The 144,179-nt window shown below is 41.1% G+C and overlaps 1 long non-coding RNA gene across 1 annotated transcript; it reads right to left on the bottom strand.

Annotated features, from left to right (window-relative positions):
* Positions 1–52,811: 52,811 nt before the first annotated feature.
* Positions 52,812–121,228, bottom strand: LOC122461519. Its single transcript, XR_006283456.1, has 2 exons — positions 121,154–121,228; positions 52,812–53,393 (listed from the first exon to the last, which is right to left on the bottom strand). It is a non-coding gene; the product is annotated as an uncharacterized LOC122461519 (long non-coding RNA).
* Between the last annotated feature and the right edge of the window lie 22,951 nt (positions 121,229–144,179).

Below are 144,179 nucleotides of genomic sequence, written 5' to 3'. Positions count from 1 at the left end.
TCTCTCTCTTGGTTTTGATCTATGAACATTTCCTTTAGTGAATTTTTATTGCCACCTGTTGGCTGTCCCATGATATCATAGATTGTGACACAACCCTCCATGACTTTTTAATTTGAATTGGAAAGTTGTAAGCAGTGAGGATGTGTCTTGTTGCTTGCATTTGCATTTATGGGAAGGAATAATTTTTGACCAATGAATATCAAAATCCATAAGGCATGGAAAAAATTGTGGTGGGCAGGATAAAGAAAATGGATCCTGGAGAGTGATCAATACTACAAAAGAATAGACTGCAAACAGCACTGTTTATAGTTATGGAGGGACCTGAGGTGCAAAGTTCAGATCTGGATCCTAATTTCCCCCAAATCTGATGATGTGCAGATTCAGGATTTTGGGTCGATCTCATCTCTATTCATTATAAGGAAAATTAAACTGTTTAAGAAGACACTTATGAACAACAAGGTGGAAAGGAGACCGGAGACCTACTTTCCCTTCCTTCACATCAACAAACAGGGGCACATAAATTATTTCTACTGTATTTCTCAATATTGTTTCTCCATCTCTTGTGTATATACTCATACATGTACACACACACACCCCTTGCATATCTGTCTATGTATATAGTTATAGTACTGGTGGATAGGCTATTTAGGCTGACATATTGACAGCTCCACTGAAGACATCTGCTGATGATCTGGCCTACATTGTTACGTGATGTCTGAAACAGATTCATGCCTCTCCATTATTAGACAATATTGAAATACAATATTTCAGCTTTATTTTAAGTATTGGCTGGTTAGAAAACGTAGTGTACATACACATAGGAAAAGTATAGTATATAATAGGGGTAGGCAACCTATGGCACGCATGCCAAAGGCGGCACGCGAGCTGATTTTCAGTGGCACTCACACTGCCCGGGTCCTGGCCACCAGTCCGGGGGCCTCTACATTTTAATTTAATTTTAAATGAAGTTTCTTAAACATTTTAAAAACCTTAATTACTTTACATGCAACAATAATTTAGTTATATATTATAGACTTATAGAAAGAGACCTAAAAATGTTAAAATGTATTACTGGCACGTGAAACCTTAAATTAGAGTGAATAAACGAAGACTTGGCACACCACTTCTGAAAGGTTGCCGACCTCTGGTGTATAACTCTGTGTGTGTGTGTGTGTCTGTGTGTGTGTGTGTGTGTGTGTAGGGGAGAAACACTCACAAAGAGAGGTACTTTCATGTATCCATTCAAACATGAATATATATATAGTATACACACACCTTGAATAGTTTATATACAGAAACACACTATGCATTATACACTATTATATGTATTCATGTGTAAATATGACAAAATAAACTATGAATACGCAACACAAACACACACATGCACACACTTCTTTGCCAATTTCCTCAGCGATGTTTAAAACACCTTTTCTAGTTACTTAATATTTAAAAGCTGAAATACTGCATTTCAGTTCCTAACTGTTTAAACAAGAATCCTGATTCATTTTCTTTGGGCCAAATTCTGCAGTTTTTAATCACGTGAAACTCCCATTAATGTCAACAGAATGTTGCTTAATTTGACCTTTTGTAACTTCTCCATTTTTAATCAAACAACACACAAAAAAGGAACTACATTTTAACAATTTTATGAGGACAAGAGTGAATGCCACCATGCCTAAATACTAATGACACAGGAGTTTATTACAGACATCAAGGAATGTCTGAAGCTGCAAACTGTATCATCTAGTGAAATCTGCATCAGAAAGTACATTTTGCTATGTGTGCTTAATAGGACTGGAACTGTAGAGCTCTCTTAACTTGAGCCACCAAAGCACTTAACTTTAAATTAAAAACCAAACTTTTCAAAAGTGGCTGCTGATTTTTGGGCTGCTGATTTTGAGACAGCTGGGGCCTCATTTTCAAAAGTATGGAGTGTGACAGATAAGAGATCTTGGAAGCGTGGAACACTTCAATGACTATTATATTGAAATGTGCCAGATACCATGGGCACATAGACTATGCATACACTTTTGTATCAGTAAGTGTCATATGTGTCTTTGGGTTCTTGGCTTGCTGCATAGGTTTCCTGTGGCATCTGGAATTACTATGGGATGATTAATGCAAAGTCCCAATACCAGTTATGCAGATACCCAACCTTTGAAGCTTTGCCCTGTGGGTATAGGAGCACTGATTCATTTTACCTTTTCCAAGAGAAATAAAGCCCCAAACTGTATAAAGCGTTAGCCTGAACTGACTCAAAGTTCCTCACTTGATCCAAGAACTGACATGAGATCGTAACTGGAAGGATTTGAAGGACTTCTGAAAACCTATCAGGGCCTGCACGTGGAAGATGAGTGACACCTGGCAAACTTAGCATGCATGTAGACCATTTACTGTTTTATTACATGTTTTCTCCTGAATGCTTTTCTCCTAAATAAATGTACTGTGTTTTGTGAATGCTGGCTGGTCACTGGTAAATTATGTCATAGCCCCTGGGAGATAGCAGAACTGCAGGCACTGGATTAAAGTCAGACCACTGAGATAAGTATGGTGAATTGTAACGGGACGGCAAGCCTAAAATTCTGGTCTGGATGGAGAAGGAAGGCATATTCCTGCCCCTACGGAGATGACTACTAGAGGTCTGATAGCTAAAGGGGTGCCCCTGAGGAGACCACAAAGGGAGCAGAGATGCAGTTAACCCAGAAACTGTGACACAGAACATGCATGTTTCCCACTTAATTGAACAGGAGCTGTGGGGCTCAGCATTCTTTGAAAATCAAGACCCAGCTGTCTCCAATAATCTAGATCCCAAAAATCAGTGACAGCTTTTGAAAATGTTGGTACAAATATTCTTCTGTTCTGTTAAATATCCACTTGATGGGTAGTTTTTCTTCTATAGCGATCATTCAAGAGGAAGGAGCTAAAACTCTTCTTTTCATTTCAAAAGGAGAGGAGCAAAGAAAGTCTATCCTTAAAGCCAGCAAGTGAGTTAAATTGCCTATATCTCAATGTCTATCTTGCTCTCTCTTTCTTTCTTTTGTATTTTTACTCATGCCATTCTCTGGCCACACATGGGGCATCTTCCAGTAATTTCCTCCAGCAAAGAGAACAGGGACAGTGCTACCTTAGATGGTACTGCTGTTCTTCGATGGTCAACAAAGGGTGCTAATGATCACGGCAGCTGGCTTTCTTCCTCTAGAGGCTAAACATTTTCCCTGCATTAACTCCATACGTTACTGGTCCAAGAGCTGACAGCTGTGAGTTTGTCCAGAAACCATGCTGCAATAACCGCTGCCATTTCATAATACAACTCTACTTTCTCCTGTGGATTTGGTGCCAAGCATGCTGCCGTTTGTGAGCCATGCAATATAGAAAAGAGCTGCAAGAAGCAAACTCATTTCATTGCAGTATACATTACAAGCATTTTCTATTCAATTCTTTATTCTAAGACTATAAGCCATGGAAGAAGTTAAAGTGAACCTAAGGCATTCTGGAAGATATGCCAACAAAGCTTCCCTTTGCATGAAAGACAAATAGATAGAATTACAGTGTCAGAGAGAGATTTAATAGGATTAGTTCTTAAAACTATATTGTATTTTACCAGCTTTTACAAGTGTACTTACAGTAGTAATTTTCATTAGAAATGGGCTATGGCTGGTTCAGAGATAAAACAAATACTTTCCAAATGATGCCTATATGTATAACAGTGATAAGAAATCCAAAGGTTGTTTTGCTACTTATGGTCCCTATGCCTGCCATTGGTAAGCTGGGTGCTTCAGATCTGCTCATTCAAATCAGCAAGAGAAGACAGATGAAAAGGAGTCAGACACCTGTTACCCTGGTTGGGAAAAGTAAATTTTTCTCCCTCTCTAGATACAGAGCACAGTTGAAGAACATTTGTCATTTTCAGGACTCTCCTTTTGTCTTTAATGATCATATTTGCATTTTGTTTCTTTTTCATCCTCGGGAAACAGCACTAAAGAGAACAATACTTGTCAATATTAGCTGCTCATGTTCAATTAAATAATTTAAACTCTGAACATCACACCCAATTTTGTGCCGAGAATCAGTACATTAGGTAAACATCTGCTAGAGACCAATGTTTTGGTTTCTGAGGCTTTCAAGTATTTCAATACTTTTTATATGCTTCAAAGTGGTCATTATAAGGAGTATAAAAATATTGTTTGAGCATGCAGGGGTGTAATCAGGGAGGCCAAAACATGACTGGAGTTGCAGCTAGCAAGGGATGTGAAGGGTAACAAAAAGGGTTTCTACAAGTATATCAGCAACAAGAAAAAAGTCAGGTAAAGTGTGGGACCCTTAATGAATGGGGGAGGCAACAGATCATGTGGAAAAAGCTGAAGTACTCAATGCTTTCTTTGCCTCTGTCTTCACAGAAAAGGCCAGCTTCCACACTGCTGTCCTGGACAATACAGTATGGGGAGGAGGAGAGCAGCCCACAGTGGTGAAAGAACAGGTTAAGGACTATTTCGAAAAGCTGGACATGCACAAGTCCATGGGTCCAGATCTAATGCATCTGAGGGTGCTGAGGGAATTGGCTGATGTGATTGAAGAGCCATTGGCCATTATCTTTGAAAACTCGTGGAGATTGGGGGAGGTCCCAGACAACTGGAAAAAGGCAAATATAGTGCCCATCTTTAAAAAAGGGAAGAAGGAGAATCTGGGGAACTACAGACCGGTCAGTCTCACTTCAGTCCCCAGCAAAATCATGGAGCAGTTCCTCAAGGAAACCATTTTGAAGCACTTGGAGGAGAGAAAGGTGATCAGGAACGGTCAACATGGAATTACCAATGGAAAGTCATGCCAGACCAACCTGATTGCCTTCTATGATGAGGTAACTGGCTCTGTGGATATAGGGAAAGTGGTGGACATGATATATCTTGACTTTAGCAAAGCTTTTGGTATGGTCTCCCACAGTATTCTTGCCAGCAAGTTAAAAAAGTATGGATTGGATGAATGGACTATAAGGTGGATAGAAAGCTGGCTAGATCCTCGGACTCAACGGGTAGTGATCAATGCCTCAATGTCTAGCTGGCAGCCGGTATCAAGCGGAGTGCCCCAGGGGTTGGTCCTGGGGCCAGTTTTGTTCAACATCTTCATTAATGATCTGGATAATGGGATAGATTGCACCCTCAGCAAGGTTCGCGGATGACACTAAACTCGGGGGGTGGGGCTAGGGGGGCGGAGGGAGGTAGATATGCTGGAGGGTAAGGATAGGGTCCAGAGTGACCTAGACAAATTGGAGGATTGGGCCAAAAGAAATCTGATGAGCTTCAACAAGGACAAGTGCAGAGTCCTGCACTTAGGACGGAAGAATCCCTTGCACCATTACAGGCTGGGGACCGACTGGCTAATCAGCAGTTCTGCAGAAAAGGACCTGGGGATTACAGTGGATGAGAAGCCGGATATGAGTCAGCAGTGTGCCCTTGTTGCTAAGAAGGCTAATGGCATATTAGGCTGCATTAGTCGGAGCATTGCCAGCAGATCAAAAGAAGTGATTATTCCCCCTCTATTCAGCACTGGAGAGGCAACATCTGGAGTATTGTGTCCAGTTTTGGGCCCCCCACTACAGAAAGGATGTGGACAAATTGGAGAGAGTCCAGTGGAGGGCAACAAAAATGATCAGGGGCCTGGGGCACATGACTTACGAGGAGAGGCTGAGGAACTAGGCTTGTTTAGTCTGCGGAAGAGAAGAATGAGGGGCGATTTGATAGCAGCCTTCAACTACCTGAAGGGGGGTTCCAAAGAGGATGGAACTTGGCTGTTCTCTGTGGTGGCAGATGACAGAACAAAGAGCAATGGTCTAAAGTGAAGTAGGGGAGGTCTAGGTTGGATATTAGGAAACACTATTTCCCTAGGAGGGTGGTGAGCACTGGAATGGGTTATCTAGGGAGGTGGTGGAATCTCCATCCTTAGAGGTTTTTAAGGCCCAGCTTGACAAAGGCCTGGCTGGGATGATTTAGTTGGTGTTGGTCCTGCTTTGAGCAGGGGGACCTCCTGAGGTCTCTTCCAACCCTAATTTTCTATGATTCTATGATTATCATTATGAATTTAATATTTATTTTTCTGTTTTTTGCTATATTCCGTACTTAAATTAATTATAATTTTTCAAACTGAAAATGCATTTTGTAAAATCAAATTTAGGCACCAAAATATAAGTAGCCTTATTTTCACAAGTGCTGACAAACCACAAATCCCATATATTTCATAGGAAATCCAATTGGTCAGTAACTTTTGAAATTGGACTCCTTTTACCAGGGTGCCTACATAGAGATTTAGGAGCCTATGGTAACTTTTGGTGCCCCCATTTCAAAAACTGAACTTTTCCAGTCACATTATGATTCTTCTAATGCTGCACTTGTATTTTCTTACTTTTTTTGTTTTAGTGATCATGGAAGATGCTAGAAACAGAGTTCCAAAGGTCCTATTTATCAGCAGAACAGGTAAAGCAGAGACAGCAGCAGTGTAAGTGTCCCCATCATTCTCTTGCCAAAGTTCCTCAATAATGAAGAGGCCTCCTGTAGTGGTGAGATGTTATTGCAGTCTCTATGGCTCATGCAGGCCTCATGCTCCCATGTAAGACTTCCCACAAGTGGCTGGTGGGGGGCAGTTACTACTGATTGTGGTGTGGTGGGTTGAGGATGTGGACACTTGTCCTTTAGGAATTGCACTTATACCAACTCTCTTTACATATACCAGAGTCATGGAAAACTTTGAATTAGTGACAGAGGTGGAAGGCTCTTGATTCCTGCCAATCCTTTGAATCATCCAGGTCCCTAAAAACTGCTTGCATTACTCAATTATCTTTTCAGAATATGTTATGCTTTGAGACAAAAGAGTTTACTGCTCTGCAGAGGAGGTATCACTAATTATTTATATGGTTCTAATAAAGTAGGTCTTTGTCTCAAGCAGCTTAAACTCTAAGATATTGAAACAGATTAACATTTACTGTTTCTCACTAAAACCCACCTAATCTGCATCAGGTTTCCTATGTTTACCTGAGACAGAGAAAGGACGAGTAGCACTTAGATAGGTTTAATAAAAAACAGATAAATGGATAAGATAGACTACTGAGTTCAGTCTATTAAGAAAAGGTCAGAAATTAGGAGCCTGATTTTCAAGTGTGCTGTCCACTAGATGACTGTTTAGAGTGGATGTAACATGCTACCTCCCTTGTCAATGGAGGACAATGACTTGGTAGAACTTCAAACTGAATGCAAGGCCAGTGAGTCAGTAATAGCATTCCCAGTAGTGCTTGAAGATCCTAAGAGGGCATGGCTGAGCAGTTTGCAACTGGATTTCCCCCTCTCTCAGAGGAACTCATGGGAGGAGGAGACCATAAAGGAAGGAAAATTTCTGGCGGGTCTTTTAAAACATCCTCTGAAGTAGGATGTGAGAGGGAACCTGTAGATTTTGGAAGGAGAGGAGGAATGAGGCACACTATCCCTATGCGTCCAGGGAATATGTGAGTAAGTAACTTTCTAGAACAGCGGAGGTAGGTGTCATCCTTCATGAATTGTTGGTCCCTCCCTACGCTGCTTACGCTCCTCCCTGGTTGCACATGTCCAGCAGAACATTGTTGCCATTGCCTTGGTCTCCCAAAGATAGACAGTAGTAACTGTAGAAGGGAGCCAAAATGATTTAGTGGGATGTTCAGCTGAATTAACTCTGATTAGATTTCTACACAGAGAACCAGTCCCCTCCTTCAACACCTCCCACTTTCTAATGCTCCATGGAATGCCACAAGAGAGGAGAACAGTGTTCTGGAGTCAGCAACACCTTACATGTGAACATCTGGAGATCCACATGCCACGGGTGCTCCAGAGTAGAAGTTTGGATTCTTATTTTCCACCTCTTCTGCTCCCCATCCCCCCAGTTATCACTTAATCCCTACCTTTCTTTTTTTTTTGACTTTTTTTATCTCCTCTGGTTCATTCCTTCACCATGCATATTTTTTTTAAATTCATTTATTATAATTACTAATTATTTTTTCTTTAGCATTAGCATTTCCTTTTTTCTTCTCTCCTTTTGAATCACCAACATACCCATTCTACAGTCAGTTTTGTCCTATCACGATTCCAGACAAAGGAATTAAAATGCAGTGGTTATTCATCAGTCATAATTGCAGTGTTTTGTTAAATAAGTGCCAGTGTCTTATTATATGGAATCATATACTCAAAGCATGTGTGCTGGTAAAATGGATCTATTTTAATGCCTTTTTTCCCCTTCATCCTTCAATCAATTAGGAATAGGAGCACAATCTCAAAATTTAACTATTTCCTCTGGAACTTCCTTCATTTTAACAAAGTACTGTTTTGCTTGCACATTTGACAAGTAACTCGATATAATAACCAACAGAGAGCTGGCTGTAGACTTGATTTAGAATAATGGAGGAAATTAATAGTGTCATCTCAGATCAAAACATGATGCAACAGAAAGGGAGGGACTTTAAATTGAAATGAAAAGTTACGATTAAAGATGGTCTAAACATTCATTGAAAAATAATATATATTGTGCATGTCCCTGTGTGACAGTTTCTGGGTAACTGCACCTATATTTCCCCCCCATACCCCAGGTCCACTGGAGGAGTGTCTAGCAGGTTTCAGGAATCCAGCAGTCATCTGTGTCCGGGCAAGGACTCTTAGCCCTCTTCCTTCTGACCAGGGGTTTTTTAGGCTGCACAGCACTCAGCTTTACACTGTGATCTCTCCAGCAAGCCAGTCTGCCTAAAGGCCAGTGCTTTTGCTTTGTTTTGTCTCAAGTGGCTATAAACAGTGTATTGCCTGCAGTTAAAAGTTATCACACAGCTTTGTCTAAAAGCAAGCACTTTATTCTTAAAGTAAAAGCATTAAAATAGAAAACAATTTAGAAACAACAGAAGTCTCTATACACATGCTAAAAGCTGACCAGAGGTCATTCATCAATCTTATGGAGCCCTGATAGACCAAAGTCTTCCCAAATTTTCGGCAAGGTTTGGGGCCCCTCTTGGAGAAAAGGTCCAGTCTGTTTGTTGGATCAGAAAAAGGCCCTCAGGAATCAATCTAAACCCAGTCTTTTCATTATGAGCTGGTTGAATCCTTGTTACAGGCTGGAGTACAATCCTGATGAGGTTGATAGGTGTGAACTCATTCTTCTATTAACATAACTGGAAACGTTTGTGCTGGGGTGTGTGGGAGTATGAGAGAACACACAGATACTGAGGCCACAGACAAAAACAGAAATAGGCAGAGGAAAAGAGGCAAGAAAAACAAAGCAGGAGCCCATAAGCACAGGCTGACCTTGGAAAAAACTAGAGAGAGCGTTTTTGAGTTTGATGTGGGCTAATGGTATTTGAGGGGCTGGTAAACTAGGAAACTGCTCCTTTTTGTTCTTGGTTCCTTCTCCATTCAGAAACACAAGACTTTGTACATTCCTTGTAAATAAACAAGATTGCATCACAGAAATACTTGACTACTACCAATTTCTGTTCTTAACCAGAACACCCACAGAACCCCAAATTTTGAGTAGCTGCTCAGGTCAAAAAGGGGCAACCATATCAAAAGGTTTTTATGTATCTCTTAGTCTCTGGAAAACCCATTTTGAACTCATATATGCAAAGGGGATGGTACCTCTATGGAGGTGTTTACAACCTAAGTGATTCATCTTAATCATCTGCAATTTTTGGTTCCTGGCCACTGGAGTTGCATACAATCCCAGGACCACACTGATACAGAAATTTAATACAACATGGTTCCCAAAGATATTGCCTGAGGTTGCAATATCACAGTCTTTTTTTCTGTTCACAGATCATTTGCCAATGGAATGATTATCAATATGTTTATAATTATTGGACATTTTTTGAGAACAAATAGCCTCTGCATTGCTTGAGAACCATTAATTTCTCTCTTCATTATTCATGGTGTGCTATTGGTTAGCTAAATCAGATGGTATCATTTCCACTACTTACATAGATGAAAGATTTCAAAGAGAAGGATAGGAAACACTCTGGCTCATGCTTTAATATTCTTGTTCACATCTGATTATGGGGAATCATATAAAGAAAAACCCTGTTTATGAATAACTAATAATAAGGGGCTGAATGGAAATACCATTTGGATTTCAAATAAATGTTCATCTTGCATATTGTTTTTCAGGATTTGACCAGCTCTACAAATGACCCTGTATGAATCATGAATCATACAAACCTGAGTACTAAGAAACTGGTAATCATATGCTTCTAGTTTTCACATTGTAAGGGTCATATCTTCAGTATGCTTTATATTTATAGTTCACTTTTCTTTTATATTAATTTTTATTCCTTTTTGTTAGTTTGGTCCTTCACATGGGATTATTTGAAAACTGTGACAAAGCTCTGTCCTTGCCTCCATGGGTCCCGCGTTTCCTGGTGGATTTCGCTAGCCTCAGAGGCTCACTGTGACCCTCCACATAACCCTTCTTTCTCTAGAGACAAGAGTCACAGCCTACTGAGCCATTTTCATCATAAGCCAGCAAGGGAGGTGACGACAAGTTATCCTTCCTTAGAATCACAGAATATCAGGGTTGGAAGGGACCTCAGGAGGTCATCTAGTCCAACCCCCTGCTCAAAGCAGGACCGATCCCCGACTAAATCATCCCAGCAGGGCTTTGTCAAGCCTGACCTTAAAAACTTCTAGGGAAGGAGATTCCACCACCTCCCTAGGTAACGCATTCCAGTGTTTTACCACCCTCCTAGTGAAAAAGTTTTTCCTAATATCCAACCTAAATCTCCCCCACTGCAACTTGAGACCATTACTCCTTGTTCTGTCATCTGCTACCACTGAGAATAGTCTAGAGCCATCCTCTTGTCATCCTTGCACAGTCTCTGTTGTCTCCCAGTCTCAGTGATTAATCAGGGAGCAAAGGTGTCGGGGGGGGGGGGGAGAGCCCGGGCCCACCCTCTACTCCGGGCTCCAGCCCAGGGACCCTAATAGTATCAGCTATGGTAGCTGACCTTTTAGAAACATGACATGTACAATTCCCTGGGCTACTTCCCCCACAGCAGCCCTCACTTCCTCAAGCTCCACTTCACCCTTACCTCAGGGCCTCCTTCCTTGTGCCTGATATGGTGTGTACTACTCAGCCTCTCCAACAGCACAACTTCCTTCCACAGCTCCTGACATGCACACCCACCTGACTGACTGGGAGGCTATTAACTAGTTTCAGCCAGCCCCTGATTGGCTTCGGGTGTCCCAACCAATCTAGCATTCTCCCTGCCTTCTGGAAAGTTCTTAATTGGCCCCAGGTGTCTTAATTGACCTGGATCAGCTTCCATTTCACTTAACCTGATACCAGGGATTTGTTTAGCCTGGAGCTAATATATCTATCTCCCACTACTTTTCTATAGCCATCTGGCCTTGCCCCGTCACAGAACTCAGGAAAATTCCCCTTCTGGTTATAAATTGGCACACAAAGACTAATCCTGCTGCCATTACAGTCAGTAGCAGCACCCCGAATGTACTGAAGCACTTACAGTATTTTGCTGAGTAGGTGCTATTGACATCAGTAGGAGTAAAGGGCCTAATCTGTTACCCAATACACTGGAGCCTAATGGCCCCCTAAATGCCTAAAAGTGTTTGACACTGTCCAACATGACTGTCTTTGAAAGACACTGGCAGTCACTGGGATTCCACAGCATCTCACCGAACTAATCACAAGTCTCCACCACCACCAACAGACCATGGTGCGAACTGCGGTAGGTGACCCTGCCCCGGTTTACCACAGGGCAGGGTGGGAGACAAGGGTGTCTCCAAGCCGCTTTAACATCTATGAAGAATGTATAATGAGACAAGCTTCGGAAAGTTCGGACTAAGTGGAAGAAGCAGGGATTTCCATTGGCGGATAACTCTTAACCAACCTTAGATATGCTAATGACACTGCTACAAAGCACTAAATGTTGGAGTCTGTTCAAACAGTTAGTGAGGAATATGGACTGTTCCTGAATGTGACAAAATGCATGTACATTGCATGCCTTTACACTGACATGACAAACAAAACTAGGATGGAAGCAGGATTGACATAAAATTGACAGACAAGCTGTCGAGGCAGCAGATGAATTTAATTATCTGGGATCACATATATCCAACCAAGGGGCTGTTCCAAAGAAATCAGAAGAAGACTACAGATGGCTTGCTCAGCTATGGGCTCCCTTAAGTAAGTATGGAAAAACTGTGGAATCTTGAAATGTATGAAGGTATGACTGATGAAAAGCCTAACTTTTTCCATGGTGATTAATGGATGTGAATCATGGGAAGCTAAAGTTGCTGACAAGAAGAAAACTGATGCTTTTGAAATGTAGCGCTGGCGAAGACACTTGCCCTCTCCTGGATGGAAAAAAAGATGAATACCTCTGTTAGAAATATTATTGGAGACCCTGATGTTGGAAATCCACAGACACAAAATTATGTGCTTTGGTCACATTAGGCACAGAGATGGAAATAACCTTGAGAAAGTTATTATGGAAGGAATGGTGGACAGTCAGTGTAGTGAGGGATGACCACTGAGGAGATGATGGATGGAGTGTAGCAGATCATGGGGAGGTCAGCTGCTGAGTGCTCAAAGTTAGCAATGGCTTGCGAAAGCTTCCAAAAATTTTGCTAAGACACACTGATATTCAGATGTGAATAAATGAATTTACTTCCTTAAAGGCCCCTAGCAGACTGTTACATCTGCTGTGGATCAGTGGAGAGTAGCAATTCTCAGCTACATTTCCTCAGCTCAGACACATCCCAGACATGCCCCTTCACACTGTGAGAGAAGCTCAGGAGAAGGCCACTGCAGGATTTTCCCTCACACCGGGAGAATTGTCAGTGGTCCCTGGTATTCCCACCCTGATCTTTCGAATCTGTATGTCAGCAAGTCCTCAGATTTGTATCTCATTTGAAAGATTCAGGAAAACCTCAAACATATATGCACCTGTTTGCTCTGTCCTTGTGTTTTCCTTATATATCTCAGATTGAAAAAAATGTCCAAGGTAAATTTCATGCCCATATTCAGAACAGGTAGTTTCCTCCCACATATCATCATCTTCTTTTCATGCCATACCATCCTTGCAGACACAGGGAGCAGCAACGTGTCACATTCATTCCTGTCAGTGGCTTGTTTATCCATTAAGCCCAGTCTTATTATGTCCTTGTGTACAATGTCCCGCCAATTAGTCAGTCGTCAGCCTCTAGGTTGGACTAACCTTGGTTGGGTTTGTATTATTTTCTTTGGCAAGCTATCATCTGTTTGTCTTCTACAGTGTCTTCGCTTCACCATTGTAATCTGTTCGACTGTCGCAATCCTCTATTCTGATTTCATATCTGCTCTCCTTCTGACTTCTTCATTTGTCTTAAAATCATTCCACTTTACACCTGCCATGTTTCAAAGAACTTTCATTTCAACTGCTTCCAGCCTTTTGATGTCTCTTTCATCTAATGCAGTTGCTTCCAGACCATAGAGTAATACTGTCAGTATGCTAGTTTGATAAATTTTCACTTTGGCACCAAATGTAATGTTTTTATCAATCCATAATTTTGTCAATTTCTGTGCAGCACTTGTCGGTAAGACACATCTATTTAACCCCCTACTTAGAAAAAGTTAATATTTTTTCAGAAACATCTGTAATGGGAAGTTAATAGATTTGGCACATTTGACATTTTGGGATCACCCAGACCAGTAAGGGGATCTGTCACTGCTTGCCCTGTGACCTTAGATGCCTTTATGCTGTGCAACTTTGCTTTAAACCCCTGACAACAGTAGCCTGTCCACAAGCACAAGGTCTCACCCTTGCTTCCACTAGCATGGTTACTCCTTGCCCGGTGACACCAAGAGTCATTATAGTCTTGAGTCTCCCTAAATCTGTCCTCCCTGAGTTCTTAACTACCAGATTCTCAGACTTTTCCCTCTGGTTTGTCCCCGCTGTCTCCCCTGCCTGTGAAGGCGTGAAACCAGAGCCCCATCCCCAGATACCAGCTTGTTTTGGCACACACACACCAGAGAGTTTGCATAATGGAGATCTGCTTGGGGTAAAAATAAACACAAGGTTTATTTAATAGAAAAAAAAAACACAAAGATGAAATAGTAAGGGAGAGCAAACATATACAAGTTACACATAAAATAAACATAACAATGCAACCTCTGGCTTTGCAATTCCATATTAGATAAAATCCCTTTTCTAATCCAAATTACCTATTGCCTTTGAACGGTTTCCCAGAATACCCCCTGCAAGAGAGGGGAGCCAGTGTTTCATAAACAGCACCCGCTATCTCAATGTCTTTCCATTAACTTTAATGGCCTATGTTTTTGCCTTTTTGTGGGTTGTACAATGGATTGTTACTTGCGCCTAGTTTTGTGCAAATACCTGGCTTGAGACTTACCCCTCCCTGTTGTGAAGTGTACTTGAAACTGTAGAACAGATTTGTGAGCACAGTTTTCTATAAACATAGCTTCATAACCACAGTCTGTATCCATATCTCATAATGGCCATCAACTTCAGAGCATTACAAGCTTTCAAAAAAGACCTTACCTAACATATTTTTATATCACAATAACACTGTATACAATCAGTTCTTTAACTGCATATTCTTTGGGGTTCATGTCCCTTTTTTCCCCTTGGAATGTCTGGGCCCTGATCATACAACATATATCACCACAGTACAGATTTTATTTTGTATTATTAACTTTCATTAACACATTACACAGTGGCAACATAATAATTAAAGGTTTCAGAGTAGCAGCCGTGTTAGTCCGTATCCGCAAAAAGAAAAGGAGGACTTGTGGCACCTTAGAGACTAACAAATTTATTTGAGCATAAGCTTTCGTGAGCTACAGCTCACTTCATCAGATGCATTCAGTGGATGCATCCGATGAAGTGAGCTGTAGCTCACGAAAGCTTATGCTCAGATAAATTTGTTAGTCCCTAAGGTGCCACAAGTCCTCCTTTTCTTTTTATAATAGTTAAATAAATTGCTGCAGTTGTTGTGGATGTAAAATGATCACATTACAAATCTACAAAGAATAAATAAAAATTAGGAAAAAGAAGCTCATTGCTTTTCTAAAATAAACATTAGGGCCTAAATACTCTCCTATGTTTGGGCTGCATTGCACTTTGCTACCTAAACAAAATAGCCCTACAGCTGGCATTGCCAGCCACTGGAGAATCATTCCAGTATAGAAGGATCTTCCAGTGGCACTGGAGTCAAAGTAGATTGTGTGGTGTACAGCTCCCCCTCTGCTAAAATCATAGGGAGAGCTCCACTCCTGGGCGGTGCTGCTAAAATTACAGAAAGAGTGTCTCCTCTTCCTTTTGCTAATGTTTTTACCTCCTTTCTTCCAATCTCCACAACAATTGGGTAGTGTAGAATCAATAGAGGAAGCAAGGCCAGGGTATCCTTGTGCCTCAACTATCTCTGGCTAGCTTACTGGATCCTTGGGGCCACTGTCAGCTGGTGTAAATACGACTGTTTCTCAAATTTGTGGTGAGGAGCCCACCCACCCATGACCAGCTCAGGATTCAAGGAGGCCAACCATGGTTTATGACCACCACTTTTGTATAAACACCCCCTGCAAGGGTATGCTGAGTGTTCCCAAGTCCCAGCCGAATATTAGGGCCTACAGCATATAAAGTGAATCGACTGACTAAATAATTATAGAAACAACACATTTCTGCTTCACTGACAAATGCAATTCCATTTCTCTGAGGTGTAGGGGGAAGAGGCTGTAGTGTATGCTGGGATAAAGAAAGAAGGGAGATGTGTGTCAGAATAAAGGTGCACAGAATTGACATCCTCTTTTAAGTGCCTAGCTCACTGTGAATACAGCATAAATAATAACAAGAATAATATAAGTATGTATTTACTCTCATAATTATTTCTATATTATTAATTCTTCCATGGATATATGCATATACAACTGAGATTTCTTTTTCAAAAACTACTTTTCACAGTAATTATCCTGTCTGAGCATGCATATGTGTGCACATGTACATACTTTCTGGGTGCTACCAGTTGTACTGTAACCGTCCGTATGCCTATGCTTCAAAACAAACAAACACAAAATGAAAACAAAAAAGCAACCCCACAGCAACCCCAAATCTCAGAGCCTGGATCAACTGACTTGAACTCACAAGGTTTGCACAAAGGGGCTAAAAATAGTCACGTAGATATTCCCGCTTAGGCTGGAGCCTGGGCACTGAAAAGCTCCCCACTCACCAGGTTTCAGAGCTTGAGTTCCTGCCAGAGAGGGAACATCTACACTGCTATTTTTAGCCCCATAGCGTGAGTTCCACTGGCCCAAGGCAGTTGACCTGGGCTCTGAGACTTGCTGCCGTGTTTTGGTTTTATTTTAGTGTAGACGTACCCCGTGTGTCATACCTACATCACAAGACTAGTCTATATTCCACTTAACAAATGCGAATCTTCTCTTTTTCTTATTCTGCCTTCCTAGCTAACATATTGTGTCAGTGTAGTTGTAGCCATGTCAATCCCAGGATATTAGAGATATCTCTCTAATATTGTGTGAATGTTAGCTGTGAATGTTAGCTGTGGCCAAAGTTCCTACTGTTGATTTCAAATTGAATTTGAGCATGAATGACGACAGTAGGGGGGAGGCCACCTTTTTATGTTTCACATCTCTTTGAAAATATTTCATTTCTCATTTCTTATGTAAAATCTTAGGCACTGAGAAATGAAATATTTTTAAAAGGTGTGTGTCTGTGTGTGTGTATATATATAGGTATATATTTAAAAGATATATTGATATAGATATTTATTAGTATGACACTGAGCACTGAGAAGATATATATATATATATACATATATATTAGTATGGCACTATGAAATGAAATTTTAAAAAAGATATTTCTTCAACATTTATGTATTATTAAAAAGAAAGCACATTGTATTGTTAAAAAAGATCCTTTTGGTCAATCAAATATAATTTCCTTATTGCTGATTCTTGATTGCTTCCATGACAACATCATTTCATAGCTAGAATATACTTAGATACAATTAAGCAATGAGCATACATGCTTGTTCTACTGAAGTTAATTATTGTGACAGACCCAGACCAGTGGGGTACAGGAGTCTGGTCTTATTGGGATCCAGGAAGTGGGTGGGCTTCGCCCGCCCACTGCTATAGGATCCCCCCCCGCCTAAGGCGGGGGGTCCACAGACCTGGAAAACCAAATAATTACAGGGGACAACTAATGAACAACAGGGACAGGAGTGCGGTCAAGGGGTCAAACAAAGGGAACCGGACGGGGACACCGAGCAGAGGACCCCGGACAGCGCCCACCGCTCCTCAAAGGCGTCAAGGGAGTTGGTGGACGCCGCCCAGAGGAACTCTCCCGGAGGCGTGAACGGACGGAGGATCGGAAATAGGCCCCGCAGTCGCAGGAGACTCCATCGGCCAACCTCCTCACCCTGGTTTTATAGATGGCCACTTTAGCCAGGGCCAGGAGGAGGTTGACCAGGAGGTCCCGTGACTTAGTGGGGCCATGGACAGGGAGTGCGTAGATAAGAAGGTGAGGAGAAAAGTGCAACCAAAACCTTAACAAAATATTGGTGAGGAGCCGGAATAGGGGCTGCAACCTGGCACACTCCAGATAGACGTGCACCAGGGTTTCCCTCACGCCGCAAAAGGGGCAGGTGTCTGGGATCGGGGTGAACCGCGCCAAGTACACGCCCATGCTCACGGCCCCGTGAAGGAGCTGCCAACTGATATCCCCGGCGGGCCTCGGGACTAAGGTGGAATAGAAGCTGGCCCACTGGGGCTCCTCACCCTCTAGAGGTGGCAGGTACAGGAGTCTGGTCCTATTGGGATCCAGGAAGTGGGCGGGCAAAGATCGCCCACTGCTAAAGGATCCCCCCCGCAGCCTAAGGGGGAGATCCACAGGACCTGGAATCCAAGTAATTATGGGGGGCAACTAATGAAGAACAGGGGCGGGAGTGCGGTCAAAGGGTCAAAAGAAGGGAACCGGACGGGGACACCGAGCAGAGGACCCCGGACAGCGCCCAACGCTCCTCAAAGGCGTCAAGGGAGTCGGTGGACGCTGCCCAGAGGAACTCTGCCCGGAGGCGTGAACGGACGGAGGATCGGAAATAGGCCCCGCAGTCGCAGGAGACTCCATCGGCCAACCTCCTCACCCTGGTTTTATAGATGGCCACTTTAGCCAGGGCCAGGAGGAGGTTGACCAGGAGGTCCCGCGACTTAGTGGGGCCATGGACAGGGAGTGCATAGATAAGAAGGTGAGGAGAAAAGTGCAACCAAAACTTTAATAAAATATCGGTGAGGAGCCGGAATAGGGGCTGCAACCTGGCGCACTCCAGATAGACGTGCGCCAGGGTTTCCCTCACGCCGCAAAAGGGGCAGGTGTCTGGGATCGGGGTGAACCGCGCCAAGTACACGCCCGTGCTCACGGCCCCGTGGAGGAGCCGCCAACTGATATCCCCGGCGGGCCTCGGGACTAAGGTGGAATAGAGGCTGGCCCACTGGGGCTCCTCACCCTCTAGAGGTGGCAGGTACAGGAGTCTGGTCCTATTGGGATCCAGGAAGTGGGCGGGCAAAGCTCGCCCACCGCTAAAGGATCCCCCCCCAGCCTAAGGGGGAGATCCACAGGACCTGGAGGCCAAAAAATTACGGGGGACAACTAATGAAAAACAGGGACGGGAGTGCGGTCAAAGGGTCAAAAGAAGGGAACCGGACGGGGACACCGAGCAGAGAACCCCAGACAGCGCCCACCGCTCCTCAAAGGCGTCAAGGGAGTCGGTGGACGCCGCCCAGAGGAACTCTGCCTGGAGGCGTGAACGGACGGAGGATCGGAAATAGGCCCCGCAGTCGCAGGAGACTCCATCGGCCAACCTCCTCACCCTGGTTTTATAGATGGCCACTTTAGCCAGGGCCAGGAGGAGGTTGACCAGGAGGTCCCGCGACTTAGTGGGGCCACGGACAGGGAGTGCGTAGATAAGAAGGTGAGGAGAAAAGTGCAACCAAAACTTTAATAAAATATAGGTGAGGAGCCGGAATAGGGGCTGCAACCTGGCGCACTCCAGATAGACGTGCGCCAGGGTTTCCCTCACGCCGCAAAAGGGGCAGGTGTCCGGGATTGGGGTAAACCGCGCCAAGTACACACCCGTGCTCACGGCCCCGTGGAGGAGCCGCCAACTGATATCCCCGGCGGGCCGCGGGACTAAGGTGGAATAGAGGCTGGCCCACCGGGGCTCCTCACCCTCTAGAGGTGGCAGGTACAGGAGTCTGGTAGAAGGCAAATATACTTGCCACTGGATGAATAGTTTTCTGTTCCCTGAGTGACCAGAGCAGGGGTTGCACTAGAGCAATCAGGAACCTGCTAGAACCAATTAAGACAGGCAAGCTAATTAAGACACCTGAGCCAATTAAGAACATACTAGAATCAATTCTGGCAGGCAGACTAATCAGGACACTTGATTTAAAAAGGATCTCCCATCATTAATGGTGGGTGTGCAAGGAGTGAGAAGGTGTGCTGCTGGAGGACTGAGGTGTACAAGTGTGATCAGGCTTCAGGAGGAAGATCCTGTGGTGAGGATAAAGAAGGTGCTGGGGGGAGGCCATGGGGAAGTAGCCCAGGGAGTTGCAGCTGTAGCTGTCATGCAGCTGTTACAGGAGATGTAGACAGCTGCTATCTGCAGGGCCCTGGGCTGGAACCTGTTGTAGAGGGTGGGCCTGGGTTCCCCCCATTCCCCCAACTCCTGATTGGACACAGGAGGAGTTAAACTGGTCTGTGAGCAACACCAGAAGGGAAGGTCTAATTTGGAAAGGGATCTGGCCTATCCCTGACCCACTACATGGGACAACAGAGACTGTGGAGATTGTTCTCCATTTTCCCCCATGCTGGCCAGTGATGAGGTTAGCTGAGTGTGTGTGGCAGGTTTGAGCCTGTAGCAAAAGTGGCCAAACTGAGGGATGCCACGAACCTCTGAGGTGAGCAAATCCACCAAAAAGTGCAGGACTCACCAAGGTAGAGGAGAACCTTTGTCATACTATTAAAAGACATCTGAAGTTGGTCTCTAGGTTTTTTCAGTTCTGGTCCCTCAGAGGTACTGTACAATCATAGATATTAAGAGATCATGTAAATCACGTGTTCTATGATGGTTCTGTTTGCATCACTATAGTTAAAGCTCTACAATTGTAAAAACAATTTGTTGAAAGAAGGTTTTATTACTTTATTAGTACATGTACATTAGGCAACTCTCCCTTTCTTACTACTGAACACAGACCATAAAGGACATTTATTTAACCATAATATACTACACTAAAATAACAATAAAAGATTGGTGTTAGTTCATACAAAAAATTACTTTCTGTTGGAAATATGGTAGGATATTGTAAAATAACTCTGTCATTTCCTAAGGTATTGCATAGCCTCCTCAAACAGTGAGCAATTGTGCAGTTCCATCATCTAGTCACAACAGGGTGAAGGTTACCTGTGAGGCCTCCAGCTGGAATTCTGGAGTCTGCCTTAGATTGCCTTGTTTTTGAGGATTTAATTCTAACCCTTCTCAATGTAACTACATTTTTGCTACTTTAATAGTGATGTGAGAATGGCAGAGAAGACTCTACAGTTCAAATGTAAAATCATTTAATGAATGCATGCCACAGCCCTACTCATTATGCTGAATCTGGCCCTGGAGTTTGGCAATATGTACACTAATTCCCTATTAGAAATGTGATTCTACATTCCTCATTTTGAAAATAGCATAAAAAAAATCAAGATGTATGGCTAAAAAAGCTTTCATACCATTTTGAAGTTTGCTGGTATGTTTTTAAAAGCAACAGATAAGTCCTTTTTGAAGCTATTGTGTTTTATTCTGTTGAGGGTTGATGGCTATAAAACATTGTACCTCCCTTTAAACTTTTCCATATAACTTGATTAGACAGCAGTAATCTCTAATGCTTTCATGTGCAAATTTAGGAGTGACCCAGAACAAACGAGTTTCCTTCATCACCATAGCAACCAGGACTGTGGAAGAATGCCACTCACCAGGCAATGCAAGTCAAATTTCATCCCTTTGATGTTAATTAACACATTGCTTTTAGAAAAGTCAATGCATTTTTCTTTAAATGTTTGTGATAAATTTGTAATGCTCCCAAAAATGAGAGGCAGATACAGTAGCACCAGCTAGAGACAGGTACCGTGTGGGCAGCTTACTTTAGCAGATTCCCCATACAACACTGCTAAGTCAGCAACCCAGCCAGCATGTGCATTAGCAGACTGCCTTCATACACCTAGGGCACATTGTATAGCATGGAGCTACAGGCTCATAGACTGCTAGTAATGCACATCCAGAGGTGGGTTGTTGCTATTAGAATGTGCCTCATTCATTTTGAGTTTCACATTCCTCTTGCATGAAAAATAATGCATAATATTACCATGAGAAAAAAATAGGATGAGATTATAAACGTTTTCTCCATTTTTCATAATTTTTTCATTGTACAGTTCCTTGTATTTATCCTCCTTCTCCCTCTGATTCTGACTTAGCTGTGATGTCCTTTCAGTAGTTGTTTATGGCTTAATCATTGCCTCTGAGCCACTCTTACAAAATCTCATTAGGGAATACTGAATTATTCCTAATTTAGTTTTTAATAATAGAATGTGAACATTTGAAGTGGCCGAAGGGCCACAAACCACCAAGGAGACTCAGTAGGGCTCCTGGGGAGAAGGAAGAAAGGAAGGATGCTTCAGTGGCTAGGTTGCCACTAGTCTGGGATTCAGGTTACCTGTGTTCAGTTCCCTGCTCTGTCACAAACTTTCTGTATGACCTTGGGCAAGTCACTTAAGCTATGCCTTCACTGCAGAATTCACTTGCGTGATCTACACTTGAGTTAAATTCTCTTGAATTTGCTTAGCTCAAATGAGTGACCACACAGTGAAACAGCACTTGTGCTGCACCATGATTTAGTTACTGCACAGAGTGGTTGTGTTAGCACCTGATGAGTTGTGCTAACGTGAGCTATGGCCCAAATTCTCTGGGCCAGCCAACTCAAGTTAAAAGCATCACCACACTTATGTTAAGGAGGCCTGGAGGTTTTTCGCCTTCCTCTGTAGCATGAGGCATGGGTCACTTGCTGGAGGATTCTCTGCTCCTTGAAGTCTTTAAACCACGATTTGAGGACTTCAATAGCTCAGACATAGGTGAGAGGTTTTTTGCAGGAGTGGGTGGGTGAAATTCTGTGGCCTGCATTGTGCAGGAGGTCAGACTAGATGATCATAATGGTCCCTTCTGACCTTAGTATCTATGAATCTAGGATTTGTATGTGTGCATGAGACTCATTAGGGGCAACACTCAAGTTAACTCCTCAGCAAAGACAAGCCCCAAAGTCTCTGTCTCCATTCCTCATTTGTAAAATGGGGATAATACTGCCCTGCCTCACAGGGTTTTTGCAAACATAAACACACTGAAAATTTGAGGAGCGCAGCTACTATGGTAATGGGGGCCATAAATTACATAGAAGAAGCCAGTTTAAGACTTCCCCCTTACCCACCCACTTCTTTCCCTGCCTCAAGCTACCTTAGTTGCAGTTGAGCTAGAAACAAACCTCGCGTAGGAGATTAAAATGGACATCCCTACACCACTGCCTAGTTCAATCACAGCAGTAGTGCAGCTACCCTTGCCAGGTAAACTGATAATGTAGAATCATGCATTTTTACCATAGTATTATGAAAACCTGCCTGCACTAGCAGTTAAACAGCTGTTACTGTTGCAACAGGATTGCACCTCCTCCCAACTCAGAGCTGGGCATAAATGCCACAATTTCAACATCTACTTTTCTTTAAATCTTTATGAATTTTCTGCACAGTGCAGCAGAGAGACCATTAGAAGTCCTCATCCTACTATAACGAAAGGCTTTGCAGAAGGTCAAAAGTTACTCCTTTTCTGGGGCTTAACTTTAGTACTAAAAATTCATACTAAACAACATAATCTGGTTAGGTTTGCACCCCAAGTCTAGCCACCTAAACCTAGTTTCTGTTTTAAAACGACTGTCTCTGATCATGGTTTACTCTCAAGCGAGCTAATCCCAGGTCCTTCACAGCCAGGATGGAATTTAACAAGGCACACCTGCTTCAGTGAGTCAGCAAGAACTTGATTATACATGCCAAGAGAATGGGATGACAGAGGATCCTGCCATCCTAACACAAGCTTCAAAATGAGGGTTGTTTATGTTTCAGAAGAACCATTTGTCTCCATGCACTGCAATAAGGTGTGCAACACCATAACACAAACGGTATAATCCCATTCTATGTCAAAGCATAAAACAAAGATTAAAATCATATTCTGTGTTAGAGCATATCAAAGAATTAGAGATGAGCCCAAACCCATAGGCCATAACTGAACACCCCAAACTCTGGAAAAGTTTACATCCCGATTGGATCCAAAATTTGCAGCAATGGCCCATCTTTGTATGTAGCAATTTAGGAAATAATTTGTTCATGAGTCTTCATATCTTCTGCCCACAATTTCTAGTTAATGATTAGAAAGGAAAAACAATGTTTCAAAGAGTTTGCATGGGCTGTCAACATTTGCTTATAGTTCTGTATACCCAAATACCAAAGAATATCTGCAGGGTTCTCCTTATCTTGAGAAGATCTCCCAAGCAGCTGGCTTAACTTGGATTTTCAGTCTGCTCTGAATTGTGCTGACCTGCATACAGGGACTAAATTCCAATGACTATTTTTGCTTCCATATTTTTATCCACAAAAACAGACTGGGACCTTAATCTGGCCCTATGTGTAAAATGACTGAACCACGGTTTGTTTGCTTTGTTTTTTCTCTGTCTAATTCTCTTTTGTGAGGCATTTGGGAAGTGGAAGAAAAATGTCATGATTTCCTGGAAATGCATGAGAATATTTATATGTAACAAGTAAATAAAATTAACATGTAACAAACATCAGAATGTCAAGTCCTTTTTTTAAACACGAGTGATTAATTTAACCTTGTATATGTCATCCTAAGGTACTAATTCATCCAACACAGCTTGGTTATTCAATGCTAATTTTGCCAAGTAATGTGTTAGAAAAGCCATATCGGAACTTCTAAGAGTAATTGTTTAATATAACTGCTCATCTCCAAACAAGAATAGGATTCAGATTGGAGTTTAATTGGGTTTACCTTGGGGGTAAGTGTTTTCTCTGTAATACATGGGATCTTTTTCAGTGTCTTAAATATAAACTAGAGTATATTATCCATGTGCTACTTATTTCCAGACTGTCTGTACTAATCTGAAAAAATTGATATACTATTTCCTTAACAAAAGAAGAAATGGAAGACTGAAGAGAGAGAAGGGTGGAATCCACATAACTTGATCTGCATATTTCCTACTTATGTCCAGAATATTTTATTTTTGTAGCTGGTGCTGCCAGAGACCTTATATCATTTGTGATTTCTTCAGCACATAAAACTTTCTGAGATGTAGGAACAGATGCAGATTCTGATTCATATACTTGAGCAACACACCTAGGTAGAAGTTAAGTGGAAGAATGTTTAAAACAATATCTTTTCAGTGATCTTTTCCCACTCCTGTTTGTGCAATCCTGTATCCGTAAAACATAGATTAACTGCTAAGCATTGGGATAAATCCAAACTGCACTGGGTCATTTTATGCTGAATAATGAACATTTTCATGAAACACACATATATATTTGGCTTACATATTAGATAGTGGCTCATTTTAGTTTGCTTTGCATTCTTCATTACTATGCTTGAAAAAACAAAACAAACTGCAACAACAAATACCTCAAAACATAACAGAAAAAAAAGCAGCTTGCAAGTGTATTTTTGGTGGTTTGAAGTAGAAGGGAAAATGTTGATTTGGGATGGTGGTGCAGATACTATAGCTATTAGATGCAGAAGAGGTAATGTGCCTGCAGCTTAGTTTGTTCATGAATGTATTGAACCAAGTGCATCCCAGGAAATAATGAAGATACATTTCAGGGCTAATGAAGAGAGAATTTTCATAGCCAATATGTACAAGAGGCCAGATTCTGTCAGCTTTACATACCTTATTTCACAAGTGACCTCACTGAAATAAATACTTTTTTAAGTGGCTGAATCAGGCCCAAAACAATTACGTACAACTCTTTCTGTAAGTGTGGTAAATGGAGAAAGTTCACAATCCTGTGACTCCGAACTCTGCAAACTGAGTGATATAGAGTTAGGATAATGGCTTTAATAGAAAATGAAGGACTACTGCCTGGGACAGTTGTGTAATTTTTTTGCTCAATAAACTAATGGCTCAGTTCAGCCACCCTTTTTCACACTGAAGTAATATCTCGTTCTGTAAGTAATCTGAAGCGGAAAAGGGTACTTTCCAACATGAGTAAGACTGGCAAAACTGGTCCGTAAAGTAATGAATTGAGCCTTTGCTCTGATGCAGTTACTGTTTTTGCTGTAAGTGACGGGCAGTTTCTTTCATATTTTATATATTACTGAGCACGCATCATTTTTTTGCTTTATTTCTGATCAGCAAACAGCCCCTCAAACCACTCATTGTTACGAGAGATGCTTTGCAGGACAGCACTGTAGCAACATTGGGTACAGTGAAAGGAGCAGTAACTACAGCAGAAGAGATGCTAGAAAAAGCAAGGAAAAAGTTTGACTTTGTTCATGTGTATGCAGCTCCCATTGAAAGATGTCACAGTCAGGAGCACAGAGGTGGTATCAATAGCAGCAAACATACAAGCAGGCCCCTGAAAACCACTGGAAGCAATTTTGGACAACAAAGAAGCCCATGTACAGCCCATAGGAGAGAGGCCTGCACTGATGATTGGCAACTGAGATGTGCAATGTAATATTTTCCCATTATGTTTCCTATTAAGAATCACTATGCATTTCTCATAGCTTATGGTAGCGGGCTGAAGAGAGGAGATGCTTTGTTGACAAAGAGTAAAGAGAAGAAAGTGTTTGTAATTTTTCCTGCTTGATGGCGGAACAAACACTGGAACAGCTTTCCGTTATTAAGCAAAGACATGTGAATATGTAATGTTTGTAGTTCTCTGTGTTTAGCATGAAGTACTTTGCTTCTGTAACAGGAAAATGAAAAATCCTGTGCATGCTAAATGGCTTTAGTATATAGGCACCTATGATCATAGAAAGACCTGACATCAAATTGGCTGCCTTCAACACCCTCTTCTCTCAAAAGAGAATTTTTAAAAAAAAAAATGTTTGTACCAAGTTCAAGGAACACAAAGCAAGTTGCTTATATGTTAATGATGCGAAAACATTTCACTTAGGCACCCAAACAAGTAAAAAAACAAGTTTATTCTTGGGGAAAAGATTTGTCCTTTGATATTACCTGTTGTGTGGTAATAAAAAAACAAACAAACACATATTTACATCAGTGCATATGTCATGCCCTCCCTAATTCCCCCCATGTAGCAACAAAGGATATGGAAGCTCTCATATGCCCTTCAATAACCCCCAACAAAACAATGTCAATAATTAATTCCAGATACATTACCTTTCAATTGTACCATTTTAGGATTTTTAAACTCCTTCTTACCTTCCAGTTTCACATCATAGTGCTGTCTATCCCTAAAAATGGGATAATATAAAATAGCCATTTTGATGGGGGTGGCAGAGGTAAAGGGAATAGCTTCTTAGGCAAATTAAACCCCTCAAAGTGTCTCCTTCCCCCCAATTTTTGTCTTTTTAAAACATTTCTTACTAGTTTGGATAAGCAAGTATAATACATACTTGTACTGCGGTCTGTCTAAATTTCACAGGCAATTTTCTACAGTACCATACCTGCAGTTAGATATTTTTCATGTGCCTAGATGCACAAATTATTTTCAAATTGTTCTCTAAGTATTTTTGTATACTTAGATGAGGGCTGCACATTTGCAATTCGCTGTTAAAAACACTGTTATTTGCAGAGAATCATCATGATTAATAGAGCCATAATTCAGTATGAGTTTTTGACCTTACATTCAGTATTTTACAGAAGGTGTTTTCTTTAAATAATATCTTTGTTTTAATTATCAGGAAAGATTTCTTTAGTAACAATACCACGATAGTACAAAATAGGATTCTTCACCAGATCACAACCTAAGAGAAATAAACTATTATAATTTAATCATGTAGCTGCAGTGTCTGTAAGTAAACACCTATTTTAAATCAAAAGAGCTCTGTCAGAAATATTTGTTAGTAAACAAATATTTTTACCAACAGAATGATATGTTATATTGCTAAAACTGAAAGTATATTAAAAATCTTAATTTCATCAACTGCATCATTTATTTTTGCCATTTCATGTACTTTAGATAACAAAAATAGAGTAGCTAGTTGCATTTTTGTCTGCCGTCAGTTTCAATTTCTAGCTCACTTGAACTAAGCACCGGATGATGAAAACAATGCAAGGCAATGCTTGGCTCCAAAGACTCATTGTTTCTTTTTATTTCATGATATTTTAATATGACTAGGAACATTATAATAACACTTTAAAAAAATAAACACAATTTTTGGTCCTTCCAGTGTTACTTTAATACTATTAGAAAAACCCTTTTGCTGCATTTCTTGTTGGTGCAATCAGAACCCAATATATATAATCACAATTAGTCAAATGCCCGAGAACCTAACTGAGTGCTCACAGCCTTAGGCAAGTTCACACAAAATTTAACTTGTGCTTATCTGTCTGAAGCCGAGGAAGCGTGAAATGTACTGTACACAGCACTTATCTGTTTTACAGGTAGTTTGATCTTTCACATTTTTGTGAGCTCTCTATTCTTAGCTATTGCATTTTTAAACAAATCTTTGTTAGTTCCTAAATAAAACTAATCTACATATAGCTGGCCCCATCTTTCTGCGATTCTGGTGATGCCATTCTTTTTCCTGAAAAGTAATTACTTCGTTTCTGTAATGATGGCATCTCTGTCTCAGGAGTCATACATAAGTCTATTACAGTTGAAAATTTTCATTTCTTTTGTATTTTTTTTATTTTGAACAATAGGTTGCATTTGTTTTGGGGGGGGTGGCAGTGGTGGTGGGGTGCTAAAGCCTTTATCTTTTTAGGCACCAATTTAGCAGTAACAATCAGATACAATTTATTCACTACACGGCTGGTATGAATCAATTCGCTATTATTTTAACTTAATGGTTAATGAGAGAAACTTCACAACGCCAAAGAATATGTGTGACATTCAACTGACAATCCCTATATTGTTCGGTAGGCGTTATTCTCTTTTCAAAGCAAAGCAAGGCTGCAAATACTTTTTATATCTCTGTTCTCTTATGGGCTGCTTAAGTGTCCTTAGGATATCCTCTTTTTCCTGTCTTAGCTTTAAAAAAAAAAAAAAAGCTGTCTGATTAAATGAGGATTAAATGAGAGCAATGTCAATGCATTACAATGTCAAAGTCCTGTTTCATGTTGGTCAAGATGGTTCATCTAGCAGTCTTGGTTCACTTTGATGTTGGGGAAGTATGATTGCTCTGTAGTCTCTGACGTCCTTTCCCGTTGTTGAGTATTTTGAATGTTATGGTAATAGAGTAAAGGAGGGGGGCAAAGGGGTTCACAGACCCAAACGGCACATGTGAATGCTCCGATAAAGTGCAGTAAGCTGACTCCAAAGATTATGAGCAGAGGGCTGCACAATAAGGAAATAGGTATTTGATTGCATTATAAATGTTAAATCAAAGTCTTCCATATCAGCAGCAAGACTTTCAGGCTAGATACATTAATGCACATGCCAACACCTCTCTAAGTGAAAATGGAAATAGAGAACACATGAAAATATTAAGATTTTATTACTTGCCAGCAAAACCGAAGAGCTGGCTGCTTTACATAAGAAGGGTTTATAATTATAAAGTCCTTTGTGCGACTTAAGACTGTTTATTGTAACCACGCTGATGTGGCTGCCTGTTTTTGCTTTTTCTCCAAAGCAGCATGATAAAAATGAACAGCTCTCACAATAACTATTCAGAGTGCTAGATTCAAAAAGTTATGTTCAGCACAAGCACTGCCAGAGATTTTTAATTTGTAAGGCATGGGGCTTTATTTTTTTTATTTGTTTATCTGAGGTCCTTTTTTAAAAAGATGTGACAATGTCTTTGTAATTCCTTTTTTTTTCAAATCAACTGTGAAAGTACAAACACATTAAATGCCCTCTAGTAAAATAACATGCCAAGATAACAGATGGCCTTTATCTCTGAGCCACCTTGACCTTATGGTCACCCATACTGTCAATATGATACAGTATGTCTAGGGAAACCTCTATCTACACGGTAGTGCAACATGTTCACTCATTTGCAGATATCTAATAACACAAATATTAGATATTATAGATACAGCCAAAACATTTTACTTTTTCTATAGCCAAACAAAATGCAGGCATTACTGCATAAACTCCCTAAAGCATTCAACAGCTTCCTCCCAAGCATCACACTGTAAATGGCATACTGCTGAGACAGAATCAACAGATTTATTAGGTAAGCTTAAATTCAAAACCTCCCTGTTCAAGATTCCAACAGAATACTTCAGTAACTTGCACTATACAAGTCCCCATCTAAATAGTACTAAAAGAGCTATTGTGGATAGCCAAGATTTATGGAATCAACAAATATGCTCAGATGACTACATCAGGAGCAAAAAACGTACAAATATTTCAGAGAGCATTTACTAGGACTACATTCTCTCCACATAACGCTGATAGAAAAATGTCACAGGCATTTAAAGCACCACAGTCAAAACTACAAACAAAAAAGTATTCAGACTGACATTGCTGGCAGTTTACAGATACACTGTAACCAACTGTCAAACTAGGAGGAATAAACTCAGTGAGGCACAAGGGTGTTCCTCAGATGCTAAATGTGTGAGCACTTTCTAAAATAATGCCCACATTACCATGCTGATAGTAAACAGAGACTTATCTGACAAGGCTATAAAGACTGATCAACTAATAAGGCCAGATCTCCAGCTTTTGTAAATCAGAGTAGGTCCACTGATGTCAACAGAATGATGATGATTTACAGCAGCTGAGGATCTGCCCCGCAATCTATTAAGTATATAGGAAATGGCTCTGCACAAATGTAACCATCAAAAGTCAGATATAGCCTACAGATATTGTTGGTAGGGGGCAGAGAGAGGGGATTTCTGAGCAGAGAACACAGACTGTGTCGCTAGACAGGGGTCTCAGAGAGACTTTGGAAGGTCTGAGTGTTTTCCGTTCTCTCTCTTTCTTGGGGAATTGCACAGTGATCATTGTTTTGATCTCTCAGCTGCAGGAGGTGAGACTGTGTGGGTCTTGCAGAGGGTGAGAAGGATTTGCTGTGTGGGAGCTTGTATGGTGGTTGGGGTTAAACTATGAACAGGTGTCGTCTGGGGGTTGGTGGTGTGTTCAGAAGAAGGGAGAAACGTATGTTTCCAGTGCAGGGGTTGAATGGTAGGTATAGAGAGTCATGTGCAGTGGGTGATATGCTAAGTAGGGTGTAGTGGGCTGCAGAGGGTATGTAAATGTGTGTATAATGTGTACTGTACATATATGGTGTTCATGTCACCCTTTCCAGAAATAGGGAGATGCAAATTTCATCACCCTCCTCCAGGGCTACGCTGTGTCACAGGGGATATGAGGCGGCAAGGCATTAGTTTCATGGCTGACCTCCCTCAGGAGTTCCAGTGGCCAAGGGCAGGTTTAGTCTGTAGTTTCAGACTCTCAAGGTGCCCTGCCAGCAGAGGCTGCCCAGAGGATATAAGATGAATCATTTCAGGGGCAGTGTGGGCCTCGCAGTGGAGGGCAGGTTCTGTCACCTATGCTCTCCACCCCTACACCAGCAGCAAGGTAAGGCATACAAATGGCTGATTTAGCTGTTAAAAAGGGAAATTTCCCAGCACAGACATCATATGTGACAGCCAATCTGGTGATCCCTGTATTCTCTTTCATACCTTGGCTGGTCACCCACCTTCAAAAAAGATTAATTTAAACTGGAACAGGTACAAAGAAGAGCTATGAGGGTGGTCTAGGGAATGGAGGGCCTGTCTTATGAGAGGAGACTGGAAAAGCTTGGCTTATTTAGGCTCACAAAAAGAAGATTGAGAGGGGATAGAATTGCGCTCTCTCTGTCTGTCTCTCTCTCTCTGTATATATGGGGGTGTGGGGGGGCGAGGGGATGTAAATACCAGGGAGGATGAAGAGCTATTTAAACTAAAGGTCAATGCTGACACAAGAACAAGTGGAAATAAGCTGGCCTTGAACAAATTCAGGGTGGAAATTAGAAGGTTTCTAACCATCAGGGGAGTGAGGTTCTGGAACAGCTTCCCAATAAGAGTTGTGGGGGCAAACAACTTCATTAGTTTCAAGAGACAGATGGAAAAATTTATGAGTGCAATTGTATCACATAGTTACTTGTGATGGTAGGGGGGCAGGACTCAAAAGCCCAGGGCCTCCCCTGCAGTTTTGTCTTGTGTTCCTAAAGCTCCTGCTTCAGAGTTTTAGCCAGCCACTGGCAGGGAGATATTTTTGCCCTCCAGTGTATTCTGGATGGGATTTTTTTATGTCCTTTCTCTGAAGCATCAGGAATGGCCATGGCTGGAGATGGGACATAGCGTGGCATGGGCCAGAGCTGAGGTGGCCCCAAACATTCTCTCTGTCAGGTGCTTGGCCAGTAGTTCACATGCGTAGGGTCTAAACCAGGGATCGGAAACCTTTGGCATGCAGCCCGCCAGGGTAAGCCCCTTGGCAGGCCGGGCGAGTTTGTTTACCAGCCGCGTCTGCAGGTTTGGGCCATCCCGGCTCCCACTGGCCGCGGTTCGCCGTCCCAGGCCAATGGGGACTGCGGGAAGCAGCACGGGCCGAGGGATGTGCTGGCCCGCACTTCTTTATCTTTGAAAACTCGTGGCGAACGGGGGAAGTCCCGGATGACTGGAAAAAGGCTAATGTAGTGCCAATCTTTAAAAAAGGGAAGAAGGAGGATCCTGGGAACTACAGGCCAGTCAGCCTCACCTCAGTCCCTGGAAAAATCATGGAGCAGGTCCTCAAAGAATCAATCCTGAAGCACTTACATGAGAGGAAAGTGATCAGGAACAGTCAGCATGGATTCACCAAGGGAAGGTCATGCCTGACTAATCTAATCGCCTTTTATGATGAGATTACTGGTTCTGTGGATGAAGGGAAAGCAGTGGATGTATTGTTTCTTGACTTTAGCAAAGCTTTTGACACGGTCTCCCACAGCATTCTTGTCAGCAAGTTAAGGAAGTATGGGCTGGATGAATGCACTATAAGGTGGGTAGAAAGCTGGCTAGATTGTCGGGCTCAACGGGTAGTGATCAATGGCTCCATGTCTAGTTGGCAGCCGGTGTCAAGTGGAGTGCCCCAGGGGTCGGTCCTGGGGCCGGTTTTGTTCAATATCTTCATAAATGATCTGGAGGATGGTGTGGATTGCACTCTCAGCAAATTTGCGGATGATACTAAACTGGGAGGAGTGGTAGATACGCTGGAGGGGAGGGATAGGATACAGAAGGACCTAGACAAATTGGAGGTTTGGGCCAAAAGAAATCTGATGAGGTTCAATAAGGATAAGTGCAGGGTCCTGCACTTAGGATGGAAGAATCCAATGCACCGCTACAGACTAGGGACCGAATGGCTAGGCAGCAGTTCTGCGGAAAAGGACCTAGGGGTGACAGTGGACGAGAAGCTGGATATGAGTCAGCAGTGTGCCCTTGTTGCCAAGAAGACCAATGGCATTTTGGGATGTATAAGTAGGGGCATAGCGAGCAGATCGAGGGACGTGATCGTTCCCCTCTATTCGACACTGGTGAGGCCTCATCTGGAGTACTGTGTCCAGTTTTGGGCCCCACACTACAAGAAGGATGTGGATAAATTGGAGAGAGTCCAGCGAAGGGCAACAAAAATGATTAGGGGTCTAGAGCACATGACTTATGAGGAGAGGCTGAGGGAGCTGGGATTGTTTAGTCTGCAGAAGAGAAGAATGAGGGGGGATTTGATAGCTGCTTTCAACTACCTGAAAGGGGGTTCCAAAGAGGATGGCTCTAGACTGTTCTCAATGGTGGCAGATGACAGAACGAGGAGTAATGGTCTCAAGTTGCAATGGGGGAGGTTTAGATTGGATATTAGGAAAAACTTTTTCACTAAGAGGGTGGTGAAACACTGGAATGCGTTACCTAGGGAGGTGGTAGAATCTCCTTCCTTAGAGGTTTTTAAGGTCAGGCTTGACAAAGCCCTGGCTGGGATGATTTAACTGGGACTTGGTCCTGCTTCGAGCAGGGGGTTGGACTAGATGACCTTCTGGGGTCCCTTCCAACCCTGATATTCTATGATTCTATGATTCTAAACAAACTGTCCTGGCCCGCCAGGGGGCTTACCCTGGTGGGCCGCGGGCCAAAGGTTGCCTATTCCTGGTCTAAACAAACTCTGTATGTAGAGTTGGGAAGGAATTTCTCCCCGAGGTCAGATTGGCAGTGACCTTGGGGTTTTTTGCATTTTCCTCTGCAGTGTGTGAGTGCAGGTCATTTGCCAAGATTACCTGGGTATATCTCAGATAATCATTTCCCTGCCATTGTTTGCCACTGCCTCTCCTCAAGGCTGCAGCTCCCAGCTTATAGCTCCATGAAGGGAGGGGGCCTGGCAGCACCATGTGACCAAGCTGGGCCAGCAAACCCTGGCAAAAATCTGTGGGGGGGGCAGAGGGACACATGAGCCCATGTGCCCCACCTCCCGCCCATGCTTTGCATCTGGTTTCTGACCAGCAGGGAGGAATTCTTGAGGCTCAGCACCATGGGGCGCAGCTGCCTAGGCTCAAGACTTCAGCAGGAGTGGGGCTCGAGCCCTGTCAGGCACACCCCAGCTCTCGAACTTCTGAGGATTGTCATATGTGGTTCAGAGGATCAATAAATTAGGCCACCCCTTTTCTAGTGTCCTGTGAGCTGCAACACTTCGGTCTACTTTCTGTTGCTGGATTTAGTGTGTGGGTACTGGGTGGTGGTGGTAACCAGTCATATACAGAAGGTCAAACTAGATGATCTAGTAGTTTCTTTAGGCCTTAAACTCTATAATTCTCTGCTAGTCTGAAATCTGAGTTTGAAATTTTAAGGTTGTACGTGGGGTATTCATTACAGAAAAACAAAAATGGTTTAATACAAAGAAAAGTAGAAATGTTTGAAAATAATGCCACACTCAAATATTCCAAACCCTGGAAGCCAAAAGGGCCAAGATAGCAGTATTCAGAGATCATGAGATTTCACTGGAATTTCAGTTTCATTCATCCACTCCAGGAAAAAAAAAAAAACATTTCACATGCCTTTGGACTTTCCTGTTGGAAAAGATTATGTAACTTGTACATGGCATTTTTTAGTGACATGGCTATGGTATAGAACCACTGATAGTTTAAATTTAATTACAGATGGCAGCTTATGAAATAATTATAAATAAATGATTGAACAGCAACCACAATGATTTCATGCTTCCTCTGTAGGTGTGGTTAGCACAATGCTGCTGGGTCTCTGTTCTTTTATAAATAACATGACTATCAATTGCATCACACTGTTGCAGATTAGGAACATTTGCTCTTATTATTTTAGGTAATGAAATGACTAGGAAGCCTACTTTGTGCTTGTAACCAAAACATGGCTGTTTGAAATTATAAAATATGCTACACTGCAGTATTCAATATGGGGCTGGCTATTGGTTGAATTGTGACCATTCGCAAGATAAGCGTTGATCAACAGCTCAGTCCCTCAGATGACTCACAGCCAGGGCCACACACAATCGCATAGGACACTCTGTTTGCTTAACAAAGAAGTTTGGTAGAAGCTGAACATTCCCATGTGCCTGGAGATCTGATCTGAATCCAAAATAAGAACTTGAAAGTGAGAATCTTCATGCCTGCTAGATTTCATCCTATATCATCCATTTCCAGCCCCCATGGGGACCTCACCTCACCTCCATGAATTCAGAAAATTAATTGCCAATGGTTCTGATGATAGATCACTCTAGGAAAAATTCTGCCTCGCCCCCCAGAGGTTATTTTACTATGTTCCAATTTAAATTGGTAGGTAGTTTTTAACCTATTCCTTTCTGAGTCTCTCTTTCCTTTCTTTATTACTATTAGTGCATTTAGACTCCTCTTGTTGGTCTTCCTAGTAAAGGCTAAAGCGAAGTAGCTATTAAGCTTTTCAGCTTTCTCCTTGCCCTATATTTTCTTCCACCCTCTTAAGTAAAGGACCTACACATTCCTTTGTTATCCTCTTGCTTCCTAGGTATTTTAAAAACTATTAATTTCCTCTCTTACATCCTTTGCTAATGGTACCTCATCTGGTGCTTTTGCTTTGTTTGACTTTGTACCGATATAGCATCACTATTCCTTTATACTACTACTCATCCTCTGTAACTTCTCTCTCTCTCTCTCTCACACACACACACACACACACACACACACACACACACACACACACACACACACACACACACACACCTTTTTGCAATTCTATTTTCAATGTTACGTCTTTTAAAAGTCTTGGCACAGCCAGAGTTATTGTAAAAACACGTTTTTTTAGGTGGTGATGTTGAGGAACAAAGTATTGAAGTGCCACCTTCAACTGAAGTAATTACAGAATGTTTCTGTTCTGCATACACTGTATCCTAAATGTGCCTTCCATTGTTTTTAGCAAAGCTGGTCGAACTATTGGTAATGAACTACAAATTTATAACCTGTGTGTTAATCATTCATGAACTGATCTTGAATATCTTCAGATGTATTCGTCATTCTGCAATATTTGCTGCACACATGAACAAATATTTTTCAGACTATATGCTGTTTGTGAACTGCTCTTCTGTGTGCTGGGTGACTGGTCATCTATTACAGCTTTGATTGCTCACTGGGTGACTGAATAACAAATAATACATAGCCAATAATAAATGGAGAATTTCTGATCTAAATGTTCAGATTTATAATTCATGCTAAATTGTGCCAAGCTTTGGGATTTGGGAATATTTTTCGCAAGTCATGCAGAGGATTTTGGAATACTTGTGAGTAACCAACCTCACAAATCATTCAGCATTTTTGTTTGAGAAAGGGAATTAGGTTTTTCTTTTCTCTTTTGTCCAGCTCTAGGACCAGAATTTTGGGTGTGATGTGACCAGGGCTGTTCCTGGGGCGGGGCCCAGGGCGGAAGTGACAAATCCATCACTTCCAGGACCAACCCGTCACTTCCGGGACTGACCGTGCTGGCCAATCACACCTGCCCACGGCGCCCCCGAAGCACAGGGCCAGGAGCGGATGCCTGATTCGCCCTACCCAAGGGACGGCTCTGGATGTGACCCGTCTACAACCACAGAGCCTGGTTAGCCAGTCATGGAAGGCACATCCAGTGTAATAAGATCATTCAGTAGCATAGAGTTGCAATGCCATAACCACTCTCTGCTGTTAATACAGGGAACTTGGCTGGAGCAAAAGGGGCAGGGCTGGGCTTTCCTTATATCCCACCAATTCACCACTGGCAGCTGACTAACATGATGTAGCCTTGGGGCTGATCTAATTTAGGCTGAAGGACCAAACCACCATTTTAAGGCAGTAAAAACGAGAGCTTAACTTCACCCTGGAGCTGCCCACCATCCCCCAACTTGTTCTGTGTAACCCTCAGCTATAGCTGAGGATCTGGCCCATACTATTTACTTTGAAAAACTGAAGTGTTTACTAAGGGAGTGAAGTTTGTCAACTGTACTTATTCATCCTCCGAGACATGCCTTTCATTTTCTCATTGATTGTTTTCCAGAGAATTGAATAGGGTCCTCTTTCTATAATCTGCAGATGCCAAGAATTGCTATGGTAACCTTTTGTGTTGTGGTTTAGAAATCTTTCTCCTTATGAAAAAATCCAGCTACCCTTTTATATACGAATAGATTTATATTACAACCTATGTTTTCAAATAAATTAGGATACACCTACGACAGTGTAAAAACGTTCAACCTGAATGCCTGCTGTATATTGTGAATGAAAATAATTTTTTCCAAGGAGTAGAAAATGTAAAATATATAGAAAAAACAAAACAAAAAGCAAAAACACCCAAACTAATCTCCTGGAAAATACTGTCAGAAAAGATAAATAACTCTTAAATACCAACATTGATATTATTTGAAACATATAGAAGCCTAAAATATCAAAAGTCACAGCTAAGTCATATAATATTTGAGTTTAAACATAATTCAGGGAGATGTAATTTGTGGTAGTAGAGTAAAACGAAATCATCTTTGTGATGACAGTTTCTGCATCTCACAAAATATTTTAAACAATTATTTTAATGTAATTTTGCATACACAAGTAAGCATAAATAGTACAGCAACAGCAGAAAAAAATGAGTACAAAAACGTTGAGCAGAAACATATACATAGTATAGTGCAGATTCACTGCTGACCATCAAACATAGCCGACATGTCTTGATAAGACAGAGGCACAAGTACAGGAAGACTTATAAAAAATTATAAAAATAAATTTAAAAAGTACATCTGTTTGCATATGATTTTATTAGACATCAGATCAGGACGCTTACGGATAGGAAAAGATGGCCTTCTGCTTAAATCACCAGACTGAGAGCAGAGTCTGAGCACCTAATTCTATTCCTTGTTTTGCCAGAGTTGCTGTGTCATTAGGCAAGTACTCCAAGCTGAGATTTTCCGATAAATATGCACTAAAGTACATGCACTTTTTTCATATACATGTGAGAAGTGTTGAACACATGCAAAATGCCTGGGCAAAAAAAGCACGTGCACTTTTGCATAAACATCCTTGAAAACGTGGTTCTTATTGTCTCTGTGCCTTAATTTCCCCAGTCCGTAAAATGAGGATGATGATACCTTACAGGACTTCATATTTGCATATACATAAAATCGATTAGTTAAGTGAGCAGACCTCAGTCGTTTGCTTTAGCTGTTGTCAGTGGATTTCCCTCTAAATCTGTGTTGAACTAACATCCTACAATGGTGTTAGGCGCCACTGTGGTGTTGGGGAAGTCATCTTGCAGATGAAAAGTAAAACGGAGATCCTTATTATTTGTGTTCATTAAAGAACTCAGTCTCATCCTTTTTGATGTTGCTTCAAACAGTAAAGGTTAAACTCCACTTCCCAACATTTTCTCTACTGTTTCAGTCGAATAATGTGTGCATGTGTGCGCGTTCTAAGGGAATGTAGTGTTCCTGTGCACAAAAAAAGAGCTGCCACCTTGCACCCTGCCATTATGAAAAAAACGTATAGAATTTAACAAGAGAATGAAATCCTTTCAATAGGTTTTCTAGACTAGAGTATCATAATAGGTAATGATATCCCTTTTATAGAATTCTTTGGGGTGGTTCTGTTACATTTTATAGGATTGGAGAATAATTTTTATATAATTCTGCTAAATAAATTCTGTAGAACCATATTGGATTAATCACTATTACATTCTACAGTACTTTTCCATATAAGTGAAAGTGACTGCATTTCATTGATGGCTGAAGCAATTCCTGCATATATAGATCTAAAATTGCTTGGTCCCAAGTGGGTGGAGAAAGAAGGTACATAGAGCCTTTCCTCTGCGTGTGCTCTTGTGCAGGGGCTGGGTACAATCCCTGGGCACAAGGCTCTGTTAGCCTACTGCCTACTGTGATGCTAGCCTCTCTCCAAAGGCATCGTGGGTGGAAGGGGTAGGCCAGTGAAGCTGGCCTCACAGAGGAAGGAACACATGCTGTAGCTTCTCAACAGTTGTAGCAACAGCCATGTTCCCACCTGTGTTCCATTTCAAGGTTTACTGAATTTGCCTCAGGCACAATGTGTCCTGGCGCTCTCACTAGGCTGGGTGTGCCTCTGCACAATCCCCATAGTTTGAAATCACAATTTAGCCCATAATATTCAGAGACTGTAAATGTTCTGGGATTCTCTGGATCAAAGGCTTTATATTATTATTGTTATATTATTAATCATCATTATTATGCCACATAGTCTACTAATGGAGCATTAAAATATATTTATTAATACATTTGTTCTTTATTCCTTTTTAACTGAGCTCTGGTTGTTGTGGGTTTTGTTTGTTTGTTTTTTTGTTTTTTGGCTTTTTTTTTTTTTTTGGTTACTGTTTCACACAGTTTGGGAGGGGAAGTTCATCTGTTACCTGCTACTCCTTCATCTGGCCTTTTCAGCAGCACTTGACTTACTAATTACCTGCTAATAAATGTCAGTTCTCAGATTTCACCTCAAGTTCTGTTACTAAAACAAAAACAAGAGCTTGCAGTTATGATAGCAATACTTCTATAGTCTGGAAACTAGGCCAGAGCTTGTGCGCACGCACCCCTCAGCCCCCACAGGTTTTTTTTATCTCACTGGATTGTTTTGAACTGCACTCTCAGAGGCGACAGAAGAAGAAATAATCCCCTTTTCATCCTACTTTACTTTATTTGTGTCAGGTTCATCAGTCCATTCTTCTACAATGAGGCTTAATTGGAACTGATCTGTAGAAGAGTACTGAGGGCTGCTAGGGTGTTTTAAAGTTGTATTCCCATGCACTGTTAACTGTAGTTACTCCAATTGTGAGGGGCGGTTAAAGAGAAAAGAAAACATCAAAAAGGTACAGCAGATTAATGGACTACCGTGCCTCCATAGGAGCCCTGCCTTGAAGGTTGCCATGTCCCAGATTCTTAATGTAATGTTATAGGATGATATGACCTAACACATGACATTATTTATAAATGATAGTGAGTGCGCATGAGAGAAGTGGTTTTAAAAAAAAAGTCATGGGGGGCAGTATGTAAGTTCTTCTTGATCAGAAACAAGTGAACAGATTCAGATTAAAATAAGAATCCGCTCAAACCTTTGCCAAAGGTTTGAGAAAACGTGGTTAACTTAAACACACACACAGAAAAGTTCATACCTTGACTAGGAGTTTCCTGAGGCAGAGCCGATCCTGTTATTTTTCTGTATAGTGTCTAGCACAATGGAGCCTCGATCTTTGATTGGGATTTAAGCACTGGCAGAATACGTATAGATAATTAATAAATAAATATTTTGTGAGGCTCCTAGGATGCCTGTGAGCATGGTGTGAATAATAACTAAATAATAGTAATAAGTGTCCACCAGCATGCTTATTCTCCAATGCCAGCCCTACAATGCCAGCCAGCATGGAAGGGGTGTAGGATCAGATATGCCTAGTGGTGCTGGGTGACATTACAACTTCCTCCACACTTTGCACTCAGAGACTGCTAGCACCAGGAGCATGTCTGCTCCTTCCATTTCCTGATAGAATTGAAGTTCTCTATCATAACACTAATGGTAGGCCAGGGTGAAAGTTTGAGTGACTTCAGCATGCAACTGTCTCTAGTTGCTACTTCTTTCCCTGATGTCTGTCACCCTCTTTTTTTTGGAGGTGACTAGGAATGGCTATTCAGATTATACCTGTCAGCCTTTTTTGTACTTAGACTACAACATTACTGCTGCCCAGTCTTTGACTTCTATCCATGTTCCCATTCATTTTTTTTAACATGGGGATAAGGAAGGTAAGGGCACTTCATGCTTTTCCCTGTTACCCTTGTGCACTCACAAAAGAGCAGCCAGAATTTGGCCCTAAATTGGTAGTAACAGGGATAAGAAATTATTTTAAATATATGATTTTCAGCCTTTAATTAAATAAATATAAGAACAGAGGCAGTCATACACCTGAGAAGAACAACTTATTATGGGCTGTGAGGATAAAGGCTTGGTGAAGAAGTGCAGGCTTTCTGAAAAGACAGGCCTAAGCTGCAGATCATTGAAGATCTGCACAGTTTTCAGTGCCCCGAAACTCCAACTGCCTCCTCTGTGGTGACCTGATCAGTCCAATGAGCATCATTTTCCTGTTCCATGTTCTTTACCCGTTGGTTCTGTTCTGGCATTTCAGATTGGTACACACCTATTGCCTAATAACTCCTCTAGAAGAAGGTACATTTGCTCTGAATGGAGATGCTCTGAGACACACTGAGAGTGGTAGGGCAGCTCTACTCTTTGTATCATTGCTGGAACACAAGGGAGTGAAAGCACATGCACCACCCCACAAGCACTGCTGACTAGAAAGTTCTCTGACACATGCACGCTGGATGTAGACTATATGATATGGACTAACACTCGAAGAACTCTAGACACAGCTCAACTAAACTGTACTTATCAGCTGTGAAAGTGAGTGTTCAATAGCCCACAAAACTCTTCATTTGATTCCTATGATGGAATAGTGCAGTGGTTGAGCAATAGTTTTCAGGGTTGCCAACTACAGGATACAGACACCCTAGTTCAAGACTTCTTTAAAGGGTCTTTTATTCATAGCTTTATTGCTTGCAAGGTACATGTATACTTAGAGAAATGTTTATTTGTTTCTGCATTTGTACTTAGTACATTTGAAAGCACTTTGCAACTGTATGGTGGTTCTCATCTCAGGATCTCAAAATATAATTACGATTAATAATAAAGGGCAAAGGGTTAGGAGGTTAATGACATAACTATAAAAGCACAGGGAAATCATTGGAAAACTTCCTAAAATACTTGTAGGAAAGGGAGAAAATTACAAAGCGTCCTAGGAATTTCATGACACACCGCAACAAAATTCATTGCCAATAAGTCACAGGTGTACAGTATGAGAGTCAGTGACGATGTCATGGAAAGGGGAGTGATGATAGTTATGTATCCATAATTCATGCATCCAAGGGATGCAAAATTATGTAATGTGGTGGCATTGATGTATTTGGTTCATTAAAAAACTCTATAGAGTATTCTCTGCCCTTCGAATAAGTTGGTATAGTAGAATTTGTTATGGAAATACAGAAGCACCTTGTAAATGACTGGCTTTTCCTGATAGAACTAAAGATCTCATGGTTTGAGATTCATATCACAATGCTAGGCCAGGGAAAAAAATTGAGTTACAGTTATATCATCACCCCATTAGCCAATCAGATATAGTGGGATTAATCAAGCTATGCTGAAAGAAGCAGGACTCCTCTCATATTACTGACTAAACTGTACTGTTTAGTCTGAGGTAACACAATCAAGAGGCAGTGAAGGGTTTAAGGGTGATACCTTGGGAGTGCAAGGTAGACGTGACAAAGGTGAAGGATAGGAACAGAAGTATCCAGTTGACTCAGAATTCAGAGGTGATTGTTGGGAGATTGCAGAGGAAATACAAGATGTGACTAAAAGTGAGATGGGAAGCCTGTTATAGAAAAGAGGACACAGAGCAGAGACCATGAGAGAGAAGTAGGGGGAGCATGGAAAGATGATTAGCAATAAAGTAGGATCTTGGGATAAAGCAAGCAGGAGAGAGGCAGATAGACAAAGATAATGCTCTCTAGAGAAGAAGAGAAGAGAAGGGTTTAGAACGGAGTATGAGGCTTACAACTTAGGAAGATGAGGGCTTGGCAGCAGAGATAGGGAGAGGGAGATGAAGTATTGAAGTGGGGAGCAAGCACCATAAAAGCAGTAAAGGAGAGTGGGTGAAAACAGTGCTCAAAAGACTGTGAAATGAGTTTCAGAAAGCAGACAGCATGAAAGAGCACAGAGCTGGGGAAGCCACAATGGGAAGACGTAATTACATCATTTTATTTGATACTTTACGTAGAATTTGAACTCAGGTTTCCATTAAATCAGCTCTTCCCCTCTCACACATTATATGCACAAACGTCACGCACAAACTCTCTCCAAATGGTATGAAGTATGTTAGTCTCCTGTGATGTAATACCCCTTTATTATATACTTCTCTAATGTGATCCTCAGGGATGGTATTATAATGAAAATGGAAATTGCTTCTGGCTTATCATCACCTTACATTGGATTTGACAGCACCTTCTTTGGGTGTTTATCTTATCTAACTGGGCCCAAGTAAGCTCCTGCAACAGGGCAATGTGCTGCAGGAAGTCTTTGTCAATGACGTTCTTTGGCTGCGTCTTCACTAGTTAAAAATGCATGTTCTTAACTCAAATAGATTAACTCAAGGTAAAACCCTGATGAACATAAGGCAGTTTGTAATTTTCACGTATTAGCAGTGCAAGATAGGCCTGTAGTCTCTCATCTGATCAGATAATTCATGAGAAAATTATAAACTGAATTATCTTCATTGGGATTTTACCTTGAGTTAGTTAACACTAGTTAACTAATTCCAGTTAAGAATACACTTTTTTTTTTAAACTAGTGAAGACCAGGCCTTAGAAGACCTCTTTCTACATATCCTCTCATGTTTTCCTGTCAAACGGGAGGTGTAAATTTATCCCTCCATGAAAAAGGCTGCAGGGTCCACCCCCAAGCCTGAGGGACCTCAAAGGATTCTCAGGAAGCCAGAACTATCCGCATGAAGATCCCCAGCCTCCATGGCAGTTCTGGCTCCCTGTGATCCATTCCTGGGCCTGGCTGCATGGTTGTGTAGGAGCTGTGCAATCAGAGACACACCATGAAGGCCCCTGGGGAAGGAGTCTCACAAAGGAGATAATGCAGTCTCAGGCTATGTTATCTTTTCTGCGTAAACTCAGATGGGGCCCAAGATGGGATGACATGCGTTCCCCCACACACTAGCACATCCATTCTCTCCTTGCTCTAGCCAGTTTCGATCCACTTCCTGAAGCAGAGACACAAGACCCTATGGAGAGGTCTTGGTGGGACTAATGGTGCAGCAGAGCCCTGAGAGGGAAGCAGAACCATATGCAAATGTACCCCTCGGAGCACTAATCTGTGAGGCTGGGATTGGGCGTGAGGGGAGACTGATGATTCAGGACTTGACTAGCAAGCACTAGCTCTCAATGTTGTTCTAAAAGAAATAAATGGCATATTTTTTACTTTAGTGCATTTGGAAATTTCCACAGATCGGGAAGCATTAGGATTTTCAACTAGTTGAACAAGTACATGTAGATGCTAGAATGGGTCTATTTATTTTTATTTACTTAGATATCTACAGAACACAAAAAAAGCAACTCTCCAATGGTTCCAGGAACCTTTGACACACATTAAAAATACAAAGCCCTTTGAACAACAAAAACAAAACCAGAAAAAGGAAGAAAGATATCCCCTATCTCCAATGACAGTCCACACTACACTCACATACATGCAGCCAGCAGCTCTTTGCAGGCCTCAGACAAAGAGAATTTGGCACAAAGAAAAGTGAAATGATATGGCTTAAAGTGCCTGGAAATGTAGGTAAGTCTTTATTATTCATACTTCCGTACCAAAATGCTGTACAGTATAGGAATGTGTTGTACAGTCTACAACTGGGGAAACAATAATAAAAAAGGCCCAGGTTAGGCTTGTTTTTTAAAATATATTTTTAAACTGCTTCTGGACTGAAAAGTCATGCAAAATACTATGATTAACACACATGGAAATCTTAACAGTCAATGCTATTAGAGGTGAGAGACTGCTAACTGAGCTCTTCCCAATAACTTATTGATTTTAATCAAATCATCCTAAAAAAGCATGTCAGCAGCAAATGGATCACTAGGTGAAAGGGGAAACCACAGCAGGTAATGAAACAATAGTGTTGGGGGGAATACTGAAGGAATTGTTTGTGTTTGGCATATAGAGAACTCAACTCCTGATTCAATCAGCATTCATCCAAACAGAGATGGCAGAAAAGGGTACAGTCAAAATTGATTCTCAGAGTGTGATTTAGACTGACGATAAACTGTTAGCATTTTTAATTATTTTTACTTGTGGAAATTAGATTAAGCTCAATGGGAAATTTGCTAATTAATGTCTAGATATTTGGGTAAATGCAAAATTCTCTTCTAAACTAGTTTATCGGAATTCATTTGTATGGAATGAAAAAGGATACACTGTTCATAGCTTACAAGATGTTTTGATCAAATATATCCCTTTGTGGAGTTGAAGCTCCACTAAGCTAGCTACTTGTCATGATCTGGGGAAACTAATAGCTGCTGGTCAGAAAATCTGAAAAAAGCCTTGTTTCACAGGAAGAAACTAGATGTTAGGAGCAAAGTTCTGGCTGACCTAATCTAATTTTTTTTTTTAATAAATAACTGGAGAACCTTAGAAATAAGGATGGTTGGAAAACTTCAAAATGTTTGAAATTTTGCACCAGTCTTTTTTTGTTTATTTTTTGACCAGTGCAAACAGTGCTCTTAGTGGCATGGCACAGATATCACAGCCTAGGAGAGGCCATATGATGGCTTTAAGCCACATTTACACCATCCAGATCCTGGGGTGCTCAAAGGTCCCTGGCATAATGCAGATAATGCTTGGGGCCAGTGTAAGTTATGTCAACCTCTTCTGGCCACCCCATGGACCATGACGCTGCCTAGAATCTCTGCAGTTCTGTTTGCTTCAACCCAGTCCCTGGCATGTCCTATACACCAGAGAGTGCAAGAGGTTCATTAGAAGACAGCCTTATGACTGTCTTTCTCAGTGCTTGCACTGGGGGGATTCCTCCCCCAACCAGATACTCAGCTCTCAGAGCCTTGTTACACTTCTCTGCCCTTTCACCTCGTATAAAGGGGCCAGAGAAAGTGTGTGTGTATGGGGGGAAGCCTGGAACCAGTCACTTACAACCTTGTAGATTAGGACCAGCATTGTACCATCAAGAGAGGTGTCAACTTGTCCACTTTCATCTTAGTTACAGACTAATACTAACAACATTTTAAGAGTCAACATTGATATTAATTTCATTGTGTATCATTTTAGTAAAGAACTGCTACTCCAGGACTGTGGTTAGAGCAGGAAGAGAACTTAGGTTTCAGCCAAGTAAAATAAATATCTAACTGAGCTAGGAAATGGAAGGCCTTAAAGTACTAAGGTTTGGATCCTTTGCTGAACCACATCATTGCTGGGCACAACAGAGGGAGAAGGGGCCATCAGGCAGTTGGTTGCAGCTCCTTGATATGGAGAATGGTATTTCACCAGTTAGTAATGGCTCCTAAGGAACTGCTCAGCTACTGAAAACAGCTGGGACACAGTTTGCTCTGGCCATGATGCCTCACTACTTGTCTCCTCCCTAACACTCCCTCTAGCAACTCAGTATATTAACTCTACATCTCCTTGGGTTTACCTCCATACCAGAGAAGTGCAGAGGCAGAAGTATAAAGGCAGTAGAGCAGGGGCCCAGATCTGACCCAACTTTCTAATCTACTATGCCCCAAACCCTTCTTTTGTTTGATGTACTTATCAACATTATCATGTTATAACGTGAGTGAACTAATTTACCTCACTTTAATTTAAAACCTTTAAGGGTTATGTTTACACAAGGAAAAGAAGGATTTAGAGTTGGAGGAATCTAATATGGTGGCATATTGGATAGCATCACGCATCTATACATGCCATGCCAAACGTCACCATTGTAAGATGACACTAACACCATCAGTTGGGATTCTATAACATAAAAGGGGAAAATCTTTCTAAATAGTGACCGATGCTAGTGCCGAAAAATGCACTTTTTATTAATGTATGTATATGCAGACTGCACTTGAACCAATACTGCTAACTACATGAAGGAAAGTAAAAGACAGTAAATCATTTGTTATAAGCGTGAAATAGAATGAGAGAAAGAGACATTTTAAAGAACACTTTGGGACTTCTTTCTTCCATGAAAAACATGTTTATGTCATCTAGACACTAAGTAGATTTCTTTCAGAAAAACTGTTACACTATCTGGGTAAACATGTCAGTCAAAGACAACAACCTGCAATTTAGAGAAACGATGCTAGATTATTTAATACTGAAAGAGGGAGGGTCTTTGGGGAAGTGTATTTTTATTTACCTATTTGTAACTAGAACAGTTTTGGGCTGTGAAGGAAGAACTACAACAAATATTCTAACCATGGACAGCCGGTGACCCGGATGTTGGGGGAGGCTAGCCCCTGTCCTTCCCCTTCTGCCCGAGGCCCTGCCCCTTCCCTCCCCTTCTGCCCCCCTCCCCTGCAGGAGTCTAGCACATGCACTGTGGTCCCGCCGGGCGGCATGGTCCGAGCACCGGCCACTCCCAATGGGGTCCCCGTGGCAGGAGAGCACTGGGAACTGCAGGAGGGGGCCTCCTGGGGGTGGAGTGTGGGCAGGGCCTTGCCAGGCTGTTTTGGGAAGGCTTAGCCTCCTCCAGCCTATGATACTCACCGCCCATGACTCTAGCTATTATTAATTGAGCAAAAGTCTCCAAGTGTAGTATTGCTTTTGTATGTATGTTTGTATTAGGTTACGTGCTCTCTCTCTCTCTGAGTGACTGATACACTCTGCTCCCCATCACACAAAAGAGCATGTGTTTGAAAGGAATGAGAGAAATTCTTAAAATGAAGGGAATGGGAGCCTAGTGCTGCGGGGGCCTGAGTACTCTCAACTTCCACTGACTTCACTGTGCTCAGCACATCACTGGATTAGGCCCCAAAAAACTCTAAATATAGCTGGACACAAAGGAAGATGGCAAAATGGAACACTGGCCTCCACAATTATTGAAGGTTTAATTACTACTTGTTAATTTTCTTACTGCACTTTCATGGAGTTTTCCCTTAACTTAACATTCTTTTAAGGTAGAGTCTGTTATGGGAATTACCTAGTTTTTCAAAGCAAATTTTAGCTGATTACTATGTATTTACATACTGTAATTTGAATGGTGAATTATGCAATTAGTATAAATACATGTAATATGGTTTGTTTCACACAATAGTTGATAGGGTACATTGCTCCTTACACTCCAGCCCTACCATATTTTTACTGTTAGCTACACACATTCAAAAGCCACATTAAAAGCTTCTAATAGGAGTTTCTTACTCTTCAGTCTAACGCCTATTCCAACAATTTCAAATGTTCTTTAGTATAACTGCAGAAGAATTGTGACATTTGATTTTTACTATTCACAAACAGCAAAGAATACTGCCTCTTCCGTGCTCCTGAGGGCCTGAGTTCCCGTGACATCACCTTTCTGCCAGGGATTTAAAGGGCTGGATTTACTTTTTAAAATTTGTTATATGTACTGTGCTTTATTTTGACCTTTTCCCCTGCCTTTAAGACTGGGCAAGCCACTCACCTTTGCAGCTTGAAACCCTACCCCCTTCTTTGATAGATCATTGCCAGTTGGGTGGAGTTTCTCACAGTTTATTCCTGGAGATCACTAAATTAAAAAAAATAAATAAGGCTGATATCTAGCATATATTAATGCCACCTTATTGAGGAGATACATCTCAGTACAAAATGAGATCTGTTAGTATTGTTGTTGAAATTCAGGGGAAGGGAAATCAGATGGTGGAGAAGATGGCCTTTGATTTTTAGAATCTGATCCTTTTTTGGGCTATTATATTTTTGATTTATTAATAAGGTTAGTGGGAACTAACAGGATTATTTTTTTCTAGGCTTACTCTCTTTTTAAAATGGACATAACCCTCCTTCCTAGAACAGTATTTTTGTTTTTCACTCTTGAGATTGGTAGCGACTAGGGTTATTGTGAATATTCATGGCATTTACATACTGAATTAAATGCAAGTTTCCTTCCACTTCTGAATTCGCTAAATGGTAATTGAAGTACAATTACTATAGTGGAAATTGCTATGTTTTTTTGTGACTTGACTACTCAGGTGAGAATGTCATTTTTTATTTTTTTTTGAACTCGAGTACAGGTTCTGAAGGAATGGAAATCAGCTGAGAAGTTTCATCAGCAAAAGCAATTAGATCTACAATGAGCAGAGTTAGTGAGCAAACCTCCGATGCAGGTTTATCCTCTGAGGCTTCATCTTTCCCTTCACAGAGATCAAGCTTGTCAATGGGATTGGATTCAGTAAGCTTTGTAGAAGGTGGTATTACTGGCACTTTAGCAGGAAAAAAGGACAAGAAATTGACACTGCTTATCCCAAAATTTAAAAAAGTATAAATTCAATAGCGAGCTGAAAATATTCAATAAAACTGTGCATTAATTCTCCACGAGATACGAATATTGCACAGTGGGAAAGATCCTTGGCCCTACTCCATCTGCTTCTTCCCACTCCAGTGGCACTAAGTAATCTGAAAGCTGGTTCGACCAGTTGCTCAAAGATTCCCATCACACTAGGGAGTCCTCAGGTGGTATAGCACCATTGTAACCACTCTTATGTCATCTGATCTCCTGGCCTCTGATACAGAGGGATGTGGCTGAGTGAAGGAGGCATCCCAGCACCTCAGCAATTCCTGGCTCGTAGAGCAACTTATTTAGGGCTGTGAGCAGTTTGTACAATTTTGAGCTGCTCTGTGTTGTGCCTTAGAATCAGAGCAGCACCCAGAGTCTCAGGATTGAGGGCATAAAAGTGACAATGCTGTATACACAAAGGATAGACCCAAGGATCTGACCCAGTGTGTCTAAGTAAGAAAAACAGAGGCAGTTGGAAATAAATGTAGGGCTTCAAAGTGTTCTTTGGCATCCTTTTGTTCTGTGTTTTTATAGTGCCTAGCACAATAGGATCCTTTCCATGATTGTGGTTCCCCAATGCAAACACCACCACCCTTCAGACCGTATCTTAGAACTAATGGAAGGATTGAAGAGTACTGGCCATTTTATTCATTTATCAAAATCAATGAAAGAAATTTTAAAGGTTAATTTTGAGACTTGTTAAAATAACAAAACACCAACAACCCAAACCATAATGAAACAAAATGGAGCAATGGGGAGGGGAGAATATTGGATGCTTGTAAGTGCTCTTCAACTAAGGTCTGATCCATGCCAATAGACAGATTTTTATTGACTTTAAGGGCATCTGGATCAGGTCTCCAATGAACAGAGTGGAATCCTACTGTGTATTAAGAAGAAAAACATTTTTTCTCCAAGGAGATTCCCTGTTAATGCTTTCTGACATAGCCAGGTGACCCAAAGCCAGGACATTACAGCTTAAATTACTGAGACATGATTTCTTAAATACTATATATTTTCTTGCTAAATGTCAAATCCTTTTTCAGGCAAAAAAGTGACAACAGATTAGAGTAAGGTTAAAAAATGATTTTCACAATTAACGCCTCCATGGGAGCTCATTGATCAGACTACAGAGAAAGTAGGTGATATTGATACAACTAAAAGCTTCTTCCTCTGAGAGTTTAATTTGACCTTTTGTCTTTCTTTTCTTAATTTAATTTTATGGTCTTCATATATTTGTATAACTGAAATAATTTGTGTAACTGACTTGCATATACAGCTCTTGTTCCTGATGCCATGAACTGTAGTCCTTGAGGTCACGTTTTTCTTTTTTTATTCGTCTTGACTTGATTTAGTTTACGTGTCTGGAAATTATAATTAAAATGAAAGAGCTGACCCTTATTCCAGCATGAAGTCTCATCCACACAGGAGTAAAGTATCCATGCTTGCAAATACCTTGGAGGGATCTGGGCCTTAGCTAGGTAGTCAGCAAAAGGCTGTCAATTTAAAAAGTTCTATCCTTTCCCATGTTTCTTCCCACATTTTAATTCTGACTAGAAGTACAACATTTATTAGTCACACAAAGAATGAGACTAACATGTAATTCAATGGGACTCAATTTCAGAACACTTCTGAAAACTGTGCATTGACATTTCAGAAGAATTTAAGGTTCAACAGCCATTCATATTTCCTAAGTAGCCTGAATGGAAATGTCCCTCACAATAATTAATTCTAAAAGGGCAACTTTTCAAGAAAAAGCAAAACTAAAATCAGATACCTTGAGACTGGTCTTACCAGCTATAAAGCTGTATATCCTGCCTTCAAATATGCAGACAGAATAATCTTTGTGTCTGATAACAATAAACAATAATGTACATCACTACCAGATCTTTGATATCTTTCAGAATGAATGGGCCCAAATCTACCACTCTTAGTCACACTGAGTAGTACCTTATTCTGTGAGTAATCCACTGAAATCAGTTGGACTATTCATAATGGCAATGTACCATTTAGTGTGAGTAAAGGTGGCAGAATCTATCCTGAAGTTTAAGGCATCTATATATTCCCTCTATATTTGTGCTTAAATATGCAATGTAGTTGAACCAAAGTCAGAAGTCAGCCTGAAACCACAATTTTTCATACTCTAGCCTCTCAAGTAAGGATATCAGAAAAATATTTTATGAGTGCAATTTACCCATCCCCCCCACATTGTGGAATTTGTGTATTTATTCTAAAAAGGACCCGAGCACTTCAAAGTGCTAAAATCCAGATTCAGCAAGGCTTTTCAGCATATATTTATGTCCATCCCTCTTTGGCAAGTCATTTAAGCATATGCTTTCTAAGCATGTTCTTGAGTCCCAGTGACTCCAATGGGACTTAAATGAGTGAATAAGTGCTTTGCTGAATCAGGGCCTTAGTTACTATGCTTCTATTTGCACTTGGATATTTTCTTTTTAATGCACAAAACTCCCTTTTTTAAAAAAAATACACAACTGAGAGACAAATAAAAGGAATAACATGTGGACAGGTGACATTCCCTCAGGAACATTGAATCTATAAATAAATGGATGAATGTAATCTATTAATTTGTGTAATTTTTCATCTGTGATAGTTATAATATGGATAACATTTTCCATTTAGGAAGTAATCCAAGTACAATCAGAACAAGTTACTAATGTGAGTATTCAACTTTTTTTTTTTAAAACTGTTTCAGAAATCCATTCGGTGAAAGAACACAACAGAATAGACACATGGAAAATGCAAGCAACATTCCACATCTCTTGGATGCATCCCATCTGCCATGAAACGGTGGCATAGCTACAATGTCTTGAATTTCTGGGCTATAGTTAGGTGATTATAAAGGTACCAATTAAATTATGAGATTTAGGGGGAAATTCTGATATATGGTATATTTCAGTTTGTACCTATGAGGGATGAGGTGTTGAGACCTTACTATTTCAGACCAACATTATTTATTCCTCAGGTGAAATTCACTGACACAACTAGGCATCATTTAAAGCCCATGTAAATACTCAGATCAGGCCTTGAGTTGACCCTCTGCATAAGTATGGATCTGCACAGGGTTCAAAGATGCTGGAAGGATGGGTAGGGCTACTGGTTTGTGCTCATGTAGATCCAGTGGCCAGGAATCTTTATGCATAAGGGGACATTGAAGGAGTATATAGACCCAACTCCAGTTTAGGGATGTAGGTTTTGCCCACCTCTTAATCAGCCCAAATACTCAGGCTTTGAATCTAGAAGATTCAAAGCCTTCACCTGTAAAGTTAGCCAAACAATTATAATAATCTTTTTAGTACAGAAAGACTGGAAAATCTCTTCTGTATCAGAAATCCATAATGAAGCATTATATATCAAATGCAGAAGTTGAGACCATGTAAATTTGTCAGAAGAGTGGGTATGCCAAAGAACAGAATCCGGTAAGCCAGTGATCCAACTGAATATGCAAGATCAATGGTGGACATTCAAAAGATAACCCTAAATAATCCTGGATTCTGGAGTCCCATTTGCAAAGAATCTCAAAACTGGCCTTGTTTGTAGGTTTCACTACTTAATCAAGGAACACATGGAAGGACAGCATCAACAGACTGAAAAACTCAGGAAAAAATGTGATGTGAATATTTTCTTCAAATTATTATTCTGGCAGCTACATTTTGAACAAGCTGTAATTTGTTCAAGGCACCTTCTGTTAAAATTGCCAGCACAGAGTTACAGAGAACAAGCCAAGTTGAAATCAAAACATAGATTGGCATCAGTACATCCCTTCACCCTGGCTAACTGAGGCCTATGTTCTTGAGATCAGGATGTTTTTAACAATAGAATGCATGTTACCATTTAAAAAAAAAAAAACTTATATAGGCTTCTGATTCTATAAACACATCTTGTGCCCTCCAAAGAAAAGGGTGAAAAAAGGGGAAAGGACTTAAATAAATGACTGACCAATACTCAAGCTCTGACAGCTACTGTTTTCTATTTTATTTCAGCATAACACAAGCAATGTCATAGCCAAAAACAAGTTCTTCAGTGCTGAATTTAGGGAAGGAGCTAATCGGCCATTCTGTCAACACTTAATTAACAGAAAAAGGAGATGAAATATTAAAACAATTTGCCAAAATAATCAAGAGAAGGACAATACACCCACCGCTCACAGTGGGAGATGGAAGGGATTTCTGAATAGCATGGTGTGTTGGGCTGGGCTAGGAATAGGCAGAATAGGGGACTAGCTATTTTCTGAAGCAACATCCTCTGCTAACCATGTGAATATCCAAGCAAAATTCAATGCTTCATGAAGCCATTTGACTTTCCTCTTGATCTCTTTTGCAGCTGTTACTAAGCAGCCACAGGGCACAAGCAGTGGTCCTATAACTCCTGCTGGAGTTGTGCTGCCCTAGAGGGAGGTAGGGATACTTCATGTGGATGCCTCCTGCTGCTGGAGAGCTGATGGTCCTGATCTAGTGGGTAACATTGTCTCTTTTCCTGGATGACATGCTTGGCAGGAGGAAATGCTGGTCATTCAAGGGTCCTTCACAGTTCACCTTGACAAGAAAGGATAGGATCAATACTCCCACTCACATTTAAAGTCACCTTTGAGATTTCTGCTCTTAGGCAAATGGAATAATCATTCTCCTGCACACAGGTGTGATTTACCCTGGAGTGTATTTTGGGGGAGTGGTGTGTATATGTGTATATATATATAATCTCCAGATGTCTGAACTATTTCAAAGTTGGATTTTCTAGTTGAAGAAAATCCTTGGTGGAGGAAGAATATTTTCAGAAGGGACATGGAACATCTCTGACCTCCTTACCAGTACTTTTCTCCCTCAACCTTTTCTCCCTCAACTTTTCTCCCTCTCATTCACCTTTCTATAGTGAGTGGAATGATCATAAATAGGGGAAGGGGATCTGCGTGTATTTTATTCTAATTGGCTTATCTAAAAAGAGTTACCAGGCTGACTGAATAGTTCTATCAGCACAGATTAAGAGTTCTATTTCCTAGAACATCTAAATATTTTTTTCCCTTACAAGTGAAGCAGAGCCTTCTTGTATCTCACCATTGATTCAGAAGGTGAACTTGTTGTTGTTACATGTTTCATGTGGGAAATGGATTACCATTAGTAACTTTGGGAAGAAATTGTTCCAATGACATGTAATTTATTTTCTCAGCATGGGTAAATCTTAAAAGTATTGAGAAACAATATCTTAAAATAAACTGATTAGTATGCACGTTCTGTGGTCACATTTATGTTCTATTTATAACATTTATTCTGTTCTGGGCTCAGACAAACAAAACAAATGCAGCTGTGTAACACATTGATAATTTTCATTAGTTCTAAAAAGCCTCAATAGAATTTACAATTTTATTCATTATATCTAAATAATCCTGGAAAACTCACACTGAAGGTGACCCTACTATCTTATCTTGTTTGTTAATGAAAACAAAGAAAAAAAGGAAGGCTGGATGGGAAATCAAAAAAGACAAATAAGAAAAAGTAGGATGGAAAATAAAAATCACAAATGTAAACACTGGAAGCCATTCTAACTGGGGGCACTCTTGCATCATTATCAGAGGCAGATGTGCATGAGAGTAACTTGTAATTTGAATATCCTTTCTTTAATAAGTATATGGGGAGGGGTTATACACAGTTTTGTCATTTTTTTAAATCTCAAATCCTGATATTCTCTCAGCAGAAGTGTCAAAGCACAGCTACCACCAGTCTTTAAAAACCAAACCAACAAAAAAACCTTGTTCTGGCCAAAGATACAGGTTACCAGTGGTCTCCCTTTCCTGAGTTAGTTCAAATACCATTACAATAGATTTACAAACATTAAAGAGGAAACAATAAAAATCTTCAGGGAAACTAATTAACTTTTGTTAGGAATGAAGTTAGGAAAACACACTTAAAGATGCAAAAGATATTTTAAAATGCCCCCCACACACACCTTTTTACAATTTTATATTGTATAAAGAAGGCATGCAAGAGTAATTTATTTTCTTCCACAATGAGTTGTTAGGATACTTTTGCTTATTTTAACCTTAGAATGTAATGCCTGGTTTTCCCTAATTTTGCTGAAGTATCTCTTGGGGTTCTCAGAGATGTTTGTTGTTTAACTGCACCTTTAATAACATCCTTTCACCATACCACTCATTAATCATTGAAGTTATATATGTTCTACAAAAAACAACACATTTCAAACAGCCTGACTAAAGATTCCTCTCTCTTTCAGTTGTTCAACTTTCACTCTCTTGTCTCCTGTGATGTTTGATTTCATTAGCTCTCCAGTTAGCAGTGAATCTTCCAGAGTAGATAAAACAATATGTTTCTAATGTAAAAATCAAGCTGGGTGGGAAAAAAAAAAGTTCTGACATAGAAAGTCAGGCCTTCCTTACTCATCATAAAGAAGCCAAAAATGGTGGTTCTTCCTTTTATTATTATTATTATTTTGTTTATTATTTTTGCCTGTCACTTTAAAGTAACGGAGGGAAAGGCTTCCATTTTGCATGCTGCATTTTGAGGACATGATGGATTGAGAAGGCTTCCAAAAATCTATGATGTCACCAGTATTCAGACATGGATAGATGGACTTTACTCTGAGGATATAAGAAATGGTTCAGTCAATTGCTGAAGTGATTCAGAATATTGTTTTGGTATATAAATTCCATGAAGTTGTCGGCATAGATGGGCTGATTAAAATGATGCTTTACAGGTTGGGCTATGGAATCATGTGAGTTATCAAACTGTGTTGCTCCTTTTGTGTTCTTAATTGATGACAGTACCATGGAAAACACTTGGTATGTTTAGTTACCAGTGCACCACAAGAGCTGTAAGAAATCAATTAGCAAGACAAAAGTATGGATTGGTGGATTTAGGGTATGAAACCAAAGCTTCAAATAAGCTATGTGTGCCATTAGCTGCATTATACAGTGATGGTGCTAAACACTACATGGAACAATTGTGTTACTACAAGGCCAGATTTTGCTAGGTGTGCAAGTATGTATGCGTGTGTGAGAAACAACCCTTCCTTTTTCCTTGCATGACCAACATGACATTTAGAAGTATTGTAGTCCCGGCACTCAAGGTAGCAAAGGAGCTGCTCCCCCAGGGATAAAAAAGCCCTGTACCTTAACACCCTCTGAACTGGCTTAACAGGCTGAGGTGGTCAGGCAGCCTGGGAGCCTAGCCTGGGAGTCTGGAAGCCCTGTGGTCCCTGATCTGCGGCCCAGTGGCTGCCCCAGAGCTGCAGACCCTGGAAGCCCATCCCAGGATTTCCAGACTCCTGTCTTCATTGCATGGAGCCTGGAAGACTGAATGCTCCATGGCAGGGAACCTGGAAGTCATAGAATCATAGGACTGGAAGGCACCTCCAGAGGTCATCTAGTCCAGTCCCCTGCAGTCGTGGCAGGACTAAGTATTATCTAGCCCATCCCTGACAGGTTTTTGTCTAACCTGCTCTTAAAAATCTCCAATGACGGAGAATCCATAAACTCCCTAGGTAATTTATTCCAGTACTTAACCACCCTGACAGTTAGGAACTAAACCTCACTTGCTGCAGTTTAAGCCCATTGCTTCTTGTCCTATCCTCAGAGGTTAACAAGAACAATTTTTCTCCCTCCTCCTTGTAACAACCTTTTATGTACTTGAAAACTCTTATGATGTCCCCTCTAAGTAAAATTTTCAGAAATATAGCTAAGTGACTTAGGAGCCTAAATCCCATTTTCAAAAGTAACTAAGGTTACTAAGTCTTAGGTTCTTGAAAGTCATTGAGACTTAGGCTCCTAAGTGTTTAAGGGCCAGTTTTTAAAAAGTATTTTGGAACCTAAAGATACAGCTAGACACTTCTGAAAATCCCACAAGCCACCTATCAGCAGATACCTGAATACCTTTAAAAATCTGGCTCTGAGTGACAGTTTAGTCATATTTTCAAAAGTAACTGAGGCACTCAAAAGCCTAATTCCCATTGACTTTCAATAAGACTAAGCCCTGGTCTACATTAGGACTTTAGGTCGAATTTAGCAGCGTTAAATCGATGTAAACCTGCACCCGTCCACACAATGAAGCCCTTTTTTTCGACTTAAAGGGCTTTTAAAATCGATTTCTTTACTCCACCCCTGACAAGTGGATTAGCGCTTAAATCAGCCTTGCCGGGTCAAATTTGGGGTACTATGGACACAATTCGATGGTATTGGCCTCCGGGAGCTATCCCAGAGTGCTCCATTGTGACCGCTCTGGACAGCACTCTCAACTCAGATGCACTGGCCAGGTAGACAGGAAAAGAACCGCGAACTTTTGAATCTCATTTCCTGTTTGGCCAGCGTGGCAAGCTGCAGGTGACCATGCAGAGCTCATCAGCAGAGGTGACCATGATGGAGTCCCAGAATCGCAAAAGAGCTCCAGCATGGACTGAACGGGAGGTACGGGATCTGATCGCTGTATGGGGAGAGGAATCCGTGCTATCAGAACTCCGTTCCAGTTTTCGAAATGCCAAAACCTTTGCCAAAATCTCCCAGGGCATAAAGGACAGAGGCCATAACAGGGACCCGAAGCAGTGCCGCGTGAAACTTAAGGAGCTGAGGCAAGCCTACCAGAAAACCAGAGAGGTGAACGGCCGCTCCGGGTCAGAGCCCCAGACATGCCGCTTCTATGATGAGCTGCATGCCATTTTAGGGGGTTCAGCCACCACTACCCCAGCCGTGTTGTTTGACTCCTTCAATGGAGATGGAGGCAACACGGAAGCAGGTTTTGGGGACGAAGAAGAAGATGATGATGATGATGAGGTTGTAGATAGCTCACAGCAAGCAAGTGGAGAAACCAGTTTTCCCGACAGCCAGGAACTGTTTCTCACCCTGGACCTAGAGCCAGTACCCCCCCGAACCCACCGAAGGCTGCCTCCTGGACCTGGCAGGTGGAGAAGGGACCTCCGGTGAGTGTACCTTTTAAAATACTATACATGGTTTAAAAGCAAGCATGTGAAAGGATTAATTTGCCCTGGCATTCGCGGCTCTCCTGGATGTACTCCCAAAGTCTTTGCAAAAGGTTTCTGGGGAGGGCAGCCTTACTGCGTCCTCCATGGTAGGACGCTTTACCACTCCAGGCCAGTAACACGTACTCGGGAATCATTGTACAACAAAGCATTGCAGTGTATGTTTGCTGGCATTCAAACAACATCCGTTCTTTATCTCTCTGTGTTATCCTCAGGAGAGTGAGATATCATTCATGGTCACCTGGTTGAAATAGGGTGCTTTTCTTCAGGGGACATTCAGAGGAGCCCGTTCCTGCTGAGCTGTTTGCCTGTGGCTGAACAGAAATGTTCCCCGCTGTTAGCCATGGGGAGGGGGAAGGGTTGAGGGGGTAGCCACGCGGTGGGGGGAGGCAAAATGCGACCTTGTAACGAAAGCACATGTGCTATGTATGTAATGTTAAGAGCAAGGTTTACCCTGAAAGAGTGTAGCCACTGTTTTATAAAATGTGTCTTTTTAAATACCGCTGTCCCTTTTTTTTTCTCCACCAGCTGCATGTGTTTCAAAGATCACAGGATCTTCTCCTTCCCAGAGGCTAGTGAAGATTACAAAGAAAAAAAAAACGCACTCGTGATGAAATGTTCTCTGAGCTCATGCTGTCCTCCCACACTGACAGAGCACAGACGAATGCATGGAGGCAAATAATGTCAGAGTGCAGGAAAGCACAAAATGACTGGGAGGAGAGGTGGAGGGCTGAAGAGAGTAAGTGGCGGGCTGAAGAGTAAGTGGCAGGCTGACGACAGGGCTGAAGCTCAAATGTGGGGGCAGCGTGATGAGAGGAGGCAGGATTAATGCTGAGACTGCTGGAGGATCAAACCAGTATGCTCCAGTGTATGGTTGAGCTGCAGCAAAGGCAGCTGGAGCACAGACTGCCACTACAGCCCCTGTGTAACCAACCGCCCTCCTCCCCAAGTTCCATAGCCTCCACACCCAGATGCCCAAGAACGGAGTGAGGGGGCCTCCGGCCAACCAGCCACTCCACCACAGAGGATTGCCCAAAAAACAGAAGGCTGGCATTCAATAAATTTTAAAGTTGTAAACTTCTAAAGTGCTGTGTGGCATTTTCCTTCCCTCCTCCACCACCCCTCCTGGGCTACCTTGGTAGTCATCCCCTTATTTGTGTGATGAATGAATAAAGAATGCATGAATGTGAAGCAACAATTACTTTATTGCCTCTGCAAGCAGTGATCGAAGGGAGGAGGGGAGGGTGGTTAGCTTACAGGAAAGTAGAGTGAACCAAGGGGCGGGGGGTTTCATCAAGGAGAAACAAACAGAAGTGTCACACCGTAGCCTGGCCAGTCATGAAACTGGTTTTCAAAGCTTCTCTGATGCGTACCGCGCCCTCCGTACCGCGCTCTTCTAACCGCCCTGGTGTCTGGCTGTGCGTAACCAGCAGCCAGGCGAATTGCCTCAACCTCCCACCCCGCCATAAACGTCTCCCCCTTACTCTCACAGATATTGTGGAGCGCACAGCAAGCAGTAATAACAGTGGGAATATTGGTTTCGCTGAGGTCTAAGCGAGTCAGTAAACTGCGCCAGCGCGCCTTTAAACATCCAAATGCACATTCTACCACCATTCTGCACTTGCTCAGCCTGTAGTTGAAGAGCTCCTGACTACTGTCCAGGCTGCCTGTGTACGGCTTCATGAGCCATGGCATTAAGGGGTAGGCTGGGTCCCCAAGGATAACTATAGGCATTTCAACATCCCCAACAGTTATCTTCTGGTCTGGGAATAAAGTCCCTTCCTGCAGCTTTTGAAACAGACCAGAGTTCCTGAAGATGCGAGCGTCATGTACCTTTCTCGGCCATCTCACGTTGATGTTGGTGAAACGTCCCTTGTGATCCACCAGAGCTTGCAGCACTATTGAAAAGTACCCCTTGCGGTTTATGTACTCGCTGGCTTGGTGCTCCGGTGCCAAGATAGGGATATGGGTTCCGTCTATGGCCCCACCACAGTTAGGGAATCCCATTGCAGCAAAGCCATCCACTATGCCCTGCACATTTCCTAGGGTCACTACCCTTGATATCAGCAGATCTTTGATTGTGTGGGCTACTTGCATCACAGCAGCCCCCACAGTAGATTTGCCCACTCCAAATTGATTCCCAACTGACCGGTAGCTGTCTGGCGTTGCAAGCTTCCACAGGGCTATCGCCACTCGCTTCTCAACTGTGAGGGCTGCTCTCATCTTGGTATTCATGCGCTTCAGGGCAGGGGAAAGCAAGTCACAAAGTTCCATGAAAGTGCCCTTACACATGCGAAAGTTTCGCAGCCACTGGGAATCGTCCCAGACCTGCAACACTATGCGGTCCCACCAGTCTGTGCTTGTTTCCCGAGCCCAGAATCGGCGTTCCACAGCATGAATCTGCCCCATTAGCACCATGATGCATGCATTGGCAGGGCCCATGCTTTGAGAGAAATCTGTGTCCATGTCCTGATCACTCACGTGACCACGCTGATGTCGCCTCCTCGCCCGGTATCGCTCTGCCAGGTTCTGGTGCTGCATATACTGCTGGATAATGCATGTGGTGTTTAATGTGCTCCTAATTGCCAAAGTGAGCTGAGCGGCCTCCATGCTTGCCTTGGTATGGTGTCCGCACAGAAAAAGGCGCGGAACGATTGTCTGCCGTTGCTCTGACGGAGGGAGGGTCGACTGACGACATGGCTTACAGGGTTGGCTTACAGGGAATTAAAATCAACAAAGGGGGTGGCTTTACATCAATGAATATTTCAGGCAGGACTTCACGGATGGTTCCAATAAGAAATGGTGCACCTAAGTAATTGTTCTTATTGGAACAAGCAGGTTGGTCTGGCCTCTGATTGATACATGGCTAGATTTACCTCGCTGCACCTTCTCTGTGAGTGACTGCAGTGTGACCTAGAGGAATGAGTCCCCTAGACGGGGGCGAGGGGGGGAGCAAATGAGTACAAAACAAATCTGGTCTATTTCTTGTTTTGATCCACTCCATCTATCTTTTACATCTTTAGCTGGCAGCAGACGGTGCAGAAGGACTGCAAGCCATCCACATCTCATGGCTGCTCGGCAGAAGATGGTGCAGTAGGACTGCTAGCAATCCGTATTGCCTGCCTGCTCACCACTGCTAAGATGGTTCATAGGACTGACTGCAGGACTAAAGAGAATGACCTGATCAAGTCACTTCTAATGTAGTCCCTGCACCCATGTCGGCCAGGAGCACCTCGAACATGACGATGATGGCTACCAGTCCTACTGCACCGTCTGCTGCCACAAGGCAAGGGGTTGCTGCTGCTGTGTAGCAATGCAGTACCACGTCTGCCAGCACCCAGGAGACATACGGTGATGGTTACCTGAGCGGGCTCCATGCTTGCTGTGGTATGGCGTCTGCACAGGTAACTCAAGAAAAAAGGTGCAAAACGATTGTCTGCCCTTGCTTTCACGGAGGGAGGGAGGGAACGGGGGCCTGACGATATGTACCCAGAACCACCCGCGACAATGTTTTAGCCCCATCAGGCAATGGGATCTCAACCCAGAATTCCAATGGGCAGCGGAGACTGCGGGAACTGTGGGATAGCTACCCACAGTGCAACACTCCAGAAGTCGACGCTTGCCTCGGTACTGTGGAAGCACTCCGCCGAGTTAATGCACTTAATGCACTTAGAGCATTTTCTGTGGGGACACACACATTCGAATATATAAAAACGATTTCTAAAAAACCGACTTCTATAAATTTGACCTAATTTCGTAGTGTAGACATACCCTTAGGCTCCTAAATTCCTAAGTCACTTACGAAAATGGGACTTTGCCATGTAATTTAGTCTGATCAGAGCAATGCCTAAATAACTTTAAAAATATGGCTCTAACTCACTTTTGAAAATGGAATATAGACTCTTAAGTCACTTAAGGTATGTCTACACTGTGAAGTTGTCGACAAAACTTTTGTCTTTCACAGGTACTTAAAAAAGCCCCTCCCCCGAAAGACAAAAGTTTTGCTGACGCAAGTGACAGTGTGAATGCAGCTTTGTCGGCAGGAGCGCTCTCCTGCCAACAAAGCTAATGCTGCTTGCGGGGCTGGAAGTATTTTGTCGGCAAAAAAGCCAACAAAGTACAGACAAAGAGCACTTACACATGCTGACTTTCAGCAACAAGGCTGTGTCAATGCTGACTTGTCAGTAAAAGCTGCGTGGTGTAGACAAGCCCTTAAATACTTTAAAAAAAATTATCCTTGGTATCCTGAATCTCACAGTGCAACAAAGCTTTTGTGTGTGTGTGTGTGTTTATAATGCTACTAAAAATTGTAAATTACTGTGCAAACCACTATTTCTTTAATTCTATAAGAATGAGATAATGGGGATAATGAGGATTGTTCCTTTCTAATTCTAGTGTGATATTTTTGTGGATGGTTTTTAAAGCACATAGTATGCTATTAGAGATAATGTAGACAGCTCCTTTGTTTTTCTGGGGCGTGTCATTCAGGGGTTATTTATTTATTTTAAGTGCATAGCATGTGATTGGTGATGATGTGGACATTGTCTTTGTTTTGCTGCTGTTATCTCTGGGCATTTACACTTTAAAATAATCTGATCTGAGATGTATGACGATGCAGACTTTTAAGTCACATGACCTGCAGAACATTTAGAGGGAATGGGAATTCTTTCTATCCTGATACAGTTGGTTTGATTAAAGAATGATCATTATGAAACACATCAGAGCTCAAATCTGATTTGAGGACCATTTAGCAGTAGCCAATGGGAGCTACTTCTGAAGTGCTGGAAACAAACAAAAAAGAGTTTGAGCTGTATTTCATACTGTATTTCATCTAGCAAAAAGAAATGGAGTACTTGTGGCACCTTAGAGACTAACCAATTTATTTGAGCATAAGCTTTCGTGAGCTAGAGCTCACTTAATCAGATGCATACTGTGGAAAGTGTAGAAGATCTTTTTATACACACAAAGCATGAAAAAATATCTCCCCCCACCTCACTCTCCTGCTGGTAATAGCTTATCTAAAGTGATCACTCTCCTTACAATGTGTATGATAATCAAGTTGGGCCATTTCTAGCACAAATCCAGGTTTTCTCACTCCCCCCCCCCCCCCCCGCACACAAACCCACTCTTCTGCTGGTAATAGCTTATCTAAAGTGACCACTCTCTTTACAATGTGTATGATAATCAAGGTGGGCCATTTCCAGCACAAATCCAGGGTTTAACAAGAACGTCTGAGGAGGGGGGTGGGTAGGAAAAAACAAAGGGAAATAGGTTACCTTGCATAATGACTTAGCCACTCCCAGTCTCTATTCAAGCCTAAGTTAATTGTATCCAATTTGCAAATGAATTCCAATTCAACAGTTTCTCACTGGAGTCTGGATTTGAAGTTTTTTTGTTGTAATATCGCAACTTTCATGTCTCAGGCCCTACGCTACCAGCACTCCCAGCTACCTTCGAGACACCACTGACTTCCTGAGGAAACTACAGTCCATTGGTGATCTTCCTGATAACACCATCCTGGCCACTATGGATGTAGAAGCCCTCTACACCAACATTCCACACAAAGATGGACTACAAGCCGTCAAGAACACTATCCCCGATAATGTCACGGCTAACCTGGTGGCTGAACTTTGTGACTTTGTCCTTACCCATAACTATTTTACATTTGGGGACAATGTATACCTTCAGATCAGCGGCACTGCTATGGGTACCCGCATGGCCCCACAGTATGCCAACATTTTTATGGCTGACTTAGAACAACGCTTCCTCAGCTCTTGTCCCCTAATGCCCCTACTCTACTTGCGCTATATTGATGACATCTTCATCATCTGGACCCATGGAAAAGAAGCCCTTGAGGAATTCCACCATGATTTCAACAATTTCCATCCCACCATCAACCTCACCCTGGTCCAGTCCACACAAGAGATCCACTTCCTGGACACTACAGTGCTAATAAACGACGGTCACATAAACACCACCCTATACCAGAAACCTACTGACCGCTATTCCTACCTACATGCCTCCAGCTTTCACCCTGACCACACCACATGATCCATCGTCTACAGCCAAGCTCTGCGATACAACCGCATTTGCTCCAACCCCTCAGACAGAGACAAACACCTACAAGATCTCTATCAAGCATTCTTACAACTACAATACCCACCTGCGGAAGTGAAGAAACAGATTGATAGAGCCAGAAGAGTTCCCAGAAGTCACCTACTACAGGACAGGCCTAACAAAGAAAATAACAGAACTCCACTAGCCGTCACCTTCAGCCCCCAACTAAAACCCCTCCAACGCATTATTAAGGATCTACAACCTATCCTGAAGGATGACCCAACACTCTCACAAATCTTGGGAGACAGGCCAGTCCTTGCCTACAGACAGCCCCCCAACCTGAAGCAAATACTCACCAACAACCACATACCACACAACAGAACCACTAACCCAGGAACCTATCCTTGCAACAAAGCCCGTTGCCAACTGTGCCCACATATCTATTCAGGGGACACCATCACAGGGCCTAATAACATCAGCCACACTATCAGAGGCTCATTCACCTGCACATCCACCAATGTGATATATGCCATCATGTGCCAGCAATGCCCCTCTGCCATGTACATTGGTCAAACTGGACAGTCTCTACGTAAAAGAATAAATAGACACAAATCAGATGTCAAGAATTATAACATTCATAAACCAGTCGGAGAACACTTCAATCTCTCTGATCACGCGATTACAGACATAAAAGTTTCTATATTACAACAAAAAAACTTCAAATCCAGACTCCAGCGAGAGACTGTTGAATTGGAATTCATTTGCAAATTGGATACAATTAACTTAGGATTGAATAGAGACTGGGAGTGGCTAAGTCATTATGCAAGGTAACCTATTTCCCCTTGTTTTTTCCTACCCGCCCCCCTCCTCAGACGTTCTTGTTAAACCCTGGATTTGTGCTGGAAATGGCCCACCTTAATTATCATACACATTGTAAGGAGAGTGGTCACTTTAGATAAGCTATTACCAGCAGGAGAGTGGGGTGGGGGGAGGTATTTTTTCATGCTTTGTGTGTATAAAAAGATCTTCTACACTTTCCACAGTATGCATCCGATGAAGTAGCTCACGAAAGCTTATGCTCAAATAAACTGGTTAGTCTCTAAGGTGCCACAAGTACTCCTTTTCTTTTTGCGAATACAGACTAACATGGCTGTTACTCTGAAACCTGAAATATTTCATCTAGAACAGCCATTCTCAACCAGGGGTCTAGGGATCCCTGGGAGGCTGTGAGTAGGTTTCAGGGGGTCTGCCCAACCAGAGAGCAGGGCAAGCAAGAGTAGAAAGTTGAAGCCCGAGCCCCATTACCTGGGGCTGAAAGCTGAAGCCCAAGCAAACTTAGCTTCATGGAGCTCCCTGTGGTGTGGGACACCAGGCAATTGCCGTGTTTGCTCCCCCTATTGCTGGCTATGGCTTTTAATCTACTGGAAACACAGAAAAACAGTTGTTATGGCACAGGTGGGCTGTGGAATTTTTATAGCGTGTTGTGGGGGAGGTCGGGTCGGCTCAGAAACAAAAAGTTTGAGAACCCCTGATCTAGGGGGTTATCATTCTGCTGTTTATGTATGACTAGATATTCAAAGGTTTTGAGTATCTATAGTTCGCATGGACTTCAGCTGCACTTCTGAAAATCAGAAAAATTCTCAATGAATGGTGTCTACCTAATGTCCTGAGTCTAGCAATTCTACATCCAGTACTTATATACCCATCTGTGAATAAAACTACCATGCTGGTGTGACATTTCCTTGTGTAACAATGTTCCACCAAATATCTCCAGGTCAACTTTCCTAAACTATTAAGCAAATTAATTTGCTAACTGTCAATACTACAAATTCTCGCCAAGATTGTATAATCCTAAAATGTTTGACTACAACTGTACTTTTAAACTCCAAGTTTCAGAGTAGCAGCCTTGTTAGTCTGTATCCACAAAAAGAAAAGGAGGACTTGTGGCACCTTAGAGACTAACAAATTTATTTGAGGATAAGCTTTCGTGAGTCTCTAAGGTGCCACAAGTCCTCCTTTTTTTTTAAACTCAAAATAGGGCAAGAAAATGAACCACTCTTTTATTATTCTCGGACAGCTAGTTTATAAGCATTTGGTTACCAAACATAGTAAGAGACTGCACATAATACATTCTATTCTTTTGTTGTTTCAGTGTGCATCTCTCATGTATTTGTTTATGCATGATGTCCCCAGAGTACTGATAATATTTTAAAGGATTTTTTTCAAGTCGGTTTTTCATTTTGTTTTTCCACTTTCTCACTTTATAATTATTTTTATTTAAGTTGAGAGGAAACAAAGACTAAATTCCTGATTTTGCAAATGGCACTCCCCAGAGACGTAAGATGCCAGCTGCACATATCTCTTTGCAGTACCAAAATACCTTTACACAATTAACTGCATCTTTATATAAAATACCCTAACCTATTAATCCACAGTTAGGGTGCCATAACGCGTTAATCATAGGCGCAGCACCACAAGTTTTTTTTCAGGAAATCTAAAAACACTCCATTTTATTTGAAATCATTGAAAGAATTGTCTAAAAGCTTTCATGGAGCTTTACACAAGCAATACAACTGTGGAAAAGATTAAAATTTGCATACGTATACGTGAATGCAGTTGTGACATATAGTGTCATTACTAAAACATTTTAGATTATATTTGTTACTAACATAAATTAGCATATTAATATACATTAATATTATAATTAATTAGAATATTAACATATTATACTTATAATGTGCCGCCCCTTTCCTTTTTCAAAATTAAAAAATAAAACCCAAATTATGAGCACAAAGAAATAGAAAAAAATTGTTTGCATTCCTTTGTCTTGAATGTCATAATGACGGTTGAATTATTTAAATAGCTTCTCATCTCATTGCCTTTGTTGGTTTATTTTTGAAAAGTTAATAAAGAATTTTTTTAAAGTTGCATATACTTCATTTACCATATCTGTAAAGACTCTTAATTTTTCAGGGGGAAAAGCTCAAAAGAATAAAATAATTAAAAGCATCCAAGGGCTTGATCAAAAGCTATTATAGTCAAGGTGAGTTTGACTTAAATGGACTTTGGATCAAGCCCTGACCGAACAGTTGTCCAATTTCTGGAAATTTTCATCATATAACCATGAACATGTGCAACAGTTAATTTAGACCTTAATATTATTAAACACCAATGAACTATATATATATTATTCAATGGTCTAGAATATTGTTCTCAATTTTGTCACGAAAACATTATAATTTCAGTACCATCCTTAGTAAAATGTCTCACAAATTCCCTCTGAAATGTCCAGGAACATTCAAACATGTTTTCTATATTTTACCATTTTTCTTCTTTTTAATATAAGATTTTGTCCCTGTCACCCACAGTCTTCTTCAACGCATAGCTGAAGGGACGGCCATAGCGATCGTTCACCATTTGGTCCATTCCTGTGCGGACGCAAGGGCTCAACGGGCCGAGAGTCCAACATTGGAAGAGACATGATGCACCCATGTAACTGGGGTCTATTTCTGGACTGCCTCCACCCCTTCACTGGTGGAATTTTATCCCTTATGTCACAAGCCACCTGCAGACGGCGTTCACCAAAACATCTTGTGGCATTCTTGTGATATGTCAGCAGACAGTGGCCCCAGTAATCTGTAGACTGGAGCAACCGTAAATCTCTGCATTACAAATGAAGTTGTTCCACTTTGTGCCTGATATACAACGTTAGCATTCTGTGTAGAAAGCCTCCAGCTTTGCCCAGTCTGAGCGGCATAGCGTCTATGTTTCACAACCATACAGCAGTACGGAGAGGATACAGCTTGAATAGATCCTGAACTTGGTGGTTGTGCCGAGTTTATGTTGATTTCATATTCGTTGTAGACAACCCCTGGCAGATGCTGCAGTGCCAATCTGGTGAAGAACCTCCATGTGGGAGTTGGAGTATAAAACCCAAAGAGCAAAAGCTGGAGACTGCTTCAACAGTTTCATTATTCAAAGAGATTATCCATTTGCTGGAGCGCCTTGTGAAACTTCGGGCTCTATACTAGAAGAACAATGTCATCTTCATAATCAAGGTGTGAGAGCAAGAGATCACTGATCTTGATGCCTATGGATCTGACGGAATGCTGCATTATGAAATCCATTGCCCAACAAAACAGTGCAGGGGCCAAGACACAGCCCTGCCTGACACCAGATACTGGTTTAAAAGGTGATGACATCCAATTCCCAAGACGTACAAAAGGCAGTGGTTCCATTATGCAGCTTGCTAATTAAGTCCAGCAGAGTGGTTGGGACACCTAAGCCCTTTAAAACCTTCCATAGCATGACTTGGTCAACTGAATCAAATGCAGCCCTAAGATAGACATGTGCCACTTGCAGGGGCTTCTTGAATTCACAATGAATTTCTGACAACAAGCAGAGGGCAAAAATGGCCTCTAATGTGGATCTGTTCCTCATAAAGCCTGACTGTTGGGGGTGATGCTTCTAATGCAGCAGCAGAACATGTGCAAACACCTTTTCTGACACAGACAACAAAGTGATCGGCCTGTAGCTCTTACATTCACTCCGCAGTCTCTTGCCCTTGTAAAGTGAGATCACAGTACTGTCCTTCCAGCCAGCTGGCAAGGTTCCTGTTCTCCACACCAGGCAAAAGATGGCCAGAAGTGATTCCACCACAGGATCAAAAGTGCATTTTAGCAGTCCTGGGGGAATGCCATCAGCACCAGCTGCACGTCCATTTTTCAGTTTGGAGATGGTGTGCTTCACTTAATCAACATTGGTGCATCAGTACAAGTGTCTGAGTCCAAAACAACAGTGGCTGGCAAATCATCCAGCTCTGAGCAAGCAGCAGCTGTAGGCTGGTTCAGAGCACTGTGATAATATTCCACCCAGCGTGAGAGGATGTCGTTATCTGATTTACCTGGTTATAATATGCCTCATGATCGCAAATTACCAGGGCATTGAACTTTCGCTTTAGCTGATTACAAGTGAGCTTATGACTGAGCTGGTGAGCTTGTGGCCTTCAATTTAACTGTCTGGAAGGCCGCCTCTAATAGCCATAGTCGAAGTGCTGGGCACCCATAGTCAATGTCTGCTCAGCGGTTTGGCAGAGGATGGAGGTGAACAGAGACCAGGCTACCTTGATGTTGCCTGGCAGATTGGCTAGGGCCGAGAGTCTATTGCTGACTGTGGTGGGGCGGTGCCCCACTCCCTGAGAAGAAGGGCTGAACCAGGCCAAAGAGGCTGTGCAGACCTGCAGCAGCCAACCAGAGAAGGCCTGGGGAGAACCAATCAGGGCCAACCTAGGCCCTATATAAAGGCTGCCTAGCAAAGAGCAGGGTGGTCAAGGGAGGAGGACTGGTTCCTGAGCTGAAAGGTAGCACCCTGGACAGAGCAGTGCTGGGGAAGGGCAGAAGGAGCTGGGGTGCTCCGGCCAAGGAAAACCCCAGGCTGCCGGCCTAGCTACAGAGGCCTGGACAGGTGCATAGGGCCGAAGGGGAAGTGGCCCAGGGACAATAGCAGGGCAAGGGGAGAGAAGGAGGGCAGAGAGGCTGCCGCTAGAGGGTCCCTGGGTCAGGACCCAGAGTAGTGTGTGGGCCTGGGTCCCCCCTTCCCCTTGTGCTACACCTGGCTGAAGAGGAGTGTGGCCTGATCCAGGCTGTGGCTGGTCCCTGCGACGAGGGGCTAGACTCAGAGGCTGCAGCCAGCCACTACAGCAGGTGCAGATCGTGGATGGCTGATAACACCAAACCCCTGGAAGGGGGTGAGACCAGAGCAGTGGGCACTGCCAGAGGGCAGTGTCCTGAAGCGGATGTCACTGAGCAGGGAGCAACACAGGTCTGGATACCAACAGATGGCGAGAGACAGATGGGACACCACTGGCAGAGGGTGCTCTGCAACGGACAGAGCTAAGTCCCAGACGTGCCAGCGGGAGGCGCAGCAGTGGTGAGTCCCAACCCTGTCACACTGACATTGATACTAAACCTGTTGACTAAACCCAACATGTGGAGAAGTTCATCGATGTCAAACTTCTTCATCGTAGAGGGCTTACTTTCTCATTAAAATGTCAGCACCATACAGGCAATCACTCGGTGGTGATGCATTATCTTGTGGTGATCCGTGACTGTGGCACATTCCAAAATGCAATATACTCTGCAGGAGGTGAAGAAACACCTGTCATTTGATGATGTGGGTCAACTCCTGAGTGACGCTGATGTGAGAGATGCAGGACATTGGTGTATGCATCGCCGCTTAAACCATGACATGAGATTGGAACACCCTAAAAATCTATAACAGTTATTTTCCAAGTCCTCCATTAATATTACAGTACCCAAAACTTAAGAGACCAGGAGTCAAAACACATTTTCAACAGACAAAGATGGATCAGATACAATGCTATACTGTATCAATTTGGCACAACTGTGCATTGGGTAGAATCCCTCCCAGATCTCTTCCTGGTCAGCAGAAGAGTACACAAACTGCTACAGTTCTTTAAGGGTGCAGCTTACTTTCCACTGCACATCTGGCTTATATGGGAGCCTTGCTCCTCCCTACCAATTTGAGATGCTGTGCTTCTGAGGTGGGAGTGGGTTAGAATCTTGGTAGAAACCATATACTTCTCCAAATTCAGGGGTTGCAACTGTGTTCAGCATTGATGTAGACCATATAAGTAGGGTGACCAGACATCCCGATAAAATTGGGACTGTCCCGATTTTTAGTTCTTTGTCCCGCATCCCGACCAATGCACGGTCAGGACACTATTTGTCCCGATAATGCGGCTTTGGCCGCTCCGGCATGTTTTTTTTTTTTTTTGCTTCCCCCATGTGTCCCAATATTTTGTCCGTTTTATCTGGTCACCCTACATATAAAAGAAAGGAGACTCTTTCCTCACTTCAACCTCATGGCATGATCATGTAGGGGCCAAGAAGAATCTATACAAATACCTAATATTTACACTCACAGATATTATTTTATTAGTAGTATTGCTAGTAACCTCAGTGCTAGACCCGAACCCCATTGTGTTAGGCACTGTGGAAACACTGAACAAAAAGGTGGGGATTGATATCACATTATCAGTGGGCTTTCATCAGATACAAAGTGGCATTACCACAAAGATTTATCAGGGGTTACAAAGGATGGTAACTGCATTGTATTGATTCTAATTTAGTTTAAAAACCATACTAAGAAAGCTGTAAGGATCATCCAGGATGATCCACAACATGAAAAGAGCAACTATTCAAGGTTTAATTAAATGAATGTGATTATCATGCCCAGTTAAGGACTTTCTTGCCTATTCTGTGCATCATCCTTTCATACAAGAGAAAGATTCACAAGTTTGAGAGAGTTCAGAGATAAGCCAATAATAATACCTAGCCCTAAGATCTGGAAAATAAAAAATAAACATTAATATACCTAGGTGACAAACTCGACTTGTTCAGTGTAGGGGAAAAAAAGGCCACTTCATGGAATGGAACTCAGATAATGAAGACAGTGTGATACTTACAATTGAATTGTAATGTTTATCATGACATTAGATTGGTACATGATGCTTCTGAAGTGTTGTGACTCAGTGTCAAGATATAACAACTTTCCCCTTGCTTCTGAGTAGGCGTGATTCTTAGTTTGCAGATTTGTTTGCAAGCAAGTCACTGTGTTTATGATATATGAAATCCCACCTTTTTTGACTGGGATGTCTCTGCTCATGACTGGTGAAGTACAATGTTTAGAATCGAGTTTATGGTGAAAACGCTAAAATTTATGAACCCCAAATTAGTTTTACATGGTTCGAAGTTTCTTGTATGACCTATCTATATTGTTCTTAGACCTGTGAGAAACTGATGGCAGAACTGAAATATCAGATCTCTTCTGAATTACTGGGACATGTGAAGAAAGAAATAGAGGAAGAATTTTTTGAATCTTGAACGAGTTTGATGGAGGTAGCCAGTAAGGGAAAACAGGTATTTTTGCAAAACTGAAAGAAAAATGCTGGATTGCACTGTTTCAGTCACAAGAAATTCTGGCCTCATAGAAGTTAATTGGAGGTTTTCCATTGACTTCAATAGGGCAAGATTTCACTCAAAGACTGGAACTAACAGTAGGTAATGCAGTAAGGACATCAACAATGGCAAACCAGTTCAAAACCTTCAGAAACAAACGGCATGCTGTATACAGAATTCCACCCCAAAACGAGAGAGAAATTGAAGTCAGCTGTCAGTGGAGCATCACAGCTAAAAAAAGTGGAAAGCCTCTTTATTATAAGTGGATTGCTTTTGATTTCCAATTAGTTAATGCTATTTCTATAGAATCATAGGACTGGAAGGGACCTCAAGAGATCAACTAGTCGATCCCTGGGAGGTGTTTGTCTAACCTGCTTTTAAAAATCTCCAATGATGGAGATTCCACAACCTCCCCAGGCAATTTATTCCAGTGCTTAACCACCCTGACAGTTAAGAAGTTCAAAATGTCCAACCTAAACCTCCCTGGCTGCAGTTTAAGCCCATTGTTTCTTGTCCTATCCTCAGAGGTTAAAGAGAACAAATTTTCTCCCTCCTCCTTGTAACAACTTTTTATGTACTTGAAAACTATTATCATGTCCCCTCTCAGTTTTCTCTTTTCCAGACTAAACAAACTCAGTTTTTTCAATCTTCCCTCATAGGTCATGTTTTCTGGACCTTTAGTCATTTTGTGTTGCTTTTCTCCAATTTGTCCACATCTTTCCTGAAATGTGGCGCCCTGAACTTGACACAATAGTTGAAGCCTAATCAGTGCGGAGTAGAGCAGAAGAATTACTTCTCGTGCCTTGCTTACAACAGGCCTGCTAATACATCCCAGAATGATGATTGTTTTTTTTTTCAGCAGTATTACACTCTATACCATGATCTGTCTTATCACATTCATGAAGCCAACAGAGAAGAGACAGATTCAAGAGAAAGATCTCCCTGCTGGAAAGACAACAACAAAATCATCCACTGACTAACCCTTGTTTTAATCTTGGGTGCCCTAGGAGAATTTACAGATCTTCCAGAGGCTTTGCAAGTAAGAGATACCACATGTTCAATAGCTACCAAGTTGCTATGAAGACAAATAAGTGTGTTCAAAACAAAGGGAAGAAAGTGTGCCATAGTCCCTTGGTGTAAAAGAATAGAGGGGATAGTCATTCGAGGAGATATCTGGGGTGAATCTATTCAAAGAAATTGATACCTAGGGAGACAGTCACACAGGCCAATTATACCATGCTCCTGTTGACACCGTGGTAGTAAACTTACATGAAACCACTTCCTCACTAAGATGTGTCAGATTCATGGAGGGTTCCACCGTCAGATGAGTTTGGAGAGGCTGATTAATGAGCTCTGGCTTTCCTGAACACCCCTCCTACATTTATTGTACAGTACTGAGTACTATACAGGAAGTTTACAGATCTCACGGAGGACAGCACAGACCCAATTTCAGTAGCTGGCAACAGCTTTGGGAGTTTATATATGCTGCAGGTCAAACAGAAGTCAGTCAATACTGAAAGTGAAACAGGACACAGCAAAATTAGTGACGTGCATCCACAATAATCCGCCTGTCACACACTGATTATCAATAATGCTTTTCATCTCTTGTTGCACTGGTGTTAAAACAATGGTTTCCAGTAACATATTTACAGTAGGTTTTAGCCCACAAAAGCTTATGCCCAAATAAATTTGTTAGTCTCTAAGGTGCCACAAGTATTCCTCGGTTTTTTTGCTGATACAGACTAACACACTACCACTCTGAAAGGCTAATTAACAGACATTCTGCAGACTACACAGCATGTAGGACCAGAAAAGGAGAAAAAACAATTAACACATTTGGAATGAAGAGGATCACTTTGTAGGGCATTTTGGCTAATTTGGCGACTGAGAGCCATTAGTAATTATTCTTCCCCCTCCCCTCAAAAAAAAGTACTGTTGGATTCACTGAGCCCACAGGGGTTTTAAAAACCAGTGTGTTGGACTCCATTAAAACTGAAGACAGTAGACAAGTATGAGCAAGTGACAGAGAATGTATCGCTCTGAGCATAGAAGGAAAGTGACTCAGTTTTGTCAGAAGCAGGGAAGGAGTTAAGAAGTGAATTTAGTGTTAGTGAAAAGTGCCTGATTGACAGCTCTGGAGACTGTGTAATGGCAAAAGAGGTACGGTAGTAGCAGCCGCAATAATATATGTTTCCTTACCTTGTCCTAGGCCAATGTGCCTTCACCATGACCTGGAGGGAAAATAGCTTGGGATGAGAGGATAGTTCAGTCTCCATGGTCATGCACTCCTGTTTAGACATCCAACAAGGATGCTCTCACAGGGTGAAGACACACCATAGCAGCAGCTGTTAGAACCTAGCAGGACAATGCTGACTCATTGGGGCAGCTGCCAGGTCTAGCTCATTAACTGCATCCTATATATAAGGTGGAAATAGCTCTTTTTTTGCAGAGAAGTCTCTGCTGGCAAATCCTACGAACAGCCAAGCACAGAGTGAAATTTTAGGCTGAAGTTTACAGTTTTGTTATTTCAATTACCAGTAAAGCTAGAACTCAGGAAGAGGGCATATTTTGAATAAAAAGAATATGCATAGAGTCTGTTCAGAGTAGGGTATGACCTTTACTTGATTATATGTTCCAAATGCAGCAGTGAGGATTTGTGTGATGTCAACACTGAGCTGCCAAGAAGCGGACAGAGACACATAGTTGTGGTCTAATGGTTAGAAATGGGTACAAGAGCCAGGACTACTACTTCTAGCTCTGCCTATATTTCAGTGTTATCTTGGGCAAGTCACTCGCTCTTCCAAGATCTTGGTTTACATCGGGTGTTTAACATTTAATTAAATAAAATAAATTACTTCAAGACCTTTGGATGAAAGCTCACATACACACACAAAAATATTATTGAACAGACAGCAAAATATTTGCCACAAAGGTTTCCCATAATGGAGTCAAGATTAAAGATTAACCTAACTTCACTGACCCTGTTAAAGACAGTAAACTCTTTCTCTGATGTTAAGAAATATCTAAGGAGTTGAGACTTGGACTACACTCTGTTAAGACCCGCCAGACTAAGAATTGCACAAGGAGGGCAATCTTATGTTTATTCATCACTGGCAGACGCTAATACATTTCTGGATCAACGTTTGGCAGACATATGAACCAACACAGAGAATTAACAATCAGGTATTGAGTTAGAATGCTGAATACTACTGATGGATTGATTATGTTTTTGAGCTATTTAGATAATTGGACATACTAAGTATAAAGCTTTTTTTGCAATGATAATGGACCAGGTCTGTTGTGGTCTATTTAGCAAACACTTTGACTTTTTTTTTTCTTTAAAAGCTTGTTTACATTCCTGTACATCCTGACTTCATCAATATTCTGTCCTTTGAATTATAGTGTCATGCTAGCAGTGCTATAGAAATAGTTCAGAGGGCACTTACATTATAAACCTCTGTTTTCAGAGGGCTAATACAGTAAATCAGCAAAACACAATAATTCTTTAGGTCCTTCCAAGCTCGAATAATGACATACGGGGCTAAATTCTGCCTTCAGTTACACACATGCAACACCATAAACTCTATGGCCCCAATCTAACAAAACACTTGAGCACATGCTTAAGATTAAAAATATATGGATTTATTCATGTCCATAACAATAAGCATGTACTTAAGTGCTTTGCTGAGTTAGGACCTATACATCCAGATGTTCATACTATGCTCTTAGAAAAGTATCTGAGCACCTGATTTGCCCAATATAACAGAGGAAGAATTTAACCCACTTTGGTCTCAGTTCTGCAAGGTATCTATGCATAAGCATAACTTTAAGCAAGAGTAGTCCTAATGAAGTTAGGCACATTCCTGAATTAAGTCCACAAGGACCAATCCTGTTCCCATTGAAGTCAATGGAAAAATGTCCACAGATTTCAATGGTGTAACACCAAAACTTTAGTCTCAGACTTGTAGCTAATTTTCACCAAAGGCAGGATCCTGTGAGGTGCTGGTCACTCTTAACTCCCACTACAGTCTGAGTTGAGGACACTCTGTACCTCATGTAATCAGACCCCCAAAATGGGATTAATCTGGGCTTTTTTATATTTGCCAAACATTCAGTTACAAGTATCTGTATAGTTTCAGACTCTTTGGGGCTCATACAAAATCTTTGTTTAAAAATCAATCAGAACTATCTGGATACTAAGGTGTAAGTGCCATTGAAATCCTATAAAATATAAATACATGTATTTTTAATTATTCAAGTTGATAGTTGTCTTTTTGGGGTAAGAATTAAAAGTAACAGCTAAATTTTTAAAAAACCAACTACATTTTCTTAAATAATTATTCATCACAAAGCTATATTGTATATAGTATACCATTTCAATTTCAAAACATGGGCTTACCAGTCACATATGACACAGAGGAAAAGAATCAAAATACAGAAAGGTAACATACCACATTATCAAACATTTCTTTCTCCCTTCTGAGTACTACTACTTACTTTGTGCAAATTCATTATGCAAACTAATGTTAAAACAGATTCTGCATTTTACCTTTGGGGTCATACAATATTCAAGAAAAGTTTTTCTTAAAGAAATTAATTTAGGATAAAAATCAAACATTTCAAAAAGATTATTTTATATCATCCTTCAAAAAATGAGTCCAAATGGAGACTTGAACAAGAAAAAGATGTCCATACATTGTAGGCCTATTTTAAATCATTGCTTGTCATACATAATGCAGTTGCTCAAAGTCCTGTAAATATGAACCACTTTCTCGATATGTTAAAAAATGGCTCTGGCTGGATTCTCAGTCAAATACATTATAGGAACATACATAAGATCCCTGAATACTGTGTGACTTTAACATCTGAGTTTTATGAGCATTATATTTCCAATGTTGCAATTATGTAGGTTGGAAAGGATTACACAATACTGAATCACCTTATGTAAGCAAGTTTTTAGATGAATTTTCATTGTGTGTTTTATTTTATAATCCTGAGATATAAAATTACATCAGATGCCTCATCTTTTCAAAATCGTTTTTTTTATTATTATTAATCCCTCATGCAAATCAGAAAACAAAGGTTTTTTTAAAAAAAATCATCTAAAAGAGCTTTGCTGATTTATTTATGTGGTTTATGGTTTCGTCTCTATACAATTTATTTAATCAAAGGATTCATATTCTTGGTCCATAACTCTATTTTGCTTCTTAAAGTAATGATTCTATTAGGTACAGACTGGAGACACTGGTGGTTTATTTCTGTTTTGTTCACGTTCCTTATTGAAAGGGTCTTTCTTCGATCATAATCAGCCCTACTATTGTGTGAAGTGACTATATGTAACGAAGAAGCAAATCCTAACACTCTCTCCCACTAGGGTTGCCAGGAGTCCAGTTTTCGACTGGAATGCCCGGTCGAAAAGGGACCTTGGAGGTACTGCTTACTGGGCCATTAAAAGTCCGGTTGACAGTGCAGCAGGGATAAGGCAGGCTCCCTGCCTTCCATGGCTCCTGAAAGTGGCCAGCATGCTCCTGGCCCAAGTGCCAGCTCGGGAACCAAGGCCAATGGGAGTTGTGGGGGCGGCACCTACTGGCTCGGGCAGCACACACTGCACAGAGCTGACTGGCTGCCCCATTTCAGCCACTTAACGGGAGCCATGTGGAGCCAGAGAGGGCAGGGAGCCTTCCTTAGCCCCGCTTCACCGCCAACCAGGAGCCACCTGAGATAAGCGCTGCCTAGGTGGAGCCCACACCCCAACCCCCTGCCCCAGGTTGGAACCCCCTCCTGCTCCCCAAATCCTTCCCAAAGCCTGCAACCCATACACCCTTCCGCACCCCAACCTTCTGCCCCAGCCTGAGTCCCCGCCAAACTCCCTCCTGAAGCCTGCAGCTCGTCCTGCACCCCAACCCCAGCCCTGAGCCCCCTCCTGCACCCAAATTCCCTCCCAGAACCTGCACCGCACATCCTCTCCTGTACCCCAACCCCCTGCCCCAGCCCTGAGTCTGCTCACGGAGTTCGAACCCCTCGGCTCCAGTCCAGAGTCCCCTCCTGCACCCGAAGCCCCTCATCCCCGGTCCCACCCTAGAGCCTGCACCCCCAGCTAGAGCCCTCACCCCCTCCAACACCCCAACCCCCTGTCCCAGACTGGAGCCCCCTCCTGCACTTTGAACCCCTCATTTCTGGCCCCACCCCAGAGCCCGCACCCCAAGCTGGAGCCCTCACCCCCCCCCACATCCCATGAAAGTGAGTGAGGGTGGGGAAAAACAAGCAAAGGGGATGGAATGAGTGGGGCAGCACCTCAGAGAAGGGGCAGGGCCTCAGGGTAGGGGCGGGCAGGAGGCCGAGCAAGGGTGTTTGTTTTTGTGCGATTAGAAAGTTGACAACCCTAACCCTCACAGTTTGGAGCCTCCTGGACACAGTGGATCTGATGCATTGGAGGATTACCATGCTGAGATCACATATAGAGGTCCTCACTGCATGTAGAAAGTGGAGCTGTGCATGGCAGAAGCTATAATGTACAATGGTTTTGGGAGTGGGCTGGATGTGGAACATAGGTGCCGAGTTCTGCTGGTGCCGGTGGGTGCTCGACCCCCCCTTGCTCCCGGCCCAGCCCCTGCCTCCACTCCTGCCCTGCTCCCATTCCAACCCCTTCCCCAAAGTCTCCGCCCCAACTCCACCCCCTCCCTGCCCCATTCAACTCCTTCCCAAATCCCCGCCCTGGCCCCACCTCTTCCCCACCTCCTTCCCTGAGCGCACCCGCGTTCCCACTCCTCCCCCCTCCCTCCTAGAGCTTGTTACGGTGCGAGCGCTGGGACGTAGGGGGCCGCAGAGGAGCGGGGATGTGGCACGCTCAGGGGAGGAGGCGGAGGTGAGGTGAGGTGGGGCGGGGAGGGGTGCTTGGCTGCCGGTAGGTTCAGAGTACCCACTAATTTTTCCCCATGGTTGCTCCAGCCCCAGAGCACCCACCGAGTCAGCGCCTATGTCCACAGCTGTGCAGATCCACCCTAAAGAAAGGGGAACCGGAGGTATGGCAGCTACTATAGCCATGAGGATGAAGCAGTGGCTGGGATGATTTGTTTGCTTCCACAGAGCATCCCAGTGTACAGCCAGTTTTCTGGGCTGTGCACTGGCACTAGTGTGTGCCCCTAAATGAATAAGCATCTGCTAAATTAAAAAAACAAACAAAATCTTTATTGTTTACTAGAAAAGAATTCGTGCTTGCTCCTACAAGCAGAGTTACTCATCTCAAATTGAATGAATTTGTTCAACGCAACCTCTAGTCAACAGTAATTCACACCATAGGACTGTCCTGGAGCACGGCAAAAGTATATATGTGTTGTTCAAAGGTGTTCAAGACTCAGTGGCAATGGAAAATTGGGTAATCTTTATGCCCTAGGTCCCGATGTCTCTAACTGAAATGCATTAAAAAAGAAAAGGCAAGTTTATTACCCTTGCTTATATCATGCACTGTGACATTTTGCTTTATAACATCCTGAATCTTTCACTTCCCAAGAACAATGAGCTTCAGAAAAGAATGAAGAGAGAAATCTCTGTTACTTTAACAAAAATAATTTGAGAAATGATTCTCTGAAAATAGTGTTGAATAAAAAAAGTTTGGATAAAAGATAAAAAGTGCTATTCTATATGCTTTGTACAGATTTTGATTTAAACCCTATGTAAACCTGAGACATTTCTGGGGGGAACAGGGTAGTAAGTGTAATGAATGGGTTGTCAAAATGATATAACACTGCTTAAAGCCTAGCTGTCTTTTACTTTGCAGACTACTGTGCATAGCAAGAAGACACTCCTTATCTGCCACGGGTATGTAACTCCTACAAAAGAAAAACTGCTACAGTTGTTAACAATATTTTTTTTGCATCTTGTTCAAATTCTTTTAATCAGCCAATTCATCCATATATTTTATGAAGCCAAATCCAGATAAATCTTCTGTCGCATAAACATCTAGTAGAGAGGACAAACCTGATTAACTGAAGTTTTCACTGTTATTGAATTCAGCCAGCAAGCTCCTTAACTTCAGCAGGTTTTTCTCTGAGCTTTCTGAATAGCCAATGGACCTTATAGTCTGTATTCCCTCAAACTCCTGAATACAAAAAAGAACTTAAATCAAAATTCAGAAGCTCACCTCTCAACACCAGAACAAAGCATTGACCTGAACATCAGTGCTATGCTGGACTCCTTAGGAACAGAGGGGCTAATACACTACAGCATTACTCCACCAAGCCAACGGGCTGTTTCCATAAATTGATTATTAAAAGCCTAATAAATGTTCAAATTGAGAGTGTCACATTACTTTAAATAAGCCCCATCTCCTTTTCCCCCTCCTCTCTTTTTGCCTATCACAATTAAAAAATTAATTGAATTCAGAAAATACTCCAGGACTAAAAAATGCAATAGACATACTTCTTCCCTGTAATGTATACCAGCAAACTGCTAACCAAAACTGGGATAGGGGATTAGGAAGGGCTGGACTGACTGATGGTTTTAAGGGACCAAGTTGCACATAGCAAATGCAATTAAAATTGCAATCACCACATTACACAATACACAATGTGTCATAAAATGGCCTGTAAAAACCCTGGCTTGTGACTAGCTAAAATCAGCCAAATGATCATGTGTGTTAACAGAATTGCATACTTTCTCTGATATTATTCGACCTTTGTAGTTGGGTTTGGGAGGCAGATTCTGGGTCCTTGACTGAAGGCCTGATTCAGCAAAGCAGTTAACCAAATATATAATTTCTAGCACATGAGAAGTCCCATTCCTGAGCACACACTTAAGTGCTTTGCTGAAAAATATTATTTTTAAATTTAAGCCCATGCTTAAGTGCTTTGCTGTAGTGGGACCACTGTGAAAGGATCAAACAAGACCAGAACAAAAGGATCTTCAAGTTCTCCTCTCAGTGGCAAGCTCAGGTGGAAAACATAATCTTTTCTTATTTTCTTTTCAAGTGTTTCTCCTTAAAATTTTAATATTTTTAACTGACATTATAAATTATTTGGGGCTATTCTCATCCTTATTTTTTTTCCATTTTAGACACATTTACTCTTAGTTCTCATTTTTCACGTTTTTCCCCCCCTTTGGAAACATTGTTCGTCTAACTTAGATGCTTCAGAATACAGGCTGGGGTATAGTAACAACACGCCATGGCATAAACACTGTGTGATGACTTAGATCCTGACCATGCAAACACTTACGCATGTGAGTAGCTTTACGCATGTGAGTAGTCCTTTTAAATTCAATAGGACTACTTTACATGCACAAGTGTTGGTCGGATGGGTATTTAGGCCTTGATCCAAAACCCACTGAAATCAAAGAGTCTTGGAGACTTCAATGAGCTTTGGATCAGGCTCCTAGACCCTGTTGTGTTAATTTAGATGGAATATAGGAGCCCAAAGAGCCAAAGGTGTTAACATAACCTGACCCAACAATAAACAGTATTTTTAGATTGCATTAGAGATGGGAATAACTGTCCTTTTGAGGGGAAAGAGTTAGTTGAGATGGGCTGTGGCTGTTGCTGTTAAAGTTCAATTCTGTTTCCTAGAAGACAAAACAAGATAAACACACATGCAAGGGGAGGGGAAAAAAGAATAGTAAAGGTAAAAAAATGCAGCTTTTGTCTCTGATGTTGACTTTCATGAGCAACTTCACTGCTGGAAAACCACAGGCACAACACAGTGTAATCAGCCACTCTGACACCTGGCAAACCTATACTAGTATCGGGCATTGCTTTTAGCTGCCTCTTTCTAGTCACCGGCTTACAGCAATGTTGCAAAATATGCAATCTTGGCTGGCTAAGCCAGATTCTTATTAGATAGAAGGAAAAAAGGAGAGAGAGCCGATTAATCTTAAAGCCAAAAGATCTATCTTGCTTTAAGATTAAACTCGATAAGTTTATGGAGGAGATGGTATGATGGGTTAACATGGTTTTGGTAATTAAATATTCATGGTAAATAGGCCCAATGGCCTGTGATGGGATATTAGATGGGGTGGGATCTGAGTTACCCAGGAAAGAATTTTCTGTCGTATCTGGCTGGTGAATCTTGCCCATATGCTCAGGGTTTAGCTTATCGCCATATTTGGGGTCGGGAAGGAATTTTCCTCCAGGGCAGATTGGAAGAGGCCCTGGAGGTTTTTCGCCTTCCTCTGTAGCATGGGGCATGTATCACTTGCTGGAGGATTCTCTGCTCCTTGAAGTCTTTAAACCACAATTTGAGGACTTCAATAGCTCAGACATAGGTGAGAGGTTTTTCGCAGGAGTCGGTGGGTGAAATTCTGTGGCCTGCGTTGTGCAGGAGGTCAGACTAGATGATCATAATGGTCCCTTCTGACCTTAGTATCTATGAATCTGTGAGGTGGCAGCATCATCTGGATCCCTCTCTCCGGTCCAGTCTGGTCAGGACATCTCTCACAGGTAGGATGAAGACGATTCAGGGTCACAGGAGATGGTGGGGATGGCAGCCATGATGTGGTAGCTTGCTCCAGTAGCTAATTTTTCTCCTCCAAGTCTCTTTTGTTAAGGACACCAAAAGGGAGTGATTGGTAGAATAGCTCATCTTTATTTGCTAAGAGGCCAACTGTGAAGACTTTATGTTGGCAACTCCTCTCCTTTGAAATCAATACAAGTTGTACTTGAAAAAATGACTAAGGATTTAGCCTTTGCTTTTAATTTGTTAATTGCTTGTAAAGTATCCAGGCAGCTTTTTCTTTGCTTTTCACAAAAACTCTCAAATATAGAATTAAAATAGTTCCCGCTAAAGCATTCATGTGACTTTTCAAAATTGCCACCATCTGATAAGAAGTGAAATGGAGAGCTAGATTTTCTTCTGAAGTCACTATCGTAACAGATGATAGAAAACTCACACAGAGAACTGTGATTTCCAACTTTTGTTTTGGTATTAAATGGCAAAGGTGAAATCCATTCAATCTTCACTAGATTTATAATTTGTTTTAGGAAGAGGTGGACTGGGTGCCTGCTTTAGTAGATAAAGTGCTAATCCTTTCACCTGTAGGACAGCTGTTTTTGTCTAACATAAGTTCCTAAATAAACAGAATCTGGTGTTCTGTTCACAGATAGTAGTTCATATCAGAAAACCAATATCGCCACACGTATTTCAGTACAATTGGCAGTCTTTGGCAAAATGAGGCTCCGGATTAAGTTTGCAAAGGGACTGAATCATTTGTTATCCCTAGAAAGGGTGCAATCTTCAGCACAGGCTTGAGGTCAATAGCAAGGCTGTGTGTTGAAAGCGTACATTTATGGCTAGATGCACTATATCTGGTGTATGAATAAAAAGTACTTTCCCGGTACTACCATTCTCGTGACTTTCAATAAGCACAATCATTTGGGGGTGGGAGGAGAAGCAGTAAAAAGGGGGGGGGGGGAGAAAAGAGAATTAAAATGTTAACAACTCTATTATACTTTCATACATGACCTTTAAAAAATTAGACTTGAAAATATTGGGCCAGGTTGCATATAACTAGGTCTGACAGCTGTAAAGTTATAGATTTTTTTTAAGCCTCTCCACCAAAATCTTAAACAATAAGCAGTCTCTGTGAGTTTCAACCTGGCTGTCAGTCAAAGAAAATTCAGAATTTTGATCAGTGCTTAACTATTTGAAGAAATACACTCTGAGAATCAGAACATCCTCTGTTCTGCAAGCTATTTGCCTTGTCAATGAGTGAGTTCCTGCTAATAAGTCATGCAAAATGATGCAGATTGAAGTTATGCAAAGAAAATCAGCTTTCTTAAAACCACTATGTTAGCTTATTTGCCTACTTACCATGTTGTGACAGCCTCAAGATCTTGAAACTGTCTACAGATATACACAAACCATTAAAAACTCTAAGAAAAGCTGCATTTGAAATAACAGCAAGTGTCAATATATCCAGGAAAACATAGGGCACTAAAATATTAATAACAAAACAGCTGTTTAACAGCAGCCTACCAAACATTTACAACATGTTGATGCTATTTATAATTGAAAAGAGGGTTCATTATATTTGGAAAAATGATCGCCTATGGTTTCTAGGATGTTTTTAAAGCACAGATCAGAAGTAAAACATATGGTACTTAACCACATTTAAATTTCACCACTGTAGTAAGGAAAGTGACATCCCACTTAGATAAAAAGCTCTCTGTGTACACTGACTCTACCTTTGACAGCCTTCAGCAAAACAAATACTACCTAATGCTGTTTATTCTAACATTAACATTTTTGTTACCTGTCAATGGATTGTGTGGTATTGTTTTTTTTAAACCAACCAACCAACCAAACACACAAAAGCAGCCAGAAAGTCCATATAATTCTTTCACATTGATTGAGTTTAAGTGGATATATCTGACCTCTAGGCTTAAGAAGAGACTAAAAGTAATTTGAAATAATAAATTGGGATGATACAATGAATATTTACAATACGATGCATAATGAAAGGTCACTAAAAATTAATGTGAAACATACCGTGCACTGAAAAAGAAATTTTGCAGCAGAAACTTAATGGGGTTGCATTTTCAGATGAGCTGAGACCCTGTCCTTTCTGTTTGTGGGCACAACTTGCACCTATGAAAATTGTGCACAGAATCTGATAGTGAGAATAGCAATCACTCAGATTGGAGCCTGCAACTGAAGAACTGTAGGAGCAGAGGATAGCTGCCCATATGAAAATTTACTCCATAAAGTCTTTATAATCTGATTTTCTGGACTCTTTATATAAGAAACAGAATCTTTATTAGATTGTGGGGGTTTTGTTTTGGTTTGTTTGTATTTTAGATTGCTGTTTTCTTAATGAGAAATTGATGGATGATGACATCTGGAAGAAGAAAAAAGCATATGGTTTAACTAGCTGTTTCTACAGAGGTTAAAATTGGCTTTGCAATTTTCTCTGGTTGCCATTATGACTGACAGATCATCAAATAAATCACTGACTTTTCTCCCCCTCAGTTCTGGTCCTCTGTATCATCAAAGACACTAGGGGGTAAATCTGCAGTGTGGCTCATGAGGAATTAGACACGCAAGGCCAATTAACATAAATGGGATTTGTGCACCTAATTCCCCGCACACCATGCTGAAAATCTACCAGTGGTTTGTAACATTCATGTTTTCTTCTTCAATCTATTTATACTTTTAATTATTAATTTCAAATATAATTAGTTTCTTTAAAGGTATGAAATGCCTTGTAAGTTATCTTTAAAATATTGTTTGAGAGCCTTTAAGCTTGATGCTGAAGAGGACAACAGAAAATATACGTATGTGAAACAAAGGAAATAGGACAAAGCAGAGGTTTTACATGGGTGGGCTAATAATACATTGAAATCAGCCCTTCTTTTCTCAATAGCTACCAATACCACCCATGGGCTATTGTGCCTGCCTTGCTTCCTTCCTCCAAAATTTAACCAAAATATGTAAGTATTTATCAGAATATTCTAATTAAATGAGAAAAAATGTGCAACAGTTTTAAACACATTTTAGGGCCAAATGCTTCCCTCTGCCTTTTTTTGACAAGAAGGCACCCTGGCACAGGGGAATGGAATGAGAAGTGCTGCTTACATGGCATTCTATTCCCTTATCCCTCTGACCCGCTGCACCTGTCAGGCTGATCAGTGGAATTTGTGAGGGAGCATAGACCAGGAGGTGGGTGGGGCTGGTCACACAATACTGCATTCTCTTCCTCCAACTCCATGAGACAAACTAACACAAGTCCCATCTCCCCTGTGATGTGAATACCAGCCCCACTACGTAATTGTCGGTAAACATAACGCCCATGAAGATGATCAGATTAAGAGCTGTGGTGAAGTCCTTCGTTTATGCACAAAACGGGTATAACAAATGCAGTACCAGTGCAGGCTTCCCCATGCTGCTCTATCAATGGTCCTCACCCCTTACCTGGAGGGGAAAAAATGGTTACTGACCTTTTGTAATAGATGTTCTTCGAGATGTGTTGCACATGTGCATTCCACTCTTGGTGTGCATGTGCCCCGCACATAATCACTAGAAATTTTTCCCCTCAGTGGTACCTGTCAGGGTGGCTCAAGGATCCTTGCTGCCATGCAACCCTGGCATCAGTATAAAGCAGGCACTGGCAACCTTTGGCCTGCGGCCCGCCAGGGTAAGCCCCCTGGAGGACCGGGCTGGTTTATTTACCTGCTGCATCCGCAGGTTCGGCCGATCACAGCTCCCACTGGGCACGGTTCACTGCTCCAGGCCAATGGGGGCTGCGGGAAGCAGTGGCCAGCACATCCCTCAGCCCGCGTCGCTTCCCACAGCCCCCATTGGCCTGGAGCGGTGAACCGCAGCCAGTGGGAGCTGCGATTGGCCGAACCTGCAGACGCAGCAGGTAAACAAACCAGATTGGCCTGCCAGGGGGCTTACCTCAGTGAGCCCCCTCAGTTCCTTCTTTCCAGAAACTCTGACACAGAGAGGTAGTAGGGCAGGTTGTGGAATGGACATGTGCAACACCTCTTGAACAACAGTTATGAAAGGTTAGTAACTGTTTTTAACTCTTCGAGAGATTGCACATGTGAATTCCATTCTTGGTGACTCCCAAGCAGTTAAATAAGTGGAGAGATTGGAATTCATGTACAAACAGACTGCAGTACAGCTCAATCAAATCTGGGATCATCTCTTGAATACTGAGTGATGGTTTAATAAGAGGAGAAAGTGTGCACCAATGAGTAGGTTGCTGCTTTGCAAATGTCCAGGACAGGGATCTGTGCTAAGAATGCAGTTGAGGATGGCTTGTGATCTTGTGGAGTGAGCAGTCAGCTTTTCTGGAGAAGAGATGCCTGCCAGATCATAACACGCACAAACAAGTAATCCAAGATGAAATTCTCTGTACGGAGATTGGAAGACCTTTCATATTGTCTACTATAGTCATGAACAGTTGGGAGAACTGCCAAAATGGTTTGGTCTATGTAGAATGCCAGTGTTTATCTAATGTCTAATGTGTGTAGCCATTGATCATCCCTATTTGCGTCTGGATTGGGGTAAAATACAGGCAAGTAAATGGATTGATTTATATGAAAATTTGAAACTACTGTAGCGAGAAACCTCAGATGAGGTTGTAAGTACAGCTTATCTTTAAAGAAGATTGTGTATAATGGTTCGGATGTGAGGGTGCGCAGTTCAGAGACCCTTCTGGCAGGACTAATAGCAATTAGGAAAATCGCCTTCCAGGAAAGGTGTAGTAAGGAGCAAGTTGCTAGAGACTGAAATGATAGTCCCATAAGTTTAGATAAAAATAAGTTGAAGTCCCAAGGGGAAACAGGCTCCCTTAGTTGAGGGTGCAATCTTTCCAGGCCTTTAAGGAATATAAATGTCATGTCATTGGGGAGAAAAAAAGAACAGTTATCCACATTAGGCTGGAAAGCTGATACTGCTGGTGAGCAAACCTTGATAGAGGAAATCACTTAGCTTTGCTGTTTCAGGTGCAGCAGATAGCTGAGTATTTGTTGGATGGACAAATGCATCAGTGAGGCTCCTGTTTGATAAACCCAGAGAGAGAACCACTTCCATTTTGACAGGTAGGTGACCCTGGTGGAGGACTTTCTGATACATAGTAAAGCTGAGCAAGTCTGTTCTTTCGGGTTTAACAATGGAGCTTCCACGCCAATAAATGAAGGGATTACAGGTTGGATGAAGCAGCCCAACATTGTCCTGAGAGATCAAATTCGGGGGCAATGGGAGTGAGATTGGAGTCACCACTGAGTGGTCCAGTAGAGTGGAGAACCATTGTTGGCAGGGCCAAACTGGGACTATTAATATAACCCAGGCGTGGTCCCACTTGATCTTCAGTAGCACTCAGTATAAGAGTGGGATTGGTGGGGAAAAGCATCATAAAGCTCTCCCATCCAGGGTAGCAGGAAGGCATCTGTGATGAAGCCTGGATGGTGGCTCTGTAGGGAGCAGAATTGCTGACATTTTCTGTTATACATGATCACAAATAGATCTATTTGTGGAGTCCCCCACTGCTGGAAAATGCATTTTGCTGCATCTGATGAAGAGACCAATCATGGTGACTGGAGAAAGACCTCCTCAGGTGACCTGCCAGCTTGTTCCACACCCCTCAAAGGTAAAAGGCTTCGAGGTTGTTTGAAGAGGTTATGTACAATTCCCATAGCTGTGTTGCTTCCTGACACAGAAAGGATGGCCAAGTTCCTCCCTGCCTTTGAGGCAAAACATCACTGCAATGTTGACCATAAGTACAAATGGGTTTCTCCCCAATATGAGGTAGGAAAGCCTGACAGGCAAAACAAATTACCCTTAGCTCTCTGACATTGATATGAAGAGTGAGCTCAGTCAAGGACCAAACACCCTGAGTTCAGAGAGGCCCTAACTGAGCTCCCCCCCTGGAGTTGATCAGCAGTTGAGTCATCAGCAGTTGAGGACAGAAGAATGGAACACCTGAACAAATGTTGAAAGGATCCAGCCATCAATTCAGCTAAATTAGAACCTGTGAAGGTACTGTGAGCACAGTGTCCAGGTGGAGACATCTTGTTGAGTACACTGCGGCCAGACATATCTGAAGGGGTCTGAGGCGCAAACTTGCATATTGTACTACATACGTTCATGAGACCATGTGCCCTTGGAGCCTCAGACAGTTTGGGGCTGTTGTGATTGGATGAATCTTAAGGTCTGTCGCAAGCGACTCTGGGAGGACATGCTCAGGTCTGGGTAGAGTCCAACACAGCTTGTATAAACTCTGTCCTCTGCACGGGGCAAGGTTCAACTTGTCTGCATTGACACTAAGGCCTTGAGAATTGACTGAATAAGATGAACGTTGGATATAACCTGAGCTTTCGACTGGCCCTTGACTAGCCAGTTGTCCAGGTAAGGGTAGACCTGCACTCCTAGTGTCCTGAGGAATGCTAATACCATTGACGTGCATTTTATGAACACCTGAGGAGCTGCAGATAGCCAAATGGAAATACCATGAACTGGTAAAGTGAGTGCTTCACTACAAATCTAAGGAACTTTCTATGCCCTTGGTGTATCGAAACGTGAAAGTATGCATCTCTTACTCATCATCAGAGGCTCGTTCACCTGCACATCTACCAATGTGATATATGGCATCATGTGCCAGCAATGCCCCTCTGCCATGTACATTGGCCAAACCAGATAGTCTCTATGTAAAAGAATAAATGGACACAAATCAGACGTCAAGAATTACAACATTCAAAAACCAGTCGGAGAACACTTCAATCTCTCTGGTCACTCGATTACAGATCTAAAAGTGGCAATTCTTCAACAAAAAAACTTCAAAAACAGACTCCAAGAGACTGCTGAATTGGAATTAATTTGCAAACTGGATACATTTAATTTAGGCTTGAATAAAGACTGAGAGTGGATGGGTCATTACACAAAGTAAAACGACTTCCCCATGCTTATTCCCCGCTTATTCCCCATTCCTCACACGTTCTTGTCAACTGCTGGAAATGGCCGACCTTGATTATCACTAGAAAAGGTCCCCTGCCCCCCCTGCTCTCCTGCTGGTAATGGCTCACCTTACCTGATCACTCTGGTTACAGTGTGGAGGGTAACACCCATTGTTTCATGTTCTCTCTGTATATAAATCTCCCCACTGTATTTTCCACTGCATGCATCCGATGAAGTGAGCTGTAGCTCATGAAAGCTTATGCTCAAATAAATTGGTTAGTCTCTAAGGTGCCACAAGTACTCCTTATCTCTTAAACTGAGGCTGGCATATAAATCTCTGGGATCCAGTGAGGGAATAATGGATGACAGGGTGACTATGTGAAACTTTATCTTTTTGAGATAGTTGTTGAGCTTGCACAGGTCTAAAATAGGGATTTCCCTTAGCTTTTGGGATTAGGAAATAACAGGAACAGAAACCCTTCCCTCTTAAATTCTGCAGAACCTCCTCTACAGCTCCCACCTGAAGGAGAGATTGAACCTTTATACCAGAAGTTCTTTGTGAGAAGGGTCCCTGAAGAGAAGGGAGAAAGGAGGGGTAGAAATAAATTGGAGGATCTATCCCATTTCTGCAGTGCTCAACACCCAACAGTCCATGGTGATACAGAACCAAACACTGAGGAAATGGGAAAGGTGATTTGCAAACAACAGGGTCAGGAGGTCCCTGGCGGCTGCAAACGCCTCCACGATGGTTGGCACTGAGACAGTTTTGGTACGGTGCAGTGCCGCAGATGTGGAAGGAGCTCTTTCTGGCTCCAGACTTGACAGAACCTGCCTCCGTGCTGGAATCAACTGTACCATCTTTTGCGGTACCAAATAAGAGGAGTGTTTGAGCATTCTACTCTTATCCCCATGCATAGAAGACTTTAGTGCCAGGGATCTCCCCCTTTCCACTGTCTGCTTCTTATGCCTCTTCTTAGGCACTGGGGATGGTGAGCAGTGTTGGGACTCAAGCGCACAATGTCAAGGCATTCAGTGCTGAGTTTGACTGACCTGGCTCAGATGCAGATCTCAAGGCTGACTCCATGAGTAGAAACTTTAGCTTGGCTTCACGATCTTTCTTTGTGTGAGGCTTAATTTCCCTTCAAATTTAGCAATGCTCTCCAATATGAGAGCCACTTCAAGCCACTTGAGTGTGGATTGCTCAGGAGCATAGCCTTATTGCAGGAAATGCAGGGCTTGAAACCCAGTGACTGAGGCATCTCTTGGCACCAGCAGTTGACCAAAACATTGAAATGGTAAAAAAAACCCAAACTAACTAAATACTAATAACAGTAACTATTTACAAGACAAGGCAACGCAATCCACTGAGAGAATTGTGCATGCAAGAAGAGCAGTTCCAGCAACCATCGTGGCGGCAAGAAGGAACTGAGGGGGCTTAGGGTCAGCTTTATACAGATGCCAGCGGCACATGGCAGCAAAGGGTGCTCGAGCACCCCAATGGGTACCACTGTGGGGGAAAAAAATCTGGTAACTGTGTGCACGCACACACACCAAGAGTTGCATGCACATGTGCAATTACTCAAAGAACAACTCCAGAGTTCAAAAGGTAGCTGAATCTCCATGACATTTCTGTCATTTGCACCCCTCTTTTGGCAAGAGTGATGGTGGTGTTTATGATGTGGACTTCTGCCCATTGGGAACATAAACCAGACTATCAGCTCCTTTTACACATACCATGGAATAACCAGTACTGGATTTGAACCTTTGACTATGTAGTGAAATGCTTAGATTCCAACTACAATCAGCCCAGTCATAAAAGGTATCCTTCCATTAATTTTAAATCTACTCTCCCCTTTAATTTCATCTTGTTCTGTCTCTTTTTCTTTTTTTGTTATGGGATAGGGTTAAAAATGGAGAACGTGACCAATTGTTATACCTGAATACTTCAGTAAAGTCCCTAACTTTTCTCCCTATCAGGCTAAATAATTCTAGCCCTTGCAGTCTCTCATCGTACATAAATCCTATTGTAACTCAAACCTTCGTTTCCCTTTCTGGAACTTTCTTAGTAATGTGTATAAGGGTGAGGCAACCAAAAATGGATTCACTGGTACAAGGGCCAGTCATCCAGTGCAATAAGGCAGCTTTGTACCACTTGCTCTGGGCAAACATTCCCTAAAGCCAACCTAGCCAGCCTTTGTATTATTGGTTGATCTTCAGGGTGAGGCAGAGCTACTGTAGCACTTTTCATGCCACATGCATTCCTGCAGTCAGTACTGGGGGTATGGTTATGGCCAGGAGGGAAGGGAGACATGGTCAGGTCTTTCTTGTGAAATTTACTGCCATAACACTGGGATTGGGTGCCTAAAGGGGTCTGGGGAGTGGACCACTGCTGAGCAGCCCTGTGACTGTAGGATCACAAAGAGGGTCTTTAAGCCACCTTTGCCCCTCCAACCTTCTGCCTTGCACTAAGTGCTCCTGGGCTGGCCTTGGGCACCAAATGAGGGTGGGTCTTTGTTTGATATTGTGTAGCTAGTTTATATTATTTCAACTACTATTTTCTATTCTTTTCCTGATGCATCCCAGCTCCCTATTCACCTTTTAAAAAAACTGCTACCGTGCAGCGAGCTTTGTGTAGTAGGTTGACATAATGACTCCTAAACTTTTTCCTTCAAAAGGTCCTCCTAAACTCAGAATATGTGAGAACTGTTGTTTATTTTTGCCTATGTGAACTATTCTCTAAATATCTAATTATATTTCATTGCACTAACACAGTCCTCCACTATGCTTAAATCCACTTGGAGTTTCTCTAACCCTTCATAGATTTTCTAAAACCAATATAATTTAGTGTCAGTGGAAAAAAAATCACCTCACTCTAAATCGTTAATATATTAAACACCATTGGTCCCAAACTACTAGCCCTTGAGTACCCTCAGCATTATTGTTTCTGCACTCTGAGGAGCAGCTATTCACCATACATTTTATTTATCCTCCATTAACCAGTTTTGAATCTACGCCTGAACTTTACCTGTTACCCCATATTTTATTTTTTCCATTAATAGGCTCCGTGGAGAATAAGCTACAAAGAAAACATCAGGAGTACTCCCTGCTTATAGGCCTTCTGAATACAGAAAGAGAATGGTGCAGTTTGCTCCGAGTGAGAATCCACAGATTATAGATTCAACCGAATAGACATGGAAATAGGATAAAAACAAGTTTTAATGCACTTCATAACACATGCAACACATCTAGATTTGCCATCATCTAATGTTTCCAGTTACAGGACATTGTGCATTTTGATTAAATGGAAGAGGCAGCTTAATTCTTTGTTCATATCATATTGTGGCAAAAGCAACTGGAAAGATGAGATTTGATTATATTAGTTATTAATATACTCAAATAGGGTTTTAGTCTTTAACTTCACAGTACAGAAAAAGATGAAGACTCCTGTGCATGTGTATTTGTGCATGACTGGAAGAGGTTGTCTGCGTTACATTCTGTGCCAGGCAGTCCAAGCACACACACATGTATACAATTCCCAGTATTTACCTAAACATGAACTGAACCACAGTTTGAAAATCTAGACCTATCTGACCATAAAACAATGTTCTACTATATCTACAGAAGCAGTAGCATACAGTGAGTGTATCAGCATCCCAGGCAGCAACAATGACTTGTGGTAGAGAGTGTAGCCATGAGCTGACTTACAGGGCTCTATGGTCATGACATTTTTCTGTAATGAGGATGTAGTATGACCTTCTGCCAGTTAATGGGGGTCAGCTTGGACAGCTGTTAAGGAAGAGGTATTAGCCTCTTCTGTATCCCATAGGTTGTTCAGGGTTTGTAGTGGGACCTCAGATCATTCTATAGGGAAAGAAGGCAGTGGGGAGAGAAAGCATCCTCCTACCACCAAAATAATTTGATTTTTGGATGATAATCTTTTGGATTTTTGCCTGATGCCAGCCCCACTCCTATGGCTATTTTGATAGGATGGGTGATCTGGCACTCAGAGACACACTGTGAAGAAAAAAAGCAACATCTCACAACCACCACACGCACACACACATTTTAATGAAAAACAGAACTTTTCCACAAGTGATTTTGACATGCAGCTCCTTGTGACTTTCAAGCATCTTTTTCATTTCCCCAGATATGAACTGTGGACGTTAGAGGTAGAAAAAATGAACACACTATCCATTCAGTCAACTCCCCGCTGCTGTATGAACTGGGCTCCAAGACATTTTCTAGTGTCTTGCCCAGCCTAGTTTTAGAAATCGCAAATGACTGGATTTCTGAAACTATCTCTGAGAGTCTGGTTCACAGAATCCATCTCAGTGACAGAAGGCTTTTCCTGATACATGGTTTATCTTTTTCCTTTCTTACTTTCATCATAATTTCCAATATGCCATCATGTAGTTCCCTAAATAATTGATTCCACCCTTTGCTATTTATTTTTAGGGTGTTATGTTGTTCCCCCTTACTTGATGCTTAGCCATGCTATATATATCTAACTCTTTTAATATTTCCTTAGAAGAAATGTATAATTCACAACAAATAATTTAACAAATTTAGCTGCTTTTTTCTTACCGCAGAATAACTGAGCAGATTGTCATATCCTTAATTTTATTTGTAATTAAAAATTATTCAGATGTTTTTATGAACTGACCTATGAACTGCTCACAAACAGTAATCTGTCATGATTAGAGTTGCTAGGTGGGATTAGTCAGAAAAGTCACAAGGTAGGGGCTAGCCTGGTATTCAGGAGACCTGGGTTCAGTTCCTTATCTGCCATAGATTCCCTTTATGATCCGAGACAATGCACTTAGGGCCAAATTTGTAAAGGTATTGAGGTGCTTAATGGGATTTTTGAAAGAACCTAACCACCTAAGTGTCCTTGGAAGCAATGAGTGCCTAAGCATTTTTGAAAATCCCATGGGGTGTCTGTTTGCATGTTTAGGCATCAAAATACCTTTAAAAATCTGACCCCAGGTGTCTCAGTTCCTCCTCTGTAACAGGAAAATGATAGCATTGCCTTAACCTCATAGGGGTGTTTTGAGGATAAATGCATTAAAGAATGTGAGGTGGTTAGATACTATGGAATGATATAAGTACTTAACATGGATAGATAGTTTGTGTTCCCTGAATATAGCGATGTAAAAGCATTTTCTGGCACAGAAGAGTGTCTGGTTTTCCCAAATTCATTTGCATGAATATTCATGCATCTAACTGATGTTTTTTTTTAAGCATGACATCCATATCTGTGAAACTTGATATCTTGAAAGTTTGCAGAAAGTAAATGAAAAATAGGTGTTAGTATGGCTGAAGCCAATTCATTGAGGCCCAGATTTTCAAAGGTATTTAGGTATCTAAAGATGAAGATAGATGCCTAGTGGGATTCAAAGACCTAAGCAGGTTAGGTGCCGAAGTCCTATTGAAATCAAGGGAGTCAGGTACCTAACCTGCTTAGTGATTTTTGAAAATCACACAGGCACTTATCTGCATCTTTAGGTACCTAAATATTTTTGAAAAAGCTGACCCCTAGGGTCTTGAGCTGGAACCACTCAAGTCCACAGGAGCTTTGCAATCGAGTTCACATGATGAAGAAACAAGCCCTTAAAATTTTCAGTGAAGATCTATGAAACTTTCCCTCAGTATTTGCCTAGTCCTAGCTGTAATCTAAATCATTCCCTCCAGCTCCGTGATCATGTTTCTTGCTTTTCTTCAAGTGCTCTCTAATTTATCAGTATTTTACTGGTAACCTGGTGTCCTGAAATGAATGCAATATTTCATGTGCCTTATAGAATGGGACTACTATTTTCCTGTTCTGAAATGGGATGCTTTTGGGCATGCAATGCAGAATAACATTGGCCATTTTTGCAGCCATTTCCCTTTCCAGACTCATATTTAATTTACTTTCTATTAGCATCCCAAGGTCATTCCCAGCATCATCACTTCACAATAATGTCTCTCAGTTGTTAAATTAGCCTGCATTTTCCCATGATGAATACTTTCTAATCTTTTTTTTTTTTGGTAACATACCCAGTTTCCTCAGTAGTGTTTGCAACTCCACCCAAAGCAGTATCCTCTGTGAATTTTGCTTGTGTTTTCTTCACAGGTCAATAATGAAAACATTAAATGAGTCCTAATAGTGATCCCTGTGATACTTCACTACATATCTCCCCTAATGTGATACAGTGCCATATTTCATTACCCATTGTTTACTGTCTTGTAGACAATTTTCAGTCCTCATGACAGCATTTTTACTCCATCTTAATTAATTTTTCAATTAAGATTTCCTGAGACACAGTATGAAATCTATTAATAAAATGAAAAATCTATTACATCTGCTTCATTCCCTTCAAACACTAACTTTGTAATTCTATTTTAAAAAAAGAAAGCAACTGATGCCAGAAACAAGACAGTAAGTTTGTCTTATTTTACTTTACAAGAACTAATTAAGCTAAGATCTGAGCTGGGAGAGCCCACACACCATCACCTAAAGTCCTCTGAAATAACCATACCCCCTCGGTTTCAATTAAAGGGAGCTATATATTTATAAATCAATAGATTAATTTTAGAAGTAGTTACATAAATATCAGCAGGGTAAAATTGTTTTCTTCATTTATTTTGATAGACTACATAAAAGCTGAATAGCCTGAGTGATTTGAAGCCCATAAATGGCCTGAGGGTGTATAGGAGAATTTTTTTTCATACTCATTCAAGCATGAACATGCTAAAAAAGATAATGTATTGGTTGGTCAGCATAATTCTGGATCCACATTTAACTTCACACACTAGATGCAACCTCCACCCCAAAAGGAAACATAATGGGCCAAATTCATTCCTGATATAACTCAGCTGAAGAGTCAGTCATCAATATTATTGACCTATATAGCATCATACATCTGTGTGGTGCTTTAGAATACAGATGATGAGGTATCCGTGCCCTGAAGACTTTACATTCTAACAGCACAAACACTCAACGCCAAAAGCACTATCTGCATAAGAAAAGTTACTCAAATGGGTAAATCTTTGCAGGGTCAGGCCTTAATAAACTGTGACTAGCTAAAGCAATCTCCATTAATTTAGAGGTTCAGTTCCCTTGTTCTGACACAGATTAATACTTTTTTCAAGACAAGTGTCTTCTTCATATACATAGTGTAGCACTGTAGGTTTTGTTACAAACATCAAGCTATGATAGTTGCTGCAGAAAGTGTTATTACTCCTGTGACCCTTTTGGGGTTGCCCAAGAGGTATATGGTGAATCGCTACCACCTGCTTATAGTGCTAGGGAGCGCTGTCTCTGCTCACGGGTGGAAACTCACCCAAAACTACTGGTGGCTGGTGACACAAGCATCATGCTTCAGAGTCCGTAATCCCCGCTCTTTCCATCTGCAGGCTAGCCATTTGTACACCGCAGACCTAAGGCTCCCTAAGTGAGTCCCTGGGGCAGAGCAAAGTGAACCTGTGGTTAAATCTCTGGAGATAGTAAGCCCGCATAATTCTGCTCTAGTCCCAGGGCACAGGTCCCTCCAACCTGTCTGTACATCCCAATTTGTTACACTTCAGTACCTAGTTCCTCAACTTCTGGACACCTGCAATGACACAGAGTTGCAGCCTCCATGGAAGCAGTGCCCCCCATTCACAAGCCTCATCTCAGCTCAACACTCTCCTTAGCACACAGCTCTTAGTCATGTCTACAGTAAAACCAAATAGAAGTTGTTAGACAAACCTTAAGATAAAGATTCAGATAGAAGCAAACATAAGGAGTGGGAATGTATGGCTAGAGATAATAGAGAAATATAAAATGCAATCTAGAGCCTCTACTTATTATTCCTTTCCTGTTTAATACATTTTTTCTCACCCAATAGTCAATCTGCACAGCGCTTGTCCTGTTGAGAGAGCTGGGATCCACTTTTCATGAAACTCTCACGCTGGCAATGTTGCATCCATAATGGCCTTATGCGCTTCCTTCTCCTTTTTTACAATTCCAGACCTTTTGTCTCTTTCAGAACCAGGGCATTTTGTTAACTTCAATCCACCCCAATGGTCCCCCTTTTCAAGATCTTTTTCTTGGTCTCTTTTGTGTTTTGTAAAGGCCAAAGCCTGCACCCTGTCCAGACAGTAAACACTTGGCAGGGCTGGGTTGAAAAATGTCAATTGATCTCATTCTTGATTGAGTTAGCACGGAGAATCACCCCACCCCCGGTGACCAGTTTCACTTCCAGCAGCTTTGGAACACTATACTCTATATATTACATAATTCTTAAAATATCATCCATTGATACATGCTGCAATAACCATGCCAACCAGCGAGTTCTTATCTTTTGGCAGAGAACACACATGGTCCCCTCTGTGAAATAGTGTGAGGATGGAGATCACAGGGAAAACATGCCCATCTTGGCATGTCTAGGAAGTCCATGGATATAGACTCAAATGTGTACTCTCCATCTGTTGCTAATATGTGATATCTAGGTCAGAACCCCCTCCCCCAAAATATCTGTTAACAATTGATACTTTCTACAAATCTTTAAAAAATATCCCAGCCAGCCATGTACGAATGGGACAAATCTGAGTAAAGATGTAAATACTATTTTTCTGGAGGTTCAAGGAGCATTCTGACAATATTTAGTCCATTGTGCCATAATTTTATTTGACCTGCTCCTTGATTTGTTCCTCTGAAAATGGTGTGGTCTCAGCTGGCTTTGATACCACAGATGTAAAAGGTACCATAGACTTGACGGTGCCTGCCTCGGTGTTGGAGTCAATGGTGGTTTTGGTGCTACCTGGGAAGAGGAGTGCTTGGATTTTGGCTGCATTTTACTCTTATCTCCATCCCTAGAGGATTTTGGTGCCAACGACCTTCCTCTCTCGGTAGTCTGTCTAGAGGTCTGGTCTTATGCCTAGAGGTCTTGTCTGTCTAGAGGTCTGGTCTTCCGAGGCACTGGAGAGGGCGAGCAGTGCTGTGTCTCAGGCAACACAGGAGATGCACTCCTAACTGAGGCTGAAACATTTGGTGCTGAGACAGGACAGCTAAGCTCTGATGGAGGTCTCAGGGCTGCCTCCATGAGCAAAAACTTCAGCCTGGCTTCTCTGTCGTTTTTTGTGCTTGGCTTAAAGTCTTTGCAAATTTGGCAGTGAACCCAAATATGATCTTCCTCCCAAAACTTCAAGCAGCTTGAATGTGGATCACTCACAGGCATCAGCATAGAACAAGAGACTCAGGGCTTGATGCCTGGTGACTGAGGTGACTATTTCCAGGAAATTTACAGGCACACTGACAGCACTTGCCAAGGCAACCCAAGCAATTTCAATGACCGTCATGGATGGCAAGAAGTAACTGAGGGAGCTTTGGGGCAGCTGGGCCCTTTATACCAGCCCACAGTGACAAGCAATAGCAGAGGGACGTCAAGCAGCCCCAATGGGTACCACTGAGGGAAAAATTTCTGATGATCATGCATGGGGCATGTACATATCAAGAGTGGAATGCACGTGTACAATCTCTTGAAGAAGAAAATTCAGCTAGCACACAGCACAGTCATGTGGAATTTGCTCATCTACAACGATTACACAAAAGCAGCTTCTCTGGGGCTGTTTTATTTTTTAAGTATATAAAAAATGTTTTTAAAAATATATTTTTATAACTTCACTCCAAATTATTATCATATTTCACCAGCAAGTACACAGTGTGGTTATTTTTTAATTGGATAGTCATTAAATTGATCAACTTAAAAATGGACAAATCCCTTGTGTGGATATGTTGAGTAGTTATCAAGTATATTAAAAAACAGTAATTGTAATAACTGCCTGACTATAAATTAATTTGTAAAGGTTAGATATCTTGGTTAACTGTCTGTTTTTGATTTAGCGTGGTTTGTTTCCATGCTAAATCATCTCAAATTTGACCAGGTTGATATGCAAGCAGACAGAAACCTAGCTTATTTCAACATATCATATATAATATTAAGATCATCATCAAGTTTCTGGTTTAAAGGCACAGAATCATATCAAGCACAAACAGAAATTTAGGTGTTATAAAAATAAGAGCAATAAAAATATTTCCAGATTTTTTTTCAAATTTAATTTCCATACAGTTGTTTTAAAATAATTACTTCCCTGATCCATTTGCAAAGCCAAAATTGCAGCAATATGGCACTGTCACCAAATGAGGATCTGGTCTGTTACTTTTAACTATCATTTTAAAAAGAAATGTGGGATTAGCTGCACCTACCTTGAAAGAAAACTGGTGTGACTAGGCACAAGGACAAAAATGTTTAGTGAATATGAATATGTAGTTAAAAAGGAATTTAAAATAATAATTATAATTAAAAGACACCATTTCCCCATCCCCTTAGCTCTGAATGGTAACAGTGTGAATGTGAGTGGTCTCAGCCAAAGAGTCCATTAGTACTGATACTTTCTAGCAGTGTTTTCTGAATCCGAAACTATGGTAATTAGTTTTTGTTTTCCAAGGCAGTTTCAGGGCATAAGTTAATGGGGACACAGCTGCTCCATCTGAGAAATGATTGTTACACACAAGAGTACTTTCACCCCCAAATGCTTGTTTTTATTCATTCTAAAGCACACATCTAAAATAACAATAGTTTAGAGCACCCCAGGTACAGTTATCCAAAGTCTGAGATGGTGTCGAGTGATCAGCAGCAGGTTTCTGATGTCCAGCCTTCCCTCTCAATGCTGGGGAGTTGGATGTCAGTCTCCTAGTTCCTCGAAAACCTCTCCAAACTGTACATTCTAACTAATCTCTTTTATAGGTCTTTCAAAACAGAGCACATAAACTCGTAGTAAACCCTAGCGGACTAAAAATTTCCCTAACAATATCACAGAGCTCATAATTCTACTTAGTAGCAAAGCAACTCCCAGCAAAAACCCATGGTCATAGACACTAGATTCAAGGTCAGCTATCCACACTTTCTTACATTTTCATGAATACGTCACTTGATTTTTGTTAGCAACACTGCAGCAGTGCAGCTGTTTTGTCTGCTTAGGCAAAGGCCAAACTTTTCCTATGTGGTATTCTCATGTCCATTTAATGGTGTCTGAGTACACAAAATGGTTATGTCAAGTCCAGTTCTCTCGTAACAGCATTACCTCCAGTCTGAAAATATAGGTTATGATCTGATATGATAAATCCTACTTTCCTTAAGAGTGCCAAAACCCTGCCCTTACATCATTGTCTCCACATGGCCCTGAGCTCCCCAACTCCCATTGCCAGCAGCGCAGCTGTCACCCTTTCTGTGCTGCAGTTTGCTCTGGACCACAAGCTGCACTTTTGTGAGCCTTCTTACAGTGCGCACAAGGTGCAAAATGCAGGTTAATGCTGACTGAGTCCGCACTAATTTGCACAGAAAAACTGGCTGTAATTTATTTTGTATTTTCAGGAGAAGCAGCAGAGCACACTGGCTGTTCCTGAACTCCTTACTTTCCAGGATAGCCAAGGCAGCATACTGTGGTCCTCACAGACTTGAACATTTTGATATAGGGGGTCTGAAGATGGCTGCCCAATTGGATAATAGCAACATATTGATTTATGTGGCCTTCTACAGCTCTTTGTTTTTTTCATTCCTTACGTGTAAATGCCTCCCCCTGCACTGCGTAATGGAGGATGAATCCAGTAATTAATGGAGGACCTGCGTGATCTGCCACCCCCAGTCGCAGCGGTGGAATGGCAGATGTAAGTGTGAATTATGTGGCTTCAGATCACAAATGTAATTTGTCTTTCAGTATTCTAATGGTGGAATGACATATTCCTAATGACCCACTTCCACTGACAACTGCTGGGGTATACATGAACGTCATACAGAACTGCAATAATCTCCATGGAGAAACAGCATTCAGCCTGAACTGGAAATAGCAAATGTATGAGACACTTCTACTGACCTTATGTAGGCTCCACAGCAGGACCAAAGAGGGATGAACAAACCTTAAATACTGGTTCCAAATGAGAAATTCCATTCAGATAATCTGATGTAAGCACTGGCCTCCTGTGGCTACATAGCACTTAACCAACTTTAATCTTGCCCATGATACATGGAGAGATGAACACAATGCTTTATTTGCATCTGTCATTAAACTCTTTAAAGGTAACTTGCCCAGAAATAATACATCTCATATAATTAGTTTATTTTATGCTATAGTTTGACATTGCTTCAAAGCTCTGAACAACGGGTTGCATGAGTCAACCATCTATTTAAACATATTTGTAGGAAATAAGGCGAATAGATAAAGCATCAATGCACAGCAATAATAGGTTATGATGAGAACTAGTTGAAAACTGTAATTTTGCAATCATTTTAATTGAAACTGTAAACGTCTTTCTCAAAATTTGAATTTTTTCTTTAAAATTTCACCGAAGATGGAAATTTCAAAAATTTTAAACTAGCTCTGGCTCATAAAAGGCCATTTTCAAATACTTATGATGGAAGCTTTAGTTTGAACACAAGGCTAGTAGTCAGGTAAGCTGAGTGCTAGCCACACTTCCATAACTTTGGGCCAGTCCCTTAACCTGTCTATGCTCCATCTGTAAAATAAGGATAATAATCCCGATTCATCTTTGTAACAAGCACTTTGAGATCTGTATGTAAAATTACTTATTGTATTACTATTACTTATTGTATTATTTATATTACAGAAACCAATTTTAGAGAGGAGATTTTGTGCAGAGAGAGTGGGGCCATTTGCAATTGAAGTGGGGGACAGGGAAGGACTGTTCAGAATAAGAAAGAGGAATGGGTAAATGAAAGAAATGGAGGGAAGAGGGAAGGAGAAAAGAGAGGAATGGGGGGAAAAGGGGAGAGAGAAGCAGAACAGGAATGGAGAGAAAATTTGGGGAGCTGAAAGCTTGAAGTGGTAGGGAAGAATGATAGACAGAAGTTGCCTTTGAATTGCTGCCTTTTAGGATTCTATGTACTGACTGCACTGAGATTTCTAGTTACTTAAAACCTCTTTCTTCACAATTTAGAACCAAGGGACTGTAGAATGGTTTTTCTCAGAGCAGATCCAGCAAGGAAAGCAAGTCCCACTACATGTAAAAAGAAATATCAAACCTGCTGGCATTTAAAAGAAGAGAGGGTTAGATTATTTTAAATTAAATTTTAAATGCAGGTGAAATTCCTAATTTGTGGTACAGCTGCTGACATTTTTGCTTTTCCCAAGACCCATGTAGAAGATTGTATCTTCATTGGGAGGAAGGAGGGAGGGAGGCAATTTGAAACTGCCTGGTAAACTAATGTAAAAGTAAAAATATTCAGCTTGCTACATCTCTTGGTTTTGACCTTAATCTTAGCCTTTTAATCAGCAGAGCTCACTGTCAATAAAGGGAAGATTCTGAAAGGGAGAAAGGTCACACAGGCATCTGTGGAGGTAAAAAAATCAAAAGGAAACTGTCACCTTTCTACAAAGGAGTCAGATTTCTAGACAAACCAATTACTATTCTACTAGTACTAACCAGTAGAGCCTCACCTTTTGTAATCATTGTACCATAGGAAAATCAGTGCAAAACACTTAAACATTCTGATTTGGGAGCATTTTACATTCTGCACTGGGGAAAATGGCTGTACAAGGCAATAGATATCCAGGCCACCAGTCTCTCTGTCTACAGAAAGAACGAAGCAGGAGGCTTTGTCATCCTCAGACCTTCTTTGCCTTCCAACTACTGTAGATCTTATTGCTGTTGTCATTCTTCTTTTATAGGCTTTTCTTGTTATTTCTTCACTAAAAACCCAAATGCGTGATAGGAGCTATCCAGCCAAATAATGAAGAAAGAGACGGTCCCCGTCTTGAAGAGTTTACAATCTAAGCATAGATGAGGAATCCAAGAGAAGGGCAAAGTTTACAGAGATAAAATCATGTGGTTATTTAGGTTTGTTTTGCGTGTGTTCTGGTAATTTAAAGAAAATACAATAGTTATGCTGTTAAGAATCCGTATGTTGTTAATGGTTGCTGCATGGTTATTCAGTTAATACAGTATTTCAACATCTTCACACTGTACATGATTTAGCAGTACCTGAGGATGCAGAATTAACTGGAAAGAACAAGCGGTTATTAGACCTATGCAAAACATTCACTTCAAAGCTCAGATACTTTAAACTTAAAATGGGCTTGAAAATTATTGCATTTGTGAGATCCTCAGCACATGGTCACACACTGTTCACCCCAAATGGGCTGGGATTGTTTGAATTAGTTTTTTCTTTGTGGTCAGTCTCTCACATCCACCTACCCAGGTCTGAGACCTTTCAATGTTTTTTGGTGATCTGGCTCACACACATCTCCAACTCCATCTGGGTGGCTCCCTACTTTGTCCTTATGGATAGAGTTTGTGAGTGCTTTCATTCTGATACAAATAGTTCAGAAAAACAGTGACCCACCCCTTGGTGCTGCATTTAATACTCTCAGCTCTTGTCCTCAATAGCCAGACTTAAAAGGCGGAATCAATTTCAGCACTTGGAGGAGACATGGGAACCTATTTTTAAAAAATATATAGAATGGTCAGACAACACATTTTGTCTGGTAAGCCAGAAGACATCTTGATGATCATATACCATCTAAAATGAAGGGAAGCCTGATTGCACTTAGTCTCTGCCAAAAGGTTGAGGGCCCAATCCAACTCCCAATTAGGTCACTGAGAGTATTCCCACTGATCTAAATGAGAGCTAGAATGGACTGCAAACAACTTACTACTGCTTAACCCATAACCTCAAAGCATTCATCTTTAGTGACCAATACAGTCACATCTCTTATACCCATGTTACTCTTTGAAAAGGTGCCCCAGAGAGCAGCAGTCTCTGTATTCATAAACCTGATTTATGTTTACTGTATCACAGAAATCCATGCAAACAAATAAATAAATAATTCAAGACAAAATAAAAATAGGTAGATATTGCAAATTTGCCTAAGAGACTGAAGATATTGTTCCCCATTAAGTTTAGGATCACAGCTGTGCCTGCAGTTATAGTTTCACTTTTGTACAGCAAAGTTGCTGCAGGGAAATTGTTTGCTAACACTGAAGTGTATACAAAGATAGAGAGTAATGGGAAAGGTTTACAAAGTGCAGTTGTAAAAAGGGAAAAAGAGGGGAAAATAAAAACAGTTGCCAAAGGAAAGGACTGAAAATGAAGAGAGCACAATATTGGCGAGGTGAAGAATCAGGAGATGAGGAAGGAACTAATCTCCAAAATTGTGGTTATTGAGGGAGAAGCACATGTCTAAATGGCATTAATGCAGACATCTCTTCCTCACTACTCATCCAAATGTGTCACTGGGGGCTTAGAACAGACCTAGTGCTGCAGGATTCCCTAGTCTTAATCTTCTATTCATCTAAGTAAGATGCTAAACAGGACATAAATGCACTGGAGACTGCTTAGGATTTCATAAACATCACTGATTAATGCATCAACCCTGCAAAGGGCTCATAGAAGTGGATCCTTACATCAGCCATCTCTACTGCATGACAGCAGATGGCAAAAAAAACGGGTAGAGGTAAACAATGACAGGTCAGTTCCACAGCATGATCTGGATCTCATGGTAAGCTTGGAGAATAGCAATGAGCATTCATCAGACTTCAGGTATATTTGTGCTTAATATAATGGATCTGTTGTTACCCTTAACCTGTAAATAATTATATGGCAGCAGTTTGACTCAGGTGTCTTGTTGTAAGACACTAAACATTCTAATAAAAATGTGTTTTGTACACTATTGAAACACACCTACGCTGCTAGCTAGCTATTCTGTGTTCCTATTTGGCTTTCACTTACAACTTGTGGATGGGACAATGAGGAAAACCTAGTTTTTAATCCCCAGATCCAAAGCCACGGAGATCCATGAAAAGACTCCTGATATTTCTCATTCTCTAACAACTGATACTAGTTTTAAAAGCCACTGACTTTTTTTTAAAACTGGATTTCAAATATATAAAACCAAATCAACTGTAAGAGGCTAGAAGAGCTTAAAAAGAATTCGGCTCAAAGAACCATGCACCTGTAAGGGTTCCTGGTGGGACTTGGCTTTTGTTGTGGTGGTTATTTATTGTTTGCACTCTAGTAGTGCCTTAGAGCCCCGATCATAAGACAGGATCCCACTGTGCCACATGCTGTACAAAAACAGATCCCTGAGGAGCTTACAATCGAAGTATAAGACAAGGGAGAGATAGATACAATACACAGAAAGTGGGCGCACCAGGTAACAATGAGACAGAACTGGCTAGCGTTAAAAACAAGCATCTGTAGCACACTAGTTGCCTAACCACTGTCAAGTTTTTGTAGGCATCACAGCAGAGGAGTTTTCAGGAGGGATTTGGAGGAGGACAATAAGGTGGTGTAGAAGGTATTTACGGGGAGCTCCTCCCCTGCATGGGGGGTTGCATGGGAGAAAGTGAAAAGGTGTTTTAAAATTTAACATTTAAATTTAAATTTAATGGGCAATGAAGGCAGGCACAGCTGCCATAGAAGAGGCAGGAATTTAAACCTAAATAATGTATAGGAGATGATAGGTAGGGTGGGGATAGGCTGTGAAGGACCTTAAAAATGAAGATGACTAGTTTGTATTCATTGTAGTGGATGAGGAGGAGCCACTGGAAGACCACCCAAAGAGGATGTTGTTACAATGAAAAGCCATGAAAATGATCAGGAAGGCTTGTATAATCCACCATAAAATTGAAAACTATTTAAAAATTTGAAAATTCACCTAAAATCCAAGTTTTGCCATGAAATGGAATAGAGATTTTTCAGCTGAAAATGGAGATTTGCCTGTCTTCTTTTGAGACAAATACATTGTGGTGTTTGTCTGCTGCTCTAAACAGGATCTGAGCATGCTTTTTTTGGGTTGGGGGGTGGCAGTCTACCTGTTTTCAGCAATAGAAAATAGATATTTTGCCTACTTTCCCCAACAGGACACAGTCTTCAAAAAAATAACAAACCCCTCTTTCCTTAGTGCAAAACTCTATACTCCACTTACATTATTTGTTCTGGGGGCAAGTTGGACAGAGTGATATGAAGGGCTGTGTTTCACACTTGGGAAGAAATATTCACAGATGCAGGGGGCCAAGGAGAGCCCAATACCTGCAAGCAACTGCAGCAATACCGCTACAGTTGTGCTTGCAAGATGCATGGGGAGCAGGCTACTTAGAGGCTTCCTAAGGGGACTCAGAAATTTGTGCAGATTGTGGATCTGGACTCCATGGTGGCCCATCCATTAAAGCAGGAAGGGGCTGTGAGCTGTTCAAGGGAAAGGCCAGTGAGTCTGTGAACTGCAGAGAACCCTCAGCTGCAAAGCCCACATAGGGGAGAGTATTCTGGAGCCAGGTTGCTACTCAAATTCACAAGCTATGGACTAGCTGTGTGGGTGCACTGTGCTCTGATTCTGGTTTGGAGAGAGAGGATTCTGTATTCCCCACGGCTATGTTAGCTTCCGTCCCCAATACAGAGCCCAGTTAGTTAAAATCTGACAGAAGACGGATGCAAATTTAATCATTGTTGTTTGCGGATTAAGAAATTCACTGTCACAATCTGAAGAAACTTCTGTCCCAACCCATTAAAATAAAAACTAAATAACATTGCCTTTCACAGCTATCATATTCTGCTCAGTAGCATGTTAAACCATGAACTGAACTATTGGGATCAGCATTTGAATCAAGATTAGATATAAAAGGAATGCATCAATTTACCAAACCTCATGGGGGAAGGGGTTGTCTGTTAGAACATTTTCTTCCACAAAAAAGCATGACTAATGCATCAGAGAGGAAAAACAAAGAACAGAAGGCAACCCCGGACTTTTAAAACAGGGGCACTGTGTTGTGGTTAATGACTAACACTAGAAAGTGTCTAGAAAAGCTGCAGCAATAAGCATAAGGGAAACTGAAGCAATAGCAAAACCCATTCACAGTTAGGAAATCTCTCTCTGGTATCTTTGACAAGGAGGCTCAGCTGAAAAGGGCGGATACATGAAGGCTGCAGAAGCAGCAAACAAAATGCTGCACTGATTGAGTTATCATGTAATTGGAGTGCCCTTGAGCCACTGGGGAACAACCAAAAATGACCACCGACTGAAGGGGAATAAGTCCCTCTTGCTTAAAGTGAAAACTCAAAGGGAGTTGGCATCAAGTCTGAGAAAGCTGTGATGACATGAAGTACATTAGCTCCCATAACTAGATGAAATTATGGACACTCTTTGAGAGCAGCCTGGTGTCTGTAGGTGGCATTTTGAAAAGGATAAGCCCTTTAAAGAAATTACAAGCACGAAAGGGAAGCAGTGATGTAATAACTAATGCCGAACACATAGTAACTTTCACCAAGTAAGGACTGAGCAAGATCCTCAATCTTTGGCCCATTGGGGATGAACACAGATGTAAATTCTACACACCAAAGCAGCAGCCTTTTCTATTTTCCCTCCTAACCATGATCTTGCTGTAATTAGGACTCTGGTCAGAATAACAGAGACAAATGCTGCTCTGCAAACACTTCCATGTATAACGTCTGACTGCTGTGATCATCATTACAATGGCATCATCTACCAAACAGTGCAATCTTACATACTACAGTTCTTTCCTGCACTTAAAATAGGAAGGAACTTTGGTAACTGTGGGTAAATATTTACTTTTAATGGTGATCACTGTATCCATCTTTCTTGAGGAGCCTCTGATTATTCTTTCAGGGACCACTTTCCCTACTCCCTCTCAGATGTAAAGGTAGTGTCCAAATATAAGGCTTTATTTTGTAAGGAAAAAGGATAAAGCCAGCGGAATATCCTTTGCTTTCAGCAACACAAATCTGGACAAAGTGAACAGATATGTTGGTTTACAGGACATTGAATAGTGTACCAAAATGAATTGAAGGACATATTTATTGCATACAAGGGGTATACTGCAGGCAGGGCAATACATCACTGGGTGACCTGACACAGTCAATCGGGCTAGAATTCTCAGTAGGGCATTTTGTGCCTCAGACTTTTTTTTCCATTTCCCTGAAGCCCCTCCACCCCTTACCTACTTCAACTTGTTTAGCAAAGCACCTTCTAAGGTACAGCTAGGCATATCTCCTAGCTATTAGAGGGATAATTTCATCAGTATAATCTCCTTCACAAGACTGTTGAAAACTGTAGGATGAAAGGGGAACTGTGGAGATTTACCTACTAATTAGTTGCTCTTATTCAGAAGAGTAAAATAATTGATTTTAGGACGCACTACCTCTTATTAAGACCTAATTAAGCCATATATCAAAGACTAATTAAATGCCATTATTCCATCTCACTGATGAGTTTTGATGCTTGATGTATAGGTTTGGGTGGAAGATGAACACATTGGCATAGATTTCTAAACCAGACAGATAAATATAGAATAAGAAGCTGAGTAAAAGGAATTTTGGATTATCTAAACCTAACACGCTTATTGGTATTTCTTCACTTTGAAGTGGCACAAAACAAAATATTTAAATACTGGCTCAGCTTTGTAGGGAAGGAAAAAGACAGTGCAAGTGTTCACTCTTTAAATTGCATATTTAAACACTTCAGTAATTTCCTTGGCATCGAGGACTGGGTTTGTGAAAAGGGGTACATTTTTATAGCATATTTCTCAGTTTATTCTGCAGCTCTTATTATTTGAGATTCCACTGATAAGAGATACTATTTAGTTGTGCTGTTTCTAAAAAACATTATCAAAAAACAAAACAATTGTCCGCTCCCTTCACCTTAAGGACTATTTGAATTCTTCATTCTCAGGTTTATTTATTAGTGAATACGTATAAAGTGAAAGGACTACACGCCTCCGGCTCTCCAAAAGAGTCTACAGGCTGAGATAAACATAACACACAGGGAAACAGAGTTTACTTTTTAGAAAAAAATATTGTGGGAATTGAGATTATTAATAAGGCTTGTGTTTTTGACACTTCATTCTCCACTTCAATGAACTCGCTCACTGTAAAATAAATCTTTAATAATCCGGTTGTTTGTTTGATAAAGAGGGCCTTACACTAAAATTTCTCTGTGCGATGTAAATCAATTCATAGCTATAATCCCATCAGCCTAACCCACAATGCCAAAACTGTGTCTTCAGGATGGTATTACTCTGACAACACAAACTGATCATTCTGTGTAATCTATGAGGTCATGACCCCACAGATTATGGTGGGCTCTCTCTCAAATTCCCTGGTGTTCTATAATGCAATGTCTTCTGGATAAATCACAAGATACCCACAGAAAGTAATGATTTCACTACACCTCTGGGATGTATTTGATTGTCTCTAATAGTTACTTTCACTGGCAGTATGATAATTTGCAAACAATAACATCAGTCATATGTCACTTTTGCACTCATTACTGGCCAAGGTATAACCCTCTAGATCCAATAATCTATACTTTTCAGCATCTAAATTAAATGTCATTCTGCACTAACTGTAGGATATTCATCTGAAACTGAACTTTTGCCGGTATAAGATGTGTTTTAAATTATCTGAGGGACATTTACCCTTGAATTCTTTTTGCATTAATACAAATTGAAGTGGCAGAACTGCAAAAACAACAAATAAAATTTGTGCAAATGAGGAAATAAAATATCATAATAGAAAAATGAGCAAACTATTTTGTAAGCAATTGTTACAGAATGCATGGACATGACTTAAAGGTTGCCGCCATTCTGTGTAATTTGCTACATAAAGCTGTGGAGCAGAATTTCTACTTGTGTTTATTCATTTGGTGAGAAATGATGGAGTTTGACATAGTCTGGAAATTCCTACTGAATATTTAAATGGTATTATAGAAAAAGATAAACTTTTAAAAAAACTTTGTAAACGGTGTGATGTGGTATACAAGCCCGAAACTGGATAACAAGGAGTTAGGCAGCTGCTCTGGGCTCAGGCAGCTCCACCTTGCCACACCTGCAATGCATGCATAGGCTAGAGGAGGAGCTTAAAAGGGGAGAACTGCAGCTTGCTTGTGGCAGATCCGGAAAGAGAACAAACCTTCAGCCTCTGAAGAAAGGGCTGACTAAAGGCAAGAACTTCTCCCAGATGACTGCTGCCCGAGGTCCCTCCCTCCCAGATTCTGAAGCACCCTGAGAGGGGATCATTCCCCTTTCTTTCCTATTACCTGTGTTTATTTGCATTAATTCCACTTCCTTTTTGTTCATAGACTACCCTGCAAGGAGAAAGACTTTAAAGTGACTGGGGAAGAGATGCTTTGCCAATCCTAGCCACAAGGAGGTGCTAGCTGTGAGTTAATTCTTTCACAACAGAAAAAAATAAAATGAAAAATATCCAGAGTGTTACTTTTAACTTTTTAAGTATCAGAAAGGTAATGACTGAACACAAAAACCTGTGTGTAAACATCTTCCCTACCACGGAAGCAGCCATGCTACTGGGATTGTTGTTTGCAGTGCAGTTGCAGCCATTTTAGTCCCAGGATATTAGAGAGACAAGGTGGGTGACCTGAAGAAGAGCACTGTGTAAGCTGAGTGCTTGTCTTTTTCACAAATAGGAGTTGGTCCAATAAAAGATATTCATGACCCTGGGAGACTCTCAGTCTCACTGATAGAGGAACCCCCATACTGTAACTCACATCATTGCCCTAATATACATCTCAAAGACATCATGCAAAGTATCATATGGAAACTGGTGACAACATGCTGGTCCTGAAAATCATTGTGTGATGTGTGTATGAGTTGTGTACAAGGAGTTATAGATATGTTCTGAAAATATGTTCTTATAATGTATTTGGGAGGCAGTGCATAACCTCGGCCTGTCCTAGACAAAGGAGCTTATTTACCTGTCTGACTGGCAGGCAGAGGACAATGACAGTACACTTACATATAAGGAACACAAAGCCATTAAACAAACAGGAGAGAAGACAGTTTCACAGTCATGCTTGGGGACAGACTCTACACCCTAGAAAGCCTTCCTGGCTCTTAAGGCAAAAGTAATGAACATTTTGGATAATATAAGGGGAGCAAAAAGACCATTTAGTTATCCATCACTGAGGCGACATAAGCTACAGCACCCTTTGGGCCTGTGAAAATTGTATTCCCTAGTCTGGATGGCAACGGGTGCTGATAACTTGATGTAACTAAGGAAACTGTTTAGACAAAGATTGTAATGTGCTAAAATTAAGTTTTAGTCACTAGAAAGAGTGTTTTGTTGTTTTATTTGTAACCATAGCTGTCTTTTGTTCTTGCTTAGAATTTCTTAAATCTCTGTTCTTTGTTGTTAAATGTATTCTTGTCTTACTACAAAACCATCCCATGTGTTTTAAAATGAAGTGTGCGTCTTCAGCTAACTTAACAGGCTGATGTGAGCTCTGTCTCTTTGGAGGCAGCAAACAATTTCTGTAGGAGTCCAGTGAGAGGGTCTGGACACTGCAAGGAGATATCTCTGGGGAACTGGGGTTCACTGATTGTTACTTGCAAGGCAAGGTTTAGACTGGCAGAGTCTTGAAGAGTTCGCTGGCAAGGCAGACAGGCTGATATGTCAGGGAACTGACACACAGCTTGGCAGCCGCAAAACTCCCACTTTTGCTAAGACAAAGTGGTATCATAGTGGCTCACAGTTCTGGGTGTCCTAAGCATAACATCACAATTACCTTACCCACCTTGTCTCTCTAATGCTACTGGCATGCATTTTGATTCAAAACCTCTCAATACCATGGAACCAGAGTTTAGCAAATCTGCAGCTATTCCTCCAACATTGTGGCTGAAGAAAGCTCTCTGCCAACATTTTCCTCTGCACTCTGCCTCTGTGGATCCCTTCTCCCTATATCCCATCCATGATGGCTTGCAGGAAGCTCCACACACCTGGTCCCTGCCTGCTGCATGGGCTAAAATAATCCTGCCGCAACACTTTACCCCATTAGGACTTCTGCAGGCAGCCTCTTTTCACCACCTTGTGACAGAAGTCGCATACATTCAGGCTTTGCTGGCATACTAAACGTTACTCCAAGTCAACCCTAATACTCAAGTTATTACTAGGATAGTATTCCAGCAATCCCTAGACTGTCCATTTGGTTGGAGTAAGAGGCCTTATTAATAGGTTACAAAATGTTCTTGTGAGGAAAGGAGGAACTTTGGGGCACCATGCTAATGTGATGGCTCCAGTCCCTGTTCTGTTTCTGTGACTGGAATCAATAGAGCCTCAAGTGTAGGAGACAAATGGGGAGGCAGAAACAGTCTCATCCTCCATAGCCTCAGTGAAGTTGTCCATGGGAAAGTGGCTGGAAGTAGGGTCAGGGTTGAATACAAAAGCTATCTTCCAAAGAAGGCTTCCCTTATATCTGTGCCTGAGGGAGTTGACAAGACTGGTAGAGATGAGGTTGCAACACAAAGGCCATGCTGGGCAAGAAGGATGATGGTTCCACTCAACATTTCATTAGAGGCAACTGATGTAAAGGTCATTTGTATGGGGGAAGTTAAATGCTACTTAGATATCTGATCTGACATCATCTTAAAGGGCAAGGCTTACACTCAAAGTCAGCAAAGTAATTTGTCTTTGCTCCCCAGCATACATACATAAATAGAAAAAGTTGACAACCCTGAATTTTCCCATCTTAGCAGTTAATCTAAGTGCCCCGCAGTAACACAATTAAACCAAGTATCACACTAAAAGGATTACTTAGTAATGCAGAATTTGCTAATTGGCAAGCTCACTAATGCACTGGCATTGTGATGTGTCAGAGACCCAACATCAGGTTTATATGCTTTCATTTTCCCAACATATGGTAGGTTTGGTTCCTTTCTGTGAGCATAAATAGGAAGGTGGAGTTTTGTACTCTTCTCTTCTCACTTTGCTAGCACTGATAGACATTTTTGTTCTCTTTTATGTGTTTTTATCCCCAGTGACGATCCTAGTTTTGCGTTTACACAATTGATTCTTTTCTGTAGTGTTTTACATTATAATCTTAGCAGTACAGAAAGCCAGTTCCTGAAGGGGAAGAGAAATTATTTCAGCTCTACAAACATAAATGAAAAAGGATTTGGGGATTAATAAGCATTGAGGTCAGAGTTCCAGGTAAAGAGTTTCATCATCCTAGATGGAGCTTTCTCAGGAAGGTGGAATACCTTCCTGAATTCCTGGGTGTGCCTAGGACCTTATGGGTTTCAGCTAACATCTACTCTTTTTGCACACCAGATAATATTGCTGGCTTGTGCCTGGGTCATGCAGTGCTATGGCCCAACTCCTCTCTGATCCTTTTGCAGGAGTAGGGACACATCACCCCCTGCATTCCCCAGTGGACTGCAATTCAGACTGGTGCTTACACAGGACTTTTGAGAGTCAAAAAGTCTCCTATGTTTATTCTCACTTCTACTCTACCCCTACTTAATGACCTGGCAGAATCTGGCTCTTGGAAAGTGAAAAACATGTTCCTATAGGCCATGAACACAAAATGAAAACAACAAAAACATCTGTGGTTTTCAAAACCAACACCAACTGAATCAGATATGATTCTCAGTTTTACCAGAAGTGAATGAGTTGCACTGGTGTACAGGAGAGAGGCAGGGTCCATTGTTCAATTTTATATTCACTGACAAAAACCTTTGTTAATGTAGAGTTAAGGATGCCTGGTAGTATCACGTGCCATCTCAGAACACCAACTTCAACAAAATTCAAACCTTGGAAAAACAGGAAATACTGAGTTAAGGTACACACCAACACAACCTGAACTCGGCCTCCTCTTTGAGCACTGACCTAATATGCCCATAACATACATTCTCACATTCTGCCTTTGCAAATAGTGCACATTACTTAGGGAATAGGACACATGACAAAGGGAGCAGAATGTAATGCCTTCTCTTTGCTAAGGCAAACCTTATTATTTAGGTGAGCTGTACTGAAAAGAAACTACCTGCACCTATTCTACTCTCAAACACTGAGCCTACACCACAGAAACAACTCCACATTTGCGAAATTTTGCTACCCCTTTACCCCCTTTTATCACCCCTTTAGTCTTACCCACAAGATTCCTTCCAACTCTATACTTTCACTGACCTCTCACTTAACCCACAGACCACTCTGAAATCCCACCTGACTGCTGACAGCATAGGTGCTGGAACTAGGGGAACTAGGGGTGTTGGGGGTGCAGCAGCACCCCCTGGTTTGAAGTGGTTTCCATCATTTACAGGGTTTACAGTTTTGTCTAATGGCTTTCAGCACCCCCACTACACAAATTGTTCCAGGACCTCTGGCTGACAGTAGCCATGGAAAAAATAACTCTCTGCACGGTACTGACATTTTACAAAAGCCAGGGCAGAAATGAGGCATATTGAATCCCTCAAGGTGCACATGCACTACTTTCCTTTGTGCACACCCACCCAAAGAATCAGGATCACCTCACATCATGATCACAGCTCTTCATGCTCCTCAAATTAATCCCTCCACCTTTCAAAAGAGCTACATCTAATACAGTACATGCAGCTGGAGTGCATGCAGAAAATTCCCAGTAGCTATTGCCAACTTCAGGGGGCAGAGTTAAGGTTCAGTGGGCATGTCCCTGGTTTTCAGAGGTTTGAGTTTTGCTGAACTTGATGTTATGGAAAGTCATGAGACACCACCGGGCAACTTTATCTCTGTGTTAATGAAATTTGTCTGTGAATCTAGTAATAATGGAAATTATCATTCTCTATTACAGTTTTTGCAGAAGATATCATGAAATTGGAGTGATGAAGAGACGTGAGGGAAAAATAAGTACATGGGAAATGGAAGATGTTGATCATTTTTTAAAATGCATTTAACTTAAACCATAAATTTCACTTTACATTATCTTTAAATAAAAAGTCTATGTAAACTTGATATTTTATCAGAAACACTTGTCTGATGCATACTGAATTGTCTTTTTGAATTATATTGAATATTTGAATACTTGTGTGAGATAATTATTCTTTTCTGTGTGACAGATCTAACATGCTTTTTGTGTCTGAAATATTTTGTATTTCATTTTTTATTTTTAAAAAGGAACTGTGTTTTAAGGCGTGGACGAAGCTTTTATGTATGACACTTTTACTCCCATTTCCTTTTGTACAGTTCATTTTCCTGCTTAGTGCAACATAATACCCGATTTGTTTTATGTATTCAATTTAGTAATGCAAGCAAGGTTGCAAAGGTCATAAAACATTATGCTGCTTCTATAAATTCCATACAAAAAACTCCCATTGAAACACTTTCATCACATACAAAAATTCCAAGGCATTTCACAATGCTAACACACAAACATAAATCCAGGAGTTCATCTAACTATCCAGGACCATAACAGGCAAGGGAGTCCATGGTGACATTGCAATCCATTGTACCATTGCCACCTGTCTCCTGTAAGAGGCAAGCTGAATTTTCAAATGAATCAAAAAATGTACTGGAACTTAACAGTGAGAAGATCTCAACACATGTGCAACGTTTCATGTTGATTTTCAAGGGATTAGCACTTTAGCTGAGGAAATCTAAGTAAACAAACATTCTGGAAGACCAATGAACAATGAAGAGTAATAAGCCAGCTATAATTAGTAATAAAGGCCTTAAAATAAATGTATCCTCTTGTGACAGTGTTGGTTGAATCCTTACTGTGTTCTGGAAATAACAGAATATTTTTTTACAGTGTAACTAAAATGGTAATTAAAAGCTGATTTACTATCAAAGATAACCTCAAGGTCATAACGTAAGTAGCTGGCTGTGAAGTATTCCCATCAAAATCATCTGAAAGATTCTGCCCTACTCACAAGGTGGTAGGAGAGCAGAAGCCAAAGAGAAATCAGATTTTTTTTTGGCTTTAGAAGGGGTTATGTATGAGGAAAGATTTAACAAAATTGTAATTAGTTCGTTTTGAGAGAAAGGCAATTAACAAGGCGCTTGACAGAAGAGTTTAAGTGTAGTTATCTGAGGGATATTATAAAATTAAGTTTAATGATCTATTTAAGGTAGCTTGAAAGACCAGACCACCACAGAGCAAACAGTGGATGCCATTAAAAAGTCACCATTTGCCAACATGTACCACGATTTTACCAGAATTATTTCTTATTCTTTCCATCATAGCAACTTTGCCCCAAGTATATGGAAAAATGGATACTGATGCTCTTGGAACTACAACTGTTGAGTTCTAACTATTTTTATTTCCATTTTCAATAGTTTTATTCTGTTTTACAGTGTCTCCAAATGCTTCAGTATGGGGGGGAAGGAGGTACTTTATATAATTATTGAGATTCTTTAAAAAATGTTAAATGAGGTAGTAAAAAACAGTACATCAAACCATTCCACACATCGCGGGCCCATGGCCTACTTCTGGGCCTATACCACTATATAATTTAAGGATTGTATATATGGTGCTTTATGCATGGGAAGTTGGAGTTTAAATCTACAGCACCGTAGCAGGTTGTGCACTAAGTGGCCATGTGGACCCTGCTGCCATACATTAAAAGTTCTGTCGTGTGCTCTGACATATTGTATTAGGTCTAAGTGCACTGTGGAACTTTTAGTGAGAAGCAGCAGGGTCCACATGCTCACTTAGTGCACAGCAGGCTGGTGTATTGTAAATCCACAATCCACCTTGCTGCGCACTAAGTGGTCATATAGACAAGCCCTATAGGATGTAGTTCCTGATAAATATGGAGTTAGTACTCTATTACGAATTTCATCATGTGTTTTCAGTCTAGTTTAACTAGACTTAATTTGGTTTAAACATACCCTCATACACCTACCCATATAAACAAGCCACTAAGACCTCAATCTGCAATAAGCACTCCACTGGTAGATCCCTGTACTTATAGAGAACTCAGTACAGGATCAGAGATCTGTGACATCATAGAGATGGTTTCTCTAGCAGGAGACACTTCCACTCCCTGTTCTTTATCTGTTCAATTGACAAAGAATCTCCAGGGCTGCTACAATCCAACACCTTCTGCTATCCATCTTCCAAGAACAATCACCACTTTAAAGATCAATTTCAAATACTGCCAGACATACTACATACAACCCCCACGAACAAACAAACAAAAACAACACCCCCACAACCTACAGTCAAAGACTATTAAAGTTGCAAAGTCAAGCACTCAAAAGGTTGAAATTGCAATATTTAAGGTCACCTGTGAACCTTAATTTGGCTTCCTTATGCATAAACAGTATGATACAATATTTAACTACACGATCACATACATTTTTTTTTACTATTTTTTGGAAATAAACAAAGACAACAGAGTTTTATAACGGACAGTGTCAGGCAACCGTAACTATAGGTGTCATTCCTGTGCTATGTATATTTGTGAAAAACACATTTTTACACAAATTTGCCCTAAGTGTAAGAACCATCACAGCAAGCAGTGTCAACATTATACATATAATTTTCTAATTCTGTGTATAATTCAGTAAGGTAAAAGACAAAAGGATATCAACATGCAGGAAGAGAAAAAATTGGAATAACTTTCTCCTTTGATTGGCTATTTTCGTTTTTTTACTCCTGAGTGGATAATACTTTCATGTCAAAGAATAAGTTGGCTTCAAAGTAAATTATATGAAAATGATAAATTATTATATATTTTGTATATACGCATTGGTCCAGATTCTTTAGTTGACTAAGGCTTCTTTGTGCCCCATATGGGCCTAAAAGTGGCCTGTGATGATCAATGGCTAGAGTTCAGTGAATTTAATATAGCGGAATCAGTGCTGGCTTCTATGCCAACTGACTTCTCTTCTCCCAGGTTAAGAAGCAGGAGGGGAATGTGTTAGGGATCTCCCAGGGCAGAATGTGGGTGAGAAAGAGAAGTCAGGAGGCATGGCAGAGTGGAGCTATTCTACATCTGATCCTCCAATGGCCCAGATGTACCTTCCACCAGTGGTGCGATAGGGCTGCTCCTGTGAAAACTAGTCTACACGGGCAATGTTTAACCGTGGCAGCACTTTAATGTGGCTTCTGTAGTCATGGCAGAGCTCTGTGAGAGAGCTCTCCCAGCACGCTAAAAAAACCACCTCCACGAGGGGTGTAGATCCCAGTGCTGGGAGCGCGGCTCCCGCACTGGCGCACGGTCTACACTGGCGCTTTACAGCGCTGAAACTTGCTGCACTCTGGGTGGTGTTTTTTCACATCCCTGAGCGAGAAAGTTGCAGTGCTGTAAAGTGCCAGTATAGACAAGCCCTACTTGTATCGGGACCAATCGACTATGAATAAGGTATGAAACTGTGTTTTCAATGTAATGGAGAATCAGGGCTATAAAATATCATATCATATGAGACAGTAGTACATCCTTCGGGTTTATGTGACTTTTAGTATTGGTGTTAAAATCTGATAAATCAAAGTGGCGACCCCAGATGAGCTTTTGTCTCCAAACTGGTGCCCTCATAAACAATGTGATTTACTTATGGAAAGAATTAATATAATAATTTTTTTGTTGGTAAATCATTACTGATGATGACCTTTTGGTGAACTTTGATACAAATGTAAGATTTCAAATTGTTTTCCTCCCCTTGTAATTAGCAGTGCATAATTAATGAGCACATCAAATTTCAATATCATAGGTGAAAAAGACACATGAGCAATGGCTGTTGATAAAGTCAAGTCAGATTAAGAATTTTTGTTCACGTACTCTATGGCCCGTAATGAAAGAGCATACCTGATTTAAAGATTCTAGATCAATGTGAACATGAAAATGAATTGCCAGCCACGCTACAGAATAATCACTTGATGCATTAGGATGCTGGTTTTCCATCATCAAAAGTTCTAATCCTATGGTTTTCTAGGATTCCGCGAACTTTTATTTTCCCTCATGAAGATGAGTTAATTTTGTTCCTAGCAGTCTCTAATAACTCCTTTTCTGTAGTCTATGTCCAAAATTTCTTAATTCCTATTCTTTTCAATGATTTCAAACGTTTATTTTTATTTGTAGCACTGCATTTTGTTGTACTGCCTCTTGGTTACCATCCAGAAATCGCAATAAAGCTGCACCTGGACAGGATTCAGATATTTTGTTTCACGGGGAATTCAGTGATTTCAAATTTTTTTTTCCTATTCCAAAATCATCAGCCCTAACAACCCACCCTCAAAATTTCCTCTCTAACAAAATAAAACAAAAACAAAAAACTAGCTTACGGTCTCTTAAAATACTTAGTTCTGATTTGACTTTTTTATTTTATATTATATACATATTATATTATATAAAGAAATTGAAACAGAAAGTAATTTTGAAATGGAAAATTGAAACATTGTATTCCAAAAAGATCAAAATACATTTTTGATATTATGGAAATATTTTTCCCCCCAATTTTTTTCGACAAAGATTTGTTGCAATCAACATATTTCTGTGAAACTTTTTACTTAGACGAACTGATGTTTTCTGATGAAAAAATATTCCATCAGAGAATTTCCACCCATCTGTAGTGCATAGAGTGTCTGCAGGTTTTCACTCAGCAGCTCTTCACAGCCTTCAGTTGTAAGGAATCCCATGGCTGGGTGCTACCTTCAGGCTTTCTTCCCCAGACTCAGATGAAATCATGGAAAACAACATTCTCAAGCAGACATTGGTACCTCTAAAGTACTTGCTTCAGTGGGAAACTTGTGACAACCAGTCACCTTTCCCTATTTATCCTAAGCATCACTGGCTTCTGCGGCTAGGCTCTCTCTGGCAACAATGTTTCCCTTTGCTAGCAAACCACAGCACTAAAGATCAGACGGAGAAGAATTAATTATGCTAGGGAAATGCACTTGAACAGTAGAAAAAAAGTCAGTATTTCATCCATGAAACCCTAAGCAGCTGTGAAATGCACAATCATCTTGTTGCATTGCCCCAAACAATATATTCATTATAAAAATAATAGCCAATGCATGAACTTAAAACAGTTATAATTATGCTCCCCATTTTGAATTCCCTATTTTTAACCGGCAGGCATACCCATTTTTACCTGGTTAATTTGAATAATGCTAATTCCTTTGTGCAGGATGAGAGCAGAGATTCTTTATTAAAAGAGACTGCAAGGACTATAGCAGGTGACATTTCAAAGAATTTCAAACAAAAATGTCAGAATTCATGTGTTGTTTTAATTTACACAAATGCAACTGAAATCCTGCAAGATTTTTATATTGCATTCTGATTGGCTCTGAGAACATGAAGCCGACAATAACACAATTTGTACCTGACCCTTCCCACCTCAAATCACAAAAGATATCAGCATAACTTGGAACACAGACTGATATGTTTTAAGGCCAGAAGGGACCATTACGATCACCTTGTCTCACTTCCTGCTAAACACAAGCCAAAGAATGACACCAAGTAATTTCTGAATCAAACTCAAAACTCCTGTTACTAATTTTTTTTAAAAGTATAACGTACTTGATGAGTTTAAATCAGATAAACACCCATTGCCTGACTTCAGAGGCATCAAATTAAGCTGAAAAAGCTTTTGGAAACATAAGAGTGATGAAGGAGGCTTATCCTACACACCCACTATCTTAATACTGCTATGATCACTTCATGAATAAAGAGCATAAACCTGCCCCCATGAACAGCAATCACAATTAATCCTGAGAATTTTGTTACTAGAAAAGGAAGCCAAAGAGTACAGTAGATGAGACAAGAAGTAGCCAGCATTACTAATAATATTAGCTCAAATTTCAGAGGCCAGACACATCACTAAAAGGACGCATAACACACAGATAAAGATCAGGCTGGATACTTGGACCAGACAGAGCAAAAGAGGCAAAGATCATACAAGTGGAGAAATGAAACAGTAAAATGTGAAGACTAGGATGCAAAGTGGAAGCTGTGGATGATATTAACCCCTCCCCCTCCAACAACAAGATTTGCAGAGGTATTTACCATCAAGACTGAGAGAGAATACTGCTGCTGGTGATGAATATGGCAGTATACAGAATTCTTGCTGAGCAAGAAACAGTTTCAGCAATTTTATTTATGACACACTTTCTGTCATTCATAAAGATTACCTTAGAGGAGATTTTCAGCAGGGGATGCACTCTGAAAACATTTCACAGAGAGGTGTTTGGATGTCTTCGTCGAATCTGAAAAACAGAAAATCACTAGTTAAAGCTATCAGCTTATGACACAATAGTAGCACTGGAAAAAAGTGATTGAAAATATCCACAGAAGAAATCTGCTCACTGCACAGAGAATGTGACAAAGAGAGAGGTAGATTAGTGGGTTTATCTCAGAAGTGACAGATTTCTACATTTCAGAAGTGCCATGCTGAAGAGGGTGATGGAGGGGCTCACATGAACAAGAAGAACCTGTGGTTCATCGGTAGCCATGGGTTTTGATTTTGAGTTAAACTCAGTTCTGAAATCGTAAGATTAACCCAATAAAGCAATTTTTTTTCATAAATCTCAGGTACTTTTTCTGGGAAGTTGGAAGCAGCATTGGAAAGATATCAAAATAATTTAACAATCTGTAGACAGGTTAGGAAAGTGATGAAATGACAGATGGAATACTTACATTTCTAATCTCTCTTATACAAATTAAAAAATAGAAGCAGATTCTGCTGGCAAGTGACTTGGTCTTATATGCAGCTTGAAGGCTGCATATTCTTTTCATTCATCATTTAAAGACAGATCATCAGGAAGTCATTACACTGCAAAGACTGGGCCTCTGTACAAATGTGATATAATTAAGCGCAGCAATATGCAATATCACAGATAATAAAACAGAAAATGGTTTGCAGTATTGGACTTGTCCTTTGAGTGCATTACGGTGCCAGGTTTAATCCTGTCAGCAAAACTAAAGGAAAGAAACATGTTTCCCAGTCCCTGTATAAAATAGATGTTGGCAGCTTAGAACTGGCTTCGAAAACTAATGTTAAGTTTTGAGTTGTCCTTTTTTATAGTAAGTTCCAGTGGTTAGTGAAACTTGAGTTGTCCTGTAACCAAAATATGAGAGCCAAATATTGTATCCCAAACTTTTGGAGAGGTTTATACTTCTCAGAAAAAGAAGTTCAGGGATCTCGTAGTTTCTCACAGAGACTATATTTAAGGAACAACAGCAAATTATTCCAATATGTAGTAAAGATAGGAAGAATAAAAAGAGGCCACGATGGCTGCATCAGGAGCTCTTTAATGACCTGAAAATAAAAAAGGAATCCTATAAAAAATGGAAACAAGGACTGATTGCTAAGGAGGAATACAAAAGAATAGTGCAAGCAGGAATACAAAAGAATAGCGCAAGCATGTAGGGACAAAATCAGAAAGGCTACGGCACAAAATGAGGCACACCTAGCAAGGAACATAAAAGGTCATAAGAAGAAGTTCTGTAAATATATACGGAGCAAGAGAAAGACAAAGGATAGTATAGGCCCACTACTTAGTGGGGAGGGAGAACTATTAATTGATGACATCAAGAAGACTGAAATGTTTAATGCCGATTTTATGTCAGTTTTCAATAAAAATGTTAATTGTGACCAGATGCTTAATACAATTAATATTAACAACAAGGGGGAAGGAACACAAGCCTAAATAGGGAAAGAATAGGCTAATGAATGTTTAGATAAGTTAGATGTAACTTTGGTGTGGCCTGACAAAATTCTAGGGTACTGAAGGAATTAGGTTGAAGCAATCTCAGATCCACTAGCAATTATCTTTGAGAACTCATGGAGGATGGGTGAGGTCTCAGAGAACTGGAGAAGAGCAAACATAGTGCCTATCTTTAAAAAGGGGAACAAAGAGGAGTGTCATATGTAACTCATGGGAGGTAGCTGTCCTGCTCTGTTTGGAAGGGTGGTGAACTGTGTCCTGTTTTAGGAGCCACACTTTAAGAAAGATGTAGACGAATTGGAGAAAGTCTAGAGCAGAGCAATAAAAATAATAAAAGCTTAGAAAACTTGTCCTATGAGGAAAGGTTAAAAAGACTGGGTATGATTTGTCTTGAGAAAAGAAGACTTCAAATATGTTAAGGGCTGTTATAAAGAGGTTGGTGATCAGTTGTTCTTCATAGCCTCTAAAGATAGCACAAGAAGTAATCATCCTAATCTGCAGCAAGGGCAGTTTAGACTAGATATTATGAAAATCCTTCTCACTATAAGAATAGTTAAGCACTGGGATAATTTACAAGGGAGGTTGTATAATACCCATGTTGGGCGAGTTATATGAACAGGTGAGATAGAATCCCTGACCTAGATCTGTCAGGAATGATCTAGGTCAGGGATCGGCAACCTTTGGCACACAGCCCACCAGGGTAAGCCCCCTGGTGGGCCGGGCTGGTTTGTCTTCCTGCCGCGTCCACAGGTTTGGCCAATGGGGGCTGTGGGAAGGAGCAGCCAGCACATCCCTCAGCCCGCACCAAGTAGAAGTAGCAGTAAAAGGGAGAAGTGGGTTCTAGCTCAAAGCTTATCTTCTGATTCACTGGTCAGCAAATGCTATGGCTTCTTTGGAGGCAGCATAATCAGCTCTTGTAATATCCTGAATCTGATAAATACAATAAAAGCTACAATGCCAGGACCACATATTGATGACATAGACAGCACGCAAGGCTCAGTTTTTAAAGATTGAATAATCTGAACTCTTGCACAGGGGCTTCTTGCAGTACTGTTGGTATGGGATAGTGATAGGGCACCACTGTTTGAAGATATTTGCATCCTGACACCCTTGGCTGTGAGGAAGGGTCTGGCCAACTTGAATCTTTGCATGAGCATGAGTGTGTGCATGTGGTTAAAAACAAAAGCACAATCAGGACTATTAGCCCTGGTCTACACTAGGACTTTAGGTCGAATTTAGCAGCGTTAAATCGATGTAAACCTGCACCCGTCCATACGATGAAGCCCTTTATTTCGACTTAAAGGGCTCTTAAAATCGATTTCCTTACTCCAACCCTGACAAGTGGATTAGCGCTTAAATCGGCCTTGCCGGGTCGAATTTGGGGTACTGTGGACACAATTCGACGGTATTGGCCTCCGGGAGCTATCCCAGTGTGCTCCATTGTGACTGCTCTGGACAGAACTCTCAATTCAGATGCACGATTGTTTGCCATTGCTCTGACGCAGGGAGGGGCGACTGATGACACGGTTTACAGGGTTGGCTTACAGGGAGTTAAAATCAACAAAGGGAGTGGCTTTACATCAAGGAGTATTTCAGGCAGGACTTCACGGAGGGTTCCAATAAGAAACGGTTCACCTAAGTTATTGTTCTTATTGGAACAAGGAGGTTAGCCTGGCCTCTGATTGATACATGGCTAGATTTACGTCGCTGCACCTTCTCTGTGAGTGACTGCAGTGTGACCTAGAGGAATGAGTCCCCTAGATGGGGGGCGGGGTTTTGCAAATAAGTACAAAACAAATCTGGTCTATTTCTTGTTTTGATACACTCCATCTATCTTTTACATCTTTGGCTGGCAGCAGACGGTGCAGAAGGACTGCATGCCATCCACATCTCATGGTTGCTTGGCAGAAGATGCTACAATAGGACTGCTAGCCATCCTCATCTCTTGCCTGCCTGGCAGAAGATGATGCAATAGGACTGCTAGCAATCCGTATCACCTGCCTGCTTACCATAAGATGGTTCAATAGGACTGACTGCAGGACTAAAGAGAATGACCTGATCAAGTCACTCCAAATTTAGTCCCTGCGACCATGTCTGCCCAGGCGCTCCTGATCGACCTCACAGAGGCGACCAGGAGCACCTCGGACATGACGATGACGGCTACCAGTCCTATTGCACCATCTGCAGCCACAAGGCAATGGGTTGCTGCTGCTGTGTAGCAATGCAGTACCGTGTTTGCCAGCACCCAGGAGACATACGGTGACAGTGAGCTGAGCGGGCTCCATGCTTGCCATGGTATGGCGTCTGCACAGGTAACTCAGGAAAAAAGGCGCGAAACGATTGTCTGCCCTTGCTTTCACGGAGGGAGGGAGGGAACGGGGGCCTGACGATATGTACCCAGAACCACCCGTGACAATGTTTTAGCCCCATCAGGCATTGGGATCTCAACCCAGAATTCCAATGGGCAGTGGAGACTGTGGGAACTGTGGGATAGCTACCCACAGTGCAACACTCCGGAAGTTGACTCTAGCCTCGGTACTGTGGAAGCACTCCGCCGAGTTAATGCACTTAGAGCATTTTCTGTGGGGACACACACACTCGAATATATAAAACCAATTTCTAAAAAAACGACTTCTATAAATTCGACCTAATTTCGTAGTGTAGACATACCCTTAGTGAGTTTGATCAGCTTGTTGATATGTGAGTAGCAGGAGTGCTAGTGCAAAATAGGTGAATTTAGTTTGCTTAATTTCAACTCATGGGCTTAAAATTTCAATTCATCCTCAGATATTATTGACTTCATGTTTTGATTAGGAAAAACTGATAAAATGTAAAGAGAAAAAGCAGAAGGAAGCAAAAAAAAAATCAATGAAGAAACAGGAAGAAAAACAGAGCAGAGTGAAAACCAAATAGATACAGAGGTAATGTGCACTGTGATAAAGGAAATGGAGTGGACCAAAGAAATATCCTGATGAAAAGATAAATATACCATATCTATACTCTGTACTGAGCCCCAAAGGATCTAGCCATGCTTTTGAGAAATGTTTGTACTCTTGGTTCACAACAAAGGCTGCCCCATAGCTAGAAAATGTGCTTTTGTTTTATTTTAATGACCATTGAGGGTGAGAATGAGGGGGTGCAATTAATAACATGGCCTTAAATTACAAGGAAAAAATTTTTTGAACTCAATATAGTTTTTTGAAACCCACAAATAGTTTGAGAGATTCACAAAACTTCAAACACCGTTAAGTTTCACTCATTCCTATTACATAAACATATTGCTTCTTGTTCCCTGTTGTGCCTGTCCCACTTCCTTCTTATAATTAAATTTTATTTTGAAATTTTATTAGCATTCTACTCAGACTCCTTAAGAGAAATCTTCTTATTGACAGATGTGCCTAAACCACAAAATTCAGATCTGGAACTAGATGTTAATCACCTAAAGAACAAATGTATTCCGATATGGGTTCAACCAATTAGACAGAAAGGGAGTGATAGTGAAATCTCCTGACTGAGTTGAGATTCTGAACTCCTACCAAAATTTGCGGGCCAAAGAGTTGAAATTCAGGCCTATTTCAGATTTTAATCTGCTAATAAGAACAAAGCAGCTCGATAGCGTGAAGAAAAGCTGCTGGGGACTCACAACAACTACAGTTGTAGGTGTACTGGCTTATTTTTTGTGGGATTGCTCAAGAGTAATCTTAAAGTATATTGCTCACAATCCCAATTAAAGTGATAAAGTGTCAGGAAATCAACTGAAAATTAGTTTCTTGCAGTATCTCTTAATATCCACAGAAGCATATTTACAAACACTTGTGACACATCTCCATCAGGATGAATCTCCTAGGAATTAGTTATGAATGATGCAAAATAATAGGGCATCATGCTCCCACTATTCTGGTTCAAGCACAGCATTTACCCAGTAGGGTTGCAAGATGCTTCATGTTCATTAGAATGACAAGTTTCCATTTACCAGAAGATATTAAAAAAAGCCCTGTCAATATTATTTCCATCAACATCATTTTCACAAGATTAATAAAAAATTAATGAAGCAGACAGAATGTAGTAATCTGGTTAAATATTAATTTTCTATTTTCTTTAAGAGCCTGTCTGCTGAACTTTGAACACCTTCAGTTTACTGACAACATCACAACCCATGTTCCATTACTAATGCTCCCAGTGGCCTCATATACTCATTGAGTGTCAGACTGCCCATGAGCCTGAGCAACCATGCACAATTATTCTCTTAGACAAAGGGTAACTGAGCTACTCCAAAGTGATACAGTCCACCCATGAGGAAGCGCAAGCATGTGCACCATTCCTCTGCTCAAAGCTGGAACCTAGTCACCAGAAAGTGATGGTTGCACTAATTCCACCATTAATATCTCCTTGAGCAGTGCAGGCACCTACCCCCACAGAAGGAAATTTTTATTCAAATTGAGTAGTACCTTATACCACCAGTAGTCCCACTGACATCAGGAGGACTGTATACAAAGTAAAATGCTAATCAACCTGAGTGAGATCATCAAAATATGGCCAAGGAGATGTGTCGACAATCTCAAACAACAGTGCACCAAATGTCTGCTCTTTGGCTTTTTTCAAAGGCAAAGAGAGGTTTCTGATGTATTTTATGTGTGGATGTATAAATAGGGATGGGATGAATCACTTTTTATTGTCGGATACTAAATATTATGATATACTGTTGTTGGATAACACATTCAAATCTGAATTTTAAGACCCGTGGCACAAAAACCTTCCCTCTTTTTGAACATAGTGGGGTTGGTTACTCTGTGGATTTTGAGGAATGCATCCAGGACACCAATGCTCTGCCTGGATTTATTCTCCAGTAAACCTATGGATTTGGGCTGACTTCCAATCCATACCCTCCTCAGAGGAGAGGAGGTTGCTATTCTATTCAGGTTGCTATACAGCCTTCATAACCGTAGTATCTGAATGCCTTCCAACAGTGCATTTAAGAGACGTGACTAATATCTGTTTCATGTGGTTTGTTCTCTCTCTCAACTTCTCCCCATGGGGAGAATTGTGCATGCAGTGCAGTGTTTTGTTTTGGTGTTTCGGTAAGGGCTGGCTATTTTTTGTATATGCTGCTACGTGTTTATATTACAGAAGCCAAGGCACTTGCAGCAGAAGACAGTGATGTTTGTCAGGATCTCAGTACCTGTGGTAGTTCATTCCACAGTATCAGCCCAGACACCAAGAAAGTGCTCTCTCCTGCACAAATAAGCTTTGTCTTTAGGTCAGAAATTTCCATTGTTCCTGAGGTTAGCCTGAATCTGGTGAGGGCAGGAAGACCATGACAGCTATCAGAGATACATATTGCCAGTATTAGGGAAAGCGGACAAGGGTAGGTCTGTCACCCTGTGGAGATGCTTTGGTTCTCTGTGTATGCTTTGAGAGCCACAGGTTTTCCTATGTGCCTGGGGTCATATGTGTGTTTGGATGGCAATATCTCAACATCTTCCATAGACATACAAACTCTGCACACGGACTGGACGAGGAGTTGGGAACTCTTCAAGTTGAAACGTTAGGCTTCTAGTGTAAAACCACCTCTCCCATGGGTTTCTCCATAAAAGGGAATAATACTATCCTAAATACAGTATACAGTGCAACAGAGGAGATAGAAAACCTGCTGAAGAATCAGAATAGCCTTTAGTACTTCATGTTAAGTAGGAGGACACCATTCTTCAAAAAGGAGCCAGTGTCTGTTGTCAGACTTCACTTCCTGATAATCAGGCTCTATGGCAGTGGTTCCCAAACTAGGGGCGCAGCTTGTTCAGGGAAAGGTTCGGCCGATCGCAGCTCCCACTGGCCGTGGTTCGCCGCTCCAGGCCAATGGGGGCTGCGGGAAGGGCGGCCAGCATGTTCCTTGGCCCGTGCCACTTCCCGCAGCCCCCATTGGCCAAGAATGGCGAACCGGGGCCAGTGGGAGCCGCGATCACCCGAACCTGCGGATGCAGCAGGTAAACAAACTGGCCCAGCCTGCCAAGGGCTTTTCCTGAACAAGCGGCACCCCTAGTTTGGGAACCACTGCTCTACAGTGATGCGAACAGTATAAACCCCTATATATAATAGAATTCTTCAGCACAGCCTGTAGGACTGGAAGCAACCTTTACAGGTCATCTAGTCCAGTCCCCTGCACTGTGGCAGGACTACGTATTAGCTAGACATGCCCTGAGAGGAGTTGTCTAACCTGTTCTTAAAAACATCCAATGACTGAGATTCTACAAACTCCCTAGGTAATTTGTTCCAGAATTTAACTCTATTACAGTTAGGAAGGTTTTCTGAAAGTCTAACCTAATCTACCTTACTGCAATTTAAGAACATTACTTCTTGTCTGGTCCACAGTGGTTAAAGAGAACAATTTATCTCTCTCCTCTTTATAACAACCTTTTATGTATTTGAAGACTTATGTCCCCTCTCAATCTTCTCTTCTCCAGACTAAACAAACCCAATTTATTAAATCTTTCCTCGTAGGTCATGTTTTTTAGACCTTTAACCATTTTTGGTACTCTACTCCGGACTTTCTCCAATTTGCCCACATCTTTCCCAAAGTGTAGTGCCCAGAACTGGACACAATACTCCAGTTAAGGCCTTCTCAGTACTGAGCAGATTTGAAGAATTACTTCTTGCATCCTCCTAACACATCCCACAATGATGTTTTCTTTTTTTGTAACAGTATTACATTGTTCACTCATATTTAATTTGTGATCCACTATAATCCTCAGATCCTTCTCTGCAGTACACCTTAGCCAGTCATTTCCCAACTTGATATCATCCACAATCTTTATAAGTGTACTCTCTATGCCATTATCCAAATCATTTATAAAGATATTGAATAGAAGTGGACCCAAGACAGATCTCTGCAGGACCTCACTGATATGCCCTTCCAGCTTGATTATGAACCATTGATAACTACTTTCCGAGTACATTTTTCCAACCAGCTGTGAACCACCTTCTATTAGGTTCATCTATATTTCTCTAGTTGTTTATGAGATGATCACGTGAGACAATATCAAATCTTACAATACAATATCGTACTAAAGTCCAAATATGTCACATCTACTGCTCCCCGCTCTACCCATAAGGCTTGCTACCCTGCCAAAGGAGGATATTGGGTTGGTTTGACATGATTTATTCTTGACAAGTCCAGTTGACTATTACTTATTACCTTATATTCTTCTAGGTGCTTACAAATCGATTGATTATTTGCTCCATTATGTTTCCAGGTACCGAAGTTAAGCTGATTTGCCTATAATTCCCTGGGTCATCCTTATTCCCCTTTTTATTGATATGCATTTTTATTTGCCCTTACCCAGTACTCGAGTATCATGTCCTCCATGAGTTCTCGAAGATAATCGCTAATCAAAGAGATCTTTTCAGCCAGTTCCTTAAGTATTCTGGGATATATTTAATCAGGCCCTGCTGACTTGAAATCATATCACTTGTCTAAGTAATTCTTAACTTGTTCTTCTTCTACTTTAATCTCAGATCCTATCCCATTTGAACTAATGTTCATCACTGTTAATTTTTTCGTGAAAACAAACAAAAAAGGCATTCACCACTTTGGCCATTTCTGCATTTTGTGTTATTGTCTTTCGCTCCTCATTGAGTAATGGCCCTACCCTGTCTTTGGTCTTCCTCTTGCTTCTCACATATTTGTAAATGTTTTCTTGTTCCCTTTACGTCCCTAACTAGTTTAATCTCATTTTTTAGCCTTGATCTTTCCCATATGGTCACTACATTCTTGTGGGGGTTTTTTTATATTCATCCTTTGTCATTTGAGCAAGTTTCCAATTTTTGCATGACTCTTGAGTTTCAGGTTATTGAAGATCTCCTGGTTAAGCCTATATTTCCTATGCATTGGGATTATTTGCTCTTGTGCCCCTAATAATGTTTCTTTAAAAAACTGCCAACTCTCCTGAAGTCTTTTTTCCCTTAGACTTGCTTCCCATGGGATCTTACCTATTGATTCTTTGAGTTTGCTAATGTCTGCCTTCTTGAAGTCTATTGTGTTTCTTTTGCCGTTTTCCCTCCTACCATTCCTTAGAATCATGAACTCTGTCATTTCATAATCACTTGCACCCAAACTGCCTTCCCCCTTCAAATTTTCAACTAGTTCCTCCCTGTTTGTCAGAATCAAATCTAGAATAACCTCTCCCCTACTTGCTTTCTCTGCCTTCTTTAATAAAAAGTTGTCTCCAATGCATTCCAAGATCTTGTTGGATAATCTGTGCCTTGCTGTATTGTCTTCCCAACAAAAGTCTGCATAGCTTAAGTCCCCCATCACTGTTAAGTCCTGGTATTTACCTCAGAGGGATATTGTGAAGACTAATTAGTTAATGTTGGTAAGTGCTTTGAAGATTAAAAGTGTGATATAAGTGATAATTAGTATTTCACTTTATAGTCAATAAAGCTTTTATCATGTTTGCAGAATTATCAGAGTACCACACACATACTATCTAACGCAGCCTGTCATTTATTAAGCATGCTTGGAGAAGCAACTTATTCCTTTGTGCCTATTGTCAAAAGCCTTGCAAACTAAAAATCATACATTTTCTTTTGTAATATTCAGTGATCCAGCGGGTTGTGAGAATGAGAAAAGACTAGGTAATGATCACTGTGTTCTGGGCCCTCATGTCTGCTGAGACTGAATAGCTGCTGTTTTGAATGTTAACATTATCTACAGGCAAACTCAGTGATGTATGTCTACAATCACAATATATGGATAAAAATCTGGGTGGGGAAAGTTGGTACTGAGGTTCTAACAGTTATATTAATTGTCTGAAGTCCAAATCTTCCATGGCAGAAACTGACTACTTATCCATCATTCTCTTCAGGGAATCCATCCTAAATGGCTTCTTCAAGAAACATTGCTTCTTGCTGTTTGTGGCTGGAATGAAATTCTGACTTCACAGTGCTCTCTGTTACTGCTTTCCATGATTCTATTATATGCTTCCAGATGCTTAGTGTTAACTTGCTTTCTCTAAGCAGATGTACTATAGAGTAGCCAGACATAACATCCCATTCCCTCAAGAAACGTCTGCAAGACAGAATTTACATTTAGCTTTAGCGGGTTTACTTTGACTTATCCAGAAAAATCTTCAATACACATAACCAAGCTCCATTGCTTCTCTCACTTATTTTGTCTCCTCAGAGTCAAAATGAAAGTCTCACAAGAAATGAGCAGAGATTGGCTTGTTTTAAACATGGATTGGCTGATGATAGGTGACTGAGGTTTGAAAATTAATGGAAGTACTTTGTATGGAAACAACTATGAGCTATTCCAAATAGGCTGCATTTCTGCATGGACTGCATCCTGTTCAGAAATTTGTCACATGTATGTAATAGAATCATAGACTATCAGGGTTGGAAGGGACCTCAGGAGGTCATCTAGTCCAACCCCCTGCTCAAAGCAGGACCAATCCCCAATTTTTGCCCCAGATCCCTAAATAGCCCTCAAGGATTGAACTCACAACCCTGGGTTTAGCAGGCCAAAGCTCAAATCACTGAGCCATCCCTCCCCCCCAGATAGCATCTTTTCCTTTAGCCTAAAATAGAACTATTTTTTTAACAGTTTGGACCACAGTATTAAAAGAAAATAATTCTGTTCCCACAGGTCTATTTCCAACCAAATCCTAGTTGTGTTCTTTTACTCAGCTTGTTTCTAATTAGTGTTATGTAAAATAAAATTTAAAACTAAACTTTTTCTTTTGTTTTCACTTTCTCTTTGTAGTGTTTTGGATACATATTTCTCAAATAACCATCAGAAGGAACGGTACCATATTCACTCTAAAGGATATCCCACATAATGTATGTGACAGCCTTCAACACAAATAACAGACATATTACAACTCCAAGACTCCAAGCTGCATGGCTGTGCTTTATTACATACAGTGCAATGCTGACTTGTCTTAGTTATACTGCACACATAGTAGGAGAACTTGTATGACTTCTGCAGAGATCACTGCATTAAGCCTCACTTAAAGCAAAGCCCAAAGTATTAGTGATTACCAATAGTTACCATATCAGTTATACAGTATCAGCCAATCTGCATTTGGGATTATCCAACGTTCACTCTTATTTTTCTGAGACTGAAAATGATTACATTTTGCCTACACTGCCCCTCATCTCCAACGTGAAATGCCAATGGTATGTGGGGTTGGGAAAAAAGAAGCAAATCTGACAGCCTGCCATTCACTTATAACAAAGTAAAGAAATAACTATATGGGAATGCAAAAACAGCTTTGCATTTCAATAGAAAAACAGTGAAAACTGAATATTTGCACAGGCAGATGATAATTCATTTAGGGCCCATCTCTGCTCCCACTGAAGCCAATGGCTAATCTGCCTTTGACTTCAACTTTTCAGGCTTGGGCTTTTACTGAGCACAAGGAGGTAGATTCACAGCTAAATTTCAATGGAAGCTGGAATGATCATATAAGTATATATTATATATATAAATTTACTGCTGGGGGAATTCTGCGCCCCTGTGGGGGCACAGAATTCATACCTTCTACAGATTTCTTGGCTCCCCCACAGAAAAGTGGGGGAGCACACAAATCTGGGGAGAGCACACGACCCTTGCAGGGTGGTGGGGGGAGGAGGGAGGCTATATATTTTATATAATATATGTAAAACGCCCAGGAAAATGAAAGAAAAACTTAAATTGTTAAATGGTTTATAATTAACACAAACCAAAGAAAAATTTGATTTAATGAGACAAGTGAACCTAATGTGCTCTGAAAATATAACCCTTAAACCTTGATTCTACAAACGCTTATACATGTGCTTTTCTTCTGTAAATAAATTTAGTCTCATGCATAAGTGTTTGTGGGACGGGGTCTTTAGTTCCTAACTTTCAGACCACCCTCAGACATTTTAACACGTTTCAATACCAAATTAGGCAAAGGAACTACCGAAACTTACACATATACTAAGCTTGTACTAAGATTGAGGGGACAATATGGCCTATATTCCCTCATTCCTTCTCGTCTCCCCCTCCCCCCCTTTTAGTCTCTATAGGCTTCATCTACAGACTAGTAACTCTTTGCATGGGGAACGGCTGCAGAGGAAAGCTGACTAGAAATCTGGTAACTCCTATAGTTTCTGGGAAGAGGGTGTCACTCAGAATACACTGCGCCTCAAGGCTACCTCAGGAATTTTTCCTGACAGTCAGAGCCATGTTACCTCAGAAAAGTCCTGTACAAGCCAGCTACACAGTGAAAATGGCTAGTTAGTTCAACATGTAGTTTTTGTGTAATAAAACAAACCAAAAAATAATTTCAATGTGATGACCTTGTTTCTTCAGAACACATCTTAAAAAAAGATGGGGAGGGGTGAGGAAGTTAAAGGAAAGAAAAAACAACAACCCTGCTTCTGATGTGCTCATAATAAAAACGGCCTTTGGAATCCCAGTACTGTAATTGAATTAATAACTAAAATTGGAATAACAAAGCATTCAGCATAAAAGGAAAAGAGTCCGCTGATTTCCATAAATGCTCCATTTACAAAACTCATGCAATGCTACAGAGCACAGTACAGAATGTGGCGTTTACACATAAATAGCAATGACACCAGTTACTGCCCAGTATAAAATCTAAAATTAGTGGTAAAGTTGGAAATTAACTCAGGTTCATAGAAGCCACTAAATACTTGAACAGTTTGAAATTCTTTTAAAATTCCTCTTGCACCAGACTGGGAAATTTTCAAAATTTTACTCATTGAGGAAGATTAAGAATGTTTATCTAGAACAGTTAGAGACCATTGGGATCCTATCATTCAAAACAAGAGCATAGTTGGATTTCTTTAAAATTAAGTCTATGGGGAAGAAAGCTGTTAAAAAGATTTCTGCCTGTCAATTTCATTTTTTAGTTTTGGAGATGGGATAAATATTTTAATTCTATTTAAGAACTACTTACAAGATTATAATTGATGTAGGGTGACATTTTCAAAAGTGCCTAAGTGAGTCATGGGCACAAGTCTCATTAAAATTCAATGGAAATTTTGCTTCTAAGACACTTATTTTGCACCCAAAGATCTCATTCAGGAGCAGAGCTTGGCTGAGGGGCTGTGTACCAGACACTTCCAAAGACATGGTGCCTGCTAAATGCCTAAGACCCAATAAAAGGATTACGGAACAGATTTTCAAGTGTGTGTATATGTGTGTGTGTGCACTTTTACATTGTGCATTTAAACTGCACAATGCCCAGTGAGTGTTTTGAGTGGATCTGGTGCACACACAATTGTGTTCACACAATCCTAATTTTGGGTGAGCACACTGCCTGTTGCATACACACCTTCAAAATTTGGGTCTATATGTTAGTTTAGAACATGGTGATCCTGAGCTCTACATCTAAGGAAATATCCAAATGCTTTTAATGTAGCACAGACTAATTCTTTAGGGACCTAAACAGCTAAATAATGTGTATGAGTGGAGGTGGAGAGGTTTATCTGGTGTAGGGGGTGAGGAAGTTTATTTGTTCTTTTGTTACCAAACCTCAAAAGCAAGAATATAATGATTTGGTGAACTTGGAGACCATACAATAAGGTTATCAGAGAGGGAATATGTCAAAAGCATATGTTTGGAACATCTCTTATAATAGGGTAGAAGGAGTTGTTACGTTATGGGATGCATGAAGAATTAGGAAATATGTATTATTTTTATGAATATTGTGCATGCTTCTGTGTGTTTGTTTATGATGGCGTTAGAGAAAAAGGGAAACCAAGCAGAAAGAGCAACATAGAAGGAACATCCCACCACACACTCAAACACGATAGCCACATTAATAGCTGTAAAGCGGTGGTAACTCAGCCCCAAACATGGTTACGTAGTTGTTTTCCCAAGGCTGAGAATGTGGACATCAAATGACGCTGATTGGCTAAAAGATCCGCCCTGCAGAAAGGGATGGGGGAACTTGTTTGCTGCAGGTTGACTCTGACTGACTGAGAGTTAAGGTCTGCAGGAAGCAGGCTGTAACTTGGCCACCAAGAAAATTGGCATGGGGGGAAGGTGGAGGGGGAAGCACCAAGTCTAAAGCATGTATACCTGGGGGCTTCAGGGAAATGCCAAGCATAGGTAAGACAGTATGGGCAGAGATATTTGTTGTTTTAAATTAATTTCCCTGAGTGCTGTGTAGTATTTAGCAAATAAATCACACTCTATTTTGAAGAAGCTGCTTCTGCATATTGTTACTGTCCACAGCATCCTGAAAGGAAATTCTTGGTACGAAGCCTGTTTGGGGATTCTCAAGTTGGCACCCAGGGAGCTGTAACTCAGAGCCCAGTCAGAAAGTGGTTGGATCATGGGGTCCCACCTCAAAAAGAAGTGGAGGCATGGGACTGTCACTTGAAAGGCTGGGGGACTGGAGAGGGGTCTCTGAAGGGGCAGCCTAGCCAAGTACCATGACAGAAGGATTGTATTCAAAACAGTATTTGCTATCATAGCAGGCCTACTCAAAGCCCTTTATCCAAGTGGATAAATATTATTGTCCCCATTTTATTGATAGGGAACTGGAAGCATAGAGAGGCTAGCTATGTAGCATAGACTATGGTGGGAGCTGTCCGTGTTCAGCACCTCATAAAGTCAGGCAATATATGATTTTTTGCAAGAGATGAAATGAGTAAGGCACACACCTGGTGGCTTAACTGGATATTTTGTCCCTGGAAGGTCCTGGAGAAAGGGGCTCTTACAGAATTTTCACAGCAAAGATTTTCCTGCCCCCTGCTTTTTTGCTTTTTTATTTAGGGATCCCTTTTACCACAACTCCTGAAAGAAGAGGGGCGGGAGCTCTAGTTATGCCTCTTCCCCGCCAACCTGCATAGTCCACATAGTTATGAAAGGTAATTTTATAGTGTCTCTTGCTTTGGGAATCCTTATGGCAAAAAGGGGAGCATATATGAAAGAGAGAGCAATGGAACAGACCCTAACTAGCTTTCTCTTTCCTTTTCTCTAAATTTGCCATATTCTGTTGTTCAGATCATCCTCCATGTCATAGGGAGATCATTCTTTTTTCCCCTGTTGTAAGAGGTTCAGTGGATGACTAATAAGGACTCGTCTACACAGCAATGTAATGTGATGTATGGAAAGGGGCAGGGGGGATTTCTAAAGTGCAGTAATATGTTGCGGATTAACTGGTCTACGTAGACCCTGCTGATGTGCTTGGATGTAGCGCTGTTTGAAACAGTGCTATGTTACACCACACTAGGGGAACCTTTAGTGCACACCAGTAGGGTCTACACAGACCAATTAATGAGCAATATTAGTGTGCTTTAGAAACCACACCCCTGTGAGCACATTACCCCACATTGTAGACAAGCTCTAAGTAGAGCAATATAGCTTTAGCTATAGAAACTATAGTTGGCAGGGGGAAATGACTGACTCCCCCCCCACAAAAAAAGAGGGGGAAGCTTTAATCTGATTTGTTTGTGTCTGACTATAAATGCTTCCTTCCCTGATAAGGGAACAATGATGCCCTCCATTTCTTAGCTTGATTTAGATCTGGTAAGCAAACAGTCACTCCCTGACAAGAGCTACCACTAAACACCAGCCAGTTCAAATGTGGCTAATTTAAAGAGTCACAGGCGCAGCAGTAAGCACTCAATAGGAACTCAGACCCTGGGGTAATTCTGTAGTATAAGTCCCGAAGCAGTAACTTCAGGTTCACTTCTGCTGTGAGCTCCAGAGGACAACAGTGAACAAGAAAGCTACAATATACTCAGGAGCTGTACTCAGTGATTCTGTGATTGTTTAGAATTTTGGGAAGTTTTTCTCCTTCGTAAACATTTATTTTATGCGTACAAATCAATCTGATCTCCTTTCAAGCCTTGCCCCAGTCACTTAGCTTATGGCATAGGGGCAGAATTATGACAAGAATTTAGGTCTCTGGACTTGCCATCTCCCATTCTGAACACTAGACAATACTGTTAGCTGAATAAGAATGGAGTATGGTTAAACATGAATTACCTACTGCATAATGCCATTACCAAATGGTGTAATATACAAACATCTTTAAGACCATCTTGGGAAAGAGTTGTAGGGAAACATCTTTGTGGGGAAACATTCAGAGAAACTGCTGTTATTCTCTAATTATAGGGAAGTAAGAATGTAAGTATTATAATATTTCTGGACAGATTAGAGATGCAGCATTTGGGTGAGGACTGTTAAGGGAAGGGAATTTGGTCCATGTGTTTTGGGGATGCTGCCTATGGAGAGAATAACTAATATTCTTGATTCACACGAGCATTTAAAAATATTAAATAATACTTCTGACAATGGAGACCTTCTGGCTGCAAAGAGGAAACACTTTGTCAATAATTGCATTAACTGTAGTGAAGAAACCTGTACTGGTATATTTAAAAGACAATGCTGCTCCAGCTGAGCTGGAGCGGTATGCAAGACTATTCTAGGTGGCTCCCTAAGAGATGGTCACAATTAGGCTAAGGAATGGAGGAAATGTATTTGAGGAGTCTGTGAAGTCTTTTATAGACCTCTTGTTAGAAGTCTCTTCTCAGATCACATTCCACTAGTATAACTTCACTGCACACTGTTCCAGAAGACTGTTAGCTATAGCAGAAAGGGATCATAGAATATCAGGGTTGGAAGGGACCTCAGGAGGTCATCTAGTCCAACCCCCTGCTCAAAGCAGGACCAATCCCCAACTAAATCATCCCAGACAGGACTTTGTCAAGCCTGACCTTAAAAACCTCTAAGGAAGGAGATTCCACCACCTCCCTAGGTAACCCATTCCAGTGCTTCACCACCCTCCTAGTGAAAAAGTTTTTCCTAATATCCAACCTAAACGTCCCCCACTGCAACTTGAGACCATTATTCCTTGTTCTGTCATCTGGTACCACTGAGATCTATATATGTAAAGCAGATTGAGCTCCTTGAAACGATTATAGTTCATTAATCATCATATAGTTGTGAATACTTTGGGACTGATCCTACTTTGTCATTGACTTCACTGGTAGCAAGGCTGGACCTAAGCTTGTGTGATCTTACTGAATTGTTAACAGAGTAATCTTATTTGCTCTTCCTTTGGAGATATGGGTTAATATTCTTAAATAAATGGACATGTGGATTTGGGAGTTGGTGAGCTGGACATAGGAGACTCAGATGAGTTTTTACTTTTAGTACTAAAATACTTCCATTATTTTTTACTTTAAAAAAAAACCTCAATAATCTAATCCCTATTCCACTACGCCAACAAACAAAATCTGATCATTATTTTTCAACTCTGCTGTATCCCCTTACCATTTGTATTAATAGATGTGTCACAACATCAAAACCATTGTCATAATTTGCATGAATTGGCAAATTCAGCAGACAGGCCCATAATTGAAGAAGAGGAGAACTTTCAACTCCATACAAGAAGATTGCTGGTGCATTAGCTGTTCAGTTGATATACAAAGCATCAGCAAAACTGATGAGTTGCAACCTTACCATAGCTGTTACCTTTTTTAATTCTGACATGACTAAACAGGCTGTCTAATTCGCATACGCAACCTAGAAATACGATCTCGATGGAATTACTATAAGGTGGGTGCATAACAGGTTGCAAAACCATTCCTAGAGAGTTGTTATCAGTGATTCACAGTCAGGCTGGAAGGGCATATCAAGTGGGGTTCTGCAGGGATCAGTTCTGAGTCTAGTTCTGTTCAAAATCTTCATCAATAATTTAAGATAATGGCATAGAGAGTATACTTATAAAATTTGTGGATGATACCAAGCTGGGAGGGGTTGCAAGTGCTTTGGAGGATAGGATAAAAATTCAAAATGATCTGGACAAACTGGAGAAATGGTCTGAAGTAAATAGAATGAAATTCAATGAGGATAAATGGAAAGTACTCCACTTAGCAAGGAACAATCAGTTGCACACACACAAAATGGGAAATGACTAGGAAAGAGTACTGCAGAAAGGGATCTTCAAAGTGGATCACAAGTTAAATATAAGTCAATGGTGTAACTCTGTTGCAAAAAAAGCAAACATTCTGCAATGTATTACTAGGAGCATTGTAAGCAAGACACACGACGTAATTCTTCTGCTCTGCTCCCTGGTGATTAGGCCTCAACTGGAATATCGTGTCCAGTTCTGGGCACCCCATTTCGGGAAAGATGTGAACAAACAGGAGAAAGTCCAGAGAAGTGCAACAAAATTATTAAAGGTCTAGAACACATGACCTATGAGGGAAGATTGAAAAAAAAATTGGGTTTGCTTAGTCTGGAGAAGAGAAGACTGCGATAACAGTTTTCAAATACATAAAAGGTTGTTACAAGGAGGACGGAGAAAACCTGTTTTCTTTAACCTCTGAGGATAGGACAAGAAGCAGTGGGCTTGAATTGAAGAAGAGCAGTTTAGGCTGGACATTAGGAAAAACTTCCCAACTGTCAGAGTGGTTAAGCACTGGAATAAACTGCCGAGGGAGGTTGTAGAATCTCCGTCATTGGAGATTTTTAAGAGCAGGTTAGACAAACACCTGTCAGGGATGGTCTAGATAATACTTAGTCCTGCCTTCAGTGCAAGGGACTGGACTAGAAGACCTCTTGAGGTCCCTTTCAGTGATACGATTCGATGCCCTAGTTGATGATGTAGGGGAAAAAAGGCTGCTTCAGGGGCATGTAGATATGAAGTAACCACATTCTTAATATATTACAAACCAAAAGACGCAGGTAATTATGTGTCATATGTTAATCACACCCGTTGGTGATGACTTATTTTAAGTATGTTGATCACATGGCAAGTTCTGACACATCAGCTTGGCACATGTAATCAACTTTAAAATTAATTCAGACCTCTTTCAAAAGAGCCCATCACAGAAAGTCACTTTGGCAGAGACTTTGGAAAAATCTCCCCACTTTGCTTTAGAAAGCTGATTACCTGAAGCTGAGGAAGTTACCTGACTTGGGCGGGTATTATGTACACAACACAGAGGTGGAAGTTATAGGTAAGTCTGATTTTCTAATGGCATATTGGTTGTATGGTAGCAATATCATACACTGGAGACGAAAAAATCTAGCACTATTGCCAATAAATAATTTATTCAGACCTTAATGTTTTTGTCTTTGCAATACATTACTCAGAACAGACTTGCTCCTGTGCCAGTCTGTATTGGAATATTCCCAATAGGAACTGTTCATATAAATCTGACCTTGCTTTTTATCAAGAAGACAACATAAAGAGAGGAACCAGAACAATGCAACCAACGTTTAACACCTTTACCATCTGTTTGAAAGCAAAAATGAAGACTAATGTTCTCCTAGACAACTCATTCAATGTTTATCTTAATGAAGGGAAAACAAGCAACAGAACTGTTGAACTGAATTACAATAAAATGTATGTTTTTTCAGGCTGAAGAGCACAAAATCAGTTTTGGTTTGGCATGCTAACTATGCTATATTTGAGCAGAATGTTACATATTCATTTCATTCATCATTTAAAGGCAGATAATCAGGAAGTCATTATGTGGCCTACATTGGGCAGCTATTCGATTATAGCATAATTGAGCACTCTGTAATGCAGCCAAAGCTGACAGGTTGGGAATGCATAATATCCTTCCCATGGTATTTTGACGGGGGGAAAAGTATAGGAAAATCATGCTTGTCAGTCAAAACCTGCCAAGTAAGTGAGAGGACTGGAGTCTCCAGTAGTTTCAGAATAAAAAGCCAATTTTACTTTTAAAACTGTTGGGAGGCTTTTGGGGTTTTTTTGGTTTTGTTTTATTTTTCCTTCGGCCTCTCATCAGTTTATAAATTATTATTCTAAAATTATAATTTGAAGCAGAATGCTGCTTTCTGACCACTTGTCTTTGCATCGCTATCCATTTGAGGCAACCCACACAGTTCATGCAGTTTTACTCTACTCCAAAAACGGGACAAACGACTAGCTTCAGAATACAAACCTTTTTACACCCAGGTCTGAATTTGACTCATTGTTTGGAGCAGGTATTAATAACATGCAAGAAAAAAGGAAACAAAATATCTTAACAAAATAAGGGAAGTGCCATTCCTCCAAGCTATTGAGTTTTTAAATTGTTGATTAAAATTGCAAGAAATTACAGCACAATATGTTGTTTCTGTGCATGGGATTTACCTACATAATTCTCACTAATATTAATGAGTAACCTGATTTAAGGCTTGATTCTACAGACCCTATTCATGCATGTTATATACATGCACCCATACCCCATCCTTTTGGCATATCTGTCCTAAAGTTTGTACAAGCACTTAGAGATTTGGATAGAAAAATAAATAAATTTATACACTTTATATAATCATGGGGGGTGAGAGAGATTCTCTCATCAAGGTGCAGGCAACCAAGGGCTTGATGCTGTAGCCTTTATGAACATAAACAGTCTTGTTCATGTTAGCGAGAGATCTCCCAGGAATACGGTCTGCAAAAGTCAGGTTGCTCTCATCAATATCAGTGAGAGCTGTGTAAGTAAATCCCCCACCTATTTCAATGGGAGAATAAGAATACTCTTTAGTCTTCAGTTTCTTGCAACATACATATTCAATATCACAGAAAACAGATTTGCCGGACTTCCCAGACTATTCCTAAATTTCCCAGTAAATCACCTATGTAGCCCACTCAACATAAAATTATAATCTCCTGCAGCAATCTCAAATCACTCAACCTATCTCATTTGGAAAAGCCTATGAGTATAGATGAATCTTGCAATGTACCCTGAAAATTACCAGATCTAGGCAAATTCAGAACAAGAAAGGAAGTTAGTTCCAGAGTCTAGGATCATCATGGAAAAAGCCTCATCCCTTTGAAACTAGGGTGATAGCTTATGTGCTGATTGCATGTAAGGGCAGAGTGGTGATGACCCAGGTACTACGCCGCCAACTCCCAATCACATAGGTGTTTAAAAAAAATCAAAATCAGCACCTAAGAGTCCACTCAGAAACTAATTAGCAGCCTTTGACCAAAGTCACATCTGAAAAGAAATGGCCAAACACATATGCGGAGGGAGAGGGAAAAGCCTTGGCTACTGCACTAAACAGTGAGGCAATTTATCTCATGGTCCCAGTTCAGGTCAGCTCAGAAGTCCAAATAGCAAAAATCACCATCAACACCTGGTCAACAAAATCAACAGGAGACCAGGACTTCATGGGCATGGAAGGGACCTTCTCTCTCACTATACACCTCTTAAAAACAGGGTTGAGACACACTGTCAGGATAGTTTGGGGAGAGGTTAGATTTCTGTTCACAGTGGACCTGTTCCATTATTTCTTACTCTTAAAAAATAATGTAAAAAGGAAATTTAAATAAATCTAATTTTCAGCCACCCATGAGACCATACCATTTGCTATAAAACCTTTTTTTAAATTGCTGTTTGCATTAGTAGTGTCTCTCAGTTCTACCTCAAATGAGTTCCTGGGGATTAATAGTTTAAACTCTGCAGTAGGGGATGGCTGATTATCAGAGCCCAGGCTAAAAGAAGAGAACATGAGGGTCCCACATGTTCCAGAAGTAGGTGAGGTCCATTGTGGAAGCAGAGAAGGCAATGATAGATAGCATGCAGCTAAAGGGAATCTAAGTTCAGTTTTCTTGTATAACATTATGGAAAGCTACTTGCAAATTATGTGACAATAACAAAGACAGGTTTAATAAACAGCTTTTTTTTTTTTAATAAAAGGGCCACTGCCCACTCTGATTTATACTAACCCTTAACTTACATAAAACAAGCTTTTACAAAAACTATGGCCAAAAGAACTGTTTCCTTGACTTTTTTTGTAAAAAAAATTCAAATGAAACAGTTGTTTAATTAAAACAAACAAACAAACAAACAAACAAAACTGCAAGCATTATCCTATAGTATTTGAAACCCAAACACGGTAGCCCTAAGCACCTGAAAGGGAAACTAACTGTAAACAGAATTGAAACCTTTGATTTTTGTTCTTCAAACTGATAAAAATGTAAAAAACTAAATAATAATTGAGTATAATTCTGATTCTTCTGGGTACTGAGCATCCTCAATTTCAACTGACCTGAAGATGCTTAGCATCTCACATAATTGGGCCCCATGATTTTTAAATTGACAATGTCCTTTACAAACAATTTTGTGGAAATTAAACATCCCATATATAAGGTACCAATGATTTAGTGTTATTAGCTTATTCAATCCCAAATTGGTCCTTGGTTACTCTAAGTGGCATTAATTGCATTGTAATTCAAATACATATTAATGCTTGGCAACTTCTGAAGGAGTTCCAATATGCTAAATTTCAGAGATGTACTGTATCTATCATATGTATGACCCATAAAGTGCATAATCCATCAAAAATATCAGTAGCCTTCTGATCTGTGTGAGGCCTGAGTGCCCGCACAGGCAGGTTCCATGGGGAACTGACCTATTCAGGCAAAGACGAGTGGAAAGCAAAAGCAAAAGCCTTGCACTAGGAAATCGAGGAGCTTTCTAGGATGAAGATCTCATGAGAACTTTGGTTACCCTTTCTTCCCTTTCT

Source organism: Chelonia mydas, chromosome 8 (assembly GCF_015237465.2).
Source record: "Chelonia mydas isolate rCheMyd1 chromosome 8, rCheMyd1.pri.v2, whole genome shotgun sequence".
NCBI lineage: Eukaryota > Metazoa > Chordata > Testudines > Cheloniidae > Chelonia > Chelonia mydas.
Note: the sequence above shows the minus strand (reverse complement) of the source record. Positions and strands in the feature narration are given on the sequence as shown.